Below are 137,236 nucleotides of genomic sequence, written 5' to 3'. Positions count from 1 at the left end.
TTTCAGTGGATTGAGTGTCCTCCCATGGACCGAGAGGTCCGGGTTTGATTCCCAGACAAGGAAAATGCCTAGGTTGCAGGCTCTATCCCCAGTAGGGAGCGTACAGGAGGCAGCCAATCTATGTGTCTCTCTCATGATGTTTCTATCTCTCCCTCTCCCTTCCTCTCTCTCTAAAAATCAATTTTAAAAAATACATTTTTTTAGAAAGGTAGCAAAATGCACCTGAAAGAGTTCTGCTTTTGAGAAGACAGAATAGATATATTACCCTATTCCACCCACTAAGTATAACTCAAACCTTGAACATATCAACATCTCTCTCTCAGGAAGAGAGAAAGATCTCTATAATATCTCAAACATTAGAAGTTGAAAGGTGGAGAGAAGAAGGTAGAAAGGCTAGGGACCTCAAAACCCAAAGAACAATATGATGATGGTGAGTTCCCTGGGTTTACTTTTTGCTGCACACACCCCAGTCTTGAAAGTGAAGAAGTCAGCAGGCTGGAAACAGCCAGGTACAGACAAAATAAAAGAAAACAAAACAAGCCACAACAAAAGCCTGCTCTTTCTAGCCAAAGGACAAGGAAAGGGACAGCCTACCAAGACACAAAACTTAGAAAATAACCACTCTCTCCCAGCCAACACCACAGAAAAACTGTGGCCCCACCCACACCCACACCCACACCCACACCCACACCCACACCAGTAAGCCTAGACTCCCACTCTTCCCGGGATATAATAAAGCATCCCAACCTCCCGCCAGGGTGGTTTCCGAGAAGGTCAAGTAGGGAGCGGGGACTTTCTCCCTGGCCAGCTGATAGTGAGGCCTCCCACACTGCAGGATCGGTGGAGACCACGTGGGCGCCCCGACTTCCATCCCCGACGGGCAGTCATGAGGCATCCCCCACCCTCCCTGCTGGGGTGGTGTCAGAGGAGGCCCGAGGAGAGTCAGAACCTTCACTCAGCACAGCAGTCATGAAGCCCTGCTCACAGGGGGCGGCGGACACCACTGGGGAACTGGACCTCACCCTCACCCAGCAGTGAGGGGGGCCCTCACCTCTATCACGTGTCAACAGAGGCTGAGTGGGGGACTCGAACGGCTGCCTCCACCTGGCAGTAAAAAGGCAACACCTCCCCGTCTCTGCCAGAGCACCGGCAGAGACAGCGCCTTTAGATGCGATCCAGAGCTGGTGACATGACAGAGCGCCGGTGTTTTGGGGTGCGCCCAGCAGACTGCACGGCTGGCGTAAGAATCCGAGCTGGGGAGCAGTCTCAGAAAATCCCTCAGCGGCTGCACTCGGGCGGCAAGAACCGGGTCGTCACCGCGTGCACGGCCGTGCAGGCGGCCAGACGGCCAGGCAGGGGCCCTCGACCGGGCGTGGCAGCTGCCGCAGCACGTCAAGGACAAGCCGAACCCGCCCTTGCTCAGCAAGCTGCCCTGAAGAGGCGGGCGCACAGAGGCAGACGCGGAGCAGCCGGCGTCTCGTGTGGCATCTGCCCCGCCGGGTGGCGACCCCTGTGCGCTGTGGGCGTGAGAGGAGGTGGCGGGCACGGGGGCGCCTGCTCTGCGGCCCGAGGCCCTGCACCGCGCGCTCGGCAGCCTCTGGCCTCCAGTCTGAGTCCCTCCCCTGCAGCCCGGCTCTGAGGGCTGGGGCCACAGGGGCGTGGGGACGGCCGGGGCCCGGTACCTGACCGTGTCCTTCGGGGCGACCCGCCGGTCTGGGTGGACCTGTTCAAGCATCAGCTCGGCCTACTCGCCCAGCTGAAAGCCGAGCCTGAAGATGCCTTCCGCTTGCACGGACTCGCTTCGGACTGGTTTGGTGAAGGTTCCCATGAATTTTAGTACTAACACGCACTGACCAGAAATGATAGTTGGACAGCAGAGGAGATGAGAAGCGAGCGATGGCGAGTCCTGGGGTGCCCTGCAGGGACCTGGTCGGAAGGCTCGGCTGGCACCTCCTTCTCTTTCCTGCCTCCTGTTTCCACCTTTTCTCTGAAAATGTCATAATAGGAATGAGTATGTCAGACCTTTTTGATTCAGAATCATCACAATTTTAGCATTTAAAAAATGTCCACGTTTCCATTGAAAATCATTCATCATACCAAGAACAGGGAAGATCTCAAACTGAATGAAAAAAAAAGTCAACAGCTGCCAGAGGTGTTAGAATCATCTGAAATTTTTTTGTTGTTGTTTTCAAGCGGCCAAGGTCAAAATGCTTTAACCAGAAATTATGAGTTGCTTGAAACAAATGAAAAAATAAAAAGCTTCAGCAAAGAAATAGATGCAAAGAAGAACCAAATGGAAATTTGGAACTGAAAAATGTAATAGTTGAAATTAGAGCTCAGTGAATGGGCTCAACAACAATATTGATGATAAAACATATGAATTGTCACAAAGCAACACTCAAATGAAAAGCAAAAAGATTCTATTTTCAATATTTTAGTGAACTAAGATTGCAATTTAAGAAGGTAAAAACAGAACATGAAAATAAGTTCAAAGTATGAGGAATCATGAAAGATAAAACTAGACATTCATCACCAAATAGAAAACAAACACAGCAATTCACTTGTAAAACTAATAAATCTAGTTCTTTAACTGGTCCAATAAAATAGACCAATCTTTGGCAAAGCTGATAAAGAAAAGGGGGGGGGGGGCGGCAGAGGAAGGAAGAGAAGAGAAAGAGATGAAGAAAAAAGAGAAAATACAAATAAACAATATTAGGGGTTGTAAGTGCAGATATGGAGATTTTAACAAATGATAAAAGTATAAATGTTCAAAATCGATTGACTCAACAGGTAGAAACTCAACGTAGCAACAATTATGGTGGGAACTGGAAAGGTATTCAAGGAGCTATCCCCCCCCCCCCAAGGCATGAGGTCCAGATGGTTTTATAGGTGAATTCCACCAAACCTGCATTGAATGGAAAATCCCTATGATCTCTAACTTCTCCAGAAAATATAAAAAATTTCCAACTTACTTTACAAGGCCAGTATAACTCTGATATACTTTCCCAAAGCAAAACAAAACAAACAGAAAAAGACAAAGCCCCACAATAGAAATCTGTGGTCCACTATCCTAGTGTGTGTGTGTGTGTGTGTGTGTGTGTGTGTGTGTGTGTGTTTAACGTATGAGGTTCTGTACCTTTTAATTCATTAGGGTGATATTGGTTAATAACAACATTATATTAGTGCCAGGTATACACCTTTATACTATGGCATCTGTATATGCTATATTGTATGCTCACCACTAAAGTCTCGTGTCCTATCACCATATATTTGACAAATTTCACCCACTTCATCCTCCCCTTACTCCCACTTCCCCTCTGGTCACTACTGTTCTGTTGTCTGTACCTATGAGTTTGTCTTTGTTTTCTTTATTCATTTGTTGATTTTTGTTTTGTATTTCAGATGAGTGAAATCATGCAGTTGTCCTTTTCCATCTGATTTATTTCACTTAGCATAATACTCTCAAGATCCAGCCATGTTGTTACAAATGACAATATTTCATATTTTTATGACTGCAGAGTATTCCATTATACATAATTACCACATCTTTATCCAATCATCTGTATATGGACACTTATGTTGTTTCCATGTCTTGGCTATTGTATATAATGCTGCAATAAACATAGTGGTACATATATCTTGACAAATATTTTTTTTTCTTTCATTCTTTTTTTTTGTTTTTTTTTTGTTAATCCCTACCTGAGAATATTTTTCCATTTATTTTTAGATAGAATGGAAGGGAAGGAGAGAGAGAGAAAGAGAAATACAGATGCGAGAGAGAAAGACATTGATTGATTGCCTGCTGCATGATCCTGACTGAGGCCAGGGATCTAACCTGTAACCCGGGTACATGCCCTTGACTGGGAATCAAACCCACAACCCTTCAGTCCATGGGCCGGTGCTCTAATCACTGAGCCAAACCGGCCAGGGCTACAAATAAATATTTTCAAATTTTTGAGGTACATACCCAGGAAAGAGATTGCTGAGCATATGGTAGCTCTATTCTATCTTTTTTTTTTTCTTTCATTAATCTTTGCCCAATGATATTTTTCCATCGATTTTTAGAGAGAATGGAAAGGAGAAAGGGAGAGAGAGAAACATTGATGTCACAGAGACAGACATCGATTGGTTGTCTCCTGAACCACCCCAACCAGGCCGGGGATCGAAATTGCAACCCAGGTGCATGCCCTTGAGTGGGAATCAAACCTACTCTGGTCCACAGGCCGGCACTCCCACTGCTGAGACAAACCAGCCAGCCCTATTAATTTTTTGAGGAGCTTCTATACTGTTTTTCATAGTGGCTGCACCAATTTACATCCCCACTAGCAATATATGAAGGTTCCCTTTTCTCCACATCCTGTGCAACATTTGCTATCTCTCGTCTTATTGATAATAGCCATTCTAACAGTGTGAGGTGGTATTTCGTGGTTTTGATTTGCATTTTCCCTACAACTAGTGATGTTGAGCATTTTTAAATATACCTGTTGTCCATATGTATGTCTTCCTTGGAAAAGTGTCTAGTCAGATCTTCTGCCAATTAAAAAATAATAATTCTCACCCGAGAATATTTTTTCCATTGAGTTTTAGAGAGAATGGAAGAGAGGGAGGGAGGGAGAGAGAGAAAAACATCGATGTGAGAGAGACACATTGATTGGTTGCCTCCCGACCAGGGCTGGGGATCAAACCTGTAACCCAGGTATATACTCTTGATCAGGAATTTAACCTGCCACCCTTTGGTCCTTAGGCCCACATTCTAACCACTGAGCCACACCAGCCAGGGCTGCCAATTTTTATTTGGATTGTTTGCTTTGTTGCTGTTGAGTTGTATGAGTTCTATATATTTTTTGAATATTAGTCCTTTATTGGAGATACCATTTGCAAATATCTTCTCCTATTCGGTCGGTTGCCTTTTTGTTTTGTTAATTATTTGTTGTTGTACAGAAGCTTTTTAACTTGATATAGTCCCATTTATTTATTTTTGCTTATATTTCCCTTGTCTTTGGGGTCTAGTTCACAAAAACCCCACTGAGGCCAGTGTTTATAAGTTTAATGCCTATGTTTTCTTCTATGTGTTTTATTGTTTCAGGTCTTACATTCAAGTTTTTAATCCATTTGTGTTAAGTTTTCTGTATGGTGTCAGATAGCACTCTAGTTTCATTCTTTTGCATGTGACTTTCCAGTTTTCCCAACACCATTTATTGAAGAAACTTTCCTTTCTCCATTGTATATTTTTGGCTCCTTTGTTAAAAATTAGTTGTCCATATATGTGTGGGTTTCTTTCTGAACTCTCAATTTAAAAAAAAATTTTTTCTTTATTGATTTGAGAGAGAGAGAGAGAGAGAAACATTGATGAGAAAGAACATCGATTGGCTGCCTCCCGCATGCCCCCTACAGGGGATTTGGCCCACAGCCTGGGCATGTGCCCTGACGGGGAATTGAACTGGCAACCTCTTGGTGCATGGGTTGATGCTCAATCACTGAACCACACCGGTTGGGCTTTAAGGTTTTCTATATATAGAATTATGTTATCTGCAAGTACCAACAGTTTTCTTCATTCTCGATTTGGATGCCTTTTGTGTCCTTTTCTCGTCTAATTTCTCTAGCTAGGACTTCCAGTACTATGTTGACTAGCAGTGCAAGAGTTTGAACCCTTGTTCCTTATCTCAGAGGACAAGTTTCAGTTTTTTACCGTTAAGTATGATGCTACCTGAGGGTTTGTCATACATGGCCAGTAGCATGTAATTTAATCTCTACATATGTGTGGTTTTTCAACTTCTTGAAGTTCATTTCCAATTTCATACCATTGTGGTAAGAAAATATGCATGGTATGATTTCAATCTTCTTAAATTAATTAATACTAGTTTTGTGCCCCAACATTTTTCTATCCTAGAGAATATTCCATGTGCACTTGAGGAGAATGTATATTCTGTCATTTGGGGATGGAAAATTCTATAAATATTGATTAAGTCCATTTTGTCTAATGTGTCATTTAAGGCCAAATTTCCTTATTGACTTTTTGTCTGGATGACCTGTCCATTGTTTATAATGACATATTCAGATCATCTACTATAATTGTATTTTTGTCAGTTTTTCCCTTTAGGACTGTTAGTAATTGCTTTATATATTTTGGTGCATATATATGTGTTATATCTTCTTGGTGGTTATCCCCTTTATCATCATAAAATGTCCACTTTTGTCTCTAGTTACCTTTTTCTCTTGAAATCTATTTTGTCTGATATAAGTAATGCTACACCCACTTTCCTCTACATGCCATTTGCTTGAAGTATCTGTCATCTCCACCATTTCCCTTGGAGCCTATGTTTGTCTTTGGAGCTTAGGTGAATCTCCTGTAGGCAACACAGAGTTGGGTCTTGTTTATTAATTCATCCCACTACTCTGTGACTTTTGATTGGTGAGTTTATTCTATTTACACTTAGGATGAATATTGATGTATGGGGACTTACTACAGCCATTTTATCTCGATTTCTAACTGTTCTGTATCTCCATTGTTTCTTTACCCTTGTGATTCTGTTTGCCATTTTGTTTTGGTGGTTTTCTATTGCTTTTTTTTTTTTTTTTTCATGTTTTAGCTCTAGACTTTTGCTTTGTGGTTACCATTAGGTTTGTGTAAAATGTCTCATGCATACAATAGCCCTTTTTCCTTGCCTCTTGTCTTCATTCACCTGTGCCTGTTCAATCCCCTTTCTCCTCCCCTTTTATAATTTTGTTGTTACAAATTCTTTCTCTTTATGTTGTGCATTTGTTACCAAATTATAGTAATTAGTAATTTTTAATGCCCCTTCCCCACTTTAACCTTATAATTAAGTATTTAATATCCAAGTCTGAAGTACACTTGCAGTTTCCCACTTCTGTACGCTTATTGCTTTTATTTTTAATTACTCAAAGTTTTGTATACTTTGGTCTTTTAATTTCTGGTAGAAGAGCGTCTTTCAACAATTTTTGTAATGCGGGTCTGGTGGTGGTAAATTCTCTCAGCTTTTGTTGGTCTGGGATAACCTTTGTTTTTTCTTCAGATTTAAAGGATCATTTTTGCTGGGTATATTATCCTTGGCTGATAGTTCTTCTCTTTGAGTATTATAAATATTTCCTTCTACTCTTTCTTGTCTTGTAATGTTTCTGCTAAAAATATTGGTGATAATCTAATGGGGTTTCCTTTGTAGGTTATAGTCCCCCTGGCTGTGTAAGTAATTTTTCTTTGTCACTGATTTTTTGTTTATTTCTTTCTGAATATTTATGAGTTTATTTGAGCCAAATTGATGACATATACCAGGGAGCCAGATTTCAAATACTCCTGAGAACAACATTTTTGTAGCTTCTTTTATGTATTTGCAGTTAAGGAGGTGATCTAAGGAAGATTGGAGAAAGCAATTGGGATTGGATTATATAGGGTGCTTAACAAGATTATGTACTCTCTTGAGGGTTAATATCCCTTCCAGGGCATTACTTCTGGTATTTCAAAGGTGCATTAACCTAGATGCACAAAAATAATGTACAAGGCTGACTTAAAACCTTTCACTAAAAAGCTATAGACCTAGGACACAACTACCCACCATGACCTGCTTTTTATGTTAGGAATTTATGATTAGATCACCCTGTGAGGTTACTTTCCATAGAACCCCTTTTTTCATCCACAGTCCCCCTTTTTGGTCATAAATCAATCTGAAGGATGCATTGATGACCAACCTTTTCTAAAAAATCTTAAAAATAATTTTTTTTCTTTAATGATTTGAGAGAGAGAAGAAGGGAGAGGGAGAGATAGAAACATCAATGAGAGAGAACATCTATTGGCCACCTCCTGCATGCCCCTGAGTGGGGATGGGGTCCACAACCTGGGCATGTTTCCTGACTGGGAATCGAACTGGCAACCTTTTGGTGCATGGGTCGATGCTCAACCACTGAGCCACACCGGCTGGACTCCCTCCTGATTTATATCTGCAACACGTGGGTGTGGAAACAGCCCATCTGTGCCTCTGCTCCTCCTACCAGTCTCGATGTGGCTTCTGCTTTAATTTCATAGTTGTAGGACTTCCATTCAGCTTGATTTCAGGTGGTTCTGAATAATGGTTGTTGTGTAGTTTAGTTGTGATTTTGGTGTAGTTGTGGGAGGAGGTGAGTACTGCATTTACCTACACCGCCATCTTGACCGGAAGTCTTGATGACCAACCTTTTGGTCAGATAGTGTGGTCTCACAGTTCTAGGAAGGCTCATTCCTAGGAATTCCTAGGATTGAAGTTTCTTATTGACCATTGGGGATAGGGAGATACTGTAACCATGGGATCTGAGTTCAGGCCAAATTTTTCCCCCAAAGGGAAGGGCAGGTCATTGGAAGGCAGTCTGGTCTTCTGGCCTTCACTGGAATAAAACACTCTGAATCATTTCTATCTTATGAACTATCATGATTCAAGTTTTGCCTTCTGTCTCATTTTTCTGTATTTGGCATCTAGTGTTACATTTACATAAGCCAGAAAGGAGTATTAACAGTTATCTTATACATGTTCAGTAATCATAAACAATTGGACTATATAGAAGAATCCAAAGAACAAGTATAAGTATTTTTAATATCATTAGCAAATAGGTAAAAACAATCAAACAAACTGGATTCTGAATTTAATATCAATCCATATATATGCAAATCTTTGAATGTCTTGGGATAGCTGTCTATCTGGTGTCGGTTGCTTCTCATCATCAGAGTTTTTATTTATTTTTATTTATTTTATTCATTAATTGATTTTTAGAGAGAGAGGAAGGGAGAGAAAGAGAAACATTGATTTGTTGTTTCATTTACAGTATTTATGCATTCATTGGTTGATTCTGTATGTGCTCTGACTGGAGAGCAAACCTGAAACGTTGGCATATCAGGACAAGTTACTAACTGAGCTACCTGGCTAGGGCCTCAAGGAGTCTTTAATGTCCATAGACCACAGTAGATATTCTTTTGCACTTAGTCATCTGATAATGTTCCTTCCAATGAGGTTGGAGATTGTCTTTTATTTGATGTTCTTTCCAAAAAACCATATTTAAAATCTTTATTTCCTTGGAGCTCACATTGAAAGAAATCAGTTACCTACTTGGATTCTATCAAACTTTGGCAATAGTGTAAGATGTCTCCTTTCAAAAATGTCAACTCACACCCTGGCCAGTTTGGCTCAGCGGTTAGAGCCTCGGACCACAGACCAGAGAGTCTCGGGTTCGGTTCCCACTAAGGGCATGTACCTCGGTTGCAGTCTGTCCCCGGCCCTGGTTGGAGTCATGTGGGTGGCAACATTGATGTGTCTCTCTCACATTGATGTTTCTCTCTCTCTCTCTCTCTCTCTCTCTCTCTCTCTCTCTCTCTCTCCTGCTCTATCTGAAGATGAATGCAAAAATGTCCTCAGGAGAGGATTAAAACAAAAAAAGTCAACTCATAAGTTTCTTCATCTAAGTGCAGCTTAAGTGCACTATGATACATGAAGGAATGCAAAACACAAAACAAAAAACAAAAAAATGGGGAGCCAGGGAGCGAAGAACCAAAGAGTCATCTTGGGTTTTTCATACCCCCAACTATTCATTTAATTTACAGCCATTGTTTACCGTATATACTCAAAAGATTTCCTACAGGTATTCCATGATTATTTTAACCCTGGAAACCTCAATGTCCAATGAGAACTAAGAAGTGATAACTTAGCATTATTTAGCTTGGACATTTTATAACCTGTAGCAAAACGTTTTATAGACATGAAAAGTTCATTATTAACATGGACTTATTTTTGTAAAGACAGGTCTGTTTTACTTAACTAAATTTAAGCCAGTTTTTATTTACTAAGGATTAATCTCAGATCACATAAACTTTAAAAGCATTTGAGTTAACCCTGGCCAGTTTGGCCCGCAGACAGAAAAGTCGTGGGTTTGATTCCAGTAAGGGCACATACCTGGGTTGCAGGTTCAATCCCCAGCCCCAGTCAGGGTTGTGCAAGGAGCAACCAATCAATGTATCTCTTTCACATCAATGTTTCTCTCTCCCTCTATCCCTCCTGCTCTCCCTTCCACTCTCTCTAAAAATCAATGAAAAATTACCCTTGGGTGAAGATTAACAAAAAAATAAAAATAAAATAAATAATAAAAGTATTTGAGTTAGTTTCTATATTTCTGAGAATTTTAGAATACCCAAGTCTTACAAGCACTTGCCTTTAAATTAATTTTAACAATACCATCCAGAGGTAGAACATTATCTCACATTTATAACATACATATATATAGACACACATACAGATGACACAAACAGAAACCTTTCTGCCATGAGAAAAACTTACTAGTTTATAGAACAATTGGATCCAAGTTTTGTCCTGGGGGCATTTGCAACTTATATCTGTCCTTGACAAGTCAAGTTCCAAATGAACTTCCCCTTTTTAAAATAAGGACAGCCATTTTTAATACCTCAAAGAATTGTGTTGACACCTAAATGACATTATAATTGACCTATTTATCCAAATTCTCTTTTGAAGCTTCAAGAGTCTCTGTCATTGGCCCTGGCCAGGTAATTCAGTTGGTTAGAGCATCATTCTGGTACACCAAGTTTGTGGGGTCAATCAGGACACATACAAGAATCCATTAATAAATGCATAAATAAGTGGAACAACAAATTGATGTTTCTCTTACTCTCTCTGCCCTCTCCCTTCCTCTCTCTCTAAAAACAAATTAAAAATCTTTAAAAATAAAAAAATAAAACAAACAAAGAGCAGTTTAGATGGGCCAGGAAGGGGCTGACCCCCACCCCCACCCGTGAGTGCTGAGAAGACACCAGTTCCCTTGGCAATGATGGTCCCTCCAAGCCCAAAGTAAGCAGGGAATGTGTGCAGAACTGGGCCCAGGGGAGGGGCCTGGGGTTTGTTCCAGCAAAGGGACCAGCTGAGGCAGGAGGGTGGGAAGGCCAAGGAATTTCCTCCTGTAAAGAGGATTCTCAAGGGAGACTGCTCTGAGTCACATGGAGTCCTAAGAAATCTTCAAAAGAGGCAGCCAGGTGTGGACAAAAAGGGGCTCTGTAATAAAACTGAAAAGACCAGTGATTAAAGGAAGGTCCAGTGAAAGCATGGGGACATGTCTCCATTTCCAGATGCCACTGGGGACCAGGGAGGGAGAGTCAAGGCTCTGACCACTGCTCCTGGAGCCCCATTGCAAAGGTCCCCATCCCTGCAGCTCTGGGAGAGAGAACTCCCTGCAGGGATACAAGCAGGTCCCTGGCACTGCTGTGGACCTCCTGACTGCTCTGTGTCTGAACTATGAACCACATAGCAGTTGGCTGGAGCCATTGCTCCAAGGACACAAGGGATGAGGAGACTGTCAGGCTGCTTGGCTGCCATAGCAAAATACCATGCACATGGGCAGACATTTGTTGTTACAGTCCTGGAGACGGGAAGCCCCAGGTCAGGGTGCACATGATGGGTTCCTGGTGAAGGCCTCTTCCTGGCTTGCAGATGCTGCCTTCTATCCTCTTAGGGCAGAGGATTAATTTTTGACAATTTGAATATAATGTCTTGGAGATCTTTTTGCATTGGTCTGTTAGCGTCCTCTATTCTAAAGTCTAGTTCTTTCCATAAGCTTTGGAAGTTCTCAATTATTCCTTTCACTAAGCATTCTGTTCCCACCTCACTCTCTTCTCCTTCTATTATCCTTGTATTGCTCTTTCTAATTTAGTCAGATAGTTCTCATAGAGTTCTTTCATTAAAAAAAAAACAACAAAAAAAAACTGTTAGTTCTCTTTCTCCCTCCTGAGTAATTTATAGGTTTTTATCCTCATGTTCACTAATTCTCTCTTCCATCTGGTCTGCTCTATTTTCAATGCTTTCTAGTGCAATCTTCATCTCCTTTACTGAATTCTTCAATTCCAAAATTTCTTTTTGTTTTTTTCTTATATTTCCAATCTCTTTGGTATAATATTCCCTTTGTTCAATGATTTTATTCCTGAGCTCACTGAACTGACTTTCTGTGTTTTCCTGTATATCATTGTTTTCCTTTCTTCATAACTGCAATCTTAAATTTTTTGTCATTTGAATCACCATCTTCCACAACTTTGAGTTTGGTTTCTGCGGACTTTTTCCCCCTGTTACCTTGGTTGTTTATGGTATTTGATGGTTTGTTTCTCTGCCTGCACATTGAGGTAGTAAACTTTTTCCTTGTTTATTTTTTAATTTTTTTATCCTCACCTGAGGACATTTTTCCTTTTTTTTTTGTTCAGATAGAGGGGAAGAGAGAGACTGAGAGAGAGAGAGAGAGAGACATCGACGTGAAAGGGACACATCCAGTGGTTGCCACCTGCACGACCAACCAGGGCCGGGGACAAACTGCAACCGAAGTACGCGCCCTTAGCAGGAACCAAACCCGGGTCTCTCTGGACCGCAGGCCAATCCTCTAACCGCCGAGCCAAACTGGCCAGGGTTTTTCTTGTTTAGATACTGTTTGCTCTCAACAATTCAGCAGGTTGATAGGTAGGTTATTTTCTGTTTGCTATGGTGCTTATGACATCTCAGTTTTCTTTGCCGGGCTCTGCCAGGGAGTGTGGGGCAGTGGAGGTAAGTTAGCAATCTTGCACTCTACCCACACCCCTTCCAGTGATGGCTGTCGGCACTGTTGTGCTGTTTTAAGCTTCTCAGCCACTCTACCTGGCTTTGCCACGATGGGGAGAGCAGAAGGGATATGGCCTTTTTAAGAAACTGCTTCTTCTCTTATGCTCCAGGTCATTGTGTGAGGGCTGTACCCTGACTTCTCCTCTGCTACCACTCTCGCTGGAGCTGCAGTGGATGCTGAACTGGGTCATTGCCTGCTGCCTGGTCCCTCCCCCATGCCACTTCCCCTGCTTATTTCAATATGCCCACCTTCTGATATTCTGAATCTTTCAGGTGTGTTTATGTGTTGAGCAACAGATCCTTTATTGAGTTATCATTTGTCTGACTTAAGTGCAAGTTTAAGTGGAGAAAAAATGGAGTCTTTTTAGTCAGTCATGATGCTGATGTCAACCTGGGCTACTCCTATTTTCTAACTCAGATGTAAAAGTTTTAAATAAAATGTGAGCAAACCAACCTAGAATTATCTTAAAAGAATAATTCATAATGGCCAAGAAGGGTTCATTCCCAAGCCTTCAAAAGATGCAAAATTAGAAAAAATTAAAGACATTGACATGTGAAGAAAGTAAAACACAGTATCATTTCAGTAGGTGCCAGAGCATATGACTCTTTCCTATGACTACAAAAATCCTTCAATTTATGAATCCTTGGAGAAGCAGAAATTGGCTTGGAGAAGCAGAAGCTGAAAATATCAGATACTTGCTTTCACCAATCCCTTGCCGCTGAGTCACAGGCACATGACCAATCAAACTCACACCAGACTTTGATTCAGGAGCTAGTATCACAAAGTAGTGGTGGTGCAAAATTCTCTCTCTGCAGCAGGGAGGTTGTGATAACAGAGTCCCTGGCTCGGCAGCCGGAGTCGTGCAAGCTTTAGTGACCTTTAGCTCCTGGTCTTGCAGCAGGAGCAGAATTTTGCTCACCAGACTGGTTCTGCAACCTAGTTCTGGGCACTGTGCTGGCTACACAGTTCCAAGTGTAGTTCTCTAGACCTTGCTGACAAATCTGTGAAGTAGCCAATGTATTTTAAATAAATTCCTTTCAGCCTGAATTAACCAGAACATTTTCTGCTGCTTACAACTAAAAACTCTGATACCAATGCAGCAAAAACCTACAGACTCAGGGGCCTTATTCCACACCATAGTCTCTCTATATGCAACTTTCTACCTCACTTCCTGCTGCTTGCTGCCTCATTTTCACCACATTTTCAAGTACTTTTTGAAGCTGGCAAATTATATAAATGGCAAGTCTACAGATTAACTGTGCACCCCTTTGTCCAGTTACCAGCGATGAGCAGACAGGAGCCCCTGTCTGCTCTGGCTCATGAGGTTGCATTGTGCCCTTTCTGAGGGACAGTAGATAGGACATTTTAATCCTTAGGATGGGCAGTGGACCAACAGACATGGTGGCTGAATCTCTGAAACAGGCACCTAACGTGGTGTTGGGAAGTCCTAAAAGGCTTTCTAGTCTGGAAATTCTGGGCTGGAACTTTCCCTATAAATAAGTTGCTCAGCAGGAGATAAGGGATGAGATTCTGGGCATAAGAGAGAATGGTCAAGACTGAAGGGTGGTGTTAAGAGATGGGGCTGGCCCTGGCCAGTTTGGCTGAGTGGTTAGAGTGTCCATCTGCGGTCCGGAGAGACCCGGGTTCGGTTCCCGCTAAGGGCATGTACCTCGGTTGCGGTTTGTCCCCGGCCCTGGTTGGTCGTGCGGGTGGCAGCCACTCGATGTGTCCCTTTCACATCGATGTTTCCCTCTCTCTCTCTTCCTCTCTCTCCCTCCCACTCTATCTGTACAAAAAAATGGAAAAATGTCCTCGGGTGAGGATAAAAAAAAATAAAAAAAAAAATAAATAAAAGAGATGGGGCTGGACAGGTAGGCAAGGATCAGAACACACAGGACTCTGTAGGTCATGTTAGGGGTCTTAGGCTTCCTCCTGAGAGTTACAAAGAGCCATTGATGAGTTTCAAGCAGTGGAAGTATTTGAGAATATCTGAAGTTTGGAAAGACAACTCCAGTGGAAAATGGGAAGAAGGGGTCAGAAAGCTGGGAGACCAGACGGGAGGCTGTTAAGGTAACGCAGTAGAGAGAAGATGGTGCCCTGGACTAGGAATGGTGGCAGTAGGAATAGGAAAAGTAGGGGATAAAATCCAGGAAACTTGGTGACAAGTTGGATGTGGGGATGAGCGAGACAAGTTAAAGATGACTTCTCAGGGATTTTGTTTGTATTAATGGCTATACTAGCAATATTTCTTTTCCTTTTTTTTTTTTTTTCTGCTGTTCTTTTTACTTCTTTCTTTTAAAAACTTTTAAAATTGACATTTTGTTTGTTTAGAGAGAGAGATTAAGAGAGGGAAAGAAGCATTGATGTGAGAACAAACATCAATTGGCTGCCTTCTGCATGTCCCCGACCAGGAATTGAACTGGCAACCTTTTGGTGCATGGGATGATGTCCAACCAACCAAGCCACACTGGCTAGGGCATCTTTTGTTTCTTTTTCTGTTTATTTTTTTTGGTATCTACTTTAGACCAGCAATTTTCTTTCTTTTTAAAAATGTTTATTTATTGATTTTAGAGAAAGAGAGAGAAACCATCAGTTTGTTGTTCCACTTATTGATGCATTCCTTGGTTGCTTCTTGTATGTGACCTGATTGGAGCCAGAACCTACAACCTTGGTGTATCCGGACAACGGCTCTAACCAACTGAGCTACCCAGCTAGGGCCAGACCAGCAATTTTCAAACAGTGTGCTGCGGCACACTTGTATGCTGAAGGAATTTTTTAAATTTTTTGTTAATCCTCACCTGAGAATATTTTTTAGTTGATTTTTAGATAGAATGGAAGGGAGGGAGGAAGCTAGAGAGGAACATCGATGTGAGAGACACACTGATTGGTTGCTTCCCACGCAACCCCAACCAGGACCAGGAGTCCAACCTGCAACCCAGGTACATGCACTTGACCAGGAATTGAAACCGAGACACTTCGGTCTGCAGGCTGATGCTCTAATCACTGAGCCAACAAACCAGCCAGGGCTGCAAGGATTTCTTTTTTCTTTTTCTTTTCAAATAGAGTTGGGGGGGCGGGGGGAGACATCTATTGGGTGCCTCCTGCACGACTGTGACTAGGACCAGGAACAAACTGCAACTGAGTTAAGTGCCCTTAACCGGAATCGAACCTGCAACTCTTGGTCCATGGGCTGATGCTCCAACCACTGAGAAAAAACAGCCAGGGCAAGGGCTGCAATAATTTTTTTTTTTTTTTATCCTCACCTGAGGACATTTTTCCATTTTTTGTTCAGGTAGAGGGAGGGAGGGAGAAACATCAACGTGAAGGGACACACAGAGTGCCTGCCAACCACACGACCAACCAGGGTCGGGGACAAACTGCAATTGAGGTACGTGCCCTTAGCGGGAACCGAACCTAGGACTCTCTGGTCCATGGGCCGACACTCTAACCGCTGAGCCAAACCGGCCAGGGCTGATTAGTTAATTTTTGATACCAGAAATCCTTATGTACAAGTATAGGCACCTGGTTTTTTTATTTTAATTTTTTTCTTACTGACTTTTTGAGAGAGAGAAAGGAAGAGGGGATGATGGAAAAACAAGCACCTGGTTTTTTAAAAGGTCACTTTGGAGCAAAAAGGACAGGTAATTACCATCATTTTATTTGTAAATCAATCAAAATGATACCTATTTTTTGGTGTGCTGCAGAATTTTTTATTTTTTTAAAATATTTTTTTATTTTTTAGAGAGGAAGGGAGAGATAGGAACATTGATGTGAGAGAGGTACACCAACAGGCTGCCTCCTGCATACCCACTACTGGAGATCAAGCATGTAACCCCGGCGTGTGCCCTGACCAGGAATCTGTGGCCTCTCAGACCATGTGACATCGCTCAATCCACTGAGCTACACAGGCCGAACAGTCTTTTTTTTTTAAATCCTCACCTAAGGATATATATATTTTTCCATTTATTTTCAGATAGAATGGGAAGGAGAGACACATTGACTGGTTGCCTCCTGCACGACCCTGACCAGAGCCGGGACAAATCACAACCGAGGTTTGTGCCCTTGACCAGAATCGAACCCACGACTCTTTGGTCCATGGGCCAATGCTCTAACCACTGAGTCAAACCAGCCAGGGTGTGTGCTGCAGTATTTTAGTAATCATTTTGTGTGCCATGAGATGGAAAAGGTTGAAAATCGCTAGACTAGTCAAATGCATGCATAATGGTGCTATTCACCAGGCTGGCCAAGATAGGAAGATAAGCTACTTGAGAGATGATGAGCTGTTTTGAACATACATCCAAAAAATCCAAAAGGCAGTGGGACATATGTGTTTGGGTCTCAGGAGAGAGGTCTGGGCTAGAGATAATGTTTTGAAAGTCACTGGAGTACAGGTGGTAGTTGAATGCAAGGGAATGGACGAGGATAACCTCAGATGTTTGTGTAGCATAAGAAAAGGCCCAAAGAACCAAAGTCTGGGGGCAGGTTAATTTTCATGAAGGGCAGAGGAAGAGGAATCCACAGAGGGGATGAAGGGCTGGCCAGAAAGTAAGAGGAAAACCAGGACAATTCGTGTTATGAGTCCCAAGGTGGGTATGGCCATGAGTGTGCAGGCTGTAGGGGGAAAGATAATGGAGAGGTGTCCAGTGGATGTGGGGGGTGGGGCACACTGGCGACCTTGGCAGTGAAGGGGTGGGGTGGGGGAGTAAGAAAACAGCCTAGAGTCGGTGAGAAGGCAGAGGAAGGACGGGAGGTGAGAACGGTGAGGCTTCTACAAGCTGGATGAGGGTGGTGGTTAAGGAGCTCCCTCCCAATCTCCCTGGTGTAGGACAGTGGGAGAGGAGAGCCGAAAGGAGGGCTTGGGGGAAAGTTGTGGAAGGGGGTGATAAGGGCTTGGGTCCGGGAGGGAGACTGTTCACGGGGTCACAGGAGTCCCTATCAGGCTGGCATTTCCTCCCCATCGCCGCCCCTTCCTGCCCCCGCCAGGCCCTCCCTAGAGCTGGAAGAAAGGACTGAGTCACACCCTGGAAGAAGCTCTGTGCCTCCGGAGGTTTTCTGCCTGCCTGTAAGCTGGGGTTGGGGCTGGGAGAGGAAGGGGTAAGGGCCAAGGACCCGGAGCAAAGCGGTTTAGGCTTTGGGGGGCAAGGGTAGGAGAGAGGAGTGGAGAAGACGGGAGGTGTGGGAGCCAAGTTTCTGGAAAAGATCCTAGTCTTCAGTGAGGGCTAGGGCCTGGGGGAATAATGTTGGGGGCCAGAGGGGTACCCACTCAAACTCCCCTTGCCCACAGGTCCCCATGCCTCTCCTCCTGCTGCTCCTGTTCCCAAGCCTTTCACACCTCCATCCCACCTGCAAGGTCTCCCAAGTGGCCAAGGAGGTGGAAGTGAACTGTGAGAATCAGGGCCTGAAGGTGCTGCCTCTAGAATTGCCAGCAGACACAACCATTCTCCACCTGGGCCAGAACCCCCTGGGCACCTTCTCCATGGCGTCCCTGGGGCCTCTGACCCGCCTTACTCAGCTGCACCTGGGTAGGAGCCAGCTGACCGAACTGCAGGCTGGTGAAAAACTGCCACTGCTGCAGGCCCTGGAAATGCCCCACAATAACTTGGTAAGCCTGCCCCTGCTAGGACAGACACTGCCAGCTCTCACTACCCTGGACGTCTCCTTCAACAAGCTGGCCTCGTTGTCTCCTGGTGCCCTGGAGGGCCTGAGCCAGCTCCAGGAGCTCTACCTGCGTGGCAATAAGCTGAAGACCCTGCCCCCCCGGCTCCTGGCACCCACAACCCGGCTGAAGAAGCTCAATCTGGCTGAGAACCAGTTGATGGATCTGCCTGTTGAGCTCCTCGAAGGGTTGGAGGATCTTGACACCCTCTACCTCCAAGGAAACTGGCTGCGCACAGTACCAGAGGGCTTTTTCGGGGACCTCCTTCTGCCTTTTGCTTTTCTCCACAGCAACCCCTGGTCCTGCGACTGCAGCCTCCTTTATTTCAGCCGCTGGCTGCAAAACAATGCTAACAACGTCTACTTATGGAAGGAGGGTGTGAATGTCACGGCCATGACCCCCAACGTGGAGAGTGTGCAATGTGTCAATATAGGCAAAACATCGGTCTCTGCCTACTCAGGGGAGGGCTGCTCTCCTCTCGAGGCTAACACAGGTGACTATGATTACTATGAAGGGGGCACTACCACAAGAGCTGTGGTCACCAACACCAAAGCCCATACAACCCACCGGGGCCCACTGTACTCAGAATTTACTGCTTCTCCAGACAGCCAGATGCCCTACTCGCCTCCAACCCAAGAGTCCACTAAGAAACAGACCACATTCCCAACCACCATAGAATTCATCCCATTCTCCAAAACTCCTAAACCCACCACCACCCCGACCACCCCAGAGCCCACCTCTCCGACCACCCCAGAGCCCACCACCACCCCGACCACCCCAGAGCCCACCTCTCCGACCACCCCAGAGCCCATCACACCGACCACCCCAGAGCCCACCACCACCCCGACCACCCCAGAGCCCACCTCTCCGACCACCCCAGAGCCCACCACCACCCCGACCACCCCAAAGCCCATCACACCGACCACCCCAGAGCCCACCACTCCGACCATCCCAGAGCCCACCACCACCCCGACCACCCCAGAGCCCACCTCTCCGACCACCCCAGAGCGCACCACCACCCCGACCACCCCAAAGCCCATCACACCGACCACCCCAGAACCCACCACCACCCCGACCACCCCAGAGCCCACCACCACCCCGACCACCCCAGAACCCACAACTCCGACCACCCCAGAGCCCACCACAACCCCAACCACCCCAGATCATACAACCCAAACCAACTCAGAACTGACCATATTAACCAGCACAGAACCCACCTCACTCCCTATTTTGGAATCCACAACAATCATCTCTGAATTTGTTGACCTCCCAGAGGCTCATGAGGTGGCCCAAGGGAAGATGGATAGCTCCAGAAATGACCCTTTTCTCAACCCTGACTTTTGCTGTCTCCTCCCCTTGGGCTTCTACATCTTGGGTCTCCTCTGGCTCCTGCTTGCCACTGTGGTCCTCATTCTGCTGCTAACCTGGGTTTGGCACATGAAACCACAAGCCCTGGCCACAGCCAAACATGCCACTCATCTGGAGCTGCAGAGGGGAAGGCAAGTGGCTGTGCCCCAGGCCTGGCTGCTTTTCCTCCAAGGATCACTCCCAACTTTCCGCTCCAGCCTCTTCCTGTGGGTCCGGCCTAACGGCCGTGTGGGGCCTCTGGTGCCAGGACGGCGGCCCTCAGCTCTGAGTCAGGATCGTGGTGAGGACCTGCTGGGTACAGTGGGCATTCGGTATTCTGGCCACAGCCTCTGAGAGTGGGTGATTTGGGGACTCTGAGAGGCTCTGATGCATGGGGGTGGGGGTGTTTCTCAGACCACGGTGTTATTACCACTTAGGGGAAGTTTTAGGAAAAAAACAAATAGAAAGCAGAATAGTGCCTGGCTGGTGTGGCTCAGTGGCTGAGCGTCAACCCATGCACCAAGAGGTTGCTGGTTCAATACCCTGTCAGGGCACACACCCAGGTTGTGGGCCCAGTCCCCAGTGGGGGGCATGCAGGAGGCAGCCAGTCAATGTTCTCTCTCATCAGTGTTTCTATCTCTCTCTCCCTCTCCCTTTCTTTCTCTCTTTAAAATCAATAAAGAAAAATAATTAAAAAAAAAAAAGCAGAATAGAGCATAGCCCCATTTGTACATTGAAAACTTTAACAGATTTATCAAGATGTAAACCCTGTCCCTGGGTGGTAAAAATGTTTTTCCTTTTCTCTGCTTGGCATTTTCTAGTTTTCTACTATATTATTTGTATAATAAAAATAATTTCAAGCTCAGCTGGTGTGGTTCAGTGGATTGAGCGTTGTCCCTGGACTGAGAGGTCCTAGTTCAGCTTCCGGTCAGGACACTTGCCAAGGTTGCCGGCTGGATACCCAGTAGGGGATGTGCAGGAGGCAGCTGATCTGATGTTTCTCGCATTGTTTCCATCTCTCTCTCTCTAAAAAAAAAAAAAAAAAAATCAATAAAGAAAATAATTTCAAAAAGAAAAATTAGGTTCTTTTGGAGAGGAAGTGGTTGGGACACCTCTCCCTGGCATTCCCAAGGCCCCAATTACCCTCACTCTAGTTGTACTACTCACCCAAAAAAGCTAATCTTAGCTTGCACTGCCCCTGCTTGGGGTACCTACTTCTCTCCTCCATGGGTGACCACTCTCCAGGTCACCACAAACACCAGTTCCCAATCAAGAACCATGTTTCCCTGGAGATCAGTAATACCAGAGGCCTACCCGTCTGTGGCTCACAGTACCAGGAGTGAAGGTGGGTGCTTCCTTGTACCTGCAGCCTCCGAAATGCAGCTTTCCTGGTCTGTTCAGGTGAGTGGGACACAGTAAGGGTGTGGGTTTTACTGAACAGTCTTGGTTTCCTACTTTCAAGAAGTGATGCATGTAAATGGAACCCACTTCTCTTACCTGGTACCAGATTCTCCCATTCGCCTTAGCACCCTCAATGGGGCTTTCTCGCCTACCCTGTCTCCGGCACAAACCAAGGCTTGGGGCCAAGGATGGGAAAGCTGAGCCTTTCTGGCTCTATGGAGACACCCCCCCCCCCCCAGATGGTGCTGGAAGAATCTTCCTAACTTGAAAACCTGACTACATTTTTTCTGCTCTGAACTCTTCCCCGGATAGAGGACAAATGCTTGAGCTTGATAATCAAGGACTTCTGTACACTGATGCATCAATCTAGCTTCTTCTCTCACAAATACTTCACCACCTGTGCTCCAGCTACTGCAAACATCACATTGATCACCTGCTCCCAGCCTTTCTCCTCTGGGCCTTTGTTCTCATGTCAGCGAGGAGTACTGCCCCAACCCTGTTCCCCAGCCAGTCTAACTGCTACTGTGCACAGGTTTCTCCTCCCCCGGGCAGAGCCAGGTGCTCTAAGTTACCCAGCAACTCCCAGTTCCCCAACTGCTCCTGTGTCATCTTCCCCCTCAGACTTGGAATCCTTTAAGTATAAGACTCAGGCCTCAAGTGTCTCAAAATGGCCACAAGGCCCAGGCCAGCATGTACATGGAGCAGGTAAAAAGACAGGCAGAGGTGGGAGGGCCCAGCAGGGATGCCAGACTGCTGAGCTCCACCTCTTCTATGGAGGCTCTGCCAAGGGAACAGCTCCCACCTGCTGCCTGCCTGTCCCCTGCCCTGGCTCAGAAGCCTTCGGGCCTCATACTGATCAACCCTCCTTCCAACTGACCTTTCCATACCCTTTCATGCCCCAGGAGGTTTTTAGGCTCCTTCAGGGAGGGGCCAGGAATTACACAAACAGATATAGCAGTCACTCTCCCCAACCTGGCACCCATTCCCTCTGGCCAGCAATCTCTGGTTCCTCCAGACCAGGTTTTGGGGGCCCGGCTTCTGCACTCACTCCCTCAAGCCCTGCCGTCCACCCCAACAGGCCAGGCTTCGCTTCTCAGACTCTTTATTCCCTCCCTCTTTAGGCCACAGAAGCAGTCACCAGATCCCAAAGGCTTTTCCTGGGGATTATGTGAGATGACTTGTGCTGACTTGTGCATCTGTCGCATTCTTGGGCGAGTGGCTGGGAAGCAAGACACAGGGCCTGGATTTTGATTTTCCTCACCCATCAGCTGCTGCAACAAGACTAATTTACATATCATTTGCATAAAACCAGCAGGTGCTTTTCTTTAATAACTTTTTCTTAAAAACTCCAGTTTCTGTTCTCAAGGGGCATTGCTTCTTTGTCCAGTCTCCTCCCCCTCTAACCCCCACAACTCTTCAGATTTGGGGGTAGTGTTATCAATCCAATTTATTATGTCCTCAATGAAGTGGAGGGATGAAGGGCCACATCCTCCCATTGCAGACCCTCTGACTATCTTGACAGCTTTTGCTCTCTCTGGTCCCCTCAGCTGTGCCTTGGTTTCACTACTAAGAAGGGGAACCTTCTGCTGTCCTATGTGTCCTGAAACTAATACCCAAGAGGAGGCTGGAAATCCTCAGGGAGTTTCTCAGCTCCCCCCAAGACACAGCCAGGGACAGAGAGGCCATGAGGATCAGAACAAGAAGGGTAAGCTGGAGCAGGGGCAGGACAGACCAAAGTCCTTTACCGCAGAGGAAGGAACCACACTGTGGAGGGAAAATAAATAGAGGGGCCCAGGGCAGCAGTCCAGGCCCCCCACGGGCACAGTGACTGCAGGAGCAGCAGGCAAGTGGGAGTCCCAGCACACTGGCTCCAGGCCCCTCATCTGCCTCAGCCACTGAGGAAAAGACGCTTGTAGGCCTTGTTCATCTGCTCCAAGAAGATGAAGGTGAGGACGGTGTGGGGGCCCAAGCGGGCATAGTACGGTGTAAAGCCCTTCCACAGGCTGAAGAAGCCCTCGTAGCGAACGACCTTCATCAGCACATCCTAGACAGGCAGGTGGGCAGGACACTAGGGCTAGGACCTGGCCTCTAGGGCCCTGGCCCTCATACCCAGCTATCCTCACTGTTTCCCCAGGACATCTCCAGCCCAAGCCCCAGCCCTGTTTCCTCACCAGGCCATTTTTGTATTCTGGCTTCCCGTCAATCATTCGCATGTTCTGGATCCTGAAGGAGAGGAGGCAGAGACATGAGAGACATAAAAGGGCCCTCCCTTCCTTCTCCAGGCTCAGGCCTGCAGACTCACCGGGTCTTGACAATGTCCACGGGCATGGAGGCAGCAGTAGTGACCAGGCCACTGATCATGCTGGCACAGAAGTGGCACAGGATGTTGTCAGAGAAGTAGCCTGAGGAAAGCGGAGCAGGGATTGGCAATCAGCTTGGAGCAGGCCCAGGCCAGGCTGGGAGCTGAGGGCCCAGCTCTGGGTCTCACCTGAGTCCAGTAAGAACTGCTTCGATTGGGAGTAAGAGGCGAGCTGGGCAGCATTGACGACAACTGCCCGAGCCATGGTAGGGATGCAGCCCTAGGTAGGGAGTAGGGGAGGAGTCAGAAATGCCTGAGACCTGACCCCACATTCCCCAAGTCTCCAGTCCCTTCACTCACCCTCCATAGTGTGGGAACCCCCTCCTCCTGCGCAATTCGAATCAGGGCATTAAACACGTTTTTGTAGCCACGGCGCTGGTCAGCTGGAAGCCTGGTGGGAAGGCAGGGAGAGGCCAAGCTCAGGACAGACCATCCTGCCCACAGGAACAAAGAAAGGGGGGCCAGAACAGATGAAACCTCTGCTCTAGATCTAAGATAAGAAATAGTCCTTAATTCTAGATGTCAAGTAACGGGGCTGGAGGCCGGCTCAGACCTGGAACTCACCGGCCATCAGCAGTCATGCGAATAAGAGCCACCTCAGCTGGTGTTCCTACAAAGGCACCAGTTGCACCTGCAGTCATGCCAATCAGGGCCTTCAGCAGAAAACCAGGGGGTGTACCATCAGCCCCAGTCAGACGTTCAAATAGCACAGTATAGATGCCAAGGCGAGTTGTGGTGTAAGTGGCCTGGCGCAGTAGGCCAGCTGACAGCCTGGGGAGTGAAGGAGTCAGTTTATCAGGCCAAGGTCTGGAGCTGCCAACCCGCACCCTAAACCCCATCCTGTGGCCTCAATACCCAGTGTAAATGCCCCTCAGCCCTTCTGCCTTAAGGATGCTGGTGAGGGCATGGAAGCTGGTTTTGTACTCTCGAGTCTTGGCTCCTTCTCCGCTCAGCTGCATCCGGTTCTTCACCAGGTCCAGGGGTTGCACAAAAACTGTAGCTCCCATCCTGGGGGAAGACAGGGGTAGAGTCAAGGGCCAAGTGTCACAGATCTACCAGTGCCCATTGGAGCCTGGCAACAAGGGTCACAAGGGGTAGAGCCTGCCACGCGATTGACTAAATGTTCAGGAGGTTGGTGGACATGTGTATAAGTCTACGCGTGTTTAAAAAGCAACGGGTCTTTTTTTTTTTTTTAAAGTCAAATGGTCCAGGAGGTGCCATGCAATGAAAGTACTCCATGCAACTCCAAGGGGTTCAAGCAGTGACCTGGAACTGCATGCATTCCGACCCATTCATGACCCGCAGGAGCCACGCAATGAACTGGAACTCCATATAGCCCGGCAGAGTCAAGCAATGGGTTGGGAAATTCAGGTGGCCGCCCGGCGGGAGTCATGCAATCATCCTGCATGCAGCCTAATAGAGGCCTGCAGTGGGCAAAATGATCCTGGCAGGCCATCAAGGACCTCGAAATACACTGAGGACGGCGCTGACCCGTGCCGGCTCGGTACACTGCAACAGACCCTAAGATGAACTGGGCCTGGTTCCTTGCACCCGTCCCTTCCTCCTCTTGCCCATCCCTGGGGCCTGCGCTTACCCGGCCAGGCCCCCAAACAGGAACTTGACCGACTTAGGGGACGTACGGGGTTTCCCATCCATCCCGCCGGCACCGGGACTCGCCGTAGCCGCCATCACTACTCGATGGCCCTCAATACCCGGTCCCGTGCGCGCGCGACCCCGCTCGCGCCCAAGGTGACACCACGCGCGCAACAGGGGCGAGGGCGCGCGCGCACACTCCGGTGGTTCTCTGGTCCAGAACCAGCTGTACGAGGGCGCAGGCGCGTAGCGCAAAGGTAGCCGGGAGTAAGGCGGAGCTGAAGGAGCTCAAGGATGGGTGCACGAATGGGGTGTGGCTGGTTTAGGAAGCCAGAGCATAGGCGCAATTTTTACCGAATTGGAATCGCGGGAAAATAGAGGTGTTTGAAGATCTCGCGAGATTGAGTAACCTAGGCTAGCCAGAGTTAGGAGGTGTCTCGCGATAGATACAGCAATAGTTCAGCAGGTGGGAGGGAAATGTGATAAGGAATCTCGCGAGACCTGAAGGTACCGGGACATCAGCAGCGGCCAGAAAGAGGAGAGGTTTGTAAACCCGTCGGCTCCAAAAGGGTAATGACTAGGTCGTTTTCTGGGACTTCAATGTCCCTTCATCTCCACAGGCATTCCCTCTACCTCTAACCATTATTTTAATTGGCTTTTTAGAACCGGAAGTCCTTCTTCTTCAGCGTCCAATGCTGGATGTGGCCTGAGTTTCTTTACCGGAAACCCTTTTCCTGGACCTAGGAAGACGGCCCACTTAGCCGGAAGTTCCACCTCCTGGAGCTCCCCCACCCTTCCAGAAGTTTTTCTGTCATCGGTGTTTACCTCCCTCCACTTTCCCCGTTTTATCCCTGTACCAGGGAAGGATACGTTTAGTGTCTCCCTCCTAGGTCCACTAAACGGGTTGGATATCCCACTCCCCGAGTCCGGATTCCTTCCCCGCGTCCCCATGTAGCTGGGAAGTGGGACCTGGGGGTGGTTGGACCCCTGGGATCCTGGAGGGATCCGCTTCTGCTCCTGCTACCAGGACGCGGCCTCAGCCTATCCCCTCACGCTGCCATGCACTCTGCGGCCTTCCCGCTTCCTGTAGTTGTGGCCACTGTGCTGTGGGGAGCGGCCCCCATCCGGGGGCTCATTCGAGCGGTGAGTTGAAGGGGCAGATGTGGGTAGGGCACTGAAGGGAGAGGTTACAGGCTGAAGGAGAATATGGAATCTTTTGCCCGCAGACCTCAGACCATAATACCAGCATGGACTTTGCAGATCTCCCAGCTCTCTTTGGAAGTGCCTTGAGCCAGGAAGGACTTCAGGTAGTTTTCTTTTCTTTCTTGTTTCCCTAAATATTCCAACCTGGGTAAGGGTTGAGGAGCCATACCTTTGGATCAAGCTAGAGGTAGGAAAAGAGTCAAGATAGGAAGTGCATTAGCACATCTAGTGTGGAATCCAGAATCTGGAGGGAGAAAACAAAGTCTGTTCCTAGAAATCTGAACCGTAAAAGGGAGGCTGAAAGTGGATCAGAATAAAATGCAGGGAGAAGTGGTGTCTGTCAGTAGAGTGTCTGGGGTCAGTTGATGGTTTATATGATCTTGGACAAGTTAATTATCTCTGTGAGTCTTAGTTTGTTTTACTGTAGCAACGGGTAATAATAGATGTCATCTAGTGATAGTGTGAGAATTAAACTAGATAAAGCAGTTTTGTAGTACTTCATCACAAAGACTGCCACACAGCAAAAACTGGGCCATCGATATCAGTATAGTTGTTTGTAAGATGGGTAATCGTAAACTTGAAGAGAGATGTTAAAAAACATCTTACTGGCCTGGCCAGTGTGGCTCAGTGGTTGAGCATTGACCTATGCACCAAATGGTTGCTGATCAAGGCACATGCCCAGGTTGTGGGCCAAATTCCCAGTGGGGGGCATGCAGGAGGCGGCCAGTCTCTGTCCTCTCTCATCAATGCTTCCATCTCTCTCTCCCTTTCCCTTCCTCTCTCTCTAAATCAATAAAAAAAGAAACAAAACAAAAAAAAACAATGTTTAGCCCTGGCCAGTTTGGCTCAGCAGTTAGTGTCGGCCCACGAGTTGTGGGTTCAGTTCCAGTCAAGGGCACGTACCTAGGTTGTGGTTGGTCCCCGACCCAGTCAATGTGTGTGTGTGTCTTTCTCCCTCCCTCCCACTCTATCTGAAGATACATGGAAAGATACCCTTCAGTGAGGATTAAAAAAACAAACAAAAAACATGTTACTGGCTTTATCCAATGGTTTATTAATTGGGCAGTATCCCATGTAGCAGATAGACAGGAATTCTATGAAGCTGTACATACTGAAAGACTTTCATAGGCAGAAGGGAGTGGGACAAGGGAGTTATACTAGCAGAGAGCTGGTTGTCTGTGGCCAGGTCACCTTTCTTTAGGGGATGGCAGGGGGTATATTAGGCAGATTACCTCACTAGTGCCGACCTGGTAATTCCAGAATGGCTTGTTTAAGATTCCATTCCAGATGTGTTGGCTGGTGTAGTTAAGTGGTTAGAGTGTTGGCCTGAGAACCAAAGGGTCTCCAGTTTGATTCTCGGTCAAGGACATGTACCTGGGTTGCAGGTTCCATTCCTGGCCCTGTTTGGGTCACATTCAGGAGGGAAACGATTGATATTTTTCTCTTTCTAAACAAAATCAATGGGAAAAATATCCTGGGGTAAGGATTAACAAAAAAAGATTCCATTCCTGGGAGAGGCTGAAACTATCACTTAGGTGTTAAGTCTGTTTGGTGATATGGAGCTTAGCACGAGTGACTCCATTTTGGGTCTGTTGTCTTTCTCAGTCTTCACCAGAGGAGAAGTTTTGTTTGATTTTTTTCATTGGTAGAGAGGGAGGAAGAGACACAAACTTTGATCAGTTGCCTTCTGTACACACCCCAACCAGGTAGCAGGAGCAGGATGATGTTTCAACTAACAGAGCCACACTGGCCAGGGCCCTATTGTCTATTTTTTAACAGAAATATATTCAGTATGAGTATGTACTAGAGAAGGGAGTGTGAAATGGAATTTGAAAGTGACATGGATGAGTGGAGAATCGATGTACAATCAATGGGAAACTGGAAGAAAGAATTTGAATTAGCTTGGAGTGTGGGGTATAAGTTAGCTCATTTGGGACAGGGAGAGGGATAATGGGCGGGTCTGGTAAAGGGATGTTATTTGATATAATTTCATCTTCTAACTTGGGTGGGATGCTCAGACCCCAGGAATGAGAAGGAAGTGGAGGATAGAGAACATGCAGTATGTAGGGTCAGTGTGCTTGGTGGGCCCCGTGGGGAGCAGAACCTAGGGAGGTAAATAATCCAGCTGTTGTTTACTCCTCTTCCCCAGGGCTTTCTTGTGGAGGCACACCCAGCCAATGCCTGCAGCCCCATTGCCCCACCACCCCCAGGCCCGGTCAACGGGTCCGTCTTTATTGCACTGCTTCGAAGATTCGACTGCAGCTTTGACCTCAAGGTTGCTAAATGTGGAGTGGGAGCTGGGAATCTGAGGGTAAAAATAATGTACCAGTAATGAAGGGAGGCAAGACCCATAATGGTTCCTTATCCCCTGTTTTGTCTCCATAGGTCCTAAATGCTCAGAAGGCTGGGTATGGTGCAGCTGTGGTACACAATGTGAATTCCAACGAACTTCTGAACATGGTGTGGAATAGTGGTAAGGTTGGGGGTTCCATACAGCTGAGTTTTCAGTGGAGCTTAGACTTAGAGATGGTGGGCGAGCTAAAGGCTTAGTAGGGAAGTCAATCCTTTGGGTGGGATGGCACAAAAGAACCAAATGCCAAGATTGCCAAAGGACTTGAGTAGAGGGTTGAGTCCCCAGTGTAATGCCCTGATCCTTGCAGAGGAAATTCAGCAGCAGATCTGGATCCCGTCTGTGTTTATTGGGGAGAGGAGCTCCGAGTACCTGCGTAACCTTTTTGTCTACGAGAAGGGGTAGGATGTGTCCCTCCTTCCCACTCCTTTCTTCCTTCAGCACTTCCATGCCAATCTGGAGTCCAAACCTCAGGCCCTTCATACTCTGCCTCTTGACTTTCTTTCCACCCCCTTTTCCATCCATGGGCCTCGTCCAGAGCCAGTTACTTTGTCTCTCTTCCTTTGTCACTGCTTTTCGTGCCTCTCTGATACTGGTCTTCCTTTTCCCAGGGCTCGGGTGCTTCTGGTCCCGGACAGTAGCTTCCCACTGGGTTATTACCTCATCCCTTTCACAGGGATTGTGGGACTGCTGGTTTTGGCCATGGGAGCAGTGATGGTGAGTAGCTCATGGAGCATGATAGGAAGAGCTGAGGCCTTTAAAACCAGACTGGTTCTGGGGTTTAGAGGTAGGGATGGTTTGTACTGGATTGTTCAGTTTTGTTTCCTAAGACTGCTCTGATCCATCCACTCCCTTTCCCCAGATAGTTCGTTGTATCCAGCACCGGAAACGTCTCCAGAGGAATCGACTGACCAAAGAGCAACTGAAGCAGATTCCAACACATGACTATCAGAAGGGTGAGGGGTGTAGGAGAAGGGAAGGTCTTTCCCATAGTGTACATGGTTCTGAAGGAATTTGAGCCCAGGAGATAAGGGGCAAAGAAAGATAGCAGGGGGAAGATGTCAGCATGAGATGCCACCTTTACTCTTTGTACCCATACATACAGTGACAGGACAGAAACAAAGTAGAAAATGGGAAGCAAAGATGATTAAACGGAGTAGTTGCAGGGAAAGATGGAGATCAACCTTGTTTATAAGGGAGGTGGAAAGAATAAAAGTGGAAGGAACGGGCAGGATTTAGTCTGAGAATAGGTGAGGAGGGGCTAAGTTTTTAGGCCTAGGAGCCTCCAGTGTCCAAATAAGGTAGTAGCAGAAGCCCTGCCCCCATTTCCGCTCCTCCTACTCCCTATATCTCCACCCTTACACCTCCCCCCAAAAACCCACTTCCCTTCTTACCTCTGCTTCTGTTTGTTGCTTCTAACCCCCAGTTCCTCATGTTCTACCCTGGCCTTACCCTGCACGGCCCAGTCTCAGCTCTTCCACTGGCTCTGCAGAACCAGGGAAACTAACTCTTGTAAGGTTTAGCTCCCTACAGGCCTCCCAGAGTGAGGTCTTGTGGACCCTGGTCCAAGGTGGCTCAGTAAAAGGACTCATTTTTTCCTCCCCCAGGAGACCAGTATGATGTCTGTGCCATCTGCCTAGATGAGTACGTGGATGGTGACAAGCTGAGGGTACTTCCCTGTGCGCATGGTGAGGCCCTCAGTTCCTGTGTCTGTGGCCCCACTCCACCAGCAGGTACCAGGTATTTCACCTCATTCCTCTTGGCAGCCTATCACAGCCGCTGTGTGGACCCCTGGCTCACTCAAACTCGGAAGACTTGCCCCATCTGCAAACAGCCTGTCCATCGAGGTCCCGGAGATGAGGAGCAGGAGGAAGAAACTCAGGGGCAAGATGGTGATGAGGAAGGGGAACCAAGGGACCATCATGCCTCAGAACGGACCCCACTTCTGGGCTCCAGCCCCACAATTCCCACCTCTTTTGGCTCCCTAGCCCCATCCCCCCTTGTTTATCCTGAGTCTTCAACAGATCCCCCACCCTCTCTTCCCTCTTCATCTTCAGCTGCCATTCCAGTCTAATTGTTCCCCTTATCACCCCCACCCCTGGTGATCTATTTTGCACAGCCTCATTCTCACTTGTAGCCTTCTATGTTGAGGGATAGGGCCTATTTCTACCCTGGGTTTTTCCCTTATCCAACCCCATCCTTTTGAAGGGGGTTGGTGCAGAGGGACTGGGTTAATAAAATTGTTTTTGTCGACTAAGGAAGGGGAGATCATTCTCACACAGGTGAATAATCTCTTGCCCATTTGGGAAAGTGTCCCTTTTGGTGTAAAGGGGCAGGGGAGTTCTGGGAGAGACTAACCTAGTCATGGGGATGGCCCCAGCAGGCATTTGTTGTGAGTCAGAGAGGGGGAGGCCCACCCACAGGATGACTCAACTGGCCCTGCCTTGCCCACAGGCTGGGTCCCATTCTCTGGTCTGGATGGCTCTATTCCATTACCCACTAATTCAACTAGCACACTGAGGACCTAGTGCTAGAAACAAAGCCAACCACATAGGCCTGAGGCAGGTGCTAAGTCCTGGATATGGAAAAGCAAGCTTCAACCCCTCTTGCTCCTAACCCCAAGCAAGGATAAGAGGCAAGTCCTAGTGACTGTCCTCCATCCTGACAGCCAGGCTAAGACCACACAGCACCTTGTTAGTAGAATCTTTTTTATTCAGAAAAAAAACAAACAAAAAAAAACCAAAAATTTTTTTCCAATCACACACAGGAGGGGTATGGGTAGGGGGAGGTGTCTGTCCATCCAGCCCTGGCCCCCAGCCCATGTGGTTTTGGCAGCAATAAGGGGTGTAGGGTAATGGCCCAAAAAAATAAAAATGGTGTTTGTGTGTGTATGGGAGGGAGAAGGGTGCAAAAGCAGTGGGGAGTGGTGGGGGGAAGGGAAAGACGAGGTCAGTACTGGGAACGCCGCAGGTGGGAGGCCATTTCATAACATTTCTTGTTGATCATACCACCGTGGACACCTTCTTTGCCCATCAGCAGGACTAGCGCTGGAGGAAAGAGAAAGGAGGCTAGGACCCAGGTGTCACAATGCCATCTCCTGCCAGCTGTTCAGCAGCTGTCCAGCCCTGGGGGCTGTAACCCAACCTCATCTCTCCCAACCCCCCCCCCCCAACACACAACAGGCAGGCTGTCAGTCACCCTGAAACAATAGGGCTTTTCAAAAGGAAAAAAAAAATATCAAGCTAAAAAACTGGAAGCAGAATACTAAAATTTAGGGCCCAAAAGCTTATAGAGAGACTCGTGTGTCCAGGCTAGAAATGGATATGGATGAACCTGCCAACTCCCAAGTTTTAACAAAAGGGCTCAAAAGACAACAGCTAAGTGCTGACTACAACCAACAGTCTACCTCCTCCCAAAAAGTTTCTTGTCTATAAAGGCTCAAGGCAGGACAAAACTGAAGAGGTAATACAGTTCAACTTATTTATATTACAAGATGAACTGAAACAGAACTTGAGAGACTATCCAATGTCCCATTATCCAGCAGGCTGGGACTAGAAAGCTGGTCTGATCCCTTTGTACTGGGGAACCACACAGAAAAAGAACCCAAAAGATCCATAGAAAGGCGCACATTAGGGATCTTAGAGCCACAGAAAGGTTAAGACTCAGAAACTCACTCTTGGCAGTCATGGTGACAGCGATGTTGAAGGTGGGGGCTCCCCCGGTGCTCTTGGTACGAAGATCCATGGTAAATTCCCCATCCTGCAGCAGTGAGTCCCGGATCACAGAACATTTCTGGCCCCCAAGTGTCAGCCCATTCACGAAAAAACTTGACCGGTCTTTGCCAACCAGGACACCAACCTCAGCTGGCTGTAAAGGGAACCAAGCACTCATCAAGTCAGTACACCAAAGTTCCCACTTCCAAGGACACATCTGCTTCCCACTTCTCAGGGGAGCTAGAATCTCCTGGAGAGAAAAGGTTGTGTATGTTAGGTGGTTTGTACCCACCTATGAAATTTAAGAAACTCTTAGGACTGTTAGAAGTTAGTGCACAAAAAGATCAAGGTCCTCAAACCTAGAGAATGGTAATATGAAGAGATGGCATATTCCTCTGGACACTTTAGTCTCGTTTAAGAGAGACTGCAAACTCAGGAGATAAAGAGGGACAAACACCAGTAAGGAGTGGAATGGAGTGGGGAGCCTTTGGATGCTCAGAACTCTCCTTTAGGAAAAGCAGAAGCTAAGAAGGGAAGGGAAGGGGCGGGCAAAGCAGGAGAAGCAACTTTGCCCTTATTTGGTCAAAGGTTCTGAAGGAGTTGTTAGGGGCCCGGACGCCTGGGTCTCCAAGAAACCTAGAGTTTAGGTCCAGGTATCTATGCTCCAAGATGAAGAAGCAGATCCCTGGGGGCTTTCCGGTGAAGTTGTATAACTTTTGAAAGGGGACCTAGCTAGACCCAGCACGTCAGCTCTCAGGGACAGATACCCCAGGGAACCTTTCTACCCCTCCCCCTTACACCCCAAATCCCCACATCCGGTCCCCTCCCGCCCGGAAATCCCCTTCCCCCCCATTCGAACTTCCGCTCCCCCTCCCCACTTCCGGGCAGTGTGGACCAGGGAGGTAGTGATGGGGACAGTAGTAGTCATTCCTTATTCCTCTACTTACACTATCCTAGAACTTCTCACAAAGTTCCCCTGCTCCAGGCCCCGCAGGATGGCGGGAAGGGAGGGCGAGGGGACTTCCGGGATTGGTCTCACAGGAATGTTTTCACCGCGCAGACTTGGGGGGGGGGGTGTGAGGCGGCCTCGCCTTCTCCACTGGAGTTGGGAGGGGCAGGGAGCCCACAGAGAACCCGCATGGAACCCCGGCCACGCTCCCTCCCGCATAAGGGGGAACAATGGTGGAAGGGGCACGAGCTGGTGGCCGGAAGTGGAGCTGGGGGTCCAGAGGTCCCCAAGTCCCTTCTCAATCACAATCCCCGGTTGAAATTGCAGCGCGTGCCCGCCCCGCCCTTAACAAGGCGGAAGTGGGCCGCCGCACCGGGCAGCGCGCCCCTCCCCGCCCTGTGCCCCGGATGTAACGCCCCGTCGCGGAAAGCGGGGCGGCGGGCAGGATGGGAGATACCTCCTGGGGCACAGGATTTTAAGTAGCAACCGAGGGACTCTCTCACGTGCAGCCGCCATTCGCACCACTTCCAGGGCAAAGACCGGGTCACGGCCTTTCGCTGCCCTTCCCAGACCGCACCCGCCCCCACCCAAGTCCCTCCCTCAGGGTCCAATCTCTGCCAGTCCCCCGGACCGCGCAGGCCTCGCAGTACCGTGATGTTGACGAAGGTTTTCCCGGGGACGGCGGCCCAGACGGAGGGCGAGTCCTTATAGCCCACGATGGCCGCGTCCTGACAGGTCCCGTCCGCCATGAGGTTGTCGACGTAGGCGTTCCACCCACCGGACATGGCGCTGCTACTGGGGCTGCTCTTGGCGCTGCTGCTGGGGCCGCGGGCTAGGTTCGGGCTGCCTCGGGCTGGCAGGCGGGGGGAAGGCGGAGAGCTCGGGGCACGCGCTGCCGTCCGGACTGCAGCTCTGCTAGCTGTGCAGCAGCCCTCGCACCGCCACTTCCTGCTCCTCCCCCCCCTTCTAGATTTTTATTTGCAAAGGGCGGTAGGGGCGGGGCCTGCTCCCCATTCCCTTCTAACCCCCCCTCGCCTGCCCAGATACCTAACTTTGCAAATGCAATTTTAAAAATCCCTCCCCCTATTGCAAAATTTGCAGAGTTCAAAGGAAAGCAATGTAAAAGGATGAAAAGAGTGGGGAACAGGAAGAGGTTAGGGTTAGGGCTCTCTTCAATTTGCATTGACTATAAACCACACTTTGGTATAGGGAAAGGAGTGAGCTAGAGGAAGGAAAGTGAAAGGAGGAATTAGCAAACTGCCAATTTAGCAAATTAGAGTGGGTTCGGGGAACTCAGGGTTAAACCGAACGACTCCCCCTTCCCCCACCTCCGCCGGAGGGAAGAAACGGCGGGCGGCGGCGCGTGCGCCCGCGCCTGCGCCGGGCCCGGGAGGGAAAGCGCGTGGGGCGGTTGGGGCCGGCAGTCGGATTCGCGGGCGCGCGCCGTGGCGGGCCCAACTGGACCGATTTGGAACCCCTGCGAAGGAAGGTGGCGGGGGACGTGTTTCCCGCCGGGCAGAAGCGGCGGGGGCGAGAGCAAGGCGTGCGCGTTACCCCTTCTCTACTCTTGATTGTATTTAATCAAGAAATAGGAGAGCAAAGGGGAATTTGGCAAAATACCCTGGCGGGTTTCAGAATGGAAGGCATCCACTGGGACACTTCTGTCCTATCCCCAGTATCTGACCGGGTAGCACAGGTTAGACTCAAGGGAGTCCAGCCCCACTCCAGGGAATTATCCCTAGCAGGATCCGCTCCAGTCCCAGGCCTCACCCACGTCACAGCCCCGTCCGTTCCCGGGCCAGCAGTGTGGGTCTCCGGCCGTGCCCCTTGGCGCATCTCTGCAGAGGTCACTGAGCGCGGGCGCCCGCGGGGCCAGTCGGGCGGGCCTATTTTTTATGGCGGAAGAATACTACGTTTCTGGGTTTGCAACTTTTTCAAGGGGAAGGTCCCTTCTACTTTAGGCCCAAGAGTTTCTTTTTTTTTTTTTTCAGTAAAACTTATGCCAACAATTTGTGTTGGGATAGATCGCCCGCCGCCAGCTGGAAGGGGGTGGGGCAGCACCGGGCGGCCGGCTTAGGTGAACTATCCGCGCTCCAGCCGCTTGGGATGCTGTGTTGGGCCGCTTCCGGTCCTCCGAGGGAGGGGAGCCTCCCGGGCGGGAAAGGACTGCATCTCTCTCATCCTCCCGAGCTGGGCGCGGTTCCTCTGCGGCCACTCCACACTCCACGGGCACCCGACGCCCCCCAGACGTGTTCCTCGACAGCCGCCGGGGCTGAGTCACTGGCCCGCTGGGCGGGGCCGCGCTCGGGCACGTGGCGGCGCTCCCCGCCCGCCATCTCCGACCTCTGGCCTGCCGCACCCCCTACCCTAGGGTGGAAAAATCCGGGGAGGGAGCGGCCAGAGATAAGGGGGAGGGGCCAGTTAGGGGGAGGAATTCAGGGTTGGGGGCTGGAAGTCAGACAGGCGGAGCGGGGAGGGCAGACGAGGAGAGGGCCGCGGGAGTGAGTCACCCGGCGCCGGCGGGAGGGGCCTCGGAGTCGGGGGCGAGGAGCCTAGGCGCTCCGTGACCCTCTCCCGCTGGCCCGAACCTCGGCGTACCTCCCTCTCCTGGCTGACTGCGGCAAAACTCCGGGCCGACCCCGCACTCCCCCCAGAGCCGACAAGGCGGAGAGTTACCGAGTGCAGAGACCCACTTCCCTGCAATGCTTCTAGAGGAACACCCGCCTGGCCTCGGGCGTCCAGACACTCGCTAAAGGCCACCCCCTCCCCCTGTTCATTCATTTTTCACTCCTGACTCAACATCATTCGTTGATGGGCTGGGACCGCGTCCTGAAACGCCCGCAGTCGGTGGGAAAAGGGGCACCTGACTGACAGCATCCACGCCGGACGATAAGTGCTGTCCCAGCGCTATCCAGCAGCCGCGCCTACTCCAAGGGCCAGTCTAAATTGGTCTCCCGCCCCCTCCCCCATCCTCTTAGCCGGCCCGGAGAGGGTAGGATGGGGTGGAGCCGGGAGAGGCCGCTATGAGGACCCTGAGAGGTGAGACCCTCTCGCCTTCTGAATGGGGGGGGGGGAGGAAGAGGAGGGGGTTTCAATTTTAGACTTAAAAGCTTGCCTAGAACCCACGGTTCCTTCCCCCTACCGAGGGCAGAGTTATCCCCTGCCTGCCATGTGATCTCAGCATGTGTGGATGTCAATCCAGCAGCCCCTCTTCCAGGCCCCCTCCCCAGCCCTACAGGGCTCAAGTTACTCCTGGCCTTTCCTAAATGGCACTAGTTCCTCTTTAACCTTTGCAAAAGGAGAATATAATCCTGGGGAGGGGAAAGACCCTCCCCCCATTCTGAAGCGCCTACCCAGAAGTGGAATTAAAAGTAGGGACATTTTATTGAGGGACAGAGAGAGGTAGTTATTGACCTTTGGGAAGGGGGCTTTAGGCTTTAGTGGGCACTTGGCTACCAGCCGAGTGTGGAGGGGGAGGGTAGAGAGAAAGAGGCGGGGCTGGCTGGGGGACAGAGTGGCTGGGGATAAATGCTCAGCCTGAGAGGAAGTGAGCTGACACGGTCCCAGCTGCCACCTGGACTCCGAGCTCACTCCCAAGCCCCCAGCCAAGACATCCAGGTCTGGTGAATCTTCCAGCCCCAGGGGATGAAAGTGGTAAAGGGTGAGGGTGGTTGGAGGAAATAGGGGAAATGCCAGCTTCTTTTTCCTCTCCTGAAACTGGGGGTGTTTAAGACTGGAGGAGTTGGAAGCAAGCAGGATGGGGTTCCCAAGGATAGGGAAATGAGGCCATGAAGAGAGGTAGGCAGAGATGGATAGAGAAGGGTAGTTAGAGCTGGAGCCAGGTGGAGAATTTGGGGCCCCTGAGGATTTGAAGAAGACTGAGGAGCAGGAAAACGAAAACCAGAATAACGGGAGATTTGATGGCTAGGAAGCCATGGAGAACAGACAGCTTGACTTTGCAGGAGAGGGTTTCAGGGAGTGGTGGAATCGGAATCTCTGGAGTTATGAAGAAGAGGCCCCTGGATTCTTAGGATGGGGTGGAGGGTGGAATAGGAGCTGTTCTGAGTGGGGGAGGGGGCTGTGCCTGCCTCTTTAGTCTGTGACCTTTTTGTGCGATATTTTTAGCTCAAGCACCTGCCTTCTTGGGGTAGGGAAGACTCTTAAAGGGCACCAGATTTGGGGTTCCTTAAGGAGTCAACTATTCACACTCCCTCAACCTCTTGTCCTGCAGCCATGGCCATGCAGAAAATCTTTGCCCGGGAAATCCTGGACTCCAGGGGCAACCCCACCGTGGAGGTGGACCTGTACACAACCAAGGGTAACACAGACCCATTGAATTGGTTTGCCTTGGAAGACCCCAACTGCATCTGTCCCCCAGCTGTCCCACATCCTCACCTTTCCCTGACATCTCCTTCCCCAGAGCTCTTCCCAGGCCTTCTTCCTTTTTCAATCTGGCTCCCCTGTTAGAAGCACCAGTCTGTCTGCACTGTCTCCAACCCTGGGCTCAGAGAGGAGACCTTGGTCCTTGGGTCGTGGATGGGATTCTCTGACCTTCCAATTCCTCTCACCTCAGGCCGATTCCGAGCAGCTGTGCCTAGTGGAGCTTCCACAGGTATCTATGAAGCTCTGGAACTAAGAGATGGAGACAAATCTCGCTACTTGGGCAAAGGTGAGGATAGACCACACTCCAAGAGCCTGTAAGGGGTGGTTCAGGACATGGCTCCCTATGTCTGCTTAGGGTAGAACACTGGAACCCAAAGCTCTTGAGGAGCCAAGGTCCACAGGAAGATACTCAATTGAATTGGAACTCTGAACCCCCTCTTCCGGCCTCTCTAGGTGTCCTGAAGGCTGTGGAACACATCAACAAGACTCTAGGTCCTGCTCTGCTGGAAAAGGCAAGTTGGAAGAGTCTCTTCCTACTATCTCTCCACCACCCCTGCTGCCTCATCCCAAGCAGCCCATGCTTGGGAGAGGCCAACCATCCTCTTTTCAAATTACCTGCACTTCTTCCTTCTGCACATGCTCTGACTCCTGAGAAATCTGACTTCTGCTCTCCTCTCCTCAAACCTGCCCTTCCAGAAACTAAGCGTTGTGGATCAAGAAAAAGTTGACAAGTTTATGATTGAGCTGGATGGGACTGAGAATAAATGTGAGTGAAGGGCTAAGAATAGGCGAAGGGATGGGATACGGGATAGATGGGGAAGAGACCACCGGGCTGAGGTCTGGTTAGGGTTATTACTGTGGCCCACATTTTGGGGCACATTGTAGCTGGATGGACTTTTATTCATTCCACAGGCATTTCCTGATGCCTGCCCTCTGCCAGGCTTGGGCTGGGCTGTGGACACAGATGTGAAGCTGACACATTCCCCTGGAGTGGGGGCGCCTTGAGCATGTCAGGCCCCTGGGTAGAGGCCTGTTAACAAACTCCATTAGGAGTTTGGAGTTCTGGATTCTTTCTGGGGTGGCCAAAGGGGACTTTTTGTTTAGTTTTGTTTTGATTTTAGAGAGAGGGAGGAAGTGGGGAAGAAACATCTATTTATTGTCCCACTTATTTGTGCATTCATTGGTTGCTTCTTGTATGTGCCCTGATCTGGGATCAAACCCACAACCTTGGTGTATTGGGATGACACTCTAACCAACTGAGGGAACATTTGAGGAGATGACTCCAAACCCTGGGGGAGAGGCTTTCACCCTTTCTTTGTGCTTGCTTTCTCCAGCCAAGTTTGGGGCCAATGCCATCCTGGGAGTGTCCCTGGCTGTGTGCAAGGCTGGAGCAGCTGAGAAGGGGGTCCCGCTCTACCGACACATTGCAGACCTTGCTGGGAACCCAGACTTGGTCCTCCCAGTTCCTGTGAGTGCAGATGCCCCGCCAGATCCCACAGTGACAAAGTTGTCCCATCCAGCGAAAAGTATATAAGCAGCCTCTAGAATATTCACCTTTCAGACCCAGCTCCAAAGAAGTGGTTTCCTAAAATGGAACTTCTCCTGCTCAGTCCTACCCCTCCTTCTTCCCCACAATCCAAACCTTCCTTTAAGCTTCTCTGCTTCTTCCCCTTGAAGTAATCACATTCCAGTCCTAGGCTCAATAACTCCAGCTTCTTATTCTGCTTTCTACCCCAACCCCCAAATCTGATAGAGAGCTTCTTGCTGGCAAGGATATTGTCATTTCTTTGTATCTTCTTTAATCCTTAATAAAACCAAATTTCCTCTTTATGAAAACCCTTTGAATTGAATGTCAATAATAATGTTATAGACAAAGCCTGAACTATGAACAGTTTAATACAATAAAAGTCTGTTTCTCAAAAAAAAGGAAAAGCTACAATTTATTGTTACTTACTAGGCAGATTGAGATTGTGTAAGAGCATGAGCTCTGGAGATAAGAGGCTGAGTTCGAATCCTGGCTTTGCCTGTGTGCTAGTTGTGTGACCGTAGGCAAGTTAATTAACCTCTCTATGCCTCAGTTTCCTCATTTGTAGAGTGAGGGATAATAATAATACCTAGACCATAGGGTGGTTTTGAGAATTAAATGAGCTAATAGAATATATGTAAATCATTTAGAGCAGTGCCTGGCCTGTAATAAGTGCCATATCAATGTTAGCTATTGTGTACCAGGCACATACTAAAAACTTTACATTCAATTTCTCTAATTTTCAGCATAAGGTCCTACAGGGAAGCAGGTGGTATTCTCTTTAGAGAAATGAGGAAAGAGGCTCTGAGGAGTAAAATTACTCATCCTAGATCACTCAGCTAGTAAGTAGGGAAGCTGAGATTCCACCTCAACCCCTCCTCCCCAACTCTTCTTGATCCCTCATACCCTGGCCCAGGTCTGAACACCCACTCCTCCTCTCAGGCTTTCAATGTGATCAATGGGGGCTCCCATGCTGGAAACAAGCTGGCCATGCAGGAGTTCATGATTCTGCCTGTGGGAGCCAGCTCCTTCAAGGAAGCCATGCGCATTGGTGCTGAGGTCTACCACCACCTCAAGGGGGTCATCAAGGCCAAGTATGGGAAGGACGCCACCAATGTGGGCGATGAGGGCGGCTTTGCACCCAACATCCTGGAGAACAATGAGGGTCAGTGTGAGCACTCTGAGGGGCAGAACCCCTGGGTCCTCACAGAGGAACGGGCTGTGGAGACAGCGTGCACCAGAGCCTCAGGTCTTCTCTTTTCCTTCTCCTAGCCCTGGAGCTGCTGAAGACGGCCATCCAGGCAGCTGGCTACCCAGACAAGGTGGTGATTGGTATGGATGTGGCGGCATCTGAGTTCTATCGCAATGGGAAGTACGATCTTGACTTCAAGTCACCTGATGACCCCGCACGACACATCACTGGAGAGAAGCTGGGGGAACTGTATAAGAGCTTCATTAAGAACTATCCTGGTGAGACTCCCTGCCTCCCTGAGGTGTTCCAGTGCACCTGCTTGAGTACCCAGCAACTGCCCAACACACTGACTTCAGAGCCTCCATTGCCACCAACTTGGTCTTTCCAATCCTTAGCACCATTGTAATCTCCACCTAAACTCTTCTGACCTAAACACCCTTTCCTGAGGCCCTCGGACCTTTAACCTGACTCTGCCCGTCTCCCACCAGTGGTCTCCATTGAAGACCCCTTTGACCAGGATGACTGGGCTACTTGGACCTCATTCCTCTCGGGGGTGGACATCCAGATTGTGGGAGATGACCTCACAGTCACCAACCCCAAGAGAATTGCCCAGGCCGTTGAGAAGAAGGCCTGCAACTGCTTGCTGCTGAAGGTCAACCAGATTGGCTCAGTGACTGAATCCATCCAGGCGTGAGTGCCTGCTAGCCCTGGGGTATACCATAGCCTCCCTCCACCCCAGTTCTGCCTACTCCAGCTGCAGTCCTGCCCTCAAACTCCAAGTCTACCTTTCCCCTGGTTTCTGACCCACCCCACTCTTCTGACCTCAAGGCTTTGACGAACTCTTGGCCTGACCCCAAGGACTTTGCCATTGCAACCTGTCATTCCCACCCCCACACCATACCACTCTTTTCTCCCAGGTTCTGCCCTTCTTCCCACCAGCATCTCAGAACCCAAGTTCAAGATCAGGAATCTCCCCTTCTCTCCTACTTTCCAATGGACTTTAGTCATTACCCTCCCTGCAAAGTGCCCTCTCCCCAAAACAGAAAAGCCCATCCAGCCTCTGGCTTTCTCACTGAGGAGGTCCCATTAGGCCTTATCAAGTGTCCTCTCTACCCAGCTGCAAACTGGCTCAGTCTAATGGCTGGGGAGTGATGGTGAGCCACCGGTCTGGGGAGACTGAAGACACATTCATTGCCGACCTCGTGGTGGGGCTCTGCACAGGACAGGTACTGTCCTCCCCTCTGTCGTGTTAGAACAAGTTTTCTTGGGTTCCCTGGCCTCCTGCCCCTAAGTTGAATGATACCACAGACTAATTCCTCACAGCCAGGCCCAATCCCCTTTCCAGCCTCATGCAACCTTAGAATCCCTCTTCCCTCCTCAGATCAAGACTGGTGCCCCCTGCCGCTCAGAGCGTCTGGCCAAATACAACCAGCTCATGAGGTACAGTGGGTGCAGTAGGCCTGGGCATGGGGAGCCAGGCACTGTTGGGTTAAAAGGGCGCAGCTCTGACCTGGTCTGCCTTCTAGGATTGAGGAGGCACTCGGGGACAAGGCTGTCTTTGCTGGACGCAAGTTCCGTAACCCAAAGGCCAAGTGAGAAGCTGGAGGCCCCAGGACCCCACAGGACAGATGTAGGCCTTCAAGCCCTTGTCCCTGAAATAAACACTGGTGTCAACCAAGACAGTGGCATGCTCCTTTGTGGGAGGGAGGAGATGCTGGTCTCTGGACTGGAAGACAGGTGGGGGGCAGGAAAGGGAGAACAGATGTATTACCTGCTGGGACAAAGAGGAAGTTGGGCTGGATCTAGAACAACAAAGCTCACATTTTAAAAGGAGACTGGGGGAACCAGGTGCCACATGTGAAATGAAGCTGGAGGCAGTGATGGAACATGGAACCAGAACCAGAAGCGGGGACTGAGGGTCTGACCTCACCATGAGGGGAGGCTGGATTAGATCTGCCAGCACATTGAAGTACAGTCTGTAGTGTATTGCAGTGTCAAAGTCAAGTGCTTTGTGAGTATGACAGTAAAAACCAGAGCAGCTAGCACTTCTAGGGAGCTCAAAGATCTGGAACTGCTCTAAATATCTGACATATGTTGACTTGTGTAATCTTTGAAACAGTTCTATCAGATAGTTACCATTATTATCCCCATTTTTACGGGTGAAGAAACTGAGGCACAAGAAAGTCAGATACCCTACTCAAGGTAACACACAACAGAATTAATATCCAAAACTAGGCCATTTGGCTCTAGCCATTGTGCTCTTAAAATACTTTCTCTTGCCCTGGCCAGTTTGGCTCAGCAGTTAGAGCGCTGGCCTGCAGTCCGGAGAGACCTGGGTTCAGTTCCCGCTAAGGGCACGTACCTCGGTTGCAGTTTGCCCCCAGCCCTGGTTGGGTCGTGCGGGTGGCAACCACTGATGTATCCCTTTCACATCGATGTTTCTTTCTATCTCTCCCTCCCACTCTATCTGAACAAAATATCGAAAAATGTCCTCGGGTGAGGATAAAAAAAAAAACTTTCTCTTGCCCTGGCCAGTTTGGCTCAACGGTTAGAGCGTTGGCCCACAACGGTTAGAGTCATGGGTTCGATTCTGGTCAAGGATACATACCTCGGTTGCAGTTTGGTCCCAGGCCCTGGTTGGGGTGGTGCGGGAGGCAGCCAATTGATGTGTCTCTCTCACATTGATATTTCTCTCTCTCCCACTCTGAAGATAAATGGAAAAATATCCTCGGGTGAGGATTTAAAAAAAACAAACAAAAATATTATCTCTTATGAAAGTGCCAACATTTGGCTATCTTTGGCTTATACAAACAATTTTATACTGCTCAAGCTAAAATTACTTCTCTTCCTCTCCAGGACCCACTTCTTTCTCTGTTCAAACAAACCAAGACACTGGGTCAAACAGTGTTTATTGAATTAAAGTAACCCCAGCCCCATGGGGAAGAAAGTTCCAAGGAGAACAGAATAATACAGATTAAATACCCACCTGCGCATTTACAGTCTCTTGCGCGCACACACACACACCATATACATATCCAAGCTCTTAACAGTAACAAATCAAACACCTGCTTCCTCCAGCCTAAGTGGTGGCTGTTAGGAGGTGGTTCAGAGATGGGGCTCCAGAATGGGTTCTAATAGCAGCAGCCTTGTCCCTCCCTGCCCCCTACCCTACCCCAGGGAGCTGGGGTGCCTAGGAGGTAGGTGGCAGCTCTTCCTTGCTCTGCCTCAGACGCTTCTTGGCTCGGATCTCATTCATGGCTTCTTCAATGGAGCGTGTGTCCCTCTTGTTGGCCACGGGCACTGGGGGCAGAGGGAAGGGCGGGGAGGGCTTAACCTCCCTGTGCCTTAGCTTTCCCTCCCCTGCCCATCCAGTACTCTACTCCCCTGCCCTTCCCAGCCCCCACTGTGGCCTCACCACAGCCATAGGTCTTGTTGGCCTGTAGCACATGGGCCGCATCCTTGGCTGCCCCCTTGCCGATGAGGTGGCTGTACTTGTCCTTGTAGTCACTGGTGGGGCTCACCACCACAGGTCCCTGCTGAGCTGCCTCCTCCTCCTGCCGCTGAGCCAGCTCCTAGGTGTGCAGAGGTGGGGCATTGGTGCTCAGGGGCCTGACCCCAGCCCTGCTCTGGTGGTGGCTCTAGGACTCCAGAGACTGCCAGGTATAACTCACCTTCAGCTTCCGTTTCTCTTCAGCCTTCTGGGGGTCCCACTCCTCTCCATGACGGTAGGAATCCAGCTCTTCATCTGAGGGTGCAAACTCCTGGGGAAGAAGGGATAATAGGGTCAAGGTTCTATATACCTGTTTCATCTCATTTCTCTTCCTGAGGGGAATACAGGCTGAAAGGGAGAGGAGAGAGTAGGAAACTCAGGCCTTTCACCTTTTTGAAGATCATGACATAGCGACAGTCATCGTCTTCCCCGAAGGAGAAGGATGTCAGGCCAGCTACTTCCACCACATCATGTCTGGGGAGGGCAGAGGGGAGAGTATGTAGAGCCATGAGGGGGCCTAGTACCCTCTTCTTGTGGATTTCCACGCTGAACCTTTCATGCCACCCTGGCCACCCGATTCCTGCCTCCCCCAGCCCAAGACACTCACAGTATGCTCCTCTCTATCTTGTTCATCGGCTGAAACTTTTTCTTGATCTGCCCACTGTCCTGGATGAAATCTGACACCTCTTTCTCCATCTTGGGAGAGGGAAATGGGAAGAAGATATGAGGTGATGGCTCTTTCCCAATATCCCTCTTTCCAGTTGGACCAACAGGCCTTCGCCTCCCCACACCTATCTCAGCCTCCATGCCACTGGCTTCACCTCTCAAGACATTTAAAAAAAACTGAGTTCTAATTCAAACTTATTGGAAATCCTTTCTGAGGCTGCCTCTGATCTCTCCAGTTGTTCTCACCCTTTTACGAAACTCCACTTTCTGTTGTTTGTCTTGCTCCTGTAGTTTCTTCAGGCGGGCAGCCTGCTCTGGGGGTGAGAAATGGCAGCATGAGGCCAGGGGCAGAAGCATAGGTGGGGAGAGTTTGTAAGGATTCAAAGGAGGTCTGGTGTCCACTGGGAGGTATCAGGCTGAGAAGGTAGGATCGCTGTTTATTCACCAAGCATTTATCGATATTTAAACCTGGTGCTGTGCTAGGCCCTGGAGAACCAAGATCATTAAGATAGTTTTGCTCTTCAAGAGCTCAGTTTAGAAGTAGCAGCCAAGATTAGAATCATGCTAAACCTCATTTCCCAATCTCACAGGGAAACCAATTAACAGACATTTATTTAATACCCATAATATACAAAGAATTACAAGGCACCTGGGGAGGTAAGGAGACCAGACTAAGCCAGGGTCTTAAAGAGTTTATCATCTCATTGTCTACATAGGAAAGGGAAAATTATTTAACTTCCTATATTTTGTGACCTCCCATCCTCAAACTTCTTACTTTTGCAGACAAAATGAAGCTGAAATGGCTAATCTCACACCCTTCACCTTTGGGAGTATAAGTATTCAAAGTCAGCTGTAGAGGGGACTTCACACCCTTCTATCTTAATGTCTGCTCTCCTCTCTTCTGGCATTTCAAATGCTTCATATACTTAAAGCCCATTTCTTCCACAGGATCTGAATATATCTAGTGGCACTGACCTATTCTCATTTTCCTAATCACTCCATGCCTTTCCACAAGGTGTTCCTTCTGCTTGAAATGCTTTCCCTCTTGCAAACTTTGAGATCCACCATGAGTCAGAGTTACTCACTTCTTCCTCTGGGGCCCACACACATTCGGTTCAGACATCCACTATAGCATGTGTTGAGAACTAATATAATTTAACTGTTCATTTGTCTCCCCTACCAGACTATAAGATCTTAGGAGGCAGGGACCCTGGTTCATCTCCTATCCAATTATTCTCTGTGGTCCCAGAGCCTGATAGCTTAGGATCTCTCATCTCTTTGACATCAAGTGCTGTGACCATCAGTGCATCCCATCACGGCCACTGAGTGTTCACTAACTGGTTTGTGAGTCCTCTCTGTATCTGAGGAGGTGGCATAAGACGATGGTTAAGGTCATAGTCTTAAAAGTTACACCTGGGTTGAAAACCTTGCCACATAGGCCTGGCCAGTGTGGCTCACTAGTTGAGAGGTCGCCAGTTTGATTCCTGGTCAGGACACATGCCCATGCCGTGGGCCCGATCCCTAGTGGGGAGCATGCAGGAGGCGGCCAATCGATGTTCTCTCATTGATGTTTTCTATCTCTCTCCCTTTCCCTTCCTCTCTTAACATCAATAAAGAAAAAATATAAATAAATACATAAATAAACAAAACCTTGCCACTTAGTACCCCTGTGACCTCAGGCAAGTGACTAAACTCTGAACTTTGGCTTCCTACTCTGTCAACTGCCACTAGTGAACCCCACCCACCGAGACAGTCATGGTGAACATAAAATAATCCAATTGCCAGTTCTCATTATGCTCCCTCCTTCCTCAGAGCTTTCAAATACACATCTCTACCTGTAACACGTTGCTTCCCCTCTCACTTACTGAATTATCTGTTCTTCAGATCTCAGCTCACTACAGTACAAACTAGGTTAAGGACCCCTGGGTAGCCGCTCATAACATTTATTTTTCTGCCCTGGCTGGTTTGGCTCAGCAGTTAGAGCGTTGGCCTGCGGTCCAGAGACCTGGGTTCGGTTCCCGCTATGGGCGCTACCTAGGTTGCAGTTTGTCCCTTGCCCTGGTTGGTCCTGCGGGTGGCAACCACTTGATGTGTCCCTTTCACGACGATGTTTCTCTCTCTCCCTCCCTCCCACTCTATCTGAACAAAAAATGGAAAAATGTCCTCAGGTGAGGATAAAAAAAAACAACAACACAATTATTTTTCTTTCAGACTACTTATCAAGTTGGTTATTAAACTTCTGTATGATCTGCACTGCCGGTGTGGCTCAGTGGATTAAGGGTCCTCCCATGGATTGAGAGGTCTCTGTTCCATTTCCGGTCAGGGCACATGCCGGCTTGATCCCCAGTAGGGGGCGTCCAGGAGGCAGCCAGTCAATGTTTCCATCTCTGTCTCCCATGCTCGCTCTCTTTAAAAAAAGCAATTACAACATATTTAAAAAAATAAACTTCTATGTGATCATTTAACCAACGCGCATCTCATCAATGCTTCAGACTGTGGGCTCCTGAGGGTACCCCTGGCCCCTAGCAACCCTTCAGTAAATTATAGATATTTCTATATTAAGCGTCACTTGATAAGCGCTTTGAAGGCATCCAGCCTGTCCTGGCCGGTGTCCGTAGTCTCAAAACCCTCGGGGCGGGGGTCTGGGGTCCTCCCCAGGTCACAGCTCCATCAGGCCGGCCGCGCCCTAAGCTGGCAGAACTCTTGAGCCCGCCTGCAGGAAAGTTACTCAGAGGAGACAAGGGGAGCCTACAGCCAATCGGACTGGGCAGAAGCATTCTCTCCTCTCCAATCAGCATCACGACCTGCTCAAGGAACTGGGAAAAGTAAGGCTACAGATGAGAGAAAGGTTGGGAAAGGGTAGAAGGGACCCGGCTAAATCGAGTAGGAGGGGCATAAGGGCATCGAAAGGACCCAACAACCAATTGGAGGTGCTGAGGTGGGTGGGTGGGCCAGAGGATGGCCTTTAATAGGTAGACCTTTAAGTTAAGATGGCCAATAGAAGTGAAAAGATTGCGGATGGGCGCGTCCTGGACCCAATCAGAATGGTAATGGGTCGTGGGCCACTTGGGCCAGGAGATGAGAAAGGCTGAGCGACCAAACGCGCCCTCTTGCGGCCCGCCGGGTTGGGTGGGCCGGCGGCAATCTGCCAATCAGAGCACGCCAGCAGCGGACAGGCGGGTCTGTCGGCGAGTGGAAAACAAGGACTGCAAGGCCAGGGTAGGGAAAGAGGCAGGAAGCTGGCACTAGGCTTCGGGTAGCCAATCACCGTCCGCTACGAGCAGCGGGCGGGTCGGCAGCCCTTGTAGGGACTCGAGGGAAGGGGGGGTGTCTCTAAAGGGGCCTATGAGGGGGTCTCTTAAGGTTGAAGAAGCGGTACGGTCTAAAGAAGGAAGAATGCAGTCCTGAAATGGGGTGGAGAAAGGCAGATGTGAATTTGGGATCCTCACCTCGGGCCCTGCGCCGAGTCTCCTGGTCACCGAGGCTGGGTGGCTTTTGCATGGAGCTCAGGATGGAGCCCAGTAGGTCCGCCATCTTGGGAGTGACAGAGAGGAGGCGGTGCGTCTTAAAGGGAAGGGCGAAATGCCTTTAAGACCGGAAACATGTCGGAGGTGGGAAACTTTCGCACTGGTTCCGCCCCAGCGCTGATCTGGCCCTGCGCGCGCAATCTCCCGTGGGCCGAGGCCACGCCCCCACCTCTCCCGGCGGCAATCTGCCAATCAGAGCACGCCAGCAGCGGACAGGCGGGTCTGTCGGCGAGTGGAAAACAAGGACTGCAAGGCCAGGGTAGGGAAAGAGGCAGGAAGCTGGCACTAGGCTTCGGGTAGCCAATCACTCCCCCCCCCCCCCCAGACAGAAGTCGGAGGCTGGCTGGTGCAGCGATGTTTAATGGCAATTCGTAGAAACCAAGCCCATGCACAAGTAGAAAGTGCTCGTGAACCGGCAGGAGGCCCCCGCCGCGCCGGGTAACCACAAGCCCATCCGTGCAGCCCTCCCCGGGGCTCCTTAAATAGATTCTTCACTATACTCTGTATGTTACATATTTACAAAACCCCTCCCATCAGGGGATGGGGCGGGACTCCGCAAAGCGTTCCTATATACAGCTCCCCCCTTTGGCCCCGAAGTTGGTGACCAGAGTCGGAGTGCTGGGGGGGGGGGGGGGGGACGACGCAGGGCCAGAAAAGGAGGAAACAGACGCAAACATGCGGAGTTGGACAGGGCCACGGTCAGCCCTGAAACACTAGGGGCGAGCGCAGCGAAGGCAGAGGTGGGACCAGGCTGATACATTCAGAGATGTGTCGAACAAATAAATAAGGCAAGTCAGGAAAGGGGCGAGGCCAGTGCAGGCAGGGAGAAAGCTGTGGAGAAAGGGCAGGTAGGGCTCCGGAGGTCACAGCTGAAGATGCAGATATGTGGGGCGTGGGTCTTCTGGAGCCGGGGACCAAAAGAGAGGGCACGAGCTTGAGGGAAGAGGAGCTGGGGGATGGGAGAGGGAGTTCAGCACTTTGGAGGGGGAGGAGGTAGAGACCTAGGAAGATCTCCAAACAAAGTGACGAGGAAAGCTGCCGACAGGGGGCTTCTCCCCGTAGACCCCTCTCCGTTAAGACTGCAAGAAGCCGCCTCCAGGGTGGGGAAAGGTCAGGTGGCCAATCCAGGTTGGGGAAGTCCTTCCAGCTCCTGGTTCTGCTTCAGTTCTCTCATCCTGCAGGGAGACAAGGAAGGAGTCAGAGGAGACCAGCAGATCTGGGGAGGTGGGGTGACGAAGGTGGGAGAGCAAAATCCAGCAGGAGAAAAGATGAGTACCTATGACGGCAGCGTCGCAAGAATCTCATGATTTTCCGGGCTGCCTGGTCCTGCTTCTTGGTGAGAAAGGAGCCTCTGATGGAAGAAAGAAAAGATGAGGACACCTCACACAACTTTCAGGCATCTTGCCATCAGCCCCTTTGGGACCCTAGCAAGGAAGGGCTGGGGGCAGGTCGATGAACTGAGAGTTGGGGGTCCATGGGCATAGATGCAGTGGGTAGGCACAGAAGGTTTAGGGGCTGGAAGGTTGGACCCATACTTGTTGCGGGCAGGTAGGCTGCCCGTGGGCCTGCGGCGATAGGAACGGTAGTGCTGCTGGATGAGCACAGCTGCTCGTCGGCTCTGCTGAAATCGCTTTTGTTCATAGTAGCTTCGGAACTTGCTCTGGATCAGGATGGCTGCCTGGGTCATCTTCTTATAGAGTGCAAACTGTAGGAATGGGGAGGAGAGATGGGCTGAAATGGAGGGACAGAAACCCAGACCCCTGAAGGTCACCCCAAGCTCAGCTGACGCCGGTCTCTTTCTCTAAACCATACGCTCATGGAAAGGCTTGAATCATCACAGACAACCTCACACCCAGATCTCATGCCTAATACCTTAAGTGCAATCCACGTCAGCTTGTGGAGAGAGAAGGGGAGTCAGGGTCCCAGTAGCATTCTGGATGCACTGGGTTGGAATGGGTGGGTGTGAATTGGTGGTTATGCTTTAGAAAGAGAAGGGTCTCACCTGTTTGTACTTCCGGTAACAGCGTTGGATCACAGCTGCTGCTACCTCCTGCTGCTCCTTTAGCCACCGGCCCTAAGGGGAAAGAAGGAAGTCTCAGCACCTAAAGGTCCACCTAATAGACATGTGATCTGTCCCAACTTGCCTGAGGTCCCCTGACCCTTCACCCCTGAGGCCTCTGGATGACTGTTCTCCCTCCCAAAGTCCTGGGAGCCCACAGTCTCCCCTGACTCACAGATTGTGTCATTCTTCCCGAGACCTCCCAGCCTCCTGACCTTGTACTTTCGGAAGGCTGTCTGGATGACTCGGGCTGCCTCATATAGTTCCCGCTGCTCATGATCCGATAACGTCAGCAGGGCAAAATCACTCTCCATTTTGCCACTGGCAGATGCAGAGAGAAATTCTGCCCAGGAAGGTGCTGGAGGGATAGCCAGGCGACCCCGCTCAAAAGGCAGTTCACTGTAGGGACAGGGAGAAGGCAAGTCATGGGGCACGTAAAGTCCCTCTTCTGCCTAGGGGTTGCTATGAATGGAGACCCCCCACCAACAGAGCCTAGAGCATGACTTCTGAGCTCATCAGCCAGTTCCAATACCCTTCTCAAAGGCCAATGGGGCCTCTGCCAGAATGGATCTTTGGCTATGGGGAAGCTGCCTTCCCCTTTCCCATCTCCCTTGAAGAAGAATCTGGAGGCTTTGTCCTAAGCTGGTCACCTGGGAGGGGCAGAGCTGGGGAAATGGTCCACATTCTCCAGGTAGCTGGCCAGCCAGGACATGGTCTCGCTGAGCCCCAGGGCCCCTGTCCGCTCCCGCATTGAGGCTCCAGCCTCAGGCAGCCCCACAAAGCCCTCTCGTTTAATCCGCTCTGGTGTGGCTTCGATGATCTGCTTGGCCAATGAGATCATGTCCACCTGGATGGAGAAGCTGGGTGAGCCTTGAGGGGTCCCAACTGCCAGATGTTCTTTCCCTGACACAGCTGTAGCCTCAGTCCACTTTCTGTCTTATTCCTTCTCTCACCACCAGATAAGGCCTCAGGGATTGCTATCCTTTCTAACCCCGTCTTTCTCGGCCACTGTTCCAGATTCATTCATTTACACTTATTGGGCTTTCACCTGTGTTGAGACTTGCTGCAAACATAGGATAGGAAGGACATAATCCAAATGGAGATTAAGGAGCTGAGCAAATGAAGGATTTAGACTTACAGGTCAACTGCCTACTGTCCCATTCAGGCCTGACCCATGTAAGCCGAGCAGCACACCCTACCCATAGGCTTGGCCATGCCTGCCACGCCATTCCCCTTCAGCTCTCCAAGAACCAGCTCAAAGCTTTCCAACCACATGACACCCTACTGAATGGCTTCAGCCCTGCCTTTACTCAGCCCTGAAGCCTGTAGCACTTCCTGCTGACCACATGTAACAGCCCACCTTGTGGAAGTCTCTCAGTTTTTGTACTTATAGTGCTACCCTGACTTCTCTAACCCATTAGCCTCTCTAAAGCAAAGATTATAGCCTCAGGTTCTTGTTGCTACACCTGAAGATTTACTCTCTCGTTTATTTATACCATAAGACTTTCTTAGCTTTTACCATGTACATACCTCCTTCTCACCAAAGGTCATTGCCAGATAGATACCTCCATCCTGCGACCCTCTCTCTTCCACAATCCTCCATCACTCTGGTTCCCCAAGAAGCTTGTCTCTTCATGGATTAACAGGTAACCCCTACAATTCAGCTCTAACTGAAGATATTCCCTAGAATTTTTAACCTCTGGTGCTTCATGGCCTCTGGGTCAAGCTCTGATAGAAGCTAAGCAAAGGATTACCTTGCTTGTCCAAAAATGAGGGTAAATGGCCCCTTCTTCCCAAACTAAAGCAAGACTCTGTCTGTTTCATGGACTAGTCGGCCTCACCCCAACCCTGCACCCCACTCTTTCTAGCCCTCATAATTCCATCAACATAAGCAGTACCGGGATCACGTCCACAGCTGGTGGGTTGTACGCTTCCTCTGAAGCAGACCCAGCATCCAGGGCTGATGGGAGTGGAGGTGGTGAGGGTAGGGGCCCTTTGGGGTTGGTGGCTTCATAGTCCATGAGGAGTAGGGGGGCCTCTGGGGCACCAGAGGAGAGCTGGCCTGGGACCATCTCCATAATAATCTCAGAGGCTGGCAGAGAAGGTGGGGGAGGACTTCCATCTGGGGCACTAGAATAGGCTGATGTGACAGAGAAAGTGCCATCGGACAGCTCTGAGGGTGAGGAGACACTGCTCAGACCTGTAAAGTAAGGGAAGAGGGTGAGGGCTGCAGGAGCCATGTGCCATCCCTTGAGTCACCTACCTGCCACAGCTTTCCTCTTAGTCTCTCTGTCTGTTCTTGCTAGATTATCTTCCCCATCCCCGCCTCCTCCTCAGTTTCCCTCCTTCCTCTCACACGTTCTGTCTCCCACTCTTCAGCTTCCCCTGGCCTATCCTCCCACCCACATCCCCCTCTTAAAAAGATTAGGGACAGCCCTGGTCAGTGTTAGAGTGTTGGCCCATGCACCAAAGGGTCATGGATTCATTTCCTGGTCAAGGGCGCGTACCTGGGTTGCAGGTTTGATCCCCGGCCCAGGTTGGGGTGTGTGTGGGAGGCAACCAATTGATATATCTCACATCAATGTTTCTCTCTCTCTACGTGTGTGTGTGTGTGTGTGTGTGTGTGTGTGTGTGTATACACATATATCACCCCCTGCCACCCTCCCTCCCTCCCACTCTCTCTAAAAATCAATGGAAAAAAATATCCTCAGGTAAGGATTAACAACAACTATGAAATACATATATATTAGGGACATCCCTCACCAGTGTCTGGGCTGGAGGAGGGTGGCGACAGAGCAAGAGGGGGCTCAGCTGAAGCTTCCTGTCTCTGCAGTTCCTCAAGGCAGCGGGCAAGGCGCACATGACCCCGGGAATGAGCCACAGACAGGGGGAGACGGCCCAGAGAGTCAGGAATGCTCAGTGCCTGCCGGTTCCAACGGAAAAGGAGCACAGCAGCTTCCAGGTGTCCCAGGGCACAAGCCCACATCTAAGGAGAAGGGAGGGAAAGGACAGGAGGAATGGGGGGCCAGGTGGAGGTGAGGTCTGAGGCCCTTTCTCCTGGTGGCCACATCTTCAGTTCCTTGCCCCCTCCAGGGGGTCTTTCTTTGAATTACCCTTCCCATTTCCCATTGCCCCACATGCACTCAGGAACACAGCATCCTCACCAGAGGTGTGCAAGAGAAATGATCCACGTTGAGCGGGTCAACCTCTTGCTCTAAGTCCAAGCTTCCAGTATCCACACTTCTGGAGGGTTTGGGAAAGGGACAACAGAGCCCAGTCAGGGAAGAAAGTGGGCAAAGTGGGAACATTGGAACTGAAGGGACTGGGAAACAAGCTGTCTAGAAGCACTACAGTCAGTGGGATGAGGCAGTCAAAGAATAATAAATGTAAGGGGGTGGAGGGATTGAGCAAAAAAGGATAAAAAAATAACTCATGGACAATAGTGTGGTGATCGCAAGGGGCGGGGTTGGAGGTGGAAGAGGGCATAGAGGGGATAAATGGTGATGAACAAAATAAAAAAATGTAAGGAGGTCAAGAAGTCAGGATATTAAAATTCCCCCCAATATACCCTGGATGGTTTTGCTCAGCGGTTAGAGCATTGGCCTGTGGACCAAGGGATCACAGGTTCGATTCCTGATCAAGGGCACATACCTGGGTTGCAGGTTTGATCCCTGGCCCTGGTCAGGGTAGTGCGGGAGACAACCAATCAATGTGTCTCTCTCATATCAATGTTTCTCTCCCTCCCTCCCTCCCTCCCTCCCTTCCACTATCAAAAAATCAATGGTAAAATATCCTCAGGTGAGGATTAACAAAAATAAATAAATAAAATTCCCCCAATACAAATCTTCCAGCCCCGCTTCCTTCCCAGTGACCCAAACTCCCTTGCTCCAGTCCTCCAGTGCCCCTTAGTCCCCTGGCACGTCTGTCCCAGTGGTTGCCCCAGCCCCTCCCTGCTGCCCCTGCTCACCGCCACTGGCTCAGGGTCTCGATGAGGCGGGCGTAGCCCTGGGCAGCAGCCAAATGCAGAAGGCTCATGCCCCGGAAGGGGCTTCTGTGGGCCAGACGTTCAGGACCCCTCCAAGTGAAGCGTGGAATCATGCTCTCTACCAAGACCACCACCCGGGCCTCGAACCCGGGCCCTTGGCCTTCATCCTGCAGTACACACACCCTTATGCAGAGAACTGAGCAACTGGTCCTTTGGCTTAGGATGGCCTTGGCCATCCCATTCCTGTCCTTTCAGCTTCTAATTCTGCCCCTTCCCACACTTCTTACTCCAGGTTCCCACCACCCAGACCTCTGAGTGCCTGGCAGTTCTCCCAGTTTAGGTTCCTGGGTGTCCCCCACTCCCACAGCCAACTTCCTCCTGACCCTCTGGCAGCCAGACCTCACACCCCCTTGCCGATGCTGGGCCTTCACACCAGCTCAGATCAGTGCCATACCCACCGATGGCTCCTCCCCTTTAGAACCCAGAGTCCTTTCCTAGTCTTCTTCCTTCAGAGACTAGGGACCCACAAAGCACTGAGCCACAACCCTTCTGGTCCCCTCCCCCACACTCTCCTTCACCTCCACCCTTCTTCAGACCAGAAATAGTCTGAAGCCTGTCATGAGAAGAGGGTGCCCAGAATAGCCACTCTTGCCACAGGACAGGGGTGGGAGCAGGGTGACGTCAGGGACTAGGGAGGAGGGCTGGCTGAGGTTGGGAATGGAGTGAGAAGTCACACACTACAGCCATTTTCTTTAGTAAGACCCTCCCTCCATTCACTAGGCCTTCCTCACGGAAGTACCTGAACTGGAGGCCCACCGGGACCCTGGCAAGGTGCCTGCCCAGCTGCTGCAATCTCTGCCATCCGCTTCTCCATCTGCTCCAGTCGCTCCAGTATGGACATCCGGAACTGGTTGTCTGAGGGGGAATGGGTATTGGAGGCTTAGTGGGCAGGGTCTAGGTGATGCCCAGAACTGGACCTATCCCAGGATCTGGGAGGTGAAGACAGAATCATATTCTTTCCTCTTCTCCAAAACAACAGCCCCTTAACCCACCCACCTTTGAAATACAGCCCACCAGGACTCAGTCCTTAAGCCAGAGCTCTTAACACTACTCAACCTAGGACCAGAATCCAGAACCACCACTCTGTCCTTCAAGACAGAGACAGAAGGAATTACCACACCGCATCCAACCCCAAACTGCTCCAGATTATACACACACACACACTCCCTCAGCCTTCTCTAGGTGAACCACTCTGTCACTTCTTGCCCCAGACACTACCTTTGTCCCCCATGCTGGGGCTGAAGCACTGCAGAATCTCTGCTCTCTGTTAACCACTGCTCAAAAGAGCTCAGGGGCTGTGATTTGAAAAGCACCGCCCCCTCCTCCTGGCCCCTCACAGCTGTCCACAAAGAGAATGGTGGGAAGGGAACATGATAGAGATGGATAGCCATGTCCATTCCTCCTCCTCCCCTCACCCCATGCACAAATACACACGCACGCACACATCCAAGCTATATCTGTCCCCTCTTGAGATCACACAAGGACAAGGAGGAGAGGCGGGAGGGGATCAGAGCCATGCAAAAACAAGCACAGAGAAATGGTGGAGGTCAGGGATGTTCTGAGATGCTAGGCAGAAGGGGATGAAGGCAGAGAAGTGATGGTGGGGAGGAAAGCAGAGAATGATGAGCAGAAACCCAGGTATAATAGAGAGGAGAGAGCAGAAAAGATAAACAAGGTGAAGAGAGGAGAGAAAGGACAAAGGAAAGCTGGGGACTGTATTAAACAAACAACAAGGAAGAGAAGAAGAAAGACAAGTTAAGACCGAGGTCCAAGGAGAAGTTCAAGAGCGAGGGAGGTGACCCACAGGAGAGATGGTATAACACAGATTAGGCAGAGACAGGAAAGTAAGGCGAGGGACAGTCACAGCAGAACAGACAGAACAGGCCCGGGAGACTTGGCAAGATCCCAAGGTGGGCTGCAGGGCAATCCACACACAACTCACATTCAGGCTTTGTGAAGGGACAGCCCTAAGGGAGGCGAGCCAGGGCGAGCCTCTGAGGGAGAGAAGTAGGGATGGAGGGAGACAAACTCAACAGGGTGACAGGAACTGAGAAACTAAGAGGCAACAACAGAGACACCCAGAGGAGAAGACAGAAAAGCGCAAACCTTGAGGAAGAAGCAGGAGCAGAGAGAAACAATTCTGAAAGCCACAGGAGGGATAATCAGCAAGAGGAACAAACACAGTGCTAGATTTAAATAAATACACACATACACATGTATGTGTGCAGGTCTCTGTGTTTGTATGAGAAAAGACACTATAATATTAAAATACTAGATATTACTGAGTAGTAATAGCAGTTTTCATTTTCTACTTTGTAATTTTGTGCTTTTCTGTAATTTTCTATAATACATGTCTTTATACAGAGAAAAACAATACGTGTCTATTTATGTGTATGTGTGTGTGTGTATTTATGTTTATATATACACACACACACTCGTACACCCCATATGTATTGCTTTAGACCCTGTCCCTACTCCCACTTCTTGGCCTTGCTTGCCTAGATCCCATCCTTTGGGATGGAGAAGACAGGGCAAGAGCTGGGACAAATATGGCTCCAAGATTTACAGGGAAGTGCAGGTAAGGAATTTAGAAATGACCAATGAAGCAGGAGTTGAGAAAAGACTGGTAAATGTGGGCTAGGTGGTGGCCACCTGAGTGCTGAGGGTCTAGGAGCATGTCATGCTCAAAGGTTATAGGGCTTGACACTTGGGATCAGAGGGCTAGGTACTTACCATCTAGTGACAGCCAGTCAAGCTGAGTACTAGGCAGTGACAGGAACCGGCGGGCTCGATACTCAAAGAGCACAGAAGCAGAAAGGGGCCCCTCCCGCCCGGCCACCTGCAAAGACACCAGCCCTACCTCATGGGCTGGGGAGAGCAAGATCAGTGAGAAGGGTTCTCTTTCCCTAGCTCCTTCGCTGGCCCTGTGTTAGAACCATAGATGGTCATTTTATATGGCGCTCCCAACTTCCCTGCTGTGGGCTGAGAGGCCACTGGCTTCTAGGCCTTGGCACTAACTGGGAATAGATTCCATTCATTCAAGAACTTAATATCTGCTATAGGCCACAGACCCCTTGAAGTCTAGACCCTGTAGTTAAGGATGTTTGCTATTCAGCACCAAGGCTTGGAAGCTGAGGGTCAAGAGATGCCTATACTTATTAACAATCTGATGAGATAAACTCCTTGGTCTCCCAGGATCAGTGTCCAGAGGTCATGACCCCGTTACTAAGATGGGGAGGAGAGCTAGCTGCTCATTAATGGTGTCTAGTGAGAGCTATGTTCCAGGGTCTTTTTTTTTTTTTATCCTCACCTGAAGACATTTTTCCATTTTTTGTTCAGATAGAGTGGGAGGGAGAGCGAGGAAGAGAGAGAGAGAAACATTGATGTGAAAGGGACACATCAAGTGGCTGCCTCCCACACGACCCAACCAGAGCCGAGGACAAACTGCAACCTAGGTATGTGCCCTTGGCAGGAACCGAATCCAGGTCTCTTTGGACCACAGGTTGACACTCTAACTGCTGAGCAAAACCGGCCAGGGCTGTTCCAGGGTCTTAATAGCTGTAACCTTGAGAATGGAACCACCAGGCCCTGGTCCCAAGACTTAGGGCTGAGACTCTTCAACCCTAGCTTCTCTGGTCTCATTCCCTTTCCGTCCATGCACCACTGAACAGGGCTGCTGAAATGGGGAGAGGGCACACCAACAAAGCTGTCACCCTGTGACTCTGGTGATCCTTGGGGGTTCCACAGTGAAGCTGACTGTTGAGTGCCAGGTAAGGGGCAAGACTGGTGGCAAAAGGGCAGAGACAAGCCTTGGTAGTGATGTCTAGATCAGTACTGTCCAACAAAACTTTCCTCAGTGATGGAAATGTTTACCTGCACTTTTCAATAGGGTAGCACTGGCTTCTGAGGCCTTGGCACTAACTGGGAAGGGATTCCATTCATTCGAGAACTTAATACCTGCTATGGGCCACATGTGGCTACTGAGTACTCAAAATGTTGTTAGTATAACTGAGGAACTGAATTTTTAATTTAATTTAATTTTAATTGATTTTAATAGGCACATGGCTAACGGCTACCATATTAGAAGCCAATGTCCTTCAGTCCCAAGACTTGTTGGAAGAGACCACCATTCTCCCTTCTCATTCTCCCAAGAGCCAGAGGCCTGAACAGACATTAGACCCCTTGGGTCAAATACCTGACCTTACAGGAGGGGAGGTCAAGCACCCAAGAAAGGAACAGAAGTATCCTGGACCAGAACACACAACTTCTGACACCTAAGCCCAGACTCATCTGCCTTCTGGGGGAGCGTGGGACTCCACCTCAAGACTGGATGAGGTCTTTGTGCTCTATGGGAACAACTCAACACATTTGTTCCTAGTGCTTCCTGGAAGTCCTAAATGCCCACATTAGTCCCTTCCCCACCATTCCCAATCCCCGTACCAGGACAGTAGCAGCGTAAGACACCAGGCTGGACAAGTGATGCTGGCACTGCGATGTGATCAAAGACACAGGAGTAATGCTCAGAGGCCTCCGTCCAAGGACCTGTGATGAGCACCTTGACCCCACCCTGCAGATAGAAGTCAGAGGACCATGTGACTAGAGCTCTGTTGGGTACTCATTCCCTCACTCATTCATTAATTTAGACCCTGTGCTAGAGTCTAGTGGTACAGGAATTGGATAGGACCCACTGGAGTAAGGTCAGCTAGTCTGTCCCTCCTCCCCAACATCCCTGCCCTCCACCTGACTCTGCTAGCTCCACCCAAGATGGACTCATTTGCAGACAGCTGGCATCAGGAGGAAGTCCTTTTCTTAGGCCCCACTGTAGTTCCTCCTTTCCCTCTCTAGGGCAGCATAAGGCAGAACTTCTCTACTAATGAAGACAATCTTTTAGCTTTCCAAAGTCTGTAATCATATCCCAACTGTGTTTTCTCTTCTCCACACTAAGTTGCCCCACTTCCCTCCCCATGAAAGTCATCACGGTAATGAAGTCCCCTGAGCACTTGAGGGACTCACACAACCACAGGGAAGGGGAAGGAAGGGAGAAGGGTGAGTCAGAAGGACTATGGAAACAGGAAAGAAACTACACTGTGGAAAATAAAGATTGGGAGGAGAACTAAGCAGCCATGGTAACTAGACCATAGACCATGAATTAAGAGGGATGGAGGGGTGAGGGGACTCACCTCTGGGTAGGACCACTCTGGGGAGAAGTCTGTGATGGTGCTAAGAGCAGGAGAGAGCTGGGGGGTTGGGGTAGGGATGCTTGGAGCATCGTCACTGATGAGTTCTCCCATAAGGTCTGGGAGTGATGAAAGACCAAAGGGCTCCAGCTCACTGGCCCCACCAGCTCCTCCAAACAAAACCTCCCCTCTTCCTACCCTGCCCGATGGCTCCAAGGGGGCAGGTGAGGGGGACGGTGAAGGAGGGGGTGAAGGTACAGGTGGGGCAGGCGCCTGGGCCTTAAGCTCCTCCCCACTGTCATCATCTTGAATGAAGAAGCAGTTTCCTCTTCTCCCACCTCCTACTGATTGTGGAGGTGGACCCCGAGCAGCTGCCTGGGGCTCCAGGGCAGCAGCAGGCTCTAGGGCAGGACAGGGAGTGTGGGCGGCCTCTGCCTCAGGGAAGTCTGGGCTCACCCCCTGCCCCCCTCCATATGTCTGGCCCCTCTGGGGGCTGTTGAGAAAACGATCAGGGTCAAAGGCAGGACTAGGAGGAGCTGGTGGGGCAGAGGGCTCAGAGCCTACAACCACAGCCAAGCTCATGGAAGAGTGAGGATCAGCCTGTGGAGCCAAGTGCCTGGTGGGTGTCAAGCCCCTCCTTCGCTGCTCCAGTCCAGTCAGGAGGAGAATAGCGGTGCCTCCCCTGGATGAACCCCCTCGAGAGCTGGGAGGGCTAGGTCTGATCTCTAGGGGTTCTGCAAAGCCTGAGGAAGAGGAGGAAGAGGAGGAAGAAGAAGATGGGGAAGTATGTGCCTTGGGGAGTTCTGAGGGAAGTGGGGCTATCAGTGGAGGGGGCTCAGGGGGATGGGGATGGGGGATAGAGGTCAGGGTCAAAGCTCGGGGCTCCACTTTGGGAGAGATGATGCGGTGTTTTGTGCTGCTGCATTTGTGGGTAAGGCTCCCGGAACCTGGAATGGAAAGAGGTGGGGAGGAGAGAAGGGATATGACATCTTTCTCCAGCATTCCCAGGCTAGGATGGGGGAGGGCTAGTTTACTCCTAATTCTTCCTCTGTTCAGCCCCTTTGCAGGAATCCCAATCTTTCCACTAGTCCTCTTCAACCCTTACCCATCCCCACCTATTCCCCACACCATGTAGTTCCTGGGACACGGCTATATGCCAGACATGTAATACTGATTGTGGCCACCAGGGGGCAGCAGAAATACTTCTCCCCTAAATTAAACAGAAATGGAGGGGCATGGCAGGGGAAGACTGAGAGATTGGAGGAAAGGTGAGAAATACAGGTAAAAGCGTAAAAAAAGGACAAAAGAACAGAACAAAGGGGGTACCAATTAGGAATAAAGCTAAGGCTGGGCCTAAGTGGTAGTGCTGGGGAGGAAGGAGTTGCTAAGGGTAGAAAGCAGATAAAGAGCATGGGCTGCCAAGACTCAAGTAAAAGGAGCTGGGGGCCAGTCTACACCCAGATGGGATGGCTTCTGTTCATCTGGCCCATCTTTCTGGGACATGCAAATCAGCATGCAAATGCCAGCAAGATAGATATCCCCCTGGCTTACATAAGTGCAGTGTGACTAGACAGGAAGAGAGCCCCAAGATCGGGGGGTCACTAACCAAGGCCCCCACTGCAGAGACAGGCATGGGTTCGGGGTGCAGGCTTGGTCGGGTGAGTGTCCAGGATCTGCTGCACCAGCTGTTCTACAGAGAATTCCTCTGTCCCATTCCCACAGCTCCACTTGATGCCATGAACTAGAGGAGAGTTGGGGAAGAAGTGCTAAGGGACCCCCACAGAAGTCCCCAGAGCACCTTGGTGGCTCCTTCAAGCACCTGAGATGCTCCAAGACTTCTGGCCAGGTGCAAAGAGTCCAGCAGCTTTAAGACTGCTTCTATTTGTAGTTCACAGCTGTGCCTTCTCCATATTCCAACACCTTAGAATTCACCAAGAAGCCTAGCACCCCCACAAGAAAGCACCCTCTGGCTTAGAGGGAAATGGTCACCCCACAGGCTCCTGGTGCCTTTGGGAGGGCCCTGTTTCCACTCTCCCCTTGGAGCATTTTCCTAGCCCTGTTGCCTTACACATGGGCTTCAGCTGTCCCAACAGCTCCTCCCGGGACCACTTCAGCCACTCTCGACGGTCACTGCTGATGGAACAAAAGATGGGGCTGCAGCCCTTTCCACAATCCTCCAGGGCTGGGACGTTCAGGTAGTGCACAAGGACGATGTCAGGATTCTGAGGGCACAAGGGTACACACACAGAGCACCATGGGGGCCTGAGATCCAGGGGCTCAACTTCCTAATCTTCCCTTTCTTCCCAGGCACACCCCCAAACTCACCCCCAAGTTCTGGCTCTCTCTATCCCAACTCTTCCCAGGCTCCTTTTCCCACTTAGCACCTAGTCACCCTTCCAATGCATCCGTTCAGACCCCATCTCCCTCACAGAGCCAGGAAGAATGTGGCTCCCTGAGCTCTTCCATCCTTACCTGGAGCAGCCAGTAGCAGCGCCGATGGAATGTGGGGACGATGGAAGAGTGAACGTAGCAGCCATAGAGACACTGCCAGGAGACAGGCTGGGGTGGGGGGAGGGCTAGTCTGCTCCCCAACTCTTCCTCTGTTCAGTCCCTTTGCAGGAATCCCAATCTTTCCACAAGTTCCTCTTCAACCCTTACCCACCCCCATCTATTCCCATCTTTAAAATCCCAGCACCCCAAAACATAGATGAGCAGTAGAAGAAGGGAACAGTAGGACTAGGGCCTTACAATGAAGACCGCATTTGAGACATAGGACTATCTAGAAATCACAGGGCAGGGCAAAAACACACCTGAGGTGAGGAGCAACGATTTGGGGAAGAGAAACCTGTGCTTAGAGGTTTAGTACTTGGACCTCTGAGGGAAATGCAAAAGAGGAGAGGGGACTGGGCATCAGTGTCCTCCAGGGGAGGCATGGTCTGAGGCCTAGAGAGTTGGGACATGGAGTGAAATGGGATGTGAAGGGTGGGCTAAACTATCAGCCAGCTGATGCAAAGTGAGTGAGAAGGGAGGGTGGTGAGGCGGACGATGGCACCAAGTCCTGGCAGGGCTGGAATCCAGCTAAGGGTGGAGAAGGGTGTGCCAGGACAGGTGAGTTGGATGCCTTGCTTACCTCCATGCCCTGGACCTTCAGCTTCATGTGGTCCTCTCGGGTGGTCTTCCCATCCTTCCGCTTCTTCCAGAGGTAACCATCCTTCCGATATTTCACTTTTTTACGGTTGTAGAGGATAATGGAGCCATTCTGAGGCCTGAAGAGGGAAGGGTTGGCCTTGAGTTCTGTGAACAGAACCCAGGAGCCCTGCCACTTCCCACTTTCACAAACTTTCTCACCTTGTCTTTGGGGCACAGGATAGCCACTCATCATGCTTCTCAAAGGTGATCAAGTAGGATGCAATCTCCTGTAGGAGAGGAGGTACTCAGGTGGGTGTCCCCTTCACACAGTCTCAGTTTGGCTTCTCTACTGAGTTCTGGCAGCTAATGGAGGATGCTATCAGGTATCTGGACCCAGCAAGCCCCACGGCCCTCCTAATAACCCCAGGTTCCATCGCAGACAAACGTCTAACCTTTCCTTCCTTCCCTTCCAACTGGGGCTTTTATCTTGGGGCCAGGTCCAACTTAAGTTCTTCATCATTTTTTGTTCACACTGCATATTATTTACTCCCTCCAAACTCCATTTTTGTGCCACTTCCTGACTCAGAAAATGTCAATAATTTGACATTGCCAGGAATTCTAGATTCCTGAGCCTGACTCTAAGGTTCTCCCTGACCAGGGATCAAACCATCATTCCTACATTCACACAATTTACCCATACTGCACCTACCATTCCTGCCAGACTGGTCCATTGATTCTTCCCTGAACTTGCCCTGAGCAGTAACCTCCTCAATGTTAATGCCCTACAAGCCTGAAGTGCCATGTACACATCTCTTCGAGTCTGGAGATCCTAGCCATCCTACAGACCAAATCCCTTCCCAGATCTCCATGAAGCCCTGCTGACCCCTCAGTTATTTACAACAATCTCTCTCTCTCTCTCTCTCTCTCTCTCTCACACACACACACACACCTTTTTAGTGACAGGTCTCATCTAATCAAATCGATAATGATCAACTACCAAGTACATACAAACCATTGGGTGTAGAGTACTGAAGGTGTGTAACACAGGCCTATGTCCTCCAGAAGGAGCAAGTATCAGTGATGATTAAAAGCAGAAGTTCTAGAGTAAGTTGGATAAACTATATGAGGTAAGTCAGTTTCCTCATCCATACCACCAGTGCATGCTCTATAGATAGCATTGTTAGAGCTATAGAATGAGATAATGCAGGTCAAGTGCTTAGCACAGTGCCAGATTTGTAAGAAACACTTTAAAGGTGGTAGCTATTATTTTTACTCAGGTGGATATGCCAAGAAGTGAGCTCCTGCAAGATGTGGGTCTTTATACCTCTCCTATGTTCCCCAAAGAGCTCAGAATGGTACTCTGCACTTGTGGACACAGGAAAATGCCCATTCACCCTCCTCTAGCTCACCAGACCTTGGTAGCCCTAATCCCACAAGCTCCCTAAAAACCTCATTTGTATTCCACCGTAGCCGCTCTGGAGGCAGCAGCGGACATCGAGGAAGACACTCCAACAGCTTCTTTGGGAGAAAGATCTTCAGGTGGTGGCTGTTCTCTAGAGGAAATCAGAAAGGAGGGCTTAGCGTGCTAGCCCAGGGACAAAGGGCTGAATTAAGAGCACTGAGGGAAACTGAAATGACAAGGAGAGCAGAGAATCCAAGAATGACAGTCACCACAGGGCAGAGAAAAAGAACGGTTGTGTCCAAAGAGGGAACCTGGACCTGTGAACTCACCAGCAACCTCGGTGGTGTCCTTGGTACTCATGGTGAGGGCTCCAGGGGCAAGGTCACCCCTGGCCTGAGGGGCCCGGGGGAGGGGGAGTCTGTGCTGGGAAAAGAGAGAATAGGTCATGGCAGAAGCCTTCACACTTATCCAGGATGAGGAGGATGAGGTGGGAGAGAGTACAGAATTGGGTCATAATATCTGGGAAAGATGAGGAAGAGAGGGGAAGGGGATAAGCTTTGATGTGAGAGTAGAGCCAGGGAATGGGGGAGGGGCGAACCCCCGACATGGTGTCAAAAACCAACGTGAATGGGGAGACACGACAGAACAGAGTAATCAGGAAGAGTCGGGTGGGGGAGGGGAGAAACTGGCAGGGCTTGCGTCCTACAGCATGGGCTCTTGGGGAGGCTGGGGCCTCAGTGGGGTCAGGTCCTGGGGACTGGGACTCAGGGCATCCGGTCCTTGGAGAACGGTTTGGCAAATGAGAGCCTGGATGCTGGGGGGTGGGGGGTGGGCAGGAGATATAAGTCCGAGTGGAAAACTAGGCCTTAGAAGACACACCCTGAGTCCCTTCCCTGTTTGATATTTCCAAGAGGAAAAGACAGATCTGACAACTGATCCTAACCTCTCTCTCTGGTCCAGGCTGGTCAAGGCCTAGTACAATCTGGGACCCAGCTTCCCACCCTCTGGACAACCCAGAGGCTGACAGCCCTCTCCACCCCTTACCCATCTCTCTCCCATCCTCCCCAAACGCCTCTGCCTTCCCCGGCCTCCCCCGGCCTCCGGGCATACCCTACACCATCTCCCACTCTAACTCCTGCCTGATTCCCCACCCTCCTGAGGGAACAGATGGAAGCTGGAGGAGGCTTTCGGCGCAGGCTCCGCCAGGTGTCCAAGGATGAAGAGGGGGGAGGCTCCTCCAAGCTCGGCTGCGTGGGTTGGGGTAAGGACTCCGCCCCAGGGCGCAGGTGCGCAGTCCGGGCTAGGCCGCCTACGAGGGTGCGGAGCGGGCCCAGAGGCAGCCCCCCACGATAGGGCGGTGGTCCCAGAAGCACCTCCGAGGTGGGAAGGTCCTGCCTCCCGCCCGAAGGCAGAGATGTTCTGGGGAAACTGCGGAGCAGAGTCCGCGGGCGCACGGCGGGCGAGGGGCAGTGGGGGTGCAGGGGTCCCTAAGGCAGTCCGGGCGCGGCAGGTCCGCGGTGGGGGCCTACGCGGAGCGGCGCCCCCTGGCGCGGGGGAGGAGGACGGAAGCGGGCAGTGGGAGCGAACCCGGAGGGGCGGTGGTCTCCGGTGTGGCGCGCCACGTCCCAACCGGCGGAGTTGCGCCCCCTGGCGCGGAGGTAGAAAGGTGGGCAAGAAGCCCTGGCTCTTACCTCCCGGGGTCCCGCAGGTGACGGCGGCAGCGGCCATTCTACCCCACACCGACCCCCCCCAGCGCCGACTGACAGCGGCGTCTGACGTCACTGCGCACGGGGCGGGGCCTCCCAATTAAGGGGAAGGGTGTCAGGAAGGGAACCTGGGTGCTGCACAAGTGGGACTCTGGGTGGGACGCTGATGGAGGGACTCACTGCCCCGAAGTCCCCGAGGAGGCAGCAGTATGGAGAGGCAGGGTTCCGGGGTCCTGGAGGAGGCGGAAGTTCGGCCGACTGGTGTGACCCTCCAGCCGGGAAAGGGAGGCGCGGGTGGCTGTCCAATGTTGGGCGAGGAACGCTGGACTGGGGGGTGGGCAGGGCTTTTCTCGCCCAGGGCATGGCTCCTTGAATTTGGGGGACTCAGCCCGACATTACTGTAGATGGGTCTTGTCCAAGAGCCTCTTCATCACTGCTTCCCGGAAAGACAACTCTGGGCTCAACTTGTTTGCTTTTTAATGATAGAATGGAGAAAAGAACACTGCCAGGGAGCGAACCCTGGGCCGCAACCAGCCTTGGGGAGTTCCTGTGAGAGGGGTGGGCTGAGATGGGGGGTCGAGGGGGCTGTTAGTGCCTAGAGCTGAGGATGGGAGAGGAAACTGGGAGAGGCTGAGGAAAGGGACAGGCCTTGACCCCAGAAATGGGGGTGATTCCAGAGATGGAAGGAGACTTGGGTCCTTGAGGCAGCGCTAGCATGTTGGATGGGCATGGTTGGTTTCTCCTTACTCCTCAGACTGCCACTCCATCCCCCAGCTACTGTAAAGGGGGTTCCTACTGGCTGTGGCAGTGCTGTAGGGGGGTAGAGAGCTCAGCCTGGAGAGACACGATCCTTCCTGGACCAGGGGACTCCAAGGAGACCAAAGCAGCTGTAAGGATGAGAGAAATTTAAAAAAGAATGAAAGAATGGCAAAATATGTCTCTCTCCAGATTTCCTAGTGCCCAAATCCAGATACCCTAAAGTCTCTGACTCTTGCCTTCTTTGTGTTTGTTCCCCTCAAACCCAGCAGTCCAACTTGACTCTTGGCTTCTGCTGTCTCTCCATGTAAGACAAAGCATCCATCCACATCGCCCTCCGTCACCCCACCAGGTTCCTCTCCAACCATACCTGGGCCCTGCCAGGAGGGAGAAAGTGGTCCTCTTCCTGTGGATAGGTTGCCCTCTCCTCTTCCAGATCATGGTGCTCAGTGCTGCTGGGGAATCTGCAGCCAGCTTTGCCAGGCACCAGGGGCTCAGATGCAGCCCCAGAGCTGCCCCACTGGGCCTTCTTTAGTCTGTGGAGACTTAGGCTTAGGAAAGAGGTACCTGGAGGCCAGGCTGCCTGTCTCTCCATTCTTCACTGTTCTTTCCGATGGGACCCAGGGGCATTGTCCTTTGGCTTCTAACTTTCCACTCCCAACCTTCTGCACCCCTCAAACTGAAGTATTTTTAGTTCAAGGAATCAGAAGTGACCTCTAGCTCCCCACTATCCTCCAGTTCTATGGAGTGCTTTCCTGTCTTCAGTGATCCAGTTTCCACTTCTAGCTTATGTGGCTCATTCTCTATCCCTTAGTTCCCTTCTTTCCACATTCTGCTGCTTTTCCACCAAGATCATGATTCCTTCAAAATACTCCACTGCCCCCTTCCTTAGTTCCAAACCATTCTGCTTGGCTCCCAGAGCAGAGATGTCTCTTCTTACTCATTGATGATTTTCTGTCTCCTCCTTAGATCCTCTAGGTGGTAAGCGACAGCCCTTACTCGAGCTGGGATGCCCCCAGGTCCCTGCTGCATTCCTGCCAAATATGGCCTCCTTCTCTTTCTTCTGCAAAGCATCTCAGGGGGTGGGAGCCCCTCAGGGGGATACACCCTGGGCTGGGAACAACCAGTGGCTCTCTGTGTCAAAGAATGGGGAAAAGGAAATCGATGGCAGAACTAGGGCTCTCAGGGGAGCTTGGACTGAAATAGGGAGTCAGGGGTTTGGGAAGCCCAGATCACAAAAACAGCTCTGATTGAGCCATAGAAAGGAGGGCCTGTTCAGTGTTCTGGTTGGGGGATACTAGAGGGAAGGCATAATAAGGAGAGCTGAGGTGCAATTTTAACTGAGAAGTATTGAAGGGCAGAAAGTTTGTCATACCGGCAGGGATGGAATGCACTGTTCTTCCATCCAGGTAGGGCTGTGAAGCACAGAAAGGGGGCTAAATGCAGAGAAGACAACCCCATTCATGTTGTTTCTCTAATGACCTCTCCCAACCACCTATCTGTCTGGCACTAGGAGCTACAGTGTCCATCAGTCAGTGGGGCAGTTATCCCTAGACTATTGCATATTGTTATAAAACCTTTTTTTAAATTCTCACCTGAGGACATGCTTTTATTGATTTCAGAGACAGAAGGAGAGAGAGGGAGAGAGAGAGAGAGGGAAACATTGATTGGTTGCCTCCTCATGTACCCCAATTGGGGATTGAACCCACAACCTGGTATGTGCCCTGACTGGGAATTGAATCTGCAACCTTTCGGTATGCAGGATGACACTCCAACCAACTGGGCCACACCAGTTAGGGCTATAAAGCTTTATGATTATTTAAAATTTTACAGCCTCACCTTCCCACCTCTAGTTAGTTCTCATTTTCTCCATTTCTACCCACCTGGGTCTTTGACTAAGGTTCTCCCAGAAGATGTCTCCATAACGCTGGGGTGTCAGTCTGAGGCTCTGGGAAGGCAAACTAAGGGGTGGAGATCGCCTGACCACCCTGGAACACCTGAGGTGAGGACAAGGTAGGCTCAGGTCTGGCTCTTCCCTTTCAGCATCTACTCACCCCAGGGATTCAGAGGCCCTTTCTTTTCATGAGACTATACAGCTGCCCAGGCTGCCTCAGGCCCTGTCCTCACTTAATCCATTTTAGCTGAGGAAGGTGGTAAAGCCTCTGATTTGAAAGGAGATTGGAGCTGGGATGAAGGTGGAGATTGGCAATTGTCAAGCCTCAAATCTCACTGAATCTCAAGCTTCTACACCCCACAATCTATATGAGAACATCGTATTTACAAAGCAGGGCTGTTAAGGAGGAAGTCCCTAGCTACCGAGGTGATGATAAATAAGTTATTGCAAGGATGCAGGAGAGTAGAACCTCTGTTTACTCCTGCTTTGTCTCCCCTATCTCACAAAGACCAACTCTTTATAGGTAGTGGGGGATGTACAGAACTGTTTGAGAACAGTACTCATTACTTCCAAAGCCCGCATATTGAATGATGACTGCTCTACTACTCTCTAGAAGGAGAGTGTTTGAGGGCTTAGACCTGAGCCCTTTATCGTTTCTGTCCCATCTCTCCTTAGGTGATCTAACCCAGGCCCATAACTTTATATTTTTTCCTTATGACTTTAAATACCACCAATGTGCTGATGACTCCCAAATCGACATTCCCAGCCCTGGCTCCTCTCCTGGACTCCAGACTTGCAGGTTCAGCTGCCCACTCAACATCTCCCTAGCCTTCCCCATCTCACTGAAAGGCACCCCAAATGCCCAGTTGCTAGAGCCAAAAACCTGGTATGCCTCATTTTCCCTTACCTCCCATATCCAATCTATCAGCAAGTCCTTTCAGTTCTACATCTAAAATGAACCCAAATTTGACCACTCCTCATCATTTCCACTCCCACCACTATATTCCAGCTCATCTTCCCTTGCCTGGACTGTTGCAATGGCCTCTTCCTCCTCTCCCTGCTTCCATCTAATCCCCTATAAACTTTTTTTTTGGTACGTGCCTCTAGCAGGAACCGAACCTGGGACTCTCTGGTCCGCAGGCCGACGCTCCAACCGCTGAGCCAAACCGGCCAGGGCACAATCTTTTAAAAATGATCATGTAGCCCTGGCCAGTTTGGCTCAGCGGTTAGAGCGTTGGCCTGCGGTCCGGAGAGACCTGGGTTCGGTTCCCGCTAAGGGCGCGTACCTCGGTTGCAGTTTGTCCCCGGCCCTGGTTGGTCGTGCGGGTGGCAGCCACTCGATGTGTCCCTTCACGTCGATGTTTCTCTCTCTCTCTCCCTTCCTCTCTCTCCCTCCCACTCTATCTGTACAAAAAAATGGAAAAATATCCTCGGGTGAGAATAAAAAAAAAAAATGATCATGTAAAATGATGTACAGTTTGAAATTTTCTTCAAAATAATCTTAGTAGGAGGCTGGATGGGTATACAGATGAAAAGATTATCCATTTAATGAAAATTATTGAAGCTGACTTTTCAAAAATAAGGGTACACTGGGTTCATGATTGATACTTTCTCTACTTCTGTATTTGTTTGCATTTTTCGTAATAAAAAATTTGAAGAAATAAAATTCTGCTCATGTCATTCCATTGCTTAAAAACTTCCACTGATCTCTTCTTTACTTAGGATAAAATCCAAATTCTTTTCAATGGGCTTTTAGGTCCTCTGCCTAACTATCTAACTTTACTTTCTGTATTTCCTTGATCCCTAAGTTTCAGTTACACTGGCTTGCTTCCTGGTCCTAGAAGATACCAAGCCTGTTTCTTGGGGCTTTTTAAAATCTACTATTCCTGCTCTGGCCAATTTGGCTCAGCAGTTAGAACATTGGCCCTCGGACTGAAGAGTCTTGGATTTGATTCCCGGTCAGAGGCACGTATTTGGGTTGCAGGTTTGATCCCCAGCCCCCATCGAGGTCATGCAGGAGGCAACCAATCCATGTGTCCTCTCATATCGATGTTTCTCTTTCCCTTCCTCCCTTCCACTCTAAAAATCAATGGAAAAATATCCTCGGTGAAGATTTAAAAGAGAGAGAGAGGGAGAGAAATAAAACCTATTTCTTTTTCTTCCTCCTAGTTCTTATCAGACTGGCCCCTTCTCATTTTTAAGATCTCAATTCAAATTCACCTCCCTAGAACAGACTTCTACAATCGCCCTATCTAAACATATGTCTCTACAACATTCTATTTTTCCATTATATTACACTCCTGTTTTATTTATTGTCATGGTACTTATCACTAGTTGAAATTATTTATTTGCATATTCTTTCCGTCTTCTCCTTCTAGAATGTAAGCTCTTTAAGCAGGACCCCTGTCTTTCTCATTATTGAATCCCTGGTGCCTAGTACAGTGCCTAGAACAATGCAGTGTTCAAAAACTATTTGTTAAATAAATTAACGCGTCATCAATTCCCTGAGCCAGACATTGAGCTTCTTGTTCCTTATTTCTGACTCTTCTTAGGAAAGAACCCAGGCATGCAATCTTCCCTCCATTCTGTCCCCATTCTCCCCACTGGGTGGGGACGACTCACTTGGCAAAGGGGATGAGGTTGTCTCCATCTTCATGTACCTGCATGACTGGACTGGGCTGGGTGGCTGGACTGAATCTCCTCATTGGTGCTGGGAGGATAATGAAAAATGAATCATTCACTCATGTAAATGGCTATAGGGATGAGACTAGTAGCAGATCTAGAGACTGGAAAGAGGACATATGGGTCCCGAAAAAAAAAAAAAAAAAGAGCTTAAAAGGTATTTCTAGGGGTGGACATTTCTATTAACTGAATATACAGGTTGAAGATGGAGAGCCCAGGAAATGTGGATGGGGTAAAAGATAAAGGGGAAAATACATTTTCTTTTCTTTTTTTAATCCTCACTGGAGGATATTTTTGCATTTATCTTCAGATAGAGCGGGAAGGAGGGAGGGAGGAAGAGAGAGAGAGAAACATTAATGTGAGAGAGATACATCAACTGGTTGCCTCCTGCATGACCCTGACCAGGGCTGGGGATGAAGAGAAACCAAGGTACATGCCCTCTGCCGGAATAGAACCCGTGACTCATTGACCCATGGGCCGACACTCTCACCGCTGAACCAAACCAAAGCCAGGGTGAAAATACATTTTCTGAAGCCAAATGTATAAAGTGAAACTTACAGATGGCAATTAAGAGGCTTACTTGGCAATAGGAGTTGATGGAATGAAAAATGACGACAGACAGAGACTAAGGAAGAAGTTTCCCTAGTTCTGGGTTGTGGAATATAGAATTGGTGGTTGGGGCAGGTAGATAATTGAAGGTTGGTTAAAAAAAAAAAACAGGTATAAAGGGTTAATGAAAGTTAAGGGTGGACAGAGTGGTGGATTGGTGACAGGGAAGGAGAGAACATTTGAGAATGTCTATAGGTAAAGAAGGTGAGCAAGGGCCCATTGCACAGAACCAGAATTAGGGGAAGCCAAATTTTTATATTTTTTTTAGGTTTTATGTTTTTATTGATTTTTTTAAAGAGAGAGGACGGGAGAGAGAGAGAAACATAGAAACATCAATGTGAGCCCATCAATGTGGTTTGGCTCGGCGGTTGGAGCCCCAGCCTGCAGACCAGAGTCCCAAGTTCGGTTCCGCTAAGGTTAATACCTGGGCTGCAGTTTGTCCTCGGCCCAGTTGGGGTGGTGAGGATGGTGACCAGCCAATGAGTCTCTCTCACATTGACGTTTCTCTCTCTCTCTCTTCCCCCTCACTCCCTCCCGCTCTATCTGAAGATAAATGCGGGGGGGAAAAAAGATGTCCTCGGGTGAGGATTAAAAAAAAGAAACATCAGTGTGAGGGACAAACACTGATTGGCTGCCCCCACCCCCACCTGGCTATGGGGCCCTGCCACCCGGGCCTGTGCCCCGACCCGGAACCCCACAGGGACCTTCAGTCCAAGGGAGGAGGCTCACTCCCCTGAGCCAGGCCGAGGGGAAGCCGAGTACTACCTGCGAGCCGGTTGGGTGGGCGGGAAAAGCAGCTACGAATGCTACTTTGGAGAGTGCCTGTAGGAAACATAAACAATAACAGGGAAGGCCCGTCGGAAACCTGACCCGAGGGCAACGAAGGATGGCTGAGAAAGTTCCGGTCTAAAAGGGAGAGGGCATTGGGCGCCGAGGTGCGGATGGGATCGAGCGGGGCTGAAACGGCAGGAGGGGTCTCAATGGGATGTCCTGGGCCGAGGGCGTTGGAGGCGAGGGGCACTCGGACTTCAGGGGATCGGTCTCAGTGGGTGACCTAGATCTAAGGCACAGGGTGGGGTTCAGGAAGCGAGGTGGAGGACTCAACAGTTGACCTAGGCAGCGGTCTGGCCTTGGAGGGCTTTGCGCGTCTGACCCGGCAGGTGAGGCCCGAAGGGTCAGTCCGGACTGGGGGTGGGGGCAGGGCCAGGCCCGAGCGTGTGGCTTCGCCTGAGGGGGCTAAGGTGACCCCTGGGAGCCAGCCTGGGGCGTGGCCAGGCCTTCGGAGCAGCCAAGCGTGGGGACAACACTGGAGTCTGAGGACGGGATGTGGCCCCCAGGTTGAGGGCCCATGCCTGAGGGGATAGTCGGGGTTGGGAGGGCGGCCTGAGCCTGAGGAGACGGCCGCGACTGCCGAGCTCGAGGGGCCAGGCAGGGACAAAGCGCGGGTGCTGCGCCGCCGCCTGCCACACTTGGCCACAACACCTGAGGCAGCTGCGGCGAATTCTAGAACGACAGGCCGGGCGGGGAAGAGGAGCGAGGCGGTGACTGGCCTGAGGGACGCCGACCGAGCCGCGCGCCGGGGGCGGGGCCTGCGCGGCACCACCTCCTGGGCGGGGCCCGGCGCGCGGCCCCGCCCCCTGGGCGCGCCTCGGACCGCGGCAACGTGCGCGGGGCCGGAGCCTGGGTCTTCTACAGGGTCCGCCCCTACCTTTCTGGTCTTCTCAGGCGCCAATAAGGCTCCTGAATCCCGGCGTCTAGCTCGCCGTTCAGCGTCCCTCACCTAGTTCCCCCGTTCCCGACCCACAGTCCTCAGGGCATTGCCCCTTTAACAGTAGACCGAGTTGTTCCCGGGCCCTTCTCAGGGCGGCGCGCGCCCGCCCTCCCGCGTGCGCGTGCCCGTCGGCTCCCCGCCCCAGCTCGCGCTGCCCGGGCGGGCGCCGGCCGCTGGCGCCGCTACTGCTGCCGCCCGCGGGGCGTGAGTCCGCCGCCCGCCGCCCGGGGACCCGGCGAGGGGCGGGGGCAGCCCCGAACCGGCCCCGGATCTCCCCCGCTCTCGTCTCACGCTTCCCGGAAAGTTTGTCTCCTTGCACTGTGCCGAGCCGCTCCGGGAGCCCTGCCGCAACGAAGTGAGAGCTGGGGGAGGGGGTGAGGGAGGGGACGCCCGCGGAGGAATGTGTCGGGCTCCGGGGCGGGAGCGGGGTCCTCGTTTGCAGGACCCGGCAGGGCCCGGCTGGCCGTGAGAGCCGGGATCATGTGCTGTTTGTCCCGCGGAGGCGCAGAGAGGTGCCAGGCCCGGGCAGCCTTCTGTTGGCTGGCTGGACAGGGTCCGCACGGCCTCCCAGAAAGGCCGGGCCGTGGCCTGTGTGAGAACTGCCGGGCGGGCAAGGTCCAGGTGGCCCCGGGCCCCCGTTCGGGCGGGTCAGCCTGTCCCCAGCCGCGGCTCGCCCCTGGAGCCCCTGCTCCTTTGCGCTGCACCGGCTGACCTACCTGTCCCCTAGTCCTCTACCCCGCTGTCCCCCAGGCGTGCCGCCTCATTCCCTGCCCCATTGGCCGCAGCGGTGTCACCACTGAGTGTCCCCACCAGTGTGGCCAGGGTCTGGGGGTCAGGGCTGTTCTTCCTGAGAAAGCCTCTAATTTCAGCTACTCCCTTCCTGTCCTGGGACAGACCAGCCTTCTCACTCCGCACCCCCACCCCCACGGCTGGTGAGGTGAGACCCAGCCAACGAGACAGGGGTTTGAGGTCCTTTAGGGCCTCAGAAGGGGCCCCAGCATCCCCGATCTCTCCAAAACTCTCCACCCTGTCTCCGTGGGCGTAGGCTGCCCAGCCTCTCCTCCTAGGGTGTGGGCACCCGATCACCCACATTCCTGGGCTCCAGCCTGGCACCTTCCCCAGGGCAGTGGACGCCATAGCATAAGCCTCCAGCAGGGGCTGGGACCTGCCTGCCTCCTTTCCCTTCTCTCCCTTTTCAGGGGGACAGACCCCAGTGTTTCCCTCCTCTCCCCATAAAGACACAGGTATTCTGGCTTCCTCAACTGAGGAGCCCTGGCGTGGATGGATGCAGGATGACCCCGCCCTCCCCTGCCCATTGTCCTGGATCCTGAGTAGGAAGTGCTGGGGGCTGGGCAAGGGGTTTGGGGCCACAGGCAGGCCCTGCGGATCCCAGTCCTGGGCTGTACCTCCAGCCTTTGGACTTTGGCTGTTGGCAGCCCCTGCCTCTGGGTAGAGGTTGTGGGCCTTGGGTGGGAGCTGAGTGCTACTTCTCCTAGCTCACCTTGTGTGGGAATTTTAGGGTAGGTTTTAAGTTTTGGGATTTTCTCTCTTGTTTCTCTTCTGGTCTCCCAGTTTGTGCTCTTGCCCTGGAGTTCTCCTCCCTGTCTGTTCTCCCACTTCTGTGTTTGTTGGCCGCTCTCTCCTTCCCTTTCCTCCCATTATTTCCTTCATAGCATGGCCTCGATTTTGCGTTCTCTCTCGTGTCTCTTGTTTTCTTGGTGTCTGTGACTTTCTGCCCCTCCACTTCCCCCTTCCTGCCACCCTTAGTGTCTCTGCCCATGTGTCCGTTTCTCAGAATTGCCCTCTGTGCAGCCTCTCCTCTATCTGACGTTCAGTACACTTGTGAGTGACGAGGAATAAAAATATCACCATCCCTGTCCTTGGATTCACATTGCATTCGGCCACTCCAGAGGGACAGCCATCCTTACTTTTCCTGACATTACTCCCACCCCTTGTCCTCCAATCATGCAACCCCAAACACATCTCTGGAGCCACAGGTGCCTCCTAACCACTCTTCCCCCACAACCAGGGTTCCCCCACAGCCCCAGCTGGCGTGGCCAGGCCCCAAGTGTAGGATGGGGCTCCCCCTACGAGGGCCGGTGGCAGCCAGAACTGATACAGCCCCCCTGGTCTGGGGCCAGGACGACAGGTAACTCTGCAAGCTGGGATATAGCTAGGAACACCTTTGGGAGTCCCTGAGGAGAGTGACATTGGGCGGAAGGCCAGGGAAATAGGAACTGGGTTCTTGAGGGGTTGGGTAGCTGAGGAAGGGGGGATGGAAAGATTGGTTCCTTGGAGAAGCTGGGGGGCAATGTCTAGGTCCCCCCCAGCAGCTCTAACCACCTCTTATATCTCTGTTCTCCAGCTGAGGAGGGTGGGAGTATCTGAAGCCATGACTGGTGCCTCGGTGAAAGTGGCAGTGAGGGTTCGGCCCTTTAATGCCCGTGAGACCAGCCAGGATGCCAAGTGTGTGGTCAGCATGCAGGGCAGCACCACCTGTGAGTGAGTCCCAGGGGCCTGTCTGGGCACAGGCGGGGTGGGCCTGCTGGACTGAACTGGGAGTAGGGCTGTGCCCAGCACAGAGCAGGTGCTAGTTGTAAGGGTGGGGGTTGGGGCAGGCTGGCCTTTCTATGCTCCAAGTCCCTGGGAGGGGGAATGCTGGCCTGGAGTTCTCCATTGCCCAATCCAAGGAGGCAGTCTGGTGGGGGCGGGTCCTAGGAAGCCAAAATTAGATTTGGTACTGGAGGGGGTGGGGAGTATTAAAGGGGAGAGATGAACTAGGACAGAAGAGGGGAGTTGTAGGATGCCTGGATTTGGGGGCTTGTGGGCAGTGGTCAGAAGTTGGGAGTACCTGACCTTGGCCTTCCTTTACCCTCTCCTGGATCCTCAGCCATCATCAATCCCAAACAAAGCAAGGATGGCCCCAAAAGCTTCACCTTCGACTACTCCTACTGGTCACACACTTCGGTGAGGTTGTTGGGCTGGGGAAGAGCTAAGCAATGAGGGACAGGGGATTTAGGTCCTGGGGCGTGGGCATTGTAGGGAAATAGGACCACTGGGGGATTGGATGGGATTGGGGTGACTGGGACCAGGATGAAGGAGGCAGAATCCTGTGGGATAATTAGGACCAGAAGGAGATTGAATAGAACCCCTGGGGATGACAAGGACTGTGATGGAGGTGGGGAAGCCCACAGAACCTTTGGGCAATCATTGGCAATGGGGGCAAAACTCCTGGGACCTAGACACTAAGGACAAAGTCATCTAGGGTTCCTGCTGTCTGTCTCTGCTCCCTTTCCACCTAGGCTGAGGACCCCCAGTTTGCATCTCAGCAACAAGTATATCGAGACATTGGAGAAGAGATGCTGCTTCACGCCTTTGAAGGCTACAACGTGTGCATTTTTGCCTATGGGCAGACCGGGGCTGGGAAATCCTACACCATGATGGGGCGGCAGGAGCCAGGGCAGCAGGGCATTGTGCCCCAGGTACATGCTGGGATCTGGCAGGGCTGCCAGGGAGGGAGTGTCTTCAGTTGCCCATTGGGATCTAAGGATTATGGAGCAGAGAACTGGCTTTCTGAGGCCCTTACTGACATGGGTGTGATAGGGGTAAGGCTTGGCTGGAACCTGGACATCCAGGACCCTCACCAGAAGCAACAAGGCTCAGTAAGGAGAGCCAAAGCTGTGGCATTAGAGAGCCCTGGTTTGAATCCTAGTTCTGCCACTTACCACTTCCCTTGTTTCATAATCACTTGTGAGTATACTTTCCATGTAGATGAGTATACCATAGTTAAGGTGGTGGCTATACAAGAAGCCAGTTGAGGATAACTGAGACTTGGTCTTATTCTTCCTGGCTGTGCAGTGTAGTGCCTTGCGCACAGGTTCTGGCGTTAGGATGCCTGGGTTTGCTTCCTGGCTCACCGAACACTATCTTGTGACCCTGCGCGACTGTGAACCTCTCTGAGGTTGCCTTTCCATCTGTAAAATGGGAAGGACCCCTCCCTCAGAGCTGAGTTAGGGTTCAACAGGGCCACTTAGAACAGGGCCTGGACTGGTGCTGGGTGCCGCAGGTATACTGTGAACAGCAGTTTTTCTGTGTCCTCTCCAGCTCTGCGAGGACCTCTTCTCTCGTGTTAGTAAGAACCAGAGTGCTGAGCTCTCCTACTCTGTGGAGGTAAGCCCAGGTCTAGGTGGGCAGTGGGGAGGGGGCATGGTGTTCCTGGATAGGGAGGGGGAGAGCAGAGTCGTTAAGAACAAGGGCAATCTCTGGAGTCAGATAGCCTGGGATTCATTGCTCTGCCAGTTAGTAGCTGTGGCTTTGAGCAAATGATTTCATTTCTCAGCTGCTGAGTATTTGCATCTGTGAAATAATAATAGGGGGATCGATATCCTAGGGTCGTTGGGTGAGTCAGTGAGCATATGCAAATTGCTTAGCATCATGCCTGGTGCCTAGTAAATGCTCAGTGTATGTTAGCTGAAATCAATTGTTTTCTACTTAGCGGAGTGTAGGGTAAGTTTCATAGTGTTTTATTAGTCTGTTAGTTTTTTTTCTTTTTCATTGAATTTATTGGGCTGACATTGGTTAATAAAATTATGTAGGTTTCAGGTGTATGGTTCTATGATACATCATCTATATGTTGTATTGTGTGTTCGCCACTCCGAGTCAAGTCTTCCATCACCATTTATCCCCCCTATACATACTTCTACCCCCTCCCCCCACTTTCCCTCTGGTAATCACCACACTATTACTTATTTTCTTCTTCCACTTAGGTGAGCTATATGGAGATCTATTGTGAGCGAGTACGAGACCTCTTGAACCCCAAGAGTCGGGGCTCTCTGCGGGTCCGGGAGCACCCCATCCTGGGCCCCTATGTGCAAGACTTGTCTAAATTGGCTGTGACCTCCTATGCAGACATTGCTGATCTCATGGACTGTGGAAATAAGGCGAGGTAAGGTGGGCCACTGGAGTGGAGGGAAAGGGAGCCAGGCTTAGGAAGGTAAGAAGTGGGACCCAGTGACCACTCCCTTCCCCCAGGACTGTGGCTGCCACCAACATGAATGAAACCAGCAGTCGTTCCCATGCTGTCTTCACCATTGTCTTCACACAGCGCTGCCATGACCAGCTCACTGGGCTGGATTCAGAGAAGGTGGGACTCCCCCTGCCATCCCTACCTAGTAACAGGGACATTGATGTCATGAAATGGCCTTGTGTCCTCCCTGCCCACACTGGGTTTGAGTGCCTTCTCTAGGCTTCTATAGCCCTCTGTCCTTCCCCTGTCAGATCAGTGTGGTATAATCTTCTATTCGCTTATTTGTCTTTCTTACTGGACTTCTCAGGGCAGGGCTTGGATCCCATTGTCCCTTGTTCTGGCTCACAGTGGGCATGTAAATATCTGTGAATGAATAAATGAACCAATGGATGAGTAGCCAGCCCCTTATTATTGTCTTCATAAATTTTATTTCTTCCTGTTCCCTTTCCTTGTCCCCTCCTGCCTTTCTCTATTCCTTGCCAATGGCCCAATTCCCTTGCTGGGTATTCTGCTGATTTGCCTGCCACGCCCCACTGACCCAGTCACCTCCTACCTCTCTCCTCTGACCCAGGTTAGTAAGATCAGTTTGGTGGACCTCGCTGGGAGTGAGCGGGCTGACTCCTCAGGGGCCCGGGGCATGCGCCTGAAGGTGAGGAGGCTTAGGAGAGATGAACAGGGGTAGTGTTGGGGGCTGTGTGCAGTGGTCTCTGATCCTAACCTAGGACTCTGGCTGTGGGGAGGAGGTTGGGGAAGTGGATTGGAGTGAGAGAGTAGGGCCTCATTCCCCGCATTCCTTATCCCTTTCCAGGAAGGTGCCAACATCAATAAGTCCCTGACTACTCTAGGGAAGGTGATCTCTGCCCTTGCGGATATGGTAAGACCTGGTGGTGGGAAGAGAAGGGGCTCTGGGAAAGGGGACACAGGGGTTGGCCTACCCTGACCTCCTTCTGCCTTCTATCCCCTAGCAATCTAAGAAGCGGAAGTCAGATTTTATCCCTTACAGGGACTCTGTGCTCACCTGGCTGCTCAAGGAGAATTTGGGTGAGGGACTCCTCTCTCTCTCTTTGCTGACCCTGCCACCATTCTACTACCCCACTTTGATACATCTAACAAAATCCCCTTGAATCTCAAATCCTCCAGTTGTGCATTGACTATTCCCTGACCTGGGGAACATCCTTTGAAGATGCCCTATTGCTGAGATCAAGGCCACACCCTGCCTGACAAGCCAAGAGCCTCACTAACCTGGCCGCCCATGACCCCTTTTTGATCCCACACCCCCTGCTGACTTCATCCTCCTCCCCTTGATCTTTGTCCCACAGATGTCTGATGTCTCTTTGACCTCACCTCTACTCTCTCTACCATATTTCATGGGTAGCTCCACACTACCTTGGACAGTGCCCCTGTCAGACTCCTGCCTGAGCACTGAGACTCCCTGATCCAGTATGACTTTTCTCAGGACCCAGCCCAGCTTAAGCTTTTCCCTCTTCTCCATGCATAGGTGGGAACTCACGCACAGCAATGATTGCAGCCCTGAGCCCTGCAGACATCAATTACGAGGAGACTCTCAGCACCCTCAGGTGGGGCTCTCGGGGGGTGGGACAGCATATGAAAAGTACCAGGGGAGCTGAAAAGCTGATAGTTCAGGGCCCTGCCCATGAGCCACCTGGGAGGGAGAGAGGGGAAATAGGCAGCAGACTAAGGTCACCTGGGTATGGGCCTCACCAGTCCTGTCCTCCCTCCTCACGCAGGTATGCTGACCGCACCAAGCAGATCCGCTGCAATGCCATCATCAATGAGGACCCTAATGCCAGGCTGATCCGAGAGTTGCAGGAGGAGGTGGCTCGGCTACGGGAACTGCTAATGGCTCAGGGGCTCTCAGCCTCTGCTCTGGGAGGTAGGGCTCCAGGGGAGGGGCAGCTCAGGGATGCCCCTTGGCTTGCCTCATCCCTCCTCATTTGCCTTTGCCCAGTCCTGGGGCCAGGGAGGGACCACAGACCACAAAGCCCTTTATATTCTCAGTGATATGGATACAGATACGGAGTGGGGACTTACTGTGTCATGATAGAAGTTCTTGGGAGACATTAGGGCTTTAGTTGACCAATAAGCTAACAACAGTCAACAGTGGAATGGTTTCTAAAATTTAATGCTTAGCCTCACTGATACAAAACAGAGTCCCTTTCAGAGGATGTAGAACTGTGTTGCCTTCATCAGGTATGGATTACGCATTCAGTATGTGGGTCCATCCCATTGAGGACAGTCAGGGTTCTGAGGGGCACTGAGGGAAATAAGGATGTCTGTTCTTGGGAAGAGAAGGATAAGGTAGACATGATGTTCACTTTCCACATTTGAAGGTTAGTCTTGCAAAAGAAAAAGCAGTATAGCCTCTCTTATCCCAGAGGGCAGAACTAGAAACAATGGGCATATGTAATGGAGGCAGATTTTAGCTCAACACAGCTAAGAACTTTCTGATAATGCACATCATCTAATAATGGAAGGAACTCACTGCCTTGTTCAGTAATGAGCAGTCTACCCCTAGAAGGGAGCAAGCCGAGACGGGGTGCCCATTTGTTAAGGCTGTAGTAGGAGGGCTTCCTGCTTGGCGGAGGTTGACTAGATGTCTTTGAAGTCCTTACAGACTGGTCTTCTGTGAGGTCTTCTATATGTCTCCAATCAGCTATATCTTTCCTTAGCCACCTCCTTTGACTTCTTTCTCCCTTGCAGGCGTGAAGGTGGATGAGGGGAGTCCTGGAAGTGCTCTGCAAGCTATAGCGTCTCCCCCTGCCCCAGCTTCACCCTCATCTCCCCCCACACACAATGGGGAACTGGAGCCATCATTCTCCCCCAACGCTGAATCCCAGATTGGGCCTGAGGAAGCCATGGAGAGGCTGCAGGTAGGAAGCTGGAGCTGGCTAGGGCTGGGGACTAATGGGAGGGTAGTTCTCCAAAGCCAGGGTCAAAGAGGAAGAAGGAATCCCAGTAGCGGTGTAGGCCTCATGGTAGGAGCTTGTCCTGGATTGTCCCGATCCCTGTCTGCCTTGTGTCCCCAGGAAACAGAGAAGATCATAGCTGAGCTGAATGAGACCTGGGAGGAGAAGCTACGCAAGACAGAAGCCCTGAGGATGGAGAGGTGTGAAGGGGAGGAGGGACAGCTGGAGCCCTGGAAGGCATGGGGGTGGGAGAGAAGGTCAGATTCTGCAGGGGAGGAGTTCATGGGTAGCGATGATAAGACTAACATTTGTCTCTTGGCCTGCAGAGAAGCATTGCTGGCTGAGATGGGGGTGGCTGTCCGGGAGGACGGGGGAACCGTGGGTGTCTTCTCTCCGAAGAAGGTGAGTGAATAGTTGGGTGAAGAGGCCTACAGAGGCCTCGGAGACCCTAGATGCTTAGAGAAGAGGTTTGGGGGTGGGAGGGTGATAAGTTCTAACTCTGATCTCTGGGGTCTCTGAATTGTTCACCTGTCATCTGTGTCCCCATTCCTGCCACCTTCTCTCTGTGTTGTCTGGCCATCACTGCCTCTTTCTCCCCCTTCATCTGACAGTTAGCCAGAGAGGTGAGAGCTCAGTAAGTGCCTGTGGCCAGGGACTCTAGGGACCACAGAAGGATGACAGGATCCCTGCCCTTAGAGGGATTCAAGAGCTGCTTAGAATTTAGGTATTTACAAACATAACCTCACACACGTGTGTGTGTGAGTTCAGGCAGAGAATTTATCTCTGGATTCGGAAGAGACTGGTTTCAGTGGTTACCCCAGGAGAGAGGGAGAGGACCTGGGAGATTAGAGGTTGGTTGGATAGAGATTTATTCACTGTACACTCTGTTGTATCATTTGAAATTTATACCCTGTACCTATAGTATCTACTCAAAAAATTAGGTAAAAATATATTTTTAAAAGGATAAGTGGGGAAAGCAAGACTGTAAAGGGAATATAGGAGGAGTAAGCACCAAATTGTAAGATGTTGATTGTAGCCTGGCCGGTGTGGCTCAGTGGTTGAGCATCGGCCCATGTACCAAGAGTCGTCAGTTCGGTTCCCAGTCAGGGCATATGCCCAGGTTGTGGGCTAAATCCCCAGTGGGGGGGCATGCAGGAGGCAGCCAGTCGATGTTCTCTTTCATCAATGTTTCTATCTTTCTCCCTCTCCCTTCCTTTCTCTCTCTAAAATCAATAAAAAAAGAAAGAAAGAAAAAATGTTGATTGTAGATGCAGTGAGAGGTTTAAAGATGGTAGTATGAGTACAGCCTGGAGATGGATGGAAACTGGTTTCCTGGAAATGATGGTTTGGAAAGTGGAGCCTGAAAGATGGTCAGGATTTGGGAGTAGAGAGGAGCAGGGAGAACATTAGGCTAAGCAAACACAGGGAGGGTCAGTGAATGGGGCATACCAGCATCTGCCATGTGCCTGCTGTGTAGTAGGTACTCAGTACATCTTTGCAGAGAGGAAAGAAGGAAGGGAAGGGAAGGGAAGAGGGAAGAAGGAAGAAGGAAGAAGGAAGGAGGCAGGGTAGGAGTGATTAGGTTCAGCTTGAAGCAGGGATGGAATTCAAAGTCTTTAATAACCAACAGGGTATGAGAATGGACCAATCAGAATGGATGCTAGCCATAGACAAGCCAATACGGCTGTATGGACGGTGCATACTGATGAAAGGATGATGTGGAGGCCAGTTTGAGCAAATCAGGAATTTTCATTCCCCCTGGAGAGCTAGCCATGTCTGTTGGGTCCGCCTTAAGAAGGAAAACAGGAGCAGGCCCTAAAATCAGATACAGTGCTTGGTGCAGACAGGGGTTACAGGGGCTTCCTAGAAGAGGTAGTGGGTTATTGGAAGAAGGCCCCTCCTGGTTTCATAAGATCAGGGCCGTCTGAGAGACTGAGCAAGCAGGGATCATTGAACAGGGATCTGAAAAGATGAGAAGTGTTTGTTTTGCATGACTTAGGGCACATTGAGGGAGAGAGAGAGCTATGGGTAGGTGCTGGAGGTGGCAAGCTGAGCTGAGAGACCTGGTCCAGGGGTGGGTACCCAGGGCTTTGGGATTCTTCTGAGGTCTGCAACTGGGGAGGGGCTAAAGATGGCTCTCAACATGGCTTGCAGCCACCTTGAGGTGCTGGGTACCTGAGAAGCTTCCACCACAGTTGCAGGGTTGGAGGAAAGGTAGAAAGTGGTGGAGAAACTGATGGGGTGGGTGTTTCTTCCCTGGGGGGCTCCACTGCACAGGGATGCCACCTTTTGAAGCCTGGAGACCAACAGGGGCGGGTATTGTTTTGTTTTATTTGTAATTATTCACATAAAAGTGATATACAGAGAACCTTCACATAGTGCTGAGAGGAGTGTACAGTGAAAAGGAAGTCTTCTTCCTTCCCCCCTTTAGATTTCCCTCCCAGAGGCAAGCCCTATTATCAGGTTTCGATGTGTTCTTCTAGAGGTAGCCAGTGCACACACCTGTGTGGGTTATGTCTAATTAGACACAGGTGTGTGTGCACGCAGCATGTTCTCTTTTTGGAATAGTAGTGGCTGCACAGTTTATACTGTACTTTTTTTTTTTATCCTCACCTGAAGACATTTTTCCATTTTTTGTTCAGATAGAGTGGGAGGGAGAGAGAGAGAGAGAGAAACATCGATGTGAAAGGGACACATCGAGTGGCTGCCACCCGCACAACCAACCAGGGCTGGAGACAAACTACAACCGAGGTACATGCCCTTAGCAGGAACCGAACCCGGGTCTCTCTGGACCACAGGCCGACACTCTAACCGCTGAGCCAAACTGGCCAGGGCTATACCGTACTTTTTCATGTAACATTGGAATTCTGTCTGTCCTTTTTCGTGATGTCAGAATGTCCTATTGATGTAAGATAATATATTTAGCCAGCTTTCTACTGATGGTCATTTAGGTTGTACCCTATTCTTTAATACTATAAACAATATTGCAATGGGTGGTCTTAAATAGGTCTTTTATCTGTAGAAAAAATTCCTAGAAGTAGAGATTTGGGGTTACATGGTCGCTATGTAAAATTTTGATCTATTTTACCAAAGTGCCCTGCAAAGATGATAACCATGTCAAAAAGCAACATACAAGAGAAGCCATGTTCTTCGCCCTCTTCTATTTTTTGATTTTTGCCAATCTTGTAAAATGGTGTTTTGCTTTTGAATTTTATCAAGGTGATGAAGAAGAACATATTTTCCTATGTTTAAAAGGCATGTATGTTTCAGGAGGGAGAGCTGTTAGACCTACAAATGGGGAAATCGGTTTGGTGGCTCCAGCCTGGGAATGGTGGGATGGGGAATTTAGTCCTAGGGGACGAGCTACCGTTCATCTTGAAGAGAGCCAAGAGCCTTAGGGAAAGTTCCCTCTTTCTGGGAACCCCCCACCACCAGGCCTTCTTAAATAGGTGATTTTTAAACCTGGTTTGGAGCTTCTTTTACAGGGATGGAGGTGGGTGGGGGTGGGGGGCTAGACCAAACTCTGGGTCCCCCACCCCCAACCTCATCCTGAGTGGCTCCCTGCTTATCTGCTTGACATATTAGGCTTCTAGATAAGGTTTCATTTGAACAAAGAGTTCCAGGGCTGAACAAAGATTGAAAAGCACTGCCCTAAATCATGTCCCCTCTCCCGAGGGATAGATCACTTTCTGCTTCCAGAGCCCATCAGTGTTTGCCATTCCTGACACTGCAGTGTTGGGAGGGGCGTGAGAGGCCCTCAGGAGAAGAGGAAGTGTGGCAGTAGTGATGGTTGGAGTGCCTGGGTGGAGGGGCAGACATGGATACACGTTATATCCACCACGGGCACAGCCTTGGGATTACCATTCAGGGGGTCCCCAGAGAAACATGGTGCCCCGACTCCTGGCTGTTTTCCCTACACCATGTGCTTTCCTGCCTCAATGCTGTTGTTCACACTCCTCTTTCACCTGGAATGCTCTTTGTTCTGCATGTCCACGCCCTCCTCATCCTCAAAGATCAGATCCCCATGCTGCCTTTCCCTGGGGTCCTCTTGAACCTCTGAGCTCCCACAGTTTTTCACTTTATTCATCTTTGCATCTGAGCCCCTCTCAGGATGTGGTGGCACTCAACTTCGTGGAACCAATGAGTGAATGAATTAATGAGCTAAGTGAAGGTGTGAATAGATCAGAAACTCTACTGTGAGGCATCTGTTTCCCACTTGTAACGTTGCCAAGTCTTATCTTCCCAAGTTAACTCTGATTTCTTTGCCAACAGGACAGCAGAATTGGGGTTTGATTCATCTCTGTGTCCCACCTAGCACCTCACAGGGTCTTAGAAAGTAAATCCTTGTAGGAAGGAAGCAGAGGATCTTGTATTCAGTTGGAAGGCAGGGGAAAGCTTCGTGGAGGAAGTGGCATTTGAGACAGACTGTGATGAAGTGAATGATTTTGATAGGTGGGGATAGGGATGGGTCTGGGAGGGAGGCTGTTCCAGGTGAGAGGACATGGGGAACAGTTCCCAGGGTTGGTCAAGGATGAAGGAGGTCTTCTGGAATGAGTATTCAGCAGTCTACTGGGTGGGAAGGAGAGAGAGGAGTCCTGGAAAGGGGCTTGGATAGTTGGGCTGGGGCCCTGATGTGGATGAGGCTCAGGGATACCAACCTAAAAAGCAGGCTTACGTCAGGTACGCATGGTGTGCCAGCTGGAGAAGTCTGAGTGGAGAAGTGTGACACGGCCATGGTGTGGTATGAGCAGGAAAGCTGGGAGACCCCTGGAGATGGCAGGATGTCAGGCAGAGCTGTGGCAGGATGAGCCGAAGCAGCAGATGGTAGGGAGAGAGACATCCCCAGGCTTGGTCGCAGTGATGTGAGGGGGGTGTAGAGGTAATAGGGCTTGTATACTTCCAGAGTTAAATGCCTGAGGAGGGTGTGAGTGTCACTAGAGAAAAGATGCTTTGAGGAAGGAAATGGGCTGTTTTCAGTGTGGAGGAACATAATGATCAGCCAGTTAGATGGGTGGATTTGGTCAGGGAGGCCTTGACAGGGACAACGCCAGGCAGCTGCTGCAGTAACCCTGGCCCCAGGTGAAACGGGGCTGGGAGCAGGCCGGGGCTGGGGAAGAGTGGCGGCTCTGCTGGGAAAAATGGATCTGTTTTATATGCTTTTGAATTGAACTGACATTTTATTTATTTTATTTATTTAATCTATTTTTTCTTTATTGATTTTAGAGAGAGAGGAAGGGGGAGAGAGAGAGAGAGAAACATCAGTGAGAGAGAACATCGGTTGGCTGCCTCCTGCATGCCCCTCACTGGGGATCGGGTCCACAACCTGGGCATGTGCCCTGACCGGGAATCGAAATGGCGACCTCTTGGTGCATGGGTCGATGCTCAACCACTGAGCCACACCGGCTGGGCTGAACTGACACTTTTAAAGAAAAAATGTTTTTATTGATTTTCAGAAAGAGAGGAAGGGAGAGGAAGAGGGAGATGGAAACATCGATGAGAGAAAAGCATCAATCAGGTGCCTCCTGCACACCCCCTATTGGGGATCTAGCCCGAAATCTGGGTATGTGCCCTGACCAGGAATTGAACCGGCGACCTCTTGGTGCGTGGGTTGACACTCAACCACTGAGCCACACCGGCCAGGCGGCAGGATACATTTGAAGGAAGGAGTGGTGAACTTGGGGACAGGGAATACAGGGAAAGCAGAGGAGAGGGCAGATGGATTCTAAGGTCTCTGGTTGAGGAGATGTGTGGGTTGAGGTGCCTCTGAAGAAGTGGGGCTTTTGGAAGGGTTGCCGACCTACGAACTACGAAGGGGTAGCTAGGTGGGGTTATTTTGTAGGCCCCTTGTGTGTGAGGAGAGGGTGGGTTAGGCTGCCCTGAAAGTGATTGGAGTAAGTGGGAGTCAGGAGAGGGAGAGAGTTCTCCGAGTGAGGGAGGGATGTCTGCTGAAGCTCCTTTCCTCTCCTGCGACACCTCTCTGGCTGGCTCTAAGGATCCATCGTCTGACCAACCCCCTTTCCTACAGACTCCTCACCTGGTGAACCTGAATGAAGACCCTCTGATGTCAGAATGTCTGCTCTACCACATCAAAGATGGCATTACCAGGTAGTGTTTAATCAGTGGCCTATGGGGCAGCCTCTCATTTTGTGGTGTGATTGCAGAGGGACGGTCACACTAGTGACTCCCTTTCCTGGTGACCTCATTCCAGATGTCAGGACAGCTGACTGCACAGCTCTGCTCACTTTCTAGGCTTCCTGAGAAGTCGCTGAGCCTGGCTGTTAAGTGGCTGTCCTGCCTCACCCACCACTTTGGTTTGGGTGAGATGCCTCCTGGGACCAAACTGACCCAGTGCTTGTGGGGGATAGTTCCTGATATATTGGAGCACAGGAGCGGGTTGGAAATGTAGACTGCCACGTTTTTAGTCCTTAGCACCACTGCCTTGGTCTCCCTTGATGGGACCTTCCTTGTGGCATGGAGGGAATCGTGGTCCCAGGCCCATGTTGTTTAGGGGCAGTCAGTACCTATGCTGCAGGTGGCTTCACTGGCTAATGCGTATCCCTATAGCTTGGTGCCTCTGAGGTCACCTCCTGGTGTTAAAGAGGTGAGGGTGCCCTTTCTGTTCCACTATAGTCACTTACTAGCTGTCCTTGGGAGAGAGTGAGCCCTCAGGGTGATAAGCTCTAAGGATGGATGGGAGGCTTGCGGCAGAGGACGCCCATCCCGCTCCCTGATCGCTTTTCTCCTCTGCTGTGTAACATATTGACTGAGGACAGGGGCTTGGGAGTCAGTCAGATCTGCAGTCAAATCCCAGCCTCACTTCTGCTGGGCTGCATGACCTAGGGCATACCTTTCTGAGCCTTAGCCTCCTCATTTGTGAAGTAAAAGTAATTACACTTAGCTTACAGAGTTGGAAGAACTTCTGTTCAAAAGGGGCTTGGTGAATGTTTGGCACCTGCTTAGGAAATGTTGGCCATTGCTTTCCCAGGGTTGGCCAGGTAGATGTGGACATCAAGCTGACCGGGAAGTTCATTCAGGAGCAACACTGTCTGTTTCGGAGCATCCCTCAGGCGGACGGAGAAGGTACAGGCTGAGGGAGTGAGAGTGGAGTGGCCAAACAAGGAGAGAGAGTGGCCCCATGTCTCACACTCTGAATTGGGCACTGGGTGCACAGTCATGCCAGAGGAGATATGTCCCCGCCCTCACAGGGCCTTTGAGATCATGGTAAGCAGTGGAGGAGTATCAAGGGCCAGGCTGTCTGCACCCACCCTGAGGGTGCAGACTGCAAAGGGCAGTGAGTGGCGAGGGTTGCCGAGGCAGAAACAGAACACTGGCATGCCAGAGGGTGAAATTGTGGTGAAGAGGAAGTACGCTTTCTTCCTTGATTTTCTATCCTAAAATAGCACCCTGGTCATTTTTTATGAAAAATTGTATTTGTTCTAGTGGGCTATCTGAATTTATCTCTGGAACACCTGTATATCTATCCAGCTATGACTGCAATGGTTTCAGGGAGTAAATTGGCCCATGTATTCCTCTGATTCCAAAACTTTCTGAGACTTTTAGCCCTTATGTGGCCATAGCTACAAAAGTTTTTAAGACCCACAAGCCCTAAGGGTGAAGGTAGTTGCTTGTCTGACATCAACAAAATAATACTCCTGTGTATTTTCAGGTCATCTTTGTTCTTGATCCATCATTTTTGAAAAATGCAATGATTTGTGTTAAATTAGGCCCAAGTAAAGTTGAGCTCTAGGAAATATGCTGGGCAGGGTGGAAGATATTACACGAGCTCCTCACCACCTTGAACTCATGCCTTATGTCTCACAAATCTGAAAATCTGATGCTTTTGAGGACACAGGGAGATGGGACATGCAACGTCAGCACATTTTTAGAAATAAGAAAATACACTGTTGCGTGGCTTATAGCTCAGGTTTAAGACATGCCCATTGAGCTTTAGTTGGTTCAGGGTCAGCAGATTTTTTTTTTTTCATTGACTTTATTGGGGTGACATTGGTTAATGAAATTATATAGTTTCAGGTATATAATTCTATAATACATCATGTGTATATATATATAGATATAGACATATATGTATATATAAATACATTTTTATTGATCTTTTTAGAGAGAGAAGAAGGGAGAGAGAGAGAGAAACATTGATGTGAGAGAAACGTAGATCGGCTGCCTCCTGCATGCCCCCCACTGGGGATCTACCCCGCAACCCAAGCATGTGTGCTGACTGGGAATTGAACCAGGAAATCTCAGTCCATGGGACCATGCTCAGTCCACTGAGCCACACCGGCCGGGCTCATCTGTATATTGTATTGCATGCTTACCACTCCAAGTCGAGTCAGGGTCAGTAGATTGATGCAGTTGTTCTGGTCTGGTTCACGTCCCCAGTGGCAGCAGATGCTTCCGGCACTGTGGGCTAAAAGCAGTTGAATCAGTTCAGCTCAGTGAGTTATTGCCGAGTTCCTGTTCTGCAGTTACCTCAAGTCACGCTGGGGTGATACCAAAATCATCCAAGGGCAACAGAGTGAGCCCACCTTCAGGAGCTCAGAGTGGGTTTTGAGAGATGACAGACAGGCATGAAAAACGTTATCAGTAAAAGCAACTGATGAATCTGGGGGCTCTAAAGGTTAGGTCCATTTGGGCCTCTGTTCCTACAGCAGATTGAAGACTTGACCAAAGACAGGCAGAGGGAGTAGGTTCGAACTTAGAATAGTTATCACTGACCGTCTACTTTGTGCCTTGGCTTTTTCTCATGCAGCTCCAGGGAGGTGCAGTATAACTAGAAGATGGCAGAACTGGGTTTGAATATAGCATGGCAGGCTCCAGGGCTATGCTCTGGGCTGCCTTAGTACAGATTGCTGTGGGTTCATGGACATTCAGAAGGCTGCCCTGGCTAGCTGGAGCAAAATTCTCTCCTTGCCTGACCCCATTTTCCTCCATAACACCTATCTTCCTGACTTGAGATCATCTCCTGATTTATTTATTTGCTGTGTTTATCTTACCAGCTGGACATGAGCTCTGTAAGAGCAGGGGTTTTGGTTTTTATTTCTACTGTATTTCCATGACCTCAAATAGTGCCTGGCAGATAGTAGGGATGCAGTGTATTTGTGGATTGGATGACTGAATTTTGGGCCATGTCAGGGAGTAAGGGTGGGCATAGACTGGTACCTGTTATAGGCACACCATCCTCTCCTCTGATGCCTTCTTTCTTGGCTGTTCTGGGGCATATGGTGATGCTTAGCTCTTTCTCTCTCACTCTTTTTATTTTTTAAATCCTCACCTGAGGATATTTTTCCATTTTTCTTCAGATAGAGTGGGAGGGAGGGAGAGGGAGAAAGAGAGAAACATTGATGTGAGAGAAACACATTGACTGGTTGTCTCCCGCATGACCCAAACCAGGGCCAGGGACTAACTGCAACAGAGGTGTATTCCCTTGACTGGAATCGAACCCTCGACTCATTGGTTCGTGGGCCAATGTGCTAACTGCTGAGCCAAACTGGCCAGGGCTCTTTCTCTTCCCCATCATTTCTTCCCCTTGAAATTTGAGTCTTCGCTCAAGCATCGGCTTAGAAATGACTGCTTTCCCATAATCGTTTGTAGTCCTCTGTCTAAGCTGAGTTCTTCTCTGCTTTCTTTGTACTCCCATAGGGTCAGTTGTCCCATCTCTGCCTATTTTACAGTTCACTCTGCTTTCTTTATTACCTGTAGCATAAATAACAGCTCTCTTTCACATATCAGTTTATTTGAGCTTTCAACCACTCTGAGCTGACTTCTGTGAGCTATAGAATGGGAAGTCTTTCATTATGCCATTTCATAGCTCACAGAAATTGGGTGACTTGCTCAGTGTCCCTCAGCTAAGGAATCACAGAGCCTGGATTTATGGGATACAGGACTCTCTCTGTGCTCCTTGAGGACAGGAAGCTGCCTCATGTATCTTCATGTCCCAGCAAGCAGTAGGCTTGGTGATTTGTTCAGAGGAACACCTTGATAAATGTTTGGGTTGGGTTGACTTTACATCGTCCTGTTAAGACAATGATCTGTTGGTCGTGGCTTGAGAAGATTAGTCCACTGGTGTTTTGCAAGATGCATCAGACAGAAGTGTGCTTGGAGCCTGCTGGAGGAATCCAGGCCTAACCAGGGATAATGTAGTTGGAAAGGAAGGAATGGATATCTGGAAGGCAGAAATGACAGGGCCTGATGACCAGTTGGCTATGAGATGAAAGCCCCTGAGAATTACTGGTTTGCTAAGCTGCTGTGGGGAGGTTGGTGGTGGGTGAGTACAGAGCCCCTGTAGAGGCTCTTGGGAATTTTAGCTGGGGCTCTAACCCTCCTTCTGCTCTTCCTTTCCCTTGCTGCCTGCCAGAGGGGCCATGACACCCCTAACAGGTACTGGGGGGTGGGACTTGGAGGGAGCATGTATTTTGGGGGGTAATGCAAGATGGGAGTATGACCATAACCCCTTTACCCCCAGGGTCTAATCACTTCCTTTCTCTTTCTCCCTCAGTGGTGGTCACCCTCGAGCCTTGTGAAGGAGCTGAGACCTATGTCAATGGGAAACTTGTGACGGAGCCACTGGTGCTGAAGTCAGGTAAAGGAAGTGTTACAGAGGGAGGGTTCTAGACATGGCTGTGCATAGGAGGTGCGAGGGCAGAGCTTCCTTGGTGAATCTGAGGGCAGCACCCAGAAATAAACAGGAAACAGCATGGAGATAAGAAGAAGGAACTGGGAAGTGAAAATCAAGGAGTCAGGTTTTGGTTTCTCTTGCTGTCCCAGGGTAGGAAGAAAATGCCAAATTCCCCCAGTTCCCTTTGGTTGTCAGGGACAGGGTGGTTCCTGGTGTCAGCTGGAAGTGCCTTGACTTAGACCGCTCTCAGACTTGTGGGCAAGACCCTGTGCACCTCAGGTATGGGGATGAGTTTGCTGCTATGGGGGAGCGAGTCCACTTTTCCCTCCTCCCATCTCCAGGGAATAGGATTGTGATGGGCAAGAACCACGTTTTCCGCTTCAATCACCCGGAGCAGGCACGGCTGGAAAGGGAGCGAGGGGTTCCCCCACCCCCAGGACCACCCTCTGAGCCCGTGGACTGGAACTTTGCCCAGAAGGAGCTGCTGGAGCAGCAAGGCATTGACATCAAGCTGGAGATGGAGAAGAGGTGTGAGGAGAGGGTGCTCCATGCCCGGCCCGCTAGGCTGGCCCTCCCAAGCCCCCAGGCCCCAGCATCATGGTGTCGGACATCTCTTTGAGGTGGCTCCAGAATCTCACACGGCTCTTCCTCCTCCCTCCCTCATCCCAGGCTACAGGATTTGGAGAATCAGTACCGGAAAGAAAAGGAAGAGGCTGATCTTCTGCTGGAGCAGCAGCGACTGGTGAGGAGTCCGCGGGCTTGGTGGGTCATGCAGAGGCAGGAGATGGATACCAGGCTGGCAGTGCTGCAGCCTGAATCCGCTTTGGGTCCACACTGAGCCAGAGCGGGGAGTGGGCATGGGGACAAGGGGTGAGGGTAGCGTCTAGGAGAAGACATTTGTGAGAGAAATGTGACCTGGGGTGACACTGTGTGCAGGGAACTAGAGTTCCTCCCAGGGCTTCCCAGACCCCAGTTGGTCGATCCTGTGGTACCTTTATGATTTTTAGCATAGCAAAGTACTGCCTGTACTATTATTTATTTAAGATTGTTCTTCATGTGGAATTTTATTTTTATTTATTTATTTATTTTTATCCTCACCTGAGGACATTTTTCCATTTTTGTTCAGATAGAGTGGGAGGGAGAGAGAGAGAGAGAGAGAGAAACATTGACGTGAAAGGACACATAGAGTGGCTGCCTCCTGCACAACCCCAACCGGGGCTGGGGACAAACTGCAACTGAGGTACATGCCCTTAGAGATCGAACCCAGGTCTCTCTGGTCCACAGGCCGATGCTCTAACTGCTGAGCCAAACTGGCCAGGGCTTCATGTGGACTTTTAAATCTTTAACCTCATCCTGAGTAGTAACACATATGCAAGAAATCTAGAGTTGACATGACATAGCTGCAGCTTATACTTATTGGTCACTTTCTCTGTGCCAGCCACTGTCCCCACACTTGGTATACATTACCCTTCAATATGTACCTGTGAGGGAGATAGTGGTGTCATTTCCATTGCGTGGAGCAGCAGAGGTTAAGCAGCCCACCCTAGGGTGTGAGGTTCTGAAGGGTGTTTCCAGTATTGTCGGAACTCAAGGGCTTTGGGATGTCCTTAGCCTTCTCCCCATTTGCTCTGTCTCTGGCCCCAGTATGCGGACTCTGACAGTGGGGACGACTCAGACAAGCGCTCCTGTGAAGAGAGCTGGAGGCTCATCTCCTCTTTGCGGGAACAGCTGCCACCCACCACAGTCCAGACCATCGTCAAGCGCTGTGGGCTGCCCAGCAGTGGCAAACGCAGGGCCCCACGCAGGGTGTATCAGATCCCTCAGCGTCGGCGGCTTCAGGGCAAAGACCCCCGCTGGGCCACCATGGCTGATCTGAAGATGCAGGCAGTGAAGGAGATCTGCTACGAGGTGGCCCTGGCCGACTTCCGCCACGGCCGGGCTGAGATTGAAGCCCTGGCCGCCCTCAAGATGCGGGAGCTGTGTCGTACCTATGGCAAGCCGGAGGGTCCCGGGGACGCCTGGAGGGCCGTGGCCCGGGATGTCTGGGACACTGTGGGCGAGGAGGAAGGCAGCGGAGGTGGCGGTGGCGGTGGTGAGGAGGGAGCCCGCGGGGCGGAGGTGGAGGACCTCCGGGCTCACATCGACAAGCTGACCGGGATTCTGCAGGAGGTGAAGCTGCAGAACAGCAGCAAGGACCGCGAGCTGCAGGCCCTGAGGGACCGCATGCTCCGCATGGAGAGGGTCATCCCCCTGACCCAGGTACAGAGGGCCTTGGCCTGGTTTTTTCCCTCCTTAGTTATTCCCTTTCTGAATCTGAATCTCCCTCCAACTTCCTTCCCTTTCTTGCTTTCAGAAACTTGATTGACGTATAGTAGCTTTTCTCAGTATAGTTTGTGAAGTTGTGTGCCTCAGTCACCAGGATACTAACTGAAAATGCAAATTACTGGGTTCTGTTCTACCTGAGACCTACTCAATCAGCATTTTGAGGGATGAATCTGCACTTATGATAAGTACCCAGGTGTTTTTGAGGCACAATGAAGTTTGAGAACCACTGATATAAAGTGTATGGTTCTTAAGTTACTGTTTGATGAATATTCTCATACATCCATTCTCATAACCGCCCCCTCTGTGGGTGATCACTTATTCCGTGGTAGCTGCTGTGCTGAGCACTTTCCTGTGTCACCACATTTAACCTTCACAATAGCCCTGTGAGTGGCAGTGTTATCACTGATCCCTGTTTTGCATATATTCACTCAACAAATAAATATTTGAGTGCTTACTGTATACCAGGCATTGTGCTAACCTGGGGCTACACAGCAGACAGAATTGTGCTCTCTCCAGCTTGCCTTCTAGTGGAGGACAACCGGGGATCAACCACTGCAGCATCTCCAAACGCAGCTCCCTCTCCTCTCGCTCTCCACTCCTGCCACACTGGCTACCTTGCTGTTCCTTGAACTTGCAGGGCACACTCCTGCCTCAGTACCTTTGCACCTGCTGTTCCTTCTACCTAGATGCCTTTCCTCCTGTCTCACAGCTTGTCCCTCACTTCCTTCAGGTGTTTTCTACAAGGATAACTTCTCAGTGGATCCCTTTTGGTGACTCATTGCAGCCACCTCACCCTGGCCTCTCATCCCCCTTCCTTATTCTGTTCTTCTCCATCTCAATATGTATAATTCATGTAAAGTATATTGTATAATTTATGTACTTATATATAATATGAATAATATGTACTAACTAGTTTATATATATACACTTATATTTAACTTTTTATTGACATGTAATATGTGTGTCGTACTATGTATTTTTCTTACTCATTTATCGACTGTCTCACTCCACTAAAATGATGGTAAGTATTTTCCTTCCCTTTCTGTTGACTGCCATATCCTCGGGGCACATAATTTTTTTTTTTAGTTCTTTTTTAGCACTTAAAAATTTTTTTTAAAAAAATTTGAGAGAGAGAAGAAGGGAAAGGGGGAAAGAGATAGAAACATCGATGAGAGAACATCGATTGGCCGCCTCCTGCATGCCCCCCACTGAGGATTTGGCCCACAGCCTGGGCATGTGCCCTGACCGGGAATCAAACCAGCAACCTGTTGGTTCATGGGTCGACGCTCAACCACTGAGCCACACCAGCTGGGCATCAGGGCTTATAATTTATTCAGCAGTATTTGTTGAGTGCCTACTATACACCAGGCACTGTTTTAAAATTTTACATGGTTTAGCTTATTTAATTCTTAGAACAACTCTAGCTAGTGTTATTGACCTCATCTTATACATGAAAAGACTGAGGCACAGAGAGGTTACAAGCTGAAGTTCCAGACCACACAGCTCCAGACCACACAGCTGTGAAGTGGCAGGCCAGGACTGAACTCAGACCCCCTGACTCCTAGGCCGGTGCTCCTAAACCACTATTCTGGCTCCCTTATCTCCAAGCCCCTCCGGACACCCCTTGACATCCAGCTACTCCAGGGCCTTCTGACTGCTCCCAAATTTGCTGTGCTCAGGAAACAGCTCTTCTCACTTTCCTTCTTTTCTCACCCTCTCTCCCTCCCAGGATCATGAGGATGAGAATGAAGAAGCCGATGAGGCCACCTGGGCCACACCCCCAGGGTCAGAGGTAGTAGAGGACGAAGCCCCCAATGACCATGTGCCCTCAGCCCGGTCTACTTCGCCACCCCTGTCGAGCTGGGAGCGGGTGTCACGGCTGATGGAGGAGGACCCTGCCTTTCGTCGAGGCCGCCTTCGCTGGCTCAAGCAGGAGCAGTTGCGACTGCAAGGACTGCAGGGCTCTGGGGGCCGGGGTGGGGGGCTGCGCAGGCCCCCAGCCCGCTTTGTGCCCCCTCACGACTGTAAGCTGCGCTTCCCCTTCAAGAGCAACCCCCAACACCGGGAGTCCTGGCCAGGGATGGGGGGTGGGGAAGCCCCAGCTCCCCCACAACCCCCTGAGGAAGTTACTCCCCCACTGGCCACTCCTGCCCGCAGGCCTCCAAGTCCCCGAAGGTCCCACCGTCCCCGCAGGAACTCCCTGGATGGAGGGGGCCGATCCCGGGGAGGGGGTTCTGCACAGCCTGAACCTCAGCACTTCCAGCCTAAAAAGCACAACTATTATCCCCAGCAGCCCCAACCATACCCAGCCCAACGGCCCCCAGGGCCCCGCTACCCCCCATACACTACTCCCCCACGAATGAGACGGCAGCGCTCAGCCCCTGACCTCAAGGAGAGTGGGGCAGCTGTGTGAGTCCCACATTCTGGTCAGAGGGCCTGGTAGGGCCCCTTGCTGGAAGGAGAGAAGATGCCCAAGATGCTGCTTCCCCAGGAGTCCTGGGGCAGGAAGGCCCTAGAGATGAGAGAGAAGGTTCGAGTAGGTGCTAGATGACATGGGGGTGATGGGCTGGAGGCTGAAGGAAGGAAGAGGGCACGGAGTTGCCAGGAGCAAACCAAAGTGAAGGAAGAGCGATAGGAAGCTGCCTGGGGGCTGCCCCTTGCTGAGGGGAGTCCCAAAAACGCTGCTATGGGTGGGGTGAAGGCTGGGGTGCTGTGTAGCCAGTGTTTGACTTTATTTTCAAGTTGGGGCAATGGGGAGAGAACCTAGAGTGAGGCAAGTTCTCTTCCCCAGCCCTTGTCTGTCTGTCTGTGGTGGTTTCTGTTTCCAGGGAGGTGTGGCGGGTTCATAAGTCATTCCCCTCCCCTTCCAGGCCTCCTGCTATAAATGGAGGACCTGTCTGGTTTCTGGTTTGGCTGGGGTCCCAAGAGGATGTGGGACCCTTCAATAAAGAATAGCAAACAGAGGGAGCTTGTGGCTGGTGGTTGTTTGGTTTTGGTGTCTAATGGAGGTGTCGATTATATAAGTGGGATGCATGGATCTTAAGTTAGCAGCTCTGAATTTTCACATAGGTATGATCCCATGCAGTCACCACCCAGATCAAGATGTAAGAACATGCCTACCTTGGTTTCGTGAACTTGCAACATCTGCCCTTGCCTTGTCAAAGCCTGGAATCCCCATTTTCATCTTGTTCTCAGGAAAACACTTCCACCTACTAGTATCATCTGGACATATGTCTCATCTAAAGTTCTGGTCACCAGATGGGTATTATAGAAACATCAGATCTCTTCCCTTCAGAGTGCATGACCCATTCTTTATTTCCCTTTTATTTTTGCTTACCCAGTGTCTCCGTCTCTGCCCCCAACACCACTGTCATTGCCCAAGACGAAGTAAAGAGGGAGGGATGAGGGGAGGTAGAGGGAATACAGGTCTGTCACAAATCTAGCTAGCTGGTCACAGAAAATGGAGGGGTTTGAGGGGCAAGGAGAGGGTCTGCTTCCTGTAATCACTTAACTGCTGGAAAGGTTTCCTAAGTTCCCCAAATTCTGTTCCATCTTGGATGCATTCACCAGTGAATGTATTGGTCCGGTGGTACACTTACTATTTTCATTCTGCTTCTGTTTCCTGCCTTTGGGCAGGGTCCATGCAGTATTCCAAGTAGTATTTTGTCTTAAGACTGTTTTCAAGAAGGATGCTGCCTGCGTAATGTTCTGACTTGGAGGAATGATCCCACAGTAATGCAGCATTGTAAAGGGTTTGCAAGTTAGATTGTGTCCCTGCTTGGCCTTCACCTTGTCAAACCCTGGAATCCCCATGGTTTCGTCTTGTTCTCAGGAAAACACTTCCACCCACATGGAAATTGAGCTGCTTCTCCGCAGCTTCCTGATGTTGGTCTTGAGGTGCAAGCAGCCAAAACCACAGACATTATCCTAATTGCAGCAAAACCACAGCTCTGAGCAAGGGTACGATTAAGTTTACTCTTGGTTTCCATACCCTAATGCTGACTACCTTTATTTTGACACCTTTGATTGTCAGGTCTTCAGGGACCTGTTGACAGTGACTCAAGATCTGGACTGTAATGGATAGTTTGGTGACAGCGTTTACTTGAGCAGTTTATAATCTGGTCATGGAGACTAAATGTGAGCAGGATGATTGGATAGGAAGGTCTGCAGGTTGGAGAATGCTGAATGGTACAGACAGGGCTGTGGGAGTTAAGATGGGAAAGATGAAGTTCATTCATTTAAAATACAGTTGGATAATTTTTCTCTAAAGACTGCCTTATGTCAATGTGTTATCTGCCATTTTTATCCATTTCTCACTTCGAAATCAGTCTTTAAAAATGTGATGAACTTTAGATTTTATTCAGAGAAGTAACTGCTAATCTCTTACCTGTGCTACACGTTAGTATATCCTCCTCAAACCAGCCCTGTAAAGTAGGTGTCTTTTGGTCTCCATTTTTCAGATGGGAAGACTGAGGTTTGAATAGATTAATGAGTTTCTGAAGGTCACACAGTTCTTAAGAGGCAAAGTTAGGATACCAACCACAGTCAACTTGACTGAAGCCCAGACTTTATCTCTGATGCCTCTAGGACATCAGATACCACTCTTCCTTCTAGAAACCATGCTGCCTTCTCCACATGTTAGATCTTCTCAATTATTTCACGAGTCTGTTTCTGGTTTCTCCCAAAGTTGTCCTGTGAAGGAGCGAGAACCACTGTGTGTGGGCCTCCTCCAAAATCAGGGACAGAATTTACCCGACAATCTGCCCGTTTTCTCACTTGCCCGATTTGGACGTTGGTACAATTTCACCCTTAGTTTCCTCAGAAATTCCATTTGCTTTTTTCCTCCATTTTTCTCTTTGGAGGCCTCTTTCCTTTTGTTAGTTATTCATTTGGATTTTCTGTTCTTTCCCCTGGATTCCCAAGACTTTATACAGTCTTTTATATCCTTCCTAGAGCCCTAGCTTCTAATTTGGTTTGGTGTGAAATTGTTCTTTTCCCTTTTAAAGATTTAACGTCAGCAGCTACCTGGACCAGCTTCCATCTAGACCTGATTCCTTTCAGAATTAGCACCGACAACCCCCTCCCCGCTTCCGCCATGGATGCTGTTGAATTCCAAAGAAAGGGAAGAAGGACATTCATTCAGCACCTTCTGCCATTGGCACAGTGTAAGGGAAGTGGACCAACCTTAGAGGGAATGATGTCCCTATAGGAGAGGAGGTTTGGGGATTTGCTTTATTTCAAATTTAGCAAATAAAGAAAAGTAAAAGGAAGAACATGAAAAGAATCCATATTTCTTCACCCCCAAAGTATCCATGGGTGCCTCCTGAAAATGTATCCTAAAATGTGTGTTCAAGTATTTCATGAACACCTAACTAGCCCATGTGCTTAGTACTACTCAGTCGTGTGGGGTCTACAAAGGGAAGAGAAGGAAGATTCGGAAGCAGGATTTTTAGAAATCTGTGCAAAGGAGCACATGTTAGTGTCTTAAGGGAAGAAGGGCAAATCCCCATAGCAAAAGCCAGAAAATCACTTGACCAAGAAGGATTTCAGAAAAGAAAACCCGCAGAAGAGAGGAGGTGAGGATGTGATGAAGGCGCTACAGTCTGCATTCGAATCTAATTGCACGTTAGAGAATTTACACAGTGTATAGGGAAATTTATTTAGCCCAAATCTCTGATTTTATTAGTTTTTTTTCTTGTAAAGTTTTTATTTGACTTTAAAAAACAAAATAATAAGCTTTTTTTAGACCAGAACCGCCATCTTTCAGTAATTCACCAAAATGACTAACACAAAGGGAAAGAGGAGAGGCACCTGCTATATGTTCTCTAGGCCTTTTAGGGAACATGGAGTTGTTCCTTTGGCCACATACAGGAGAATCTACAAGAAAGGTGATATTGTGGACATCAAGGGAATGGACATTGTTCAAAAAGGAATGCCCCACAGATGTTACCATGGCAACACTGGAGCAGTCACCTGGCATGCGGTGGGCATTGCTGTGAACAAACAAGACTCTTGCCAAGAGAATGTAGGTATTGACATATTAAGTGCTCCAAGAGCCGACATAGCTTCCTGAAACGTGTGAGGGAAAATGATCAGAAAAAGAAGGAAGCCAAAGAGAAGGGTACCTGGCTGAGCTGAAGCCTCAGCGGCTCCACCCAGAGAAGCACACTTTGTGAGAACCACTAGAAAGGAGCCTGAGCTGCGGGGACCCATCCCTAAGAATTCATGGCCTGATACGTGTAAAGAGAAAAGACCTCTGTGCTGATAAAAATGTTTTTCTTGATTGAATAGAAGTGTGGTGTGTCCCACCAACCCCCCCCCCCGCCACCTCTGAAAATAAAGTAACTTTGTCTCCTTAAAAAATAAAAATAATATATAATGTTAATTATATACGAAATTGCAACATTTATTAGAATTTTAATACTCATGAGGAAAATGAGGCCGAGAAAAGCTAAGTGACTTGCTTAGAATCCAGTAGGGCAGGCCTGGGTCTCTGGACCCTGGATCTCAGACTTCCAGGCTGGTACTATTTCTGTTGTATCAAATGTGGCTCAGGCTTTAAATGAAATTATGGCATTATTGAGTTTCAGAGGATTCATCATGGAGGAAAAAAGTCTAGAAACTTAGCCCTGGTCGGTTTTGCTCAGCGGTTACCACGTCGGCCCGAGGACTAAAGAGTCGCGGGTTCGAGTCCTGGTCAAGGGCACATACCTTGTTTGCGGTTCAGTCCCAGCCCTGGTGGGAGTAATGCGGGAGGCAACCAATCGGTATGTCTCTCTCACATCCATGTTTCTCTTTCTCTTTCTCTGTCTCCCTCCCTCCCATTCTATCTGAAGATAAATGGAAAAATATCTTCGGGTCAAGGATTTAAAAAAAGTGTAGAAACGTAATCAGAACTGGCATTCTCAGATAATTAGATTTTGGGTAATTCTTACTGAGGAGATAGTCTATAGACATAATGAATAGCCTTTGGCTATATAATAACTTTTAGCAGATGGCAGGATTTATATCGGAAAGTATCTAAACATTTCATAAATATGGTAAGAAGTCAGAAGGGTTCTTATCTGTGTTGAATTCCAGGGACTTCACACTTGAATGTGCTCCTGCGAAAGTTTACAAGTCCCACAGAACCAGGTGGGTGCCTGTCACTCTGTGACTGGAGGAGCCACCCGGTTTTGCTTTCTGTGTGATTTAGAGTTTTGTGATCCACTCTAAAGGATAGTTATTGATTTTTAGAGAGAGAGGAAGGGAAAAGAGAGAAACATCAATATGAGAGTACCACATCGATCAACGGCCACCTGCACACCCCTTTCCGGGAATCGAGCCCCAAACCGGGGCATTTATTGAACATTTAGTTGTCTATGTGTTACGGCCTTGCAGAGGCAAAAGAAGCCACGATGTCTTTAGAATTGTGGCTTTGTAACTGAAGAGAAGCAGAGTGCTACAAAGGCCTCAACCAGAGAGGCAAGACCCACAAGAAGGGAGTCAAGGAGCGGGCTGTGAATAGTTATTGTCAAAAGTGTGCCTGGGCCCTGGCCAGTTTGGCTCAGCGGTTAGAGTGTCGGCCTGGGGTCCGGAGAGACCCGGGTTCGGTTCCCGCTAAGGGCACGTACTTCGGTTGCAGTTTGTCCCCGGCCCTGGTTGGTCGTGCGGGTGGCAGCCACTCGATGTGTCCCTTCACATCGATGTTTCTCACTCTCTCTCCCTTCCTCTCTCTCCCTCCCACTCTACCTGTACAAAAAATGGAAAAATATCCTCGGGTGAGGATAAAAAATAAAATAAAAAAACAAAAGTGTGCCTGGGGTGCTAGTGATGGCAGGATTATAAAAGCGCCTTTTGTGTGGGGCCCAGTGAGGAGTGGATACTTGTAGTAGGAAGTGGAAGAACCTTATTTAATGAAGAGCATCACTGGGCACTGCCCTGTCCCGAGGTCAAACTTGTTTTCGTCTCAGAAAGAGGGCTGCCATGTCTGGGGAAGAAAGGTCACTGTGGGTCTCAGTGGAAAGTACCTTAAACCTTGGGCTTCACCAGCATTTTCACAAAAAAGCAGAAGCTGGGTTACAAGGAATAAGCTGGGTTACAAGGAATAGGAGTGATGACCCTGGGGAAGGGGTGGAGGCTGGAGAATCGCCAAGGGGACCAGGGGTCTAACTTGTCTTCTCCCTGCAGAATCCCTGTGCTTGGTGGACTTGGGTTCATAGTGCCTAAACAGCGCTAAATCGCCCTAACTGTGTGCCCCAGTGGACAGGCACCCCAGGGTAATAGACTTAGACAAAGAGTGAGTGAGTTTTGGGAACCTAAGGCTGTTCTCATTTTGCTGCCAAGAAAGAAGGTGATTCTTCATCTTCCCTCAAAATACTCAGTCCAGATGGGTGGGAGGGGCCCGTGGTAAGGATTTTTAGAATCTCCATTCCCTGATTTTTCACTAATGCCCTTTCCTATTAGCCACAGAGTACCTGGAATCCTAGCTAACTGCTAGGGTCCCTTTTTTGAAGACCTCACACAGCATTTAATGTTGGGAGTGGGCAGGAGGGTGGACACAAAATCCTCACAGCCTTGTGGGGATTGGGCTGGCCCTGGGATTAGCACCTCGAAGGTCCTTGAGTCATAAACTGTTGTGCATGGGATAAATTGTTCTTACTGACTTCACTGACTTACCCCCTGTCTGTGTTGAAGAAGGTCGTCACTGGTGAAGGTTGCTGTCCTCCAGCTTCTGCTCGGCAGCAGCCCGTTGCCCTCCCCTCTCCTCTATCTCAGGAACAGTGGCCCCAGAGCTCAGAGAAGGGAGCTAAGCCCAAGTTAACCTGAATGCTTGTCTTGCTTATCTTATTCTTCTGTTTCCAACTGGCCCCTCCTGACCCCCTCCCTGGGGTGGTAGAGGGCCATGGTATCACCCCTTGGTGTGACTGTCTCCAGTACAGGGCCTGGTTTTGACAACTCACCCAGGGGGAGGGCAAACCCAGCTGAATGGTATAACTTACCTTTAAGGTGGGTTTTACATCACTCACCCTTCACCAAATAGATACTTCTATGGAGCAAACTTTCTAGAAAACAAGCCCATAAATGAGGTTTAATACTCTCTCATTAGAAAAAAATGTTTAGAAATCAGATCTCAGAAAGGCCTTGAGCAGCAGCACTGACTTGTGAAGCGGGCTGGGAACTTTGAATCTATTATCTTGTTTTATTTATTTTAAAAAATATTTATGAAGGGCCTACTGCATACGGTACATTTATTTTAAACATTAAAAAATTTTTTTCCTTTATTTGTTGAGAGAGAGGAAGGGAGAGGGAGAGAGTGATAGAAACATTGATGAGAAAGAACATCAATTAGCCACCTCCTGCATGCCCCCCATTGGGGATTTGGCCCACAACCTGGGCATGTGCCCTGACCGGTAATTAAATCGGTGACCTCTTGGTGCATGGGTCGACGCTCAACCACTGACCCACACCATCCGGGCCATACAATGCATTTTGCTATGTATTTTGGATGACAGAGAAATACTAAGTATCTATAAAACCCTACAGGGCCTGGCCCTGTCCTTCCTCTTCTTCCTTCTTTCTGTCACTCTCTGCCTCTATCAAATTGTTTATGGTTCTTTGTGGACACCACACTGTTTCCTGCCCCCTCCTGGGAGGCCCCCCATACCTTTCAGGTCCCTCAACTGGCTGCCTACTACTCCCCCATGAGTCTTAGCTGCTGCAGTCTCAGAAGATCTTGATTCCCTGTCTGGGGTAGGGATCCTTTTCCCCCCCTAAGTTTACCCTGGGCACATCTCTGTCACTACACTTACCATGTGTAATGACACAATTGTGAATTTTGTGCTTGTCTTATCCCCTTGCCTCTGGATTCTTTCAGGTTGGGACTGAACCTTATTCTCCCTTTGAATCAGACCTAGATTTTCCTCTCATGAAGACTGTAAGGTAGTAGGATAGAGAAGCTCTCGTGAAGCTTATATAATGATTATATCAAGGTAGGTGTGATACATACTGTAACAGTAGTATAAATGACGAAACTGGGGCGGCTACCCATGTAAAGTCAATTCTCAGCTTGACAGCTGGCCAGAGCCAGAAGTCCACCTCCAGCTGAAGGAACCAGCCTGGGGAGGAGTCTGAAACCACGTCATCAGCCTTAGCACCAGAGCTAAAGGCCTTGAGTCACAAGATCAGGAGCCTGAGTACAATGAGGTGAATGTTCTGATTGACAAGGAAGTAACAAGCAGTGGAAGGAGCCCAAGACCAGCAGGCATCAGGAGATGACCTGGGTCCTGGCTCATGCTTTGTTCCATCTGATCCCTTGCTTTACATCCACTTCAATCCATAATGAGAGCCCATTGGCCAAATGGGACTCCCCAACTTGTCATATCTGTTCCTCAGCCTAGAATAACATCTGTCCTTGGCCAGTTGTCTCAGTCAAAACACTGTTCTTTAATCCAGCTCTGATCGTGCTTCCTGAGTGAAGCCTTCGTCGTCTTCCTAACCAGATGTGATGCGAGGGTTCTCTTTTCTCCTCCGAGTCCCCTACACCGATTTATACACCTCTCTTAGGAGACTTCATCTTGTTCTGCTTTGCTGTTTACTTAGGTGCTTCTCTTTTTTCTCCTACTAAATCACTCCCATTATATTTCCCCTTCCTTGAGAGCAAAGACCATATTTACTTGTGTAGCTCCCTTATTATCTAATTTATGGTAGATATTCAAATATTTGTTGACTCCCTTTTATCAGTAAGGTGATATGGCCAACAGTATGGACTCTGAGTCACTCACCAGCTGTGTGACTTTGGGCAAGTTAAGCTTTCTGTGCCTCAGTTGCCCCAACAGAAAATGGGTATAATAGTGCCCATCTCACGAGGTGTATTGAGGAGTCAGTGAGCACTTAGCTATGTGCCCACCACACTGTCATTGTTAGGGATTAGTCCATTCCTCCTTCAAAATGTGTCAGAGCTGGAATGCTGTCCTCAGTATTCAAACACTATCGGCTCATGAGACCTTTAACCTCCCTGAATTAGTGCCCTTCTGCCTCAGCCCCCAAATCTGCTGTGACCCAACCACCAGTAAGTTGTGAAATCCTCCCGGAGACCTGTACATTGTCCCAGGTATTTCTATGGATGACTTGGTTTGGGTCTGCAGTTTACGGATGAAAAATTAAGATTCTGTATTGTGTTTTCCAGTTCATGCTAGAGATTTACTTATTAATTTGCATTTGTTTTGCGTGTGTGTGTGTGTGTGTGTGTGTGTTTCAAGAAGAAATTCCTTTAGATAGGTTCCTGAGAACCCACAGAGGTTTTTCTTGGTGGAGTTAGTTAGAGATAGATCAGTGTTGTCCTCCAGGATTAATCAAATGGGTCCCTGAGTCAAGTTAAAGTTCTTATGATGATTAACACAGTTCACAATTTAAGTGAACATAGACAGTTTTCTATACCGAACACTCAAACAAATGTAGATTCCTGTAACATTCAGACTCAAGGTTACAAATGAACCATTCTTAGAATTATGAAAACAACTCTTGTAATATTAATAAAAAGCTCTTTAATATTAAAAAAATTTTTTTCACCCTGGCTGGTTTGGCTCAGTGGTTGTCAGCCTGTGGTCCAGAGAGACCCAGGTTCGGTTCCCGCTAAGGGCACGTACCTCAGTTGCAGTTTGTCCCCAGCCCTGGTTGGGTCGTACAGGAGGCAGCCACTCGATGTGTCCCTTTCATGTTGATGTTTCTCTCTCTCTCTCTTCCTCTCTGTCCCTTTCACTCTATCTGAACAACAACAACAAAAAAAGGAAAAATGTCCTTGGGTGAGGATAAAAAAATTTTTTCTTTATTGATTTTAGAGAGAGAGGAAGGGGGAGGGAGAGAGAGAGAGAGATAGAGATAGAAACATCGATCAGAAAAAACATCGATTGGCCGCCTCCTGTATACCCGCCACTGGGGATCAGGCCCACAACCTGGGCATGTGCCCTGACGGGGAATCGAACCAGCGACCTCTTGATGCATGGGTCATTGCTCAACCACTGAGCCACACCGACCAGGCTCTTGGACACTTTTGAAGGAGGAGAAGGACAAGGTGTAGAATAAGTCAAGATCTAACATATTTTATGGCTGTTCTAATATTTTCCCACCATCTTTCTCACTATTCTGAGAAACAAAGGCTTGTGAGTAGCCCAGGGTTTTGTGTTCTTTAAGGACGTCAATCTGCATCGAAGGTGTTTGGTTTATAGGTTTTGAAATTCCACAGGGTGAGGTGGATTTTCAGATCAAGGGTTGAGGAGCAGAAGTGAGAAGAGACAAGGCAAATAGTGGAGTGAAAGGGGCTGCCACCCAGTGGAGGGAAAAAGAAACGTGTTGCTCTGGCTCTGAGCCTCTGCTCTTAACCACGCACAGCTGGCCTTCTGCCTGGTGTTGCTGCACAAATAATTTGTGTTTCAGAAGCTTTTCCTATTGTAAGGTCCTGGGATGGAGCTGCAATTCTTTTCACAGTTCCTATATCTGGCACCAGAGGGAGGCCTGCAGGGCCAGGGAGCCTCCCCAAGCCCTGCTCTCTTTCAAGGACGGGACAAGCTACAGACACCCCTTTTGGGTGTTTTCCCAGGCGCAGTTCCTTCACTCGCTACAGCCAGAGTGAGGAAGGAGGAGGCAGCCTGGGCAAGCATCGTCCTCCTCATGCTGGTGCTTGTCTCCTTTTAAGGGCATTTATTTTCTTTCTGTTCTCACAAACAAATAATAAGATGTCTGGGGAGGACTGGACAATCAGAGGAACTTCAAGGCGGGGGCATATTCCTGCTTTCTGTACAGCTGCGCAAGGGGGAAGGAAAGGAGAGGGGAAAGATATGCTTGGAAAACTTAACTGCATCCTTGAGCTGGTTTTATATTTCCGATAAACAAACATCGTAGTTGAGAAGGGGTTCACAACAGTAACTGTGGAGACTCAATGAGGACTACATGGCACCCCAAAAGCAGCATTCGGGGTTGGAATGCTGAGTCCCGATGTGAAGACAGACAAACAGCGTGAGGAGTGTCGACGCAAGAAACCTAAGAGTTTATCTGAGCCAAACGGATGACATAGGCCAGGAGCAAGAGCTCACATGTTTCAGAGAATAACAGTTTGTAGTTTTTTTTTAATGCATTTGAAACTGAGAGGTCAGGAAGGTTACGTGGAGGTGGGAGACAGCAAAGTGGTGACTGGATTACAGGATGGTTAAGGTCCTGTGTTCTCTTGTGGGTGGTCAGGTATTCGAAGGAGGAGTCTGAAAGGGGGCATTTTATTTAAAATGTTTTTTTCTTTATTGATTTTAGAGAGAGGAAAGGAGAGAGAGATAGAAACATTAATGAGAGAGAACATCACAACCTGGGCATGTGCCCGGACCGGGAATTGAACCAGCAACCTCCTGGTGCATGGGGTTGACACTCAACCAGTGAGCCACACTGGTGGGACTGAAAGGGAGCATTTTAAAGTTGTGTTAGCCTAGATGCATAGAAACAATGGACAGTGCTTGCTTAAGGCAACAATGAACCTTTTAGTACTGGCTGAATAGCTCAGTTGGTTAAAGCAGTGTCCTGATACGCAAATCGATGTTTCTCTCTCTCTCTCTCTCTTTCACTCTTGCTCTTGCTCTCTCTCAGTCTCTCTCTCTCCCCCTTCCTCTCTCTCTCTCAAATCAATAAATAAAATAAAATAAAATAAAATAAAATAAAATAAAATAAAATAAAATAAAATAAAATAAAAAAGATAACCTTTTACTACAGAAGTTATTGGCCTGGGGTGTGACTACTCACCACAACCTGCCCAGTTAGGAATTTATGATCAGATCACGCTGTGAGGTGACTCCATTGAACTCCCTTTTCTTTTTTTAGTCTTTAAAAACTATTTTATTTATTTATTTTTTATCTTTATTGTTGAATGTATTACAGATGTTCCTCATTTCCTCCCCCATTGACCTCTTCCTCACCACTCCCGCCCCCTCCTGCCTTTTCCCACACTGTTGTCTGTGTCCATTGGTTACATACAAGTTTTTTGGTTTATTTCTTCCCACCCTCCAACCCCCTTCCCTTTGAGGTTTGTCAGTCTAGCAACCAATTTGTACCTTTTTCACCCATTCCCCCAATCCCCCTCCCATCTGGCAACCAACAAAATGTTCTCTGTATCTATGAGAGTGTTTCTGTTCTGCCTGTTCATTTTGTTTGTAGATTCCATTGCCGATAGATATGTATTCATTGCCATTTTGTTTGTTCATATATTTTATCTTTTTCTTCAAAAAGACCCTTCAACATTTCATATAATAATGGTTTGGTGATGATGGAACTCCTTTAACTTTTTCTTGTCTGGGAAACTCTTTATATGGCCATCAATTCTAAATAACAGCTTTGCAGGATAGAGTAATCTTGGTTGTAGGTTCTTGCTTTTCATCACTCTGTATATTTCTTGCCACTCCCATCTGGCCCGCAAAGTTTCTTTTGAGAAATCAGCTGACAGCCTTATGGGAACTCCCTTGTAGGTAACTAGCTGCCTTTCTCTTGCTGCTTGTAAGATTCTCTCTTTGTCTTGAATCTTTTGCATTTTGATGATGATGTGTCTTGGTGTGGGCCTCTTGGGGCTCATCTTGTTTGGGACTCTCTGTGCTTCCTGGACTTGTATGTCTGTTTCCTTCACCAAGTTAGAGAAGTTTTCTGCCATTATTGTTTCAAACAGGTTTTCGATTTCTTGTTCTCTCTCTTCTCCTTCTGGCACCCCCAAGATACGAATGTTGGCACACTTGAAGTTGTCCCAGAGGCCCCTTACACTATCCTCATTTTTTTGGATTCTTTTTTATTTTTGCTGTTCTGATTGGGCGTTTTTTGCTTCCTTATATTCCAAATCGATGGTTTGCTTCTTGGCTTTACCTACTCTATTATTGAATCTGTGTAAATCATTTTTTATTTCAGTTAATGCCTCCTTCATTTCTGACTGCTTCTTTTTTATGCTCTTGAGGCCCTCACTAAGTTCACTGAGGTTCTCCCTAAGTTCATTGAGCATCCTTATAAGCAGTATTTTGAACTCAGTATCTGTTAGGTTGCTTATCTCCATTTCGCTTAGTTCTTTTCCTGGGGTTTTGTTCTGTTCTTTCATTTGGGACCTGTTTCTTTGTCTCCTCATTTTGGCTGCCTCCCTGTGTTTGTTTCTGTGTATTCCTTAACAAGTGCTATGGGGCTTAGCTGAGACCAGATGCTGCTTGTTTGAAAGAATTTAGGAAAACCTGAAGCAGGATCCAAGACAGGCCAATCCTTGGTTAAGCAATTGGCAACAGCTTGGGTGGGCCTGAAAGTTGGGTGGGTGGGGCCTCAGGGAATCACCAGGGCGGGGCAAACAGTGTGAGCCAGGTTGCTGGAGTCCCAGATATGGTGGCTGTCTGTCACCCCAGGGAAGGGCTCACCAAAGGAACAAAGGCCTCTGACAGCACGTTTGTCCCAGAGAAAGCCCCCTCTCCAGCCCTCACTCCAATGCCAAACAGCTCAGTTCTTCCCTGTCTCTGGTGCCCCTCGAGCTGCCTCCCCTCCAAGCTTAGAGGGAGAGAGTCCGATAAGTCCGTGCGTGGGCCCTTTAAGAGCAGCTGCCTGGGGCTCCAGCCACCTCAGCCTCTCTGACCCTCAGTTCCCGCTGGTTTTTCCAGCCAGAAGATATGGAGACTCTCTTCCTGGCACTGGAACGCTGAGCAGGTTGACTGGTGTGGGACGGGGACCCCTCAGTCCTCAGGAAAGACCTTCCCAGCTGAGGTGTCCTGATTTTTATCCACCACACGTGGGTGTGGGACCAGCCCATCCGCCTCCGCCCCTCCTACCAGTCTCTATGCAGCTGCTGCTTTAATTCCGTAGTTGTAGGACTTCCATTCAGCACGATTTCAGGCGGTTTTGAATGATGGTTGTTCAGTAGTTTAGTTGTAACTTTGATGTGGTTCTGGGAGGACGCGATGCCACGTTTACCTACCCGCCATCTTGACCGGAAGGCCTTGAACTCCCTTTCCATCTACAGGAGGTCCAGTAGTTAGACTTTTTTTTGAGTTTTAGACATTTGACTAAATCATAGAAGCTCTGAGTTTATGAGAGGCCAAAAGAAGCAATCCCAACATATATGGCTCCATTAATATGAAATATTCATAATAGGAAATCTCTAGAGACAGAAAGCAGATGAAGGTTACCTAGGGCTGGAATGGGATGGAGGATGGAGAGTGGGTACAAACGTTCTTTCTGGAATGATTAAAATGTTCTAAAATTAGATTATGGTGGTAACATCACTGAATTGTACACCTTGGGGGGTGAAATTTGTGGTACGTGAATTATATCTTAAACTATTAAGAAAGCTCTTTCCCCCATAATAGGCATATTTCAATCTCAGCATGGTTGAGAAAAATGTCCCCCCTAAGGATGAAGTGATAGATGAAATAAGAGTGGCTGGTGTGGCTCAGTGGTTGGAGTGTCAGCCTGTGCACCGAAGGGTTGCAGGTTTGTTTCCTGGTCCAGGTCACGTTCCCCAGGTTCAATCCCCAGCCCCGGTTGGAGCACATGAGGGAGGCAACCAAACAATGTATCTTTCTCACATTGATGTTTCTCTCTCTCTCTCCCTCCCTCCCTTCCACTGTCTCTAAAAATTAATGAAAAATAAATATCCTGGGTGAGAAAGAATGAAAAAAATGATTGTAAGTTAATGATTGGTGAATTTGGGTGATGAGTACTTGGGAGTTCATTATATTATCTCTCGACTTTGGTATATGTTTGAAAATTTCCATAATAAGAAGTTAAACGACATTTAAAAAATGAAAGCACACAAACCAACTAAAAGTTTTGCAAGAAATGAAAGGACATAAAAGAGAGGATGGTAAAAGCTGAAACTCACAGAGACCACCTAAAGAAGGCTTATCACAGTGCCAGGGGAACGTGAAAGACTAGGTCCTGTTGTGGGCATTTAGGACGTGGCCAGCCCACACAGAGAAGTTTAGAATGCCGGTAGCTGACCGTTTACATCCTCACTGATTTTTCTTTTCTTTATTCAAGTATTATTACACAAAAACAAATAATGGACGGGTGAATGGAAAGGTAAGAATGATCTCTGCTATCTTTTTTTTTAATATATATATATTTTAAATCCCCACCTGAGGATATTTTTCTGTTTATCTTCAGATAGAGTAGGAGAGAGGGAGAGAGAAACAGTGACGTGAGAGGGACACATCGACTGGTTGCCTCCCGCACGACCCTGACTTGGGTTGGGAATGAACCACAACCCAGGTATGTGCCCTTGATGGGAATTGAACCCGTGATGCCCTAACCACTGAGCAAAATTGTCCAGGGCTAAAATATGCTTTTTTTTAAATCCTCACCTGAGGACTTTTTTCTTTTTTCTTTTTCTTTTTGTTCAGATAGAGCGGGAGAGAGAGAGAGGAAGAGAGAGAAAGAGAGAAACATCGACGTGAAAGGGACACATCGAGTGGCTGCCACCCGCATGACCCAACCAGGGCCGGGGACAAACTGCAACCAAGGTACATGCCCTTAGCGGGAACCGAACCCGGGTCTCTCTGGAACACAGGCCGATGCTCTAACCGCTGAGCCAAACTGACCAGGGCTAAAGTATGTTTTTATTGATTATTTAGAGAGAGAGAAAGGGAGAGAGATATAGGAACATCGATGTGAGAGAGATACAGTAATCAGTTGCCTCCTGCACACCCCCTACTGGGAATCGAGCCCGAAACCCTGGCATGTGCCCTGACAGGGAATAGAATCAGGACCTCTCCGTCCATGGGACGTCGCTCAATCCACTGGGCCACACCAGGCAGTCTACATCTTTTTGAGATGAAATAAAGAGATTAAAACAATTACAGGCAGAACTCAGAGCTATTGTGAGTTCAGTTCCAGACCATTGCAATAAAGCAAATATCAAAAAAGTGAGTCACAAATTTTTTGGGTTCCCAGTGCATGTAAAAGTCATGTTTACACTATACTGTAGTTTACTAAGTGGGAAATAGTATGATGTCTAAAACAATACATGCCTCAATTAAAAAATACTTGATTGCTAAAAAATGCTAGCCGTCATGTGAGCCTATTGGAAAAATGGGGCCAACAGACTTGCTTGAAGCCGACTTGCCACAAACCTTACATTTATTCTTTAAAAACCACAATATCTGCAAAGAACAATAAAACAACAAGCAATAAAGTTAGGCATGCCTGTCCTCTGAAAATAAAATGGCAAAGAAAACCCTAACACTATATGAAAGGATATATACAATGAAAAGTGAGTCTCCCTCTTATGGTGGACCCCAAGTATTATTCCGTAGAGACAGTCACCATCACTACCAGCTGTTCTTTATTTACTTATTTATTTACTTATTTATTTTTAAATCCTGAGGATATTTTTTTCATTGATTCTAGAGAGAGAGAGAGAGAGAGCAAGGGGGGGGGTAGAGAGAGAGAGAAACATGGATGTGAGAGAGAAACATCGATCAGCTTCATCCCCTATGTGCCCTGACTGGGATCAAACCCACAACCTGGGCATGTGTCCTGACTAGGATGATGCTCCAACCAAGTGAGCCACACCTGCCAGGGCACTACCAGCTGTTCTTATAAATGTAGACTGTGTGTGTGTACACACTTCCATTTTTTTTCTTATATATAGAGGGTACACTCTTTTCCACCTTGTTGTTGTTTTTTAATTTTTTTTTTTTTTTTTATCCTCACCCGAGGACATTTTTCCATTTTTTGTTCAGGTAGAGTGGGAGGGAGAGAGAGAAACAGAGAGAGAGAGAGAAACATCGATGTGAAAGGAACACATCGAGTGGCTGCCACCCGCACAACCGACCAGGGCCGGGGACAAACTGCAACCGAGGTACGTGCCCTTAGCGGGAACCGAACCTGGGTCTCTCAGGACCGCAGGCCGACGCTCTGACCGCTGAGCCAAACCGGCCAGGGCTGTTGTTGTTTTTTTAACTTGGTTTATCTTAAAGGGAATTTTAATTTTAATGATCCCTTTTTAAATATCACTAAGATATCTCCCCCTACCTCCAAATCAGATGGTGATTTTCGGTGACCAAAGACAAGTCTCAGCCCTAGATCAAAATAAGTCTCTCAGTCAGGCAGGGACAGGTCCCCGTTGCCTATCCTGAAAGAACAGCAGGCCCACCGCCGCTCTGAGGTCAGGTCTGGAGACAGGGCCAGAAGAAACGGGCAAGAGGTATCAAGGAGCCCGAGAACGTTTGGTTCAGAGGCAGACTGTTCCAACTTTGCGGCTCACCAGCATTAGGTGTGTTTGAACTCATGGGAAAAGACATGATCCATTTCAGAATTTAGAGGCCATATTTCCCCTCTATGTAATTACAGGAGTTTTCAAACAGCCTGTACACTGAGGTTTGCCCCGGTCTTGAGGGAAATGCCCACATACCCTGGATGGTATGTCTGTACATGTGTGAGAAGGTTGCCTTTGAAGGCTTTTCCTTCATTCTGAGATTATGTCTTCCCTCTTTTCCTCTGTCCCTCTTTCTTCCCTTCCTCCCTCCCTCCCTCCCTTCCTTCCTTCAATAAAATATTTTGATAGAAATTTCCCCCCTAAATGTCTTTATTGACAAAATTAAAAGACAACAAATATTTGTATTGGAAAAAAACTTTTTAAAAATAACTCTTGGGCTCCAAAATCTAGAGTTCATAGATAATAAAATTAAGACTAAAAAGGTTGGGAATCCCATGTTATCACACAGTGGGACCCTTTGTTTGTTGTTGTTTTTGTTCATCTTCACCAGAGGATATTTTTCCATTGATTTTTTTTTTTTAATGGAGTGGAAGGGAGGGAGGAGGGAGAGAGAGAGAAACATTGTTGTGAGACAGATACATTGATTGGTTGCCTCCCACACGGCCAGGGATTGAACCTGCAACCCAGGTACTTGCCCTTGACCAATAATCGAACCTGAGACCCTTCAGTGCATGGGTTGATGCTCTAGCCACTGAGCCATACCAGCCAGGGCTAGACTTCAGGATTTAAAAAACTAACCAATACCCTTCTGTAGTACAGAATTCAAAAGAACGAAAGGGCACCAGCACCCTGCTTTCCTTCCTAGAGTTAGGATCTCTGAATCCTTGCAGAGATAGTCTGTATTCAATCAAATATGCGCCGTTTCCCTTTTTGTTGTTGTTGTAGTTACAGAATTGGTGTTGTTCAGTAAACACTGTTCTGAATCTTATTTTTTAATTAATTAATTAATTAATTAATTAAATTTTGTTACAGATGTTCCCCCCCGCCCCCCGCTGATACCCTCTCCCTCCCTGCCCTCTCTCCAGCTTTGTTGTCCATGTCCATTGTTCATGCACACATGCATATAAGTTCTGTGGTTTATCTCTCCCCCACCACTCCCTCTTCTGGGGATTGTCAATCTGTACCCCACTTCCACGTCTCTGGGACTACCCTGTTCCTCATACTGTTATGCCAGGGCACCAAACACTCTTAATCCCCCCTTCAGGGTGATTTCAGAGATTCTACTAGCAAACCAAGCTAATTAATATGTATAATTAATCTTCAAATAAATTTCTATTTGAAGTTTTTGAAATGGAAAAGTAAAACACTTTTAGTAACTTGACCAGGCAGAAATTTCTTTAAAAAAATGTTTTTATTGATTTTTTTTTTTTTTTAGAGAGAGAAAGATAGAAACATCAATGTGAGAGACATACATCAATCGACTGCCCCTGACTGGGGATCGAGCCCACAACCTTGGCATGTGCCCTGACCAGGAATTGAACTGGGATCTCTCAGTCCACAGTATGATGCTCAATCCACTGAGCCACACCGGTTGGGCAAGACCAGGTAGAAATTTCAAAGCTCTCTCCTCTTGTAGTTGCCCAGAGAAAAATTCAGGAAATTCTGACTCAGGTTAAGCAGCACCCACAGCGAAAAGTAAAGTGGACCACCTTGGTCCAGATGAAAGTAAAGGCTCAGGAAACAGCCCACCACAGGTGCCAAGCCACACAGTCTGCTTAACCAACAGATGGGTGGTGGAACCGTACCCAGACTCACAGGACAGGTGTTTACCCAGCCAGCTGTTTCTGAGGACCAGGCAACTCTCGGAGTCCTGTCTCTGTGAGAATGTATACTTTATGCTGTCTGAAATATATCACATCCAGCTTTAAAAAGAAAAAAAAATAAGGGGATGGGGGAGGAAAAGAGAGGAAGAGCTTCTTTATTTTTAGTCATGGCTGCAAGTTATCCCATTTTATGGATATATATCATTATGTATTTAACCACTTGCCTGTGGGTCCATTTAGAGTATTTAAACTATTAGCTGTTATGAACAATGTTGCACTAAATAATCTTGTGCACTTGTAATTTCACCTACAATAATGTCTCTCTGTAGAATGCATTCTTAGAAATAGAATTGTTCAGTCAAAAGGTGCATGCATTTTTCAGGTGGAAAATTTGTTCTCCTTGGACTTTATATCGATTTGCATTCTTCCAACAATGAACAGTTGCTCACCCCCGACCCTCAACAGAGTTTCATCAATTTTCTTGATCTTTACTAATGAGCTAGGAAAAACTGTGACATGTGTGGCCAGAGAAATTTATGCCATGCTCCATATAAGGTAATTCATACAGGAGAAAAGTTATGTATACATAATAAATGCTAGAGAGTTTCAAGGGGAAGTCAGAACTCATTAGGTATTATTGAATTCACAGTGGAAAAATCCTGTGAGTATAAGGAATGTGGGAAAACTTTTCAGGTGGCAATTTCGACTTGCTCAACCTCAGAGAATTCAGTGGAAAGATACCAATAGACACCCTTCGGGAGGAGTTCATACATTGTTCAACATCAGAAAATTCATTTGGGAGCAACCTCTGTGGGAGCATTGAGTATGTAAGAGCCTTCAGCTGCAACGTAGGCCTCCTTGAGCATCCTGAATCCACAAATGGAAAAAACCTGTGAATGTAGGAGTTTGGGGAAACATTTAGACATAATTCGGTCTTACCTGTCCGGAGACTTTATGTTAGAAGAGAACCCTTTTGGGTTTTTTTTGTTTTGTTTTTTATCCTCACCCAAGGACATTTTTCCATTTACCTTTAGACAGATTAGGAGGGACAGAGAGAGGAAGAGAGAGAGAGAGAGAGAAAAACGTCGATGTGAGAAAGATACATCAACCGGTTGCCTACCACGTGGCCCTGACCAGGCCCGGGGACGAACCACAATCGAAGGTCGTGCCCTTGCCCGGAATCAAACCCCGGTCTCATTGGTCCGCAGGCTGATGCTCTAACCACCAGAGCAAGAGATCCCTTTTGAATGTAATGGCTGTGGGAAGGCCTTTCCTCCGAGAGAAAACCTCACTCTATCTACACCACTGTGTCAGCTGCTAGGAGAAACCCCGTAATTTATTCAACTTGGGAAAACCTTTCATCAGGGCGTGGGTCTTGTTCAACATCAAAGGATCCACTCTGGAGAGAAAGTCTGTGAATGTCCTCGTGTGGGAAGGCCTCAATTACAGTTCATGCCTTATTTGACCCCAGGTAACTCAGACGGGAGAGAAACTGCAGTAAGTGTGAAAACACTCCCTAGCCTAGGCCCAGCTTGACAACATGAAAGAAGTCATTTCCGGGAAGAATCCTAGGAATGTAGTGCAAGTGAGGATACTGTCAGCCAGGCTAGCACCTGGGAGTCCACCCTGTGGAAAAAGAGACGATGACAACGTCAGCAATTCAAACGGACAGTGCCTGTGAATTTATTTGTGATGCAGAACCGCTGGCTATGCACCTCCTAGGTCCGTACATTTCTTGTGTGAATAACTGAGGCAAAGGTAAGCCTGGAGGATAATTTTTCTCCAGTTCCTCCTTATATCACGGAGCTGCCACACCAGATGCCAAAGCAGTGGATGAAATTCTCGGAAATTAATGGACACAGTCTAACTGTCATGCCATGGAAGCAGCCCGGATGTCCTTGTTGATAAGGGTCAGGGCTCCTGAAATCTTCTGCAGTCATTTTTTTTTTTTAAACCCCAAATCAGGGAAATGCAAGGTAGCCCAGATATGGAGGGTGCTGACCAGTTTTCCACCATCAAGACGCAGTTTATAAAGATCCTAAGGTACTGTGGGAAGGGCTCCCGTGCTTCTGAGAGGGCTGAGGGGGAAGGGGTCCTGGTGAAAATGAGGGAAGCGGATGCCATCAGGACCAACCTCAGTTGTTTTCTGGCACGTCAAGCTATTTGAACGGCCACTGAGGATGGTCACACATAAGAAACATTGAAGCCCCCCTGACTCAGTGCTTGACGCTGTGTCCCAGGGCGGGGCTCCTCTGCCGCTTCTCATACCTCCCCTTTCCCTCTGAACACACACGCATCGAAGGGGTACGGGTTCCCACGCAGAGACTCTTTCAAGGCAGAATGCAGGACTGAGATGAGCGAGGTGCCTCGGGTACAGAACGGAAGGAGGCACTCACTCTCTTGCATAACCTCCAGGGCGATGCCACCTAAATGTCGTGGCTTTGTGCTCACTGGCCTCACTCTCGTCGGGACCCTGGACAGAGCCCTGGAGCCCGAATGGCTGGCTTGGAGGGGACTAAATGGAAATCTGGACCTTGAGGGTCTGGGAACAGCTGGAACAGAGAAAAAGGGATGGAAGGGAAACACTTGGGAGGAAGCCAGCTGTAGGAATGGACTTGGCCACGGGGCCACAGCTGGAGAAACTAGGCAGCTCTACCACACAGCTTTCCAGTCTTCAGGGGCACCCGTGAGGCGCCGTCCTGTACCTGTTCACACCTGTATCAAGTGCCCACGATGCCAGACACATGGCTTTTAGAAATATGCTTTGCTCGGACCCTTTTCACGCAAGGAGTGAAGGTGTTTAGAAGCCGGCTCAGGTAATGGTGCCTATTATAAAGGCGCTGGGTTTGTCTGTGTATCATCGTGGTTTTATTCTAAAGGTAGAGGGATATAACTCAGCAGCCCCGAGGTGCCCAAACCTTGCACATTCCAAAGATTTTCAGGACTGGCCTAGCTTCTGGGGATAAACTCTGAATCCTTGGAATATCTTGCCTGATCAGAGTACCTTTGTGTACCTGAGACCTTGGGCCACACCAGATAGTTGATGCTAACAAGGTGAGGCAAAGGGAACACCTGTTTTTGTTTGCTTAGAGGCTTCGGGCCATGCTGTGTCAGTCTGACTCCGGAGCTGGACACTGAGATCAGTCACAAGGGCACTCCGTGCACACACGCCTGGCTCCAATAAAAATGCTGAACTCTGAGGCGTGGCGGAGCTTCCGTTTCGTAACACTCGGTACACGTTGTCGCACACAGTTGCTGGGAGAATAAAGTTCTGCCCGTGGATTTTACTGGCGACAGACACCTGGAAGCTAAAGTCTAGTTTCTCCTGAACTCCACCCTAAGTGCCCTTTCCCTTTGTTGATTTTAATCTGTGTCCTTTCACGGTAATAAAACGTAAGTATTAAGCATTACAGCTGTCTGTTTGGTGAGTCCTAGTGAACCATTAAACCTGAGAATGGTCTTGGGCCCTCCACATACTAGACAGATACTCATTCAGGGGCGTCCGGGAAAAGCTGGACAGGAAGACTTCAGATTATTTTGGAGCCAAGGTAGTTGAAGGACTTCTTCTCTTTAAATATAATTTTCAGTCACAGAACTTTAAGTAAGTACCCAAAGATAAAAGTTCAGCCCAGCCGGTGTGGCTCAGTGGTTGAGAGTCGACCCATGCACCAAGAGGTTGCTGGTTCGATTCCCGGTCAGGGCACATGCCCAGGCTGTGGGCCCGATCCCCAGTGAGGGGCATGCAGGAGGCGGCCAATTGATGTTATCACTCATTAATATTTCTCTCTCTCTCCCCCTCTTCCTTCCTCTCTCTCTAAAATCAATAAAGGGAAAAAAAAAAAGTTCAAAGTACAAAAGCAAAACAGAAAGAGGACACAACAGCTAGTTGTCTATATGGCTCTGGGAGGATTCCACCAAGTGTCTAACAAAGGATGTCTCTGGGCTACAGCCTGGCATAGGACCTCGTTGTTTGATGTGGGCTCTCTTGAAGGAACCCACCTGTGACTTTCCCATGTAATGAGCCCCTGGTTACGATCAAAGCATTTCCCAGAGGAAGAGATTAGGACTAAACACTTAAATATGGTGTATTATCTAACATTCCTGTCACCCCAGAAAGTCTCAGTAATTATAAAAGCAAACTTACTGGGCCCGGCAGGTGCGGCTCAGTAGTTGAGCATCGATCAAGAGGTCACCAGTTCGATTCCCGATCAGAGCACATGCACAGCTTGTGGGCCCCATCCCCAGTGGGGGGCATGCAGGAGGCAGCTAATCGATGTTCTCTCTCATCGATGTTTCTGTCTCTTTCTCCCTCTCCCTAAGATCAATAAAGAGAAAAAAAAAATTAACCAATGGAGAAAAATGCCCTGTCCTTGGCAACCCAACAAAACCCAACAAGAATTTATTGGATGACTAATCCTCAAACTTCACCTCTACTTGTTACTCTCTTATCTCAGAAACGTGTGACCTTGGATTAGGCTCCACTGGTGACTGGTTTGGTGACTAATTCCAACTGGCCCAGCAGGAGAGCCTGGCCTGCTGCCATAGCGGAGCTCGGAGGTCCCATGGTCCTCCTGCTCTGGGCGCTCCGCCTCCTGTTCCGGCAGCAGGGACAGAACACTGCACCAGGGATGTTTTAACTGCAGTGTCCTCAGCATTTCCCTGTGTTTCACCTGTGATGCGACTCAGTCTTCAAAGTCTGAGAGTTGTCTTCCTATCCCTCTTACCACCTTCTCTGCTTGATCTTCCATTCTTTCATCCATATTTTTTTTCTAAAAGTATTCTTCAGAAACCAAACCGGAGATCCTAGGTGGTGTATCAGGGGGATCGGGGCTTAAAATGAGTATCAGAGACCCGAAATGGCAGTGGCTTGCGCATTATTTAAGTTTATGTTTCTCTTGCACAAAAGTCCAGAGGTGGACGATGCAGGGTTCCTTCGGAGCCCCTGTGGTCGCCTGGGATCCGGGCTGTTTCCCGCTTCCCACTCTTTCATCCTGGGTGCAGCCTCCGCCTCCGGGTATAGGTGGAGCTTCTGTCATTAAAACCACGTTCCAAGCAGGGAGTGGAGGAAGGTACTTGCCATGTGTCTCTCAAGGAAATTTCCCACAAGCTGCCGCTTCCATTCATGTCCCACTGGCCAAGGCGGAGCCACATGGCCACAGACAGCTCAAGGAGGACTGGGAATTGTACCCTTTGCGGCAAGCCGCCGGGTGCCCACTAAAAAGCTCTAGGGTGCTCAGCGGAGTGGGCATTATTGGGACAGACAACCACCAGTTTTTGTCACAATTATCATGACTTCTCCATACATTTTCCTCTTTTCTGTCTTCACCAGGGTCCGTGTTCCACTGTCGTATTTGCCAGCAAAAATGGCTTGTCTGGTTTGGGATGTGGCTTATGATACTATTTACGATAATAAGTAATTACTAATATACTGGCATAACATATAGTATATGTGTTTTTCCTACCTTAATAAAATGTCATCTGGTATTTTAAAGACATATACAGAAGCTGTTAAAGCTTTACAGTCTTGATTTTGCTTACCTAGATCCTTTTTGTTTGTTTGTTTGTTTGTTTGTTTTGGTACGTGCCCCTAGTGGGAACCGAACCTGGGACTGACTCTCTGGTCCGCAGGCCGACGCTCCAAACACTGAGCCAAACCGGCCAGGGCTACCTAGATCCTTTATACAAAGGATTTTTAATTTTCCTCTTCTTCTTTAGCTGATGTGGATAAATCACTGAGAAAATGTATCACTTTAATCTAGTATCACCCTAATATTGTTTACAATGAATAGTAGTACTCTATAGTTAACAATGAGGCCTAGTTATTAAAAACCAACCTACGTGCCTGCCACAGTATACATGTTTTAACATGCCCCGTGATACAGAAATAATTAGAAAGAAAAATCTAGAGGATCGATCTAGAAACTGAATTTTATGGCTTCATTGAAATGTAAACACTGACACGAGACGCCCTGTCTGTGCGAAGTGGTAGCTGTGTCAGGTGGACAAGTGCTCAGACCAAACTTTTTCCTTCCTTCTCATCCGCTTTCCCGGCAGCGGTTGGACTCTGATTTGCAGGCTCCTGGCGCCACCTGGTGCCCGCTGAGGACACTGTCTCTTCATCCCTGCTCAGGGAGAGGATGCCTCAGAATCGGAACATAGGTCCTGCTCCTGTGCCTTTCAAGTTCCCCGTCTCCTTAATTCCACTTCGGATCATCTTTCTCACACAGACACCCTTTCCTTCTACCCCTTTCTTCCAATTCCTTCCTGCTTCCTCAAGAAAATCTCTTTCTCCTTATCTGCACCAGCAGCAGCTGCAGTGGTAACTGCCATTGCATACTTTCCAGTGCCCAGCATGTGCCAAGTGTTTTTTGTGCATTTAATTCTCTCTAGAACCCTGTGTACTAATATTATCACATTTTACAGGAGAGGACACCAAGGCCTAAAGCTCAGGTCATCTTCCCAGGTGTGCAGAGCCAGTAAGTGCTAGAAGCCCAAGTGTGGTGCAGGGCTGTCTCCAAAGCTCGTGTTTACCAGTGGTTCTCACCCTGGAAAGCTCTTTGAAAAGTATCATTTTTAGCCCTGGCTGGTCTGGCTCAGTGGTTAGAGGGTTGGCCTGCGGACCAGAGAGTCCCAGGTTGGATTCCGGCCAAGGGCATGTACGTTGGTTGCAGTTGTTCCCCGGCCCTGGTCGGGTCGTGTGGGAGACAACCAGTTGATGTGGCTCTATCACATCGATGTTTCTCTGTCTTTCTCTCTCTCCCTCCCTCCCACTCTATCTGATGATAAATAGAAAAGTATCCTCAGGTGAGGAATAAAATAAATAAATAAATAAAAGTATCATTTTTAAATTTAATTGATCTGGGGGAAGGTGTGGACTGCACTGTTATCTAACTCAAATTCACATGTTGAAATCCTAACGGCCAGTGTGACTGCATTGGGAGATGGGGCCTTTAAGGAGGTAATGAAGGTAAAATGAAGTCTTAAGGGTGGGGCCCAAATCTAATCTGCCTGATGTCCTTTTAGGAACAAGAGGAGCTACCTGGAATACTCCTGCATAAAGCAAAGGCCATGCGAGGACACAGGAAGGGGGCAGCCATCCACAAGGCAAGGAGACAGGCCTGGGGAGAAACCAACCCCGCTCACACCTTGATAGTGGACTTCCTGGCTTCCAGAACTGCGAGAAAATAAACTTCTGTTGTTTAAGCCCCATTGTCTGTGGCAATTTACTATGGTAGTCCTAGCAGACTAACACACGTGCACATCTTTTTTTTTTTTTTAGTGTGGAATTTTTAAATTTTTTATTCTCGCCCGAGGATATTTTCCCATTTATCTTCAGGTAGAAAGAGAGAGAGAGAAAGAGAAACATTGACGTGAGAGGGACACATTGACTGGTTCCTTTCCCCATGACCCTGACCAGGGCATCTTTTTCTTTTTAATTTATGTTTTAGCTCCCAGGTAATTCTAAGGTGTATGTAGGTGAGAATACCTTTGGTGGTAAATCTGAAAGAAAACCCTAAGAGAAAAGGCAGTCTTGGATTCTGGGGTAAAAATGGACCAACAATCTTGGGAATTCTTAAAAGAATTCAGGGGGTTCTCTCAATAACTCTATCTGGGCCTACATTTTAAAAAATTCTTATTCTATTTACTCAACATCAGCACTTAAGATAAACAAAATATTCTTTTTTATTTGCCTTCCTTTTGTTTTGTGACTATAACACCATAGCGTTGTTTTCTGTTGCTAATTGCAAGGGTATGCTATTATACTTATGTTATTGGGCAAACAACATTTTTGTGGGTTGTTAAGAGATCTTATCCAACATTCATAACAACGTTGCAAAGGTAATTAAATGCATTTCAGGTTTCTTTTCTTTTCTTTTCTTTTTTCTTTTCTTTTTTTTTTTTTGCATTTCAGGTTTCAATAACAAAATCAGAAATGGGATTTGGGCCCCGCTGGTGTGGCTCAGTGGTTGAGTGTCGACCCATGCACCAAGAGGTCACCAGTCTGGTTCCCGGTCGGTCGGGGCACATACCCAGGTTGTAGGCCGGATCCCCAGTGAGGTTGCATGCAGGAGGTGGCCAGTCGATGTTCTCTCTCATCAATGTTTCCAACTCTCTCTCCTTCTCCCTTCCTTTCTCTCTAAAATCAATAAAGAAAATAATAATAATAATAATAATAATAATAATAAAAAGGGATTTGGTAGCACCTCCTGAATGTAGGTTTAAGGATGTCCGTATACTTTTGGGCTTGGCACATGTTTACTGAAATATTCCTTATTAATTCTCTTGAGTATGAATTTCAGCATCCAGGCTGTGTTACTTGGATACTGAATGTAAATGGACTGCCTTGTTCCTCAGAGTTGAGGTGACTTTTAGATTTAGCGATGCCTTAATACATCAGAATTAAATGTATAGATAGCTTTGCCCCCATCCTGGACCTTCCAAACCACAGTCTCCTGAGGTGGGTCCAGAGATCTGATATCTGTCTTCTGTTCACCAGGAGAACAGCCTCATATCTGTGTGGTGTTACTGGACACCTTTTATGTGATGTTGAGTTAATTTGAAAGCTAGATGACATAAAATTAATTTTACACATCAAATAGGAAGTAAAGCCAATCCCCTCAAATTAAAACAAAGTTTCAAGAGTCACAATGTGTGGGGAGAAAAAAAGAATCGCAATTTGAAAGCCTGTGGAGGAAACGGTACACCGTTGGCACGAATGCCTCCGTAGCTGATGCACAAACGCCTGCCTCCTTCGTGAGCCTCAGAGGAACTTGGCAGTTGTTTTGATTTGCTTCTGTACTTCCTGTGGTCATGTTGTGGATTGTGCTGCTATTTTAAAATATACTGTTAGGTCACAGCCAAGAGGAGCCTAAAGAGACATAACTACTAAATGTAATGCACATGGGATCCTGGAACAGGAAAAGGATATTAGGTAAAAACTAGAAATCTGAATAAGTTATGGACTTTAGTGAATAACAATGTATCCATTGGTTCATTAATTACAACAAGGGTACCATACTCATGCAAGATGTGAATAGGGGCCCTGGCCGGTTTGGCTCAGCAGTTAGAGCGTCCGCCTGCGGTCCGGAGAGGCCCGGGTTTGGTTCCCAGTAAGGGCATGTACCTCGGTTGCAGTTTGTCCCCGGCCCTGGTTGGTCGTGCGGGTGGCAGCCACTCGATGTGTCCCTTTCACATCGATGTTTCTCTCTCTCTCTCTCTCTTCCTCTTTCTCCCTCCCACTCTGTCTGTACAAAAAATGGAAAAAAAATGTCCTCGGATGAGGATTTAAAAAAAAAAAAAAAAAAGATGTGAATAGGGGAAATTGGATGTGGGGTATGTGGGACTCTGTACCACTTTAGCAATTTTTCTATCAGTCTAAAATAAAGCTGTTCTAAAATGAAAAGTTTTCTGTTTTTGGCCCTGGCCAGTTTGGCTCAGCAGTTAGAGCATTGGCCTGAGGACCGAAGGGTCAAGGGTTTGATTCTTGGTCAAAGGCATGTACCTGGGTTGCAGGTTTGATCCCTGTCCCCTGTTGGGGTCGTGTGGGAGGCAACCAGTCAATGAGTCTCTCTCACATTGATGTTTCCCTCTCTCCCCCTCCCTCCCTTCCACTCTATCTAAAAATCAATGGAAAAATATCCTCGAGTGAGTCCATAACTTATTCAGATTTCTAGTTTTTACCTGATATCCTTTCTCTATTCCAGGATCCCATCTAGAATACGCATTACATTTAGTAGTTATGTCTCTTTACGCTCCTTTTGGCTGTGACCTAACAACAAAGAAGTTTTCTGTTTTTACTTTTTTCCACTTAAAAAAAAAAGATTTTTAATTGATTTTTAGAGAGAGAGAGGAAGGGAGGGGGAGAGAGAGAAACATGGATGTTTCACAGGGAAAGAGGGACGTCAGAGTGAAACATCCACCGGCTGCCTCCTGCTCACCCCCTACTGGGACTTGAGTGTCAGCCGAAGCTCCTCATTCAACCCTATGAAAAAGTAATCAGTCCTGTGATGACTACTGATCTTAATAATGGGATGTAAGGGGCTCTGCAAAGCCCCTTTTACCTCTGTTTATTAGCTTTACCTTCTGCCCCACTGTACTGGCCTGCTCCTAGCACTTTGTCCTGATTAAATAAACAGAAGGCCAACTATGAAGCTTTCAGAGGCAACCTGAGGAAGTACCAGCTGGCCTGGTGCTCCTCTAAATGAATTTGTCCTCTAAGCGAATTTGTTAGTTTTCAGAACTTAGATAATAGAATGAATAGCAGGATAGATGTGTGCTGACCCAGTTCACCCAGTTCCCTTTCGCCTCGGCTCCCTCCCACCTCCGTTCCCTCCCGCTTATCGCTAACTGCCTCCGCTTCTGTCCCTGCTTGCTCTTCCCCAAGGCCAAGGAGAAATGCCAGCTGCAGGAGTTTGTAACAAACCCCCTATAAAATAAAAAATCAGCTGAAAGTCGGGGCTGATCTCTGAGAACTGGGGATCAGTCACCGGCTTCGCTCTCTATTTGGCTTTAATTTGGCTCTGGTGGTCTCTCGGTTCTCTCGCGCCACAACATTTGGAGGCCCGAGCGAGATCCTTCCCTTACAGGGACGCCTCGGACCCGGACCACTAGACCGGCTATCCAAACTGCAAGGGGGGGCTGGTCTGGGGGAAGGCCGCTGAGGGATGTTTCCTCTGCCTCGGACGAAGCCTGCCCTCCCAGTTTCCCTAGCCGGGTCTCAAATCCTGCTCTAAACTGAATTCTGAGAGAGCATCTGCACTCCTCTTGAGTCATCTGGAATCTCACTGGTGAGTACTGCTTTCTGTTCTGTTGGGCGCCCTTCGGTGGCAAGGGGGAAGGCTGGACGAGCATCACTTCCCCAGCCAGGTTCCTTGGCGAGACTTCAGTCTCTAGTCGGTTCCGGAACTTCAGTCAGTTGTCAGTTCTGTTTTGGTTTCAGTCAGTTCTGTCTGTGCTTTTTGGTTGACCTTCGGTTTCAGCCCTGTCTGTACTGTTTTTCTGTTTGTTTATTGGCCCTCCGGCTTGTCTGTTGTTGTCTGATTGCACTTTCCTTTGTTGTCATGGGCCAAAGACAATTCGGTACAAAAACTCCATTGCAATGCCTATTGAATAATTTTAAAGATTTCAAAACTCGGACAAGACGCTATCATGTCCCAGTAAGCTCTGGGACCTTATGGACCCTATGTGAGCTTGAATGGCCTGCCTATGGGGTTAATTGGCCACCTGAAGATAGTTTCGATTTGCAATTGGCTTTTATGGGCCGACAGAAAATATACAGGAGCCCTGGCCACCTGGATCAAATGCCATATATTGATATTTGGATTGATATAACTACTGACAAACCCAATTATATTAAAAAATGTCAGTGTCCAGAGATTCAAATGAAAGGAAAAACAGTTTTGTTAACAATGCCTCAGCCGGCCCTGAAGGACAGTAACTCCTCCCAGCCCCCCCCCCCCCCCATATGATATCCTGTCCTTCAGGACCCCGCTGAGGATATACTAAAATGTTAATTACCCTGAGTTTGCCTGCTTTGGGTTCTTATTACAGACAAGCTAGAGAATAGATTTGGATCTATTAATCGTCTATTGATTCAAAAAATGTCTATTGAAAATGTGAATATATTTGCCAATCTGAGGAATGTTAATTACTTGTACTTGTCAAAAGAAAAAAAATTCAACATTTCTAAAAGTTAAAAGTTCAGATTAAGTTAGAAAGAAATTATATGGTTTTGATGAAAGAAAATATAAGATATGGAAATATATATATATATATGTTCTTTGAAAGAAAATTGTTCTAAAACTGGTTATTTCTGGGTGGATAAAAAGGTTTATGAAAGGTAAAAGATTTATTAAGAGAAATCTTAAAAGGAAATCATAAATAAGAAAAATATTCAATTTAATAAGATACATGAATCTAAAATAAATTAATATAGTATTTACTTGGTTCTTTTTCAGCCAAAGGGAAAAAGTTTTTTTTCCCAGTATTTGCCTGGGAAGCAAAACTTATATATATATTATTGAAATGATTTTATGTTATGTTAATCAGGTACTTGATTCCTTAAAGACCCATTTTCTTTCTTTTTTTTTTTTTTTCATTCTCACCCGAGGACATTTTTCCATTTTTTGTTCAGACAGAGTGGGAGACAGAGTGGGAGGAAGAGACAGAGAGAGAAATATCCATGTGAAAGGAACACATCGAGTGGCTGCCACCCGCACAACCAACCAGGGCCGGGGACAAACTGCAACCGGGGTATGTGCCTTTAGCGGGAACCCAACCCGGGTCTTTCTGGACCGTAGGCCGATGCTCCAACCGCTGAGTCAAACCGGCCAGGGCAAGACCCATTTTCTTAATCATAAGAACTGAAGTTTCACTGACCCATGTTTATGTTTAACATCTGTTGTTGTCACTTTAAATGAATAAATAATTGAATACTATTTAATAATAATACTACTATATAATCTTTTGGTCAAATATGTTTGACAACCTTCCTAGGATTTGAATTTTAAGAAACATTTCTTGACCTGGAATTAGCTTTGAGTCATTCCAATAGCAATTTTTTTTATCTTCTATCAAAGATTTCCTCAAAGATTTGTTTTCTCTCCTTATGAAAGGAAACCAAATCAGTGCAGATGGCTTAACACAGTCTGTTTCCCCACTGGAGTATGGGGAAGGGGACAACAGATTCCAAATGCAAGAGCATACACACCACTAAGAGTGATTATTTGTTCACTTAGCAGATGCACAGAACGCCTCTTATATGTGGGTCTCTGCTAATGCTGTGGGTTATACAAACAGTCCTCACTTTCAAGGGGCTTATAACATAAGATATTTGGTAAAGTCATGCTTGGATTATTTAAAGAAAGAACATGATTAAGCCACAGAGGCCTGAAGATCAAGCTCTTTTTGGTTTAACTAAGAAAGTTTTTTCTTTCATGATGCTACAATGTACAGTGATACCTCGGTTCTCGAACATAATTCGTTCCAGGAGGACGGTCGAGAACCAAATTGTTCGAGAACCGAAGCAATGAAACCCAATATGAAATAATGGAAACTGGATTAATTCGTTCCAAGCCCCAGAAAATGCCTATTTACTAGCCTAATTTGTATATAATATGTAGAAAAACATAAGTCTCAACAAGAAATAAAAGTGTACAGTATGTCTAAGGGTTAAATTCAGTGTAAAGTGTGACTCTCTCCACAAAGCGTGACTCTCTCTCTGCACTCACACTGATGACGCGAGCAAGGCGCGCTGGGCCGAATGAACGCCATTCGGCTCAACTCGGCTCATCTCGGAAGTTCGAGTTCCAAATATTTGTTCGGATTCCAAGACAAAAGTTTCTCGAATCTCCTGGTTGAATACCGATTTGGTCGAAATCCGAGGCGTTCGAGAACCGAGGTATCACTGTACTCACATGTAAAAAAGGAAAAATGGATCTGAGCTATGGTTAGTACAGTGTGAATAAAATGATACCTCTGATGTACCTGGGTCTCCACCTGAGAAGGGCTTTATGAAAAGGAAATTCTAAAAATAATAAAGATTTAAGATTTAAGAATGATAGAAGATAAAAAAAGTGACATGAAAGAATAAAAAAGATGATGATCCTTTGCCGCTTTCTCCTGCCTTGTCGGCAGGGAAGGCTTCTCTCGGAGCCTCAGTTGCTGTTCCCCTGTGTACAGGAGGACCCAATGTCTGAATGGATAGGGATGTATTCGGATGTACTGGCTTCTTTGTGGTGCGGTCTCAACGCCTCTCTGTCTTATTAACATTCACACAGGCAAAACTGTTTAACCATTGATGTGCCAGCCCCTGAATCACTCATTACTCTGTTGTCTCCCAGCCTTTCATGGTGTATGTCCCCTTCTCCACTAATGGCCTGTTTAATTGGAAAGAACAAGACCCCTCTTTCTCTGACAAACCCCAAGGATTAATCTTTCTGTTAGAAACTGTGTTTCACACCCATCAGCCCACTTGGGATGATTGTCAGAAGCTTCTGCAGGTCCTTTTAACCTCTGAAGAAAGGGACAGAATCTATTGAGAAGCAGCTAAGGCTGTTCTCAGGCCAGACGGAGAACCCACCTCTGATCCCGACTGTCTTCATCACCGGCTGTCCACATCCCCGAGGTAAGGAGGATCTCGAACAATGTCACCTGACTCTATTAAGGGGCATCTGGGGAGTGACTAAGAAACCAACTAATTTATCTAAGGTAAGCCAGACTATTCAAAAGCCAGGAGAGCCACCAGCTGCTTCCTTAGTGTTTGATGGAAGTTTACTGGCTGTTTACACCCATAGACCCAGAAGCTCCTGATAAATAGGAGAGCTATTAATATTGCTTTTGTTATCCAGTCAGCCCCAGACATTGGGAGGAAATGACAGAAGTCAGAAGGTGTTGAGGGAAAGCTCAGTATGCACTGAGAATGCCCCCTATCTAGGCTATGAACTGAGAGGGGAAAAGCGGTCCCTCTCCACAAGCCGCATTGAGGCCATTCTGAAAATATTCCAACCACAAACACAGAAACAGGTCCAGGAATTTCTAGGAGCAATTGGATACTGCCGCCTCTGGAGACCCTGATTTGCAGAAATTGCAAAACCCCTATACACCAGTACAGGAGGAAAGACAGACGATTTAACTTGGTCTGAAACTGAGGAAAAGGCTTTCCAAGAACCAAAAGAGACTCTCATCAGTGCCCCGGCCCTGACCCTACCTGACCTTAAGCCTTTCCAGTTATTTGTCTCTGAGAACTGGGGGATTGCTAAAGGAGTACTCACATAGGCCCTCGGTCCCTGGAAACGTCCAGTGGCCTACCTGTCTAAGAGACTAGACCCAGTAGCCTCCGGGTGGCCACACTACTTAAGGACCATAACGGCTACAGCCCTACTCACTAAAAAGGCCTCTAAGCTGACCCTGAGACAAAATTTACAAATTATAGCACCCCATGCTATTGAAACCCTACTCAGGAGTCCCCCTGAAAGATGGATGTCCCATGCCAAAATTGTCCAATATCAAGTGCCCTTGTTAAATTGCCCAAAGATTAAATTCCTAAAGACTATTGCCCCAAACTCTGCCACTTTGTTGCCTGATGATGACCCAGCAGAACCAGTTCATAACTACCTTGAGGTTCTAGACTCCTTGACTAGTCTTTAAACAGACCTCAGAGACACACCCTGGCCGGACCCAGATGCTGATCTCTACACAGATGAGAGCAGCTTCGTGTGAAACGGCACCAGATACGCAGGAGCTGCTGTGGTAACACAAGATACGGTACTCTGGGCACAGGCACTGGGACATGGGACTTCTGCACAGAGGGCTGAACTCATAGCCGTAATGCAAGCCTTACATTGGGAAAGGAAGACTATAAACATTTACACTGACGTAGATATGCATTTGCTACTGCTCATGTACATGGGGCCCTCTATCAGGAATGGGGACTCCTCACCTCAGAGGGAAAGAAAATTAAAAACAAAGCTGAAATCCTAGCCCTGTTAGAGGCCATCTGGCTGCCTCAAAGGGTTGCCATTATTCACAGTAAAGGACATCAGATAACCAATGACCCGGTGGCCCAGGGAAATGCTTTTGCAGATTGGACTGCAAGAGAGACTGCCCAAAAAAACCAATGGGCCTCTCCAGATTTTACCTGTGCTACCTCCACAAAATCTCCCCAAAGTTCCCTCTTATACAAAAGAGGGGGAAAAAACCTCAGAATCAAACTAAAAGGGAACATAAACTCTTCCAGTTGGTACATACTTCCTGATCAAAGAGTTCTGCTACCTGAGGCATTAGGATGAGATGGGCGAGATCTTATTTTTAAGACACACCAGAGTACCCACCTAGGGGGAACTAAACTGATTGAACTTCCTCATCAAGATTATTACATTCCGCCCTGGCCGGTTTGGCTCAGCGGTTAGAGCGTTGGCCTGCGGTCCGGAGAGACCCGGGTTCGGTTCCCGCTAAGGGCATGTACCTCGGTTGCAGTTTGTCCCCAGCCCTGGTTGGTCGTGCGGGTGGCAGCCACTCGATGTGTCCCTTTCACGTCGATGTTTCTCTCTCTCTCTCTCTTCCTCTCTCTCCCTCCCACTCTATCTGTACAAAAAATGGAAAAATGTCCTCGGGTGAGGATAAAAAAAAAAAAAAAAAAGATTATTACATTCCAAGACTTCACCATTATGCCAAGCAAACTGCGGCCCGCTGTCCTACGTGTGCTCAAATAAATACAAAAACAACAAGGACATGCTCAATCGGGGATTCGACCACACCGATAGAACCCAGGGGAATATAGGGAAATAGACTTTACTAAAATAATTCCAGGAAAGTTTGGTTACAAATACCTCCTTGTTTTTATTGACACTTTTTCAGGTTGGACAGAAGCCTTCCCGACTAAATCTGAGACAGCTCAGACAGTAGCTAGGAAACTAATATCAGAAATAGTCCCCCGATTTGGCCTCCCTTTAGCCTTGGGGTCCGACAATGGCCCGGCGTTCATCACCCAGACCACACAAGCCTTAGGTATAATTTTAAAAATTACTTGGAAATTACACTGTACATACAGGCCTCAGAATTCAGGACAGATAGAAAGGATGAATCGAACACTAAAGGAGACTATTGCTAAATTAAAATTAGAGACAGGAGAAAATTGGGTCAGCCTCCTTCCTTTTGCCCTATTGCGGGTCTGATGTACTCCCTCTATTAAGGGTCTCTCTCCCTCTGAAATAATGTACGGGAGACCACTACCACTTCTCCCCACATTGGGAGAAGAAGCCCTAACTGAACTAAATAACCATTATCTTCTTAAGTCCTTACAGGTTCTGCAACTCAGCCAACGGAGGAACCATCAGATAATAAGAGATTCTCTCCCTGAGCCTTCTCTTCCCGGTGACTCAGATCTCCACAATGTTCAGCGCGGAGATTGGATCTGGATCCAGGAAATTCAGCCTGCTTCACTGGAACCTAGATGGACTGGTCCTTTGCCTGTAATCCTCACCACTCCGACAGCTCTTAAGATAGCAGGTTGCCGTTTTTGGATTCATCGCTTCCAGGTAAAGAAGGCTCACCCTGGCCAGATACCAGAAAAAATGAACCCTTCAATGGACAGACGACCCTTTGAAGGTAAAATTACTCCAGTCCTGATCCTACTACTTGGGACCTCTGTTCCTACGACTTGGCGAAATCCCCACCAGCCAACTCAGTATCTGTGGAGCTTAGGAATCCTCCTATGCTCAGGTGAGAAACCTGTCGATTGAAGACGCCCTAAAAGAAAAAAAAACATGCAAATGGGGCCACGAACCAAAGTTACACTTGGGGACTTACAGGGATGGGGGGGGGACTGTAGTTCAAATCCCCTAATTATGATGTGGACAAATCACCTCACCAGGAGTCTTGCCTATGAACTATTCCTATGCCAGAGGACTTCCAAGAAGACAAAGGCCCCAGATTACTTGTAGCCCCAGAAGGGACTTGGTTCGCCTGCACTACCGGACTGACTCCCTATATTAACTCACATAATGATGATTTTGAATTATGTATTCTAACTTACATAATCCCACAGGTCTACCTTTACTCTGGTGAAGGTGGGCATGAACATTTTGGAATCAATGATTTGATTCCCCTCAAAACCAGTGGGGAATGTACTGGCCTGCTCCTATCACGTTGTCCTGATTAAATAAACAAAAGGCCAAATATGAAGCTTTCAGAGGCAACCTGAGGAAGTACCAGCTGGCCTGGTGCTCCTCTAAATGAATTTGTCCTCTAAGTGAATTTGTTAGTTTTTAGAACTTAGATAATAGAATGAATAGCAGGACAGATGTGTGCTGACCAGTTCACCCAGTTCCCTTTCGCCTCGGCTCCCTCCCACCTCCGTTCCCTCCCGCTTATCGCTAACTGCCTCCGCTTCTGTCATTGCTTGCTCTTCCCCAAGGCCAAGGAGAAATGCCAGCTGCAGGAGTTTGTAACAAACCCCCTATAAAATAAAAAATCAGCTGAAAGTCGAGGCTGATCTCCGAGAACTGGGGATCAGTCGCCGGCCGGCTTTGCTCTCTATTTGGCTTTAATTTGGCTCTGGTGGTCTCTCGGTTCTCTCGCACCAACACCACATTACTGTCATTATTCTTAGAATTCTGGGTTAAGGTACTGTTTCTCGTCACTGTTAAATTTCAGGCTAATTACAGAAGACTGTTCTGGTCAACATGTACAGACTGTTTCTGGTCAGCACTGTGCTCCAGGTGCAGTCCCTGAGGCGGGGCTGGCTTCTTATCATCCAGTGGGAAGATGGGAAAGAGAACACAAGCTACAGGAGGTCAAATGAGCTCAAATGGCGAGAGTCAGAAGAGAGAGTAGAGGAGCGGTCAGAGTGAGAAGAGAGGAATCAGGGAAGGCTTTGTGGATTTGAGTTGTGGAACCAGGTCTTGAAGTAGGGAAGCCAGCTAGGTAACCCAAACTCCACTGTTGTGCAGGGTTTTATTCTGGTAGATGGGAGATACTTTATGCACATGTAGAGCAAATATGAGATATTTTTTTAAAATATTTTTTATTGATTTTTAGAGAGAGAGGAAGGGAGAGGGAGAGAGAGAGAAACATCAATCATCTGCCTCCTGCACGCCCCTCACTGGGGATTGAGCCTGAAACCTGGGCTTGTGCCCTGACCGGAAATGGAATCAGCGACCTTTCAGTGCTTGGGATGACGCCCAACCAACTGAGCCACACTGATCAGGGCCAAATGTGGGTTCTTTGAATATCAGATTTGAAATTTGTGCTCTGGAGCTGATTAATGATAGAACAGTGACCAAACGGGCTAGACACACCTCAGGGCCCCATTAAGGGGTAGGGGAAGATTGTGTGATAAGTGGGACTTTGGGAAGGCAGCCAGGTTGGAGTGAAAAGAGCCTGGGGAGCGGTCTAAAGACTGCTGACCTGAGTAAATCTGGACAGGTCACTGAATCCTTTGGGCCTTCCTCATCTGGGAAAGCGTTACCCGCAGCTGCTGTGGATAGCCTAGGCGACAAGAGACCGACCGTGGCTAATACATGTGAGAGGTACTTGGAAGGTGTGACTTTGTTATTGTTCTTTTAAAAAAATAATTAATTAGCCTAGCTGGTGTGGCTCAGTGGTTGAGCGTCGACCCATGCACCAAGAGTTTGCTGGTTCGATTCCCAGTCAGGGCACATGCCCAGGTTGCAGGCTCGATACCTAGTGGGAGGCGTGTAGGAGGCAGCCAGTCGATATTTCTTTCTCACATGGATGTTTCTATCTCTCTCTCCCTTCCTCTCTAAAAAAAAATTAGTAAAACATTTTTAAAATAGCAAACAAACAACATCATTTGAGGACCTGCTGTACACCTGTCAGAGAAAGGGTTTTGAAAGACATGAAGGTTTGCGCTGGGGTGGGGGTACTTATGGTCATTTCTTCCAGAATCCTAGCAATGGCTTACACTTACATGCTATCTGAGATGACATGGAGTGCCGTTACTCATAGTTCGGTAATAGCTTGGAGTGTGGTCCATAGACAACTGAAAATATAACTACAGTCAGCACCAGGCCCAAAACAGAGTTGTAAACTAACTAGAGAGATGACATGATTTTAAGTATTAGAAATGAGCATAACTAGTGCTAGTAGCACTCCTTCCCATGTATTCCACAGAGAGAAGAGAATAAGGCTGAACATGAGTGGTATGTCTTTTATTTTTCATGTGCCCATCCCTGTGTGAATTGAAGAGGAGAGACAAGGTTCCTATCTGCTTTTTGTTGTTGTTAATCCTCACCTGAGGATATTTTTCCCGTTGATTTTTAGATAGAGTAAAAGGGAGAGAGGGAGGGACACACACACACACACACACACACACACACACACATATTGATGTGAAAGAGACACATCAATTGACTGTCTCCTGCACGATCCTGACTGGGGCCAGGGATCAAACTTGCAACCCAGGTATGCATGCCCTTGACCAGTAATCAAACCTGAGACCCTTTGGCTGAGCCAAACCTGCCAGGGCCTTACCTGCCATTTTTTTCAAGAGGAGCAAAACTGCTCATACTTATTTATTTATAAAAATAAATTCAATGAAAGTCCTGAGCCTGTTAGGAGACCATGAAACATCAGTCCCTACCCAGCCATACACATCCTCATTCATACTGGAAATGTAAATGGTATTTGTGGGTCATATATCTTGGTCTCCTTCCCTCAGTAGATTCCCATTGCTCCAGATGGCCCCTAAATTGGCTAAAAAAGCAGGTGGTGGGCAGGGGAGAAGCCGGGAGGATACAACTTATCCTTATCCTCTCTCACATACAAGGGCTGATCCAACGAAGCTGATGTCTGGGCCACTCATACCCAAACTTTAGTGTGCATCAGAACCCCTGAAGAGCTTGCTAAACACAGACTGTTGAGCCCTAACCCCTGAGTTTCTCACTCAGATAGCACACTTTGAGAATCACTGACCTAGGCTACTGGGTTTCAAATTTGTTAGCTGCATGTTAGAATCACTTGGAAAGCTAAAAACACACAACCCCCTCTCCAAAACAAACAAACAAACAAAAAAACCTTGCCCAGACTATATATCTGAGATCAATTTCAACAGTATCTATATGGGTGGCACTAGATATCCATATCTTGAAGTTCCCCAGGGGATTCCAATGCACAGCCAAGTTTGAGAATCACTGATCCAGGCTCTCGAGGCAGATGCCCATTAACACAGGTAGGCCAGGTATATGCCAATAGAACCAAATGTCTCCCACCTTTGGTTCTGAGGTAGGACACTTTTGTAGTTTGGGCATCTTGGAATGAATGTAGCTGGCAATGAATTGTGATGGTAATTGACTCCTCTTGGGTCATGGCTTGGGCAGAATGGAGAAGGTTGAAATAGCAGTTGTGGAAAATGGTAGGCAAGCTGACTAGGGAAACAGACAATGATTTCTGGGGAGCAGTGACAACACTCTGGGAAGTGGAAATCACATATTTATCCTGGGTCTCTTCTCCAGAATGTATTTTCCCACACTAATTATTAGCAGCTTGGACAGAGAAAATGAATTTTTCAACTGGTCCAGGGTTAACTAACTTCCTGGGTAGTTGAAGACAGTAGGGCAAAAGAGTTAAGGATATCGCCCTGGCCAGTTTAGCTCAGCAGTTAGAGCATCAGCCTGTGGACCAGAGAGTCCTGGGTTCAGTTCCCGCTAAGGGCACATACCTTGGTTGCAGTTTGTCCCTGGCCCCGGTTGGGGTCGTGTGGGTTGCAACCAGTTGATGTGTCTCTCTCACACCGATGTTTCTCTCTCTCTCTCTCTCTCCTTCCAGCTCTAGCTGAAGATAAATGCAAAAATGTCTTCGGGTGAAGGATAAAAAAAAAAGTTAAGGATATTGGTGTGAAAGCAGATAAAGTGACAGACCTTAGCCTGGCCAGTGTGGCTCACTGGCTGAGTACCGACCCATGCACCAAGAGGTCTCTGGTTCGATTCCCAGTCAAGGCACATGCCCAGGTTGTGGGCCCAATCCCAGTGGGGGGTATGCAGGAGGTGGCCAATCAGTGTTCTCTCTCATGGATGTTTCAATTGTTCTCTCCCTCTCTCTAACATCAATAAAAAGAAAAAAAAAGTTAAAAAAAATATAAAGTGATGGACCTTAGAGTCTAAGGCCTAATCACAATGATGAACTCAAGAGAAAATGTTCTTTTCTGCTAGGGTGTGTACTGGATACACACAGACACACACACAATATCTGAGAATAGTCACTCCCTTCCTTGTTATGGTGAGGCAAACACAGAAGCCCGCCCTCACAAGTAGGATAGGAGGTAACCCAGATTTGGCTAATCTCACTATCCCTTTCCCCTGAATATAGTGATTAGTCCAGGGGTGAGCACCAGACCCCAAAAGGGCCAATCATAGTCCTTCCCTATCAATGATATTTGGGAGGGGTAGTGTGGTTTGAGGTAATATTAGATAGGATGGAAGGCTTCTCCAACTAGTTACCTTTGAGACCTGAATAACAAGAATCTTGTTGTGCAAAGAAGGGCAGAGAAAGTAACAAGTACAAACGGTCTGAAGGCCAGTCGGGCGGCGCTTGTTCAAGAGGTAAAAAGGCTAGCGGAGAATGCTGTGCCCATCGTCTGAACAGCTCTCCCCTC

The 137,236-nt window shown here is 48.8% G+C and overlaps 9 protein-coding genes across 18 annotated transcripts; 4 read left to right on the top strand and 5 right to left on the bottom strand.

The window, feature by feature from the left end:
* Positions 1-17,653: 17,653 nt before the first annotated feature.
* On the top strand, positions 17,654-20,163 carry GP1BA (glycoprotein Ib platelet subunit alpha). The gene is made up of 2 exons (XM_036268940.1): positions 17,654-17,683; positions 17,906-20,163. Exon 2 carries the CDS (start codon positions 17,912-17,914, stop codon positions 19,976-19,978), a length of 2,067 nt encoding a protein of 688 aa, XP_036124833.1. The 5' UTR covers positions 17,654-17,683; positions 17,906-17,911; the 3' UTR covers positions 19,979-20,163.
* Positions 20,164-21,859: 1,696 nt separating this feature from the next.
* Positions 21,860-25,201, bottom strand: SLC25A11 (solute carrier family 25 member 11). 2 transcript variants are annotated; one of them, XM_036267888.1, is made up of 8 exons: positions 25,025-25,172; positions 24,240-24,392; positions 23,949-24,155; positions 23,685-23,775; positions 23,514-23,604; positions 23,328-23,427; positions 23,197-23,248; positions 21,860-23,069 (listed from the first exon to the last, which is right to left on the bottom strand). In XM_036267888.1, the coding sequence occupies exons 2-8, from the start codon at positions 24,389-24,391 to the stop codon at positions 22,914-22,916; spliced, it is 849 nt and encodes a 282-aa protein (XP_036123781.1). In that variant the 5' UTR covers position 24,392; positions 25,025-25,172; the 3' UTR covers positions 21,860-22,913. The 2 variants fall into 2 exon arrangements, with proteins under 2 accessions (XP_036123781.1, XP_036123780.1); XM_036267887.1 differs by having other exon boundaries at positions 22,457-23,069; positions 24,979-25,201.
* A 36-nt stretch (positions 25,202-25,237) lies between these two features.
* RNF167 (ring finger protein 167) lies at positions 25,238-31,237 on the top strand. 2 transcript variants are annotated; one of them, XM_036267886.1, is made up of 10 exons: positions 25,238-25,520; positions 25,641-26,120; positions 26,204-26,284; positions 28,330-28,455; positions 28,566-28,653; positions 28,841-28,931; positions 29,142-29,247; positions 29,393-29,486; positions 30,138-30,218; positions 30,297-31,237. In XM_036267886.1, the coding sequence occupies exons 2-10, from the start codon at positions 26,037-26,039 to the stop codon at positions 30,602-30,604; spliced, it is 1,059 nt and encodes a 352-aa protein (XP_036123779.1). In that variant the 5' UTR covers positions 25,238-25,520; positions 25,641-26,036; the 3' UTR covers positions 30,605-31,237. The 2 variants fall into 2 exon arrangements, with proteins under 2 accessions (XP_036123779.1, XP_036123778.1); XM_036267885.1 differs by having other exon boundaries at positions 25,238-25,547.
* Positions 31,222-34,126, bottom strand: PFN1 (profilin 1). Of its 2 annotated transcripts, XM_036267889.1 has the most exons (3): positions 33,843-34,126; positions 32,205-32,397; positions 31,222-31,577 (listed from the first exon to the last, which is right to left on the bottom strand). In XM_036267889.1, exons 1-3 carry the CDS (start codon positions 33,975-33,977, stop codon positions 31,480-31,482), a joined length of 426 nt encoding a protein of 141 aa, XP_036123782.1. In that variant the 5' UTR covers positions 33,978-34,126; the 3' UTR covers positions 31,222-31,479. The 2 variants fall into 2 exon arrangements, 1 of the variants encoding a protein (XP_036123782.1); XR_004960273.1 differs by lacking the exons at positions 31,222-31,577; positions 33,843-34,126 and adding an exon at positions 32,536-33,022 and having other exon boundaries at positions 32,281-32,397.
* A 2,009-nt stretch (positions 34,127-36,135) lies between these two features.
* Positions 36,136-41,972, top strand: ENO3 (enolase 3). Of its 2 annotated transcripts, none has more exons than XM_036268382.1 (12): positions 36,136-36,231; positions 37,424-37,510; positions 37,766-37,861; positions 38,029-38,087; positions 38,272-38,341; positions 38,910-39,043; positions 40,043-40,265; positions 40,373-40,570; positions 40,781-40,982; positions 41,410-41,518; positions 41,674-41,732; positions 41,819-41,972. In XM_036268382.1, exons 1-12 carry the CDS (start codon positions 36,216-36,218, stop codon positions 41,886-41,888), a joined length of 1,323 nt encoding a protein of 440 aa, XP_036124275.1. In that variant the 5' UTR covers positions 36,136-36,215; the 3' UTR covers positions 41,889-41,972. The 2 variants fall into 2 exon arrangements, with proteins under 2 accessions (XP_036124275.1, XP_036124276.1); XM_036268383.1 differs by lacking the exon at positions 36,136-36,231 and adding an exon at positions 36,740-36,810.
* Positions 41,973-43,184: 1,212 nt separating this feature from the next.
* SPAG7 (sperm associated antigen 7) lies at positions 43,185-48,033 on the bottom strand. Its single transcript, XM_036268561.1, has 7 exons — positions 47,898-48,033; positions 44,695-44,762; positions 44,390-44,478; positions 44,172-44,256; positions 43,964-44,053; positions 43,708-43,864; positions 43,185-43,592 (listed from the first exon to the last, which is right to left on the bottom strand). Exons 1-7 carry the CDS (start codon positions 47,980-47,982, stop codon positions 43,483-43,485), a joined length of 684 nt encoding a protein of 227 aa, XP_036124454.1. The 5' UTR covers positions 47,983-48,033; the 3' UTR covers positions 43,185-43,482.
* Positions 48,034-48,315: 282 nt separating this feature from the next.
* On the bottom strand, positions 48,316-65,555 carry CAMTA2 (calmodulin binding transcription activator 2). Of its 6 annotated transcripts, none has more exons than XM_036268085.1 (23): positions 65,479-65,555; positions 64,117-64,210; positions 63,835-63,938; positions 62,605-62,672; positions 62,387-62,522; positions 61,729-61,800; positions 61,325-61,478; positions 60,863-60,997; positions 59,260-60,203; positions 58,520-58,646; positions 56,813-56,947; positions 54,819-54,934; positions 54,002-54,186; positions 53,199-53,277; positions 52,798-53,020; positions 51,933-52,234; positions 50,685-50,881; positions 50,250-50,433; positions 49,978-50,049; positions 49,848-49,868; positions 49,511-49,680; positions 49,252-49,326; positions 48,316-49,150 (listed from the first exon to the last, which is right to left on the bottom strand). In XM_036268085.1, the coding sequence occupies exons 2-23, from the start codon at positions 64,145-64,147 to the stop codon at positions 49,087-49,089; spliced, it is 3,594 nt and encodes a 1,197-aa protein (XP_036123978.1). In that variant the 5' UTR covers positions 64,148-64,210; positions 65,479-65,555; the 3' UTR covers positions 48,316-49,086. The 6 variants fall into 6 exon arrangements, with proteins under 6 accessions (XP_036123978.1, XP_036123977.1, XP_036123976.1 ...); XM_036268084.1 differs by having other exon boundaries at positions 61,729-61,815; positions 64,117-64,205; positions 65,479-65,535; XM_036268083.1 differs by having other exon boundaries at positions 61,729-61,815; positions 65,479-65,531.
* Positions 65,556-66,236: 681 nt separating this feature from the next.
* Positions 66,237-73,172, bottom strand: INCA1 (inhibitor of CDK, cyclin A1 interacting protein 1). Its single transcript, XM_036269353.1, has 8 exons — positions 73,143-73,172; positions 72,200-72,256; positions 70,766-70,853; positions 68,133-68,246; positions 67,625-67,664; positions 67,190-67,383; positions 66,620-66,785; positions 66,237-66,380 (listed from the first exon to the last, which is right to left on the bottom strand). The coding sequence occupies exons 3-8, from the start codon at positions 70,846-70,848 to the stop codon at positions 66,237-66,239; spliced, it is 741 nt and encodes a 246-aa protein (XP_036125246.1). The 5' UTR covers positions 70,849-70,853; positions 72,200-72,256; positions 73,143-73,172.
* Positions 73,173-73,350: 178 nt separating this feature from the next.
* On the top strand, positions 73,351-97,075 carry KIF1C (kinesin family member 1C). Its single transcript, XM_036268585.1, has 23 exons — positions 73,351-73,560; positions 75,235-75,354; positions 75,571-75,703; positions 76,096-76,172; positions 76,508-76,687; positions 77,310-77,375; positions 77,972-78,150; positions 78,237-78,348; positions 78,803-78,880; positions 79,040-79,105; positions 79,197-79,272; positions 79,730-79,808; positions 79,980-80,125; positions 80,953-81,122; positions 81,279-81,358; positions 81,485-81,560; positions 87,184-87,263; positions 88,144-88,238; positions 91,669-91,752; positions 92,130-92,316; positions 92,458-92,530; positions 93,433-94,047; positions 95,843-97,075. Exons 3-23 carry the CDS (start codon positions 75,598-75,600, stop codon positions 96,524-96,526), a joined length of 3,309 nt encoding a protein of 1,102 aa, XP_036124478.1. The 5' UTR covers positions 73,351-73,560; positions 75,235-75,354; positions 75,571-75,597; the 3' UTR covers positions 96,527-97,075.
* Positions 97,076-137,236: the final 40,161 nt, after the last annotated feature.

Source organism: Molossus molossus, unplaced genomic scaffold (assembly GCF_014108415.1).
Source record: "Molossus molossus isolate mMolMol1 unplaced genomic scaffold, mMolMol1.p scaffold_m16_p_19, whole genome shotgun sequence".
In the NCBI taxonomy this organism is placed as follows: Eukaryota; Metazoa; Chordata; class Mammalia; order Chiroptera; family Molossidae; genus Molossus; species Molossus molossus.
Note: the sequence above shows the minus strand (reverse complement) of the source record. Positions and strands in the feature narration are given on the sequence as shown.

Bases quoted from the DNA above. Each gene is read 5' to 3' on its own strand.
- KIF1C (XM_036268585.1), top strand. From the start codon at position 75,598: ATGACTGGTGCCTCGGTGAAAGTGGCAGTGAGGGTTCGGCCCTTTAAT. The intron at 79,273-79,729 runs GTGAGGGACTCC...CTCCATGCATAG, and splicing joins GCTGCTCAAGGAGAATTTGG to GTGGGAACTCACGCACAGCA. The intron at 81,123-81,278 runs GTAGGAAGCTGG...TTGTGTCCCCAG, and splicing joins AAGCCATGGAGAGGCTGCAG to GAAACAGAGAAGATCATAGC.
- CAMTA2 (XM_036268084.1), bottom strand. From the start codon at position 64,147: ATGAGTACCAAGGACACCACCGAGGTTGCTG. The intron at 61,479-61,728 runs GTAAGGATGGAA...TTGTGCCCTCAG, and splicing joins GCTGCTACTGGCTGCTCCAG to AATCCTGACATCGTCCTTGT. The intron at 53,021-53,198 runs GTGAGGATGCTG...CCTTCTCCTTAG, and splicing joins ATTTCTCTTGCACACCTCTG to ATGTGGGCTTGTGCCCTGGG.
- ENO3 (XM_036268382.1), top strand. The intron at 38,342-38,909 runs GTGAGTGAAGGG...TGCTTTCTCCAG, and splicing joins GGATGGGACTGAGAATAAAT to CCAAGTTTGGGGCCAATGCC. The intron at 40,266-40,372 runs GTCAGTGTGAGC...TCCTTCTCCTAG, and splicing joins CATCCTGGAGAACAATGAGG to CCCTGGAGCTGCTGAAGACG.
- SLC25A11 (XM_036267887.1), bottom strand. From the start codon at position 25,073: ATGGCGGCTACGGCGAGTCCCGGTGCCGGCGGGATGGATGGGAAACCC. The intron at 23,428-23,513 runs GTGAGACCCAGA...CGCTTTCCTCAG, and splicing joins GCAGTTCTTACTGGACTCAG to GCTACTTCTCTGACAACATC. The intron at 23,249-23,327 runs GTGAGTCTGCAG...CCTCTCCTTCAG, and splicing joins GTGGACATTGTCAAGACCCG to GATCCAGAACATGCGAATGA.
- PFN1 (XM_036267889.1), bottom strand. From the start codon at position 33,977: ATGTCCGGTGGGTGGAACGCCTACGTCGACAACCTCATGGCGGACGGG. The intron at 32,398-33,842 runs GTACTGCGAGGC...TTCCCTTTACAG, and splicing joins AAACCTTCGTCAACATCACG to CCAGCTGAGGTTGGTGTCCT. The intron at 31,578-32,204 runs GTGAGTTTCTGA...TCTTTCCTCCAG, and splicing joins TGTCACCATGACTGCCAAGA to CGCTAGTCCTGCTGATGGGC.
- RNF167 (XM_036267886.1), top strand. From the start codon at position 26,037: ATGCACTCTGCGGCCTTCCCGCTTCCTGTAGTTGTGGCCACTGTGCTG. The intron at 28,456-28,565 runs GTTGCTAAATGT...TTGTCTCCATAG, and splicing joins ACTGCAGCTTTGACCTCAAG to GTCCTAAATGCTCAGAAGGC. The intron at 30,219-30,296 runs GTGAGGCCCTCA...TCCTCTTGGCAG, and splicing joins GGTACTTCCCTGTGCGCATG to CCTATCACAGCCGCTGTGTG.
- SPAG7 (XM_036268561.1), bottom strand. From the start codon at position 47,982: ATGGCGGACCTACTGGGCTCCATCCTGAGCTCCATGCAAAAGCCACCC. The intron at 43,865-43,963 runs GTGAGTTATACC...CTGCACACCTAG, and splicing joins AAGAGAAACGGAAGCTGAAG to GAGCTGGCTCAGCGGCAGGA. The intron at 43,593-43,707 runs GTGAGGCCACAG...CTCTGCCCCCAG, and splicing joins CAACAAGACCTATGGCTGTG to TGCCCGTGGCCAACAAGAGG.
- INCA1 (XM_036269353.1), bottom strand. From the start codon at position 70,848: ATGAGGAGATTCAGTCCAGCCACCCAGCCCAGTCCAGTCATGCAGGTA. The intron at 68,247-70,765 runs GTGAGTCGTCCC...TCCTCACCTCAG, and splicing joins AACCTCATCCCCTTTGCCAA to GTGTTCCAGGGTGGTCAGGC. The intron at 67,384-67,624 runs GTATGACAAACT...TCTTTGACACAG, and splicing joins AGTGCATTCCATCCCTGCCG to AGAGCCACTGGTTGTTCCCA.
- GP1BA (XM_036268940.1), top strand. From the start codon at position 17,912: ATGCCTCTCCTCCTGCTGCTCCTGTTCCCAAGCCTTTCACACCTCCAT.